Source organism: Zalophus californianus, chromosome 17 (assembly GCF_009762305.2).
Source record: "Zalophus californianus isolate mZalCal1 chromosome 17, mZalCal1.pri.v2, whole genome shotgun sequence".
Lineage (NCBI taxonomy): Eukaryota > Metazoa > Chordata > Mammalia > Carnivora > Otariidae > Zalophus > Zalophus californianus.
In genome coordinates this window covers 49,470,914-49,615,092 of record NC_045611.1, presented here as the reverse complement: position 1 = coordinate 49,615,092, position 144,179 = coordinate 49,470,914, and the positions used below count along the sequence as shown (strand labels likewise).

The following is a 144,179-nucleotide window of genomic DNA, read 5'->3' as shown; positions in this document are numbered from 1 at the left end:
GGGGAGACTGAGGGTTACATTCTTTCATAGCTCCTAACCTATACCCTGCCCCTGTGGATCATGGGATCTTGCTCCTACCAGGCCATTGCATTCAATAGCCCAACAACAGGAATGCTGCTGCTGTTTCAACTGCTTCCGCAATCACTCCTTAGGGCTTACAATATATTTTCTAAGAATAACTCCACAAAACTGCCAGAGATGTGGGTAACTTGCCCAGAGTCACACAATCATGTGGAGCGGGTGCTAGAATCTGAGACTGGCTCCAGAATGTTCCCTGTTAATCACTTGATGTTGCCTTTCAAGCACTATGTGAGGGCACTTGGGGACCCGGAGGAGGCACCCAACCTGCTCCCGGGAGGTCAGGAAACTTCCTGGAGGAGGTGATGTCTGAATTCACCGTTGAAAGATGAGCAGGAAGGGGGACAACAGTATCTCCCTGACCCCCAACCTCCCACCCCCCTTCCAAAAAAAAAAAGGAAGGAAGGAGCTCAGGGGGAAGAAAGAAGAAAAAACATGCACATTCCCATGGTATGTCCTGGTTTATGGAGTTCAATGGAGTGATCAGCAAGAGATGAAAAGACGGAGGTGGGGAGGGGGACAAGGGATAGATCAGGAGGAGTTGTATATATAAATCTACTTTGCACATCAGGATTTTTTTCTTAGGCCAAATTCCTGAAAGTAGAATAGTTGGGTCACATTTTATTTCTTGATACACGGCATAAAACTGCCCTTCAAAATAATGTGTCAGTGTAGCTTGCCACTAAGTGTGTATGAGTGTCCATTTCTGAATGTCTTTGCCCACATTGAGTATTATTGTTTTAAGATGTTGTGGTGATTTCACATCATTAAAGCTTTCCAAGGGGAGGAGTCACTCTGAGTTCATAAAGACCAAATTCAGAGACCTTGGGTCAGCTGATGCCAGTAGAAGCAAATCCATCTCTGCCCTGCCTTCATCTGAGGGGATTTCCTTGTTTTCCCTGTAAAGAGATGCAAACTCTTTTGCCCATATATTATTTTTTTTAATTGTGGTAAGATACATGTAACATGGAATTCACTCTCTGAACCATTTTTAAGTGTATAGTTCAGCATGTAGTACATAGTGTAACTATCATCATTGTCCAGTACCCATTAAGCACAAATTCCCCATTCTCCCTACCCCCAGGCCCTGGCAACCACCATTCTACTTTCTGTTTCTACAAATTCGACTACTTTAGGAACCCCCACTCCCCCCCAAATGGAATAATACAGTAATTGTCCTTTTGTAACTAGCTTACTTCACTTAGGGTACTGTCCTCAGGGTTCATCCATGTTGTAGCCCATGTCAGAATCTCCTCCCTCTTTAAGACTAAGTAATATTCTATCATACGGATAGGCCACATTTTGTTTGTCCATTCAGCCATTGGTGGACTGTGGGCTTGCTTCTACCTTTTGGCTATTGTGAATAATGCTGTTGCTGTGAACATTCTTGCCCATTTAAGAAACCAACCCAGACCACCTGTGGGCACTCCCTATATGACCTTGATCTGGGGCCTCCAGATACCTTGGAATCATGTGACAGATCTGGAGGATGGTAGGAAATAGTTCATGGAATTTATGCTGGTTCTTCATGAGCTGTAAATGGCGTCACCAACATATTTCTTTCCCTCTTCAGGTCCTTTATTCTATCAACAATTTAGATAAACTCTTCAAAGCATTTCACGCTGTCCTTTTTCCCAAAAGAGAGGTTGGTCTTTAGAGGAAAGAAGTGATTAGTGAAGAGTGGCTCCTTCTCTAGTGACGTCCAGGTCGTTGGTCTGGTACAGGAGCCCCACCATCCTGTTCACCATCCTCTTGCCCCATTCTCTGTGCCCAGACTCTACTCTCTGTCTTCCTGTCACATCTGCTTACTTGTTCCTTCCCAGACAGGCCGTGTTCTTTCTCACCTCTAGGACTTGGGCTAGGCTCTGCCTCCCCCACTGGACTGTGAGTCCCACAAAGGCATGAACTGGGGCTGGCTTGGTCCCTGCTGTGCTGCTCAGAAAATACCAGCTAAGTGAAGTAACAAACGGATGATGGATGGACAGAAGGATGAATTAATGCTGGTTCCTTGATCCAGCAGATATGTTCCTTCTCCTTGTTCTATGCTTGCACAGGCCTACAGTGACATCTTTCCCAGAGATAATTTTTTAAAAAGTAGCTCATATTTTGAGTGCTTACTATTCCTTTCAGATCTCAGTTCAGGTAGCTCTCCTCTACAAAGCCTTTCTGACTCCATGTCCCTGGGTTCGATGCCTCTCCTGAGTTCCAAAGCTCCCACTCCCCTAACTACTCTGGGTCATCCCTATCTGAGGACTGTAAGGCCCATGAAGACAGGGCCGGGGCTGTTTTGGTCATTGCTGGGTCTCCAGTCTCCTTACACTGGGCTGGACATTGGAGAGGTGTTCAAGGAATACGTATTAGATAAATATGTGAGGGAAAGAAGGATAGATGGCCTGGGTCCTCTTGCTGGCTACTCATCCCTTTGTTCCCCTTCACCAGTTCCCTCTTCCAGGAAGCCTGCCCTGATCTCAATCTCATAATTATTTAACATCTCGTCCCCTTGATGTGAGTTTGTGGAGGGTGGGATCAACTCTCTTTTTGCCAGTGCATCCCCTCCAGGGCAGGGTCAGGTGCCCCCTTTGTGTTCCTCCAGCCCCTTGGGCTCCTCCATTCTAGCCCTACTCACTTTGGGTCGTACCTGTCTGGGGGTGGGTCTGTCTTCCCCTCTAGACCTTGAGCCCCAGGAGGGCAGGGCTGGGGATTTGTTGGTCATTACTGTGACCCTAACGATACTCGGCACAGGATGTGACCCAGAGCAGATGTCCAGTGCTTGTTAAATAAATGATAAATGAATAATCAACATTATCCATTGACTAATACTTTGTATAACATTTGGTATTTGTTTGCATCATTGACTCTGCATATACAATTGACCCTTGAACAACATGGGTTTGAGCCACGCAGGTCCACTTATACACAATTTTTTTTTCAGTATAGTACATCACTATAGATGTATTTTCTCTTTCTTATGATTTTCTTCTTCTTCTTTTTTAAAAAAAGTAGGCTCCATGCCTAGTGCTTGAATCTACGACCCTGAGATCAAGACCTGAGCCGAGATCAAGAGTTCGAAGACTAACTGACTGACCTACCCAGGCACCCCAGGCTTCCTTATGATTTTCTTAATAACATTTTCTTTTCTCTAGCTTACTTTATTATAAGAATACAGTATATAATACATATAACATACAAAATATGTGTTAATCAACTTTATGTTATTGGTAAGGCTTCATTCCACAGTAGGTTGTTAGTAGTTAAGTTCTTTGGGAGTCAGAAGTTACATGTGGATTTTTGACTGTGTGTATGGGGGGGTCGATGCCCCTAACTTCCACATTGTTCAAGGGTCAACTGTATTGGAAAAAAAGCACATATGTGCCTGAGAAAACAACTCATTCAGTCTACAGTTAGCATGAACTAGGTGATCACTGGAGTCGTGTGCAGAACTTCCCCTTCCCTTCCCCCATCCCCAGGCTACAGCCAAGGGCAAAGACCACGGGTACATCAGTGGACGTTGTCTGCAGGATTCTGGGCTAAGGGTATCACATACATGAGCTTATGTCATCGTCACAACAGCCCTATGAGGCTGGCATTGTTGCCAGCCACGTTTGAAGAACACTGAGGCCCAGAGGGACAAGTCAGTGTGGCTGAGCCAGGCAGTGGCTTTGCTGGGATTCAAGTTTCCTTCTGTATCCATCTCCCCTTCACAGAGAACCTGGCCCACGCACTATCACAGCCTCCACCTTGGCTCCCCTGGAGCTGCGGGACTCCATTACCCTGAGCTGCCAGTCCCCAGGCAGCAATGCCACCTTCCGGTGGTGACATTGACAAGGAGCCCGTGGTGGGCAGTGAGCAGCTGGAGCTGTTCCTGGACCAGTGGGAGCTGACCATCCACCCGGTGTCCTGGAGCGATATGGGTCCTTAGTGGTGTGAAGCCAAGAACCCTGCCATCACCAGCCTCAGTGAGGCCCTGCCCCTCAGTGTCATCTGTGAGTGCCCATCTCATACCTCTTGCCTCCTTCAGGGTCACTCCCCAAACACCCACCTTGCCGGGCAGGGTGGGCTGTGGGGTGCTGGACCCAGGGACGCATGGAGGGGTTATAAAGGCAGCAACAGCTGTAGATGCCCATGTGTTTCTAAAGCATAAACTGGACCACAGCCCTCTCCTCCTCAAATCCCTTCCATGGCTCCCTAGCATCCCTGGGAGGAAGTCCAGCCTCCTCAGCTTGGGTTGCAAGGCTCTGCTGAACTTTAGAGCCTCTTTTCTCCTTAGTCCCTTATATCCTACCAGCACTTTGCCTGGCATACCATAATCTGATTGGTCCCCAGGCTTTTGCACAGGTTGTTCCCTCCACTCCTGCTCTCGGCCTTTGCCTGAATAACTCCTCCTCACTGTTTAGGGTCCAGCTCAGGCATTCTTTCCTCCAGAAAGCCCTCCCTGACCCTCCCTCAGGCTGGGTCAGGTACCCCCACCCTCCTGAGCTCCCTCATCCCCACTCAGCGTACCCTAGATCATTGCTCTCAGGGATGGGTCTGTCTCCCTGACAGGAGTGGGGGCCCTGTGAAGTCAGGGCCAGGCCTGCCTTGGTCTCTAGTGTGCCCCCAAACCAAATCAGGGCCTCACGCATGGCAAGTGCTCAAGAAACATTTTCTGAAAAGATGGATAAATCTATTTATTCTCAGATATGTGTCTGCCTCTTTCATGGGCAGAAATAGTGCTATGTTATAATTGGCTTATTTGTCCACTCAACATAATCTCTACTCAACATAGTTGTGAAACTTCGAATATATGCTGGCCACTGACGAAGACATAGCCCCTTCCCTCAAAGAATGTAAAGACAAGTGCTGAGCCCACTGACCCAGAGAGGGGAGGTGAGTTTCTCAGGATCACTCAGCAAGTGAGAGCCCAGGGAAGGGACCACGTTGAGGGGGAAGGACAGGGCCTGGCAGAGACCCCGGATCCCTGGTTGTGGCTCTCTCTGGGAATTTATTTTGGCTGCTACAGACGGTCCAGACATGCCCACAGTAACCACCACTGATGTCAGCTTCATAGCTGGGTTCAACCTCGCCCTCTCCTGCTCCACCGCGTGCAACCCTCTGGTCCAGATCATCCTACTGATGATCAGTGGGAACCTGGGGCCCACTGGACAGCAGCTTTTCTTGGCTACCATCCACCTGGGTACAGCTGGAGTCTACACGTGTGAGGCCACCAACCCTGCTACAGGCCGCTGCAGTGCTACAAACACACTGATTGTCATCCCTGGTGAGCAGGGGTTCTGGAGGGAACTCTGTTCACCAACTGGATCTTTGGGAGCCTTGGGAGACCACTCGCTTCCACGCCAGGTCATTCCACAGAGATGGAAGGAGTGTGGTGGGAGGGGATTCTCACGGCCACAGAGAAAGGTAAGGGCTGGGACCACAGGCCTTTCTCCTAAGCCCTTGAGTTCTTGAATGTCATCTTTCATCTTAGGAAAATGCCCTTGATCTCTGGACCTTGAGTTTCTGTCCCTCAAGGTTTTAGCTCCAGCCCAGAGGTGATCAATCAGACCCCATTCATTTATTCTTTCACTTATTTATTAAGTACTTTAAAATGTTCCAAACACTGTTCAGGCACTCTCTGCTTGTCTCTAATAGAGATGTGTTCCCTGCCTTCCTGAAGCTTAAAGTCTAAAAGGAGGGAGAGATGATTGAAAGATTGTCACAGGTGACACTTAAACTGAGACCAACAGGATGAGCAGGAGTTGAGTTATTGAAGAGTAAATGGGAGTGGAAGAGAGACTGGCATGTGCAAAGGCCCTGTGGCAAGGAGAACTTTGGGGTGTTGCAGGAACAGAAAGTATGCCCAGCTGGGGCATAGTAAACAAGGAGAAGATAGCAGGGCATGGGGTTGGAGCAGTTAGCAAGATCAGAGCCTTTATTCTCAGGGCAGCCGGGAGCCAAGGATGGCCCTTAACCAAGAGAAAGACATGGTCCAGTCTTTGACTTCAGAAAAGATCATGTTGCTGCCATGTGGGCAGTATGTTGGATGAAGGCAGGAGAAGATTAGGAGGACAATTAGGAAGCTGTAGCTGTCATTACAATATTTGTGTATATATTAAAAATTTTTATGAGGTGTGGTCCAAGTATTTTATTAGAAAGACACGGAGGCAGGATTTAGTCATGGTAACTCATCAGTTGTGGAAGGAGTGAGGGAGTTGATTCAAACTCAGTCTGATGCTAGCTTCTGCATACATAGCTACTGGAGCAGCATTGTCTGATAGAAATATAACACAGGATTTTAAAATTTCTAGTAGCCACAATAAAAAAATAAAATATAAGATGTGAAATTAATTTTAATAATTTTATTAATCCAATTTATTTTTAAAATATTTCTATATGCAGTTAATATAAAATTTATTGAAATAGGTTACATTCTTTTTGTCTACATTTGAGAAATCCATTGTGTGTTTTATACTCTTAGCACATCTTAATTTGGATCAGCCAGGCTTCAGGTCCTCAGTGGCATGTATGGCTCCTGGCTACTAGACTGGACAGGGCGGATCTAGACTAGATCATGCTAAGGAGACTGCATAGGAGGGTGTGGGTTTCCAAGCCGAGGGAGGAGAGGGTTTCAGGAAGGAGGCGAGACGTCTCCACAGAGGAGATTCAGGATTGCAGAAGGCAGTGAATGTGACAGTGTAGAGGAGCCTCATTATCTCTGCCATTGCCCCCTGCTGTGTGTCCCAACAGAATCCAAGCCTCAGCCCAACATCCTGGCTGACAAGGTCGCCCCATGGAGAACGTGGCCTCCTTACCCTGACATATGTCCAAAGAGATTTGCAGCCATCAGATGGCTGAAAGACAGTGATATCCTTGCCGATAGGGGCCGAGCGGAGCTGTCCCCACACCACAGGGTCTTGACCTTCCGGAACATTACACGGAATGGCACTGGGCTCTACCAGTGTGCGGCCAGCCATTCTCTGCCACCTCAGCCCCTGAACGTGAACTGTGAGTCTCTTCTGCCTTGTGCCTGCCTTGGAGGCATCTTAGGGAGGGAACGGCGTAAAGTCCAAGTTGTAATAATAGCTACTGTTCATGTATTAACTGCTTTAATTCTCACTTAACAACCTGTGAGCTTTGTAGGTACTGTGATTATGCCCATTTCACAGATGAAAACGGGAGAATGTACCAGAAGGTCACAGAGGTGCTAGGTGGAAACCAAGGAATTCTGAACTTAGCTTGCTTAGCTTGCTTCTGTGGGGCTTTCATTCCAAGGGGTGGAAGGATGGCCCCTCCAGCTCACACACTCCACGCAGCCGGCAACCCTGGGAGAAAGAGCACCCATTCCCTCCAGGGTTCTGCTGAAGTCCCAAGGCTCACTCTCATTGGCCCACTTTGGGTCAAGTGCCCACTCCTGAACCAATCACTGTGGAGGGAGATACCGTGCTCTTACTGGACAGTCACAAGTCATGTGTCTGCCCACGGCCTGTGGGAGTGGGCTGGAGGATCATTGCCACTGGAACGGGAACCTGCAGATTGAGGGTGGGGGAGGGGTGCTTCCCGAAGGAACCCTGTCTGGGGTGGGGGGATTGGATGCTGGCCAGGCAAAATCTGCATATGGCCTCTTAGCTGGGCCCAACCTGGGGTAGGAGAAGGGTTTGGTCCTTCTTTATAGAGAAGGGTCTTGGGCTGGAGCATCGCCGCCAGCACAGGGTCAGTCTCAGAGCTCGGCGACACTTGGCACAGTGCTCCTCCCCAGGCCACTACCCACCTTGCCTCTTGCCGCTGGCATGGGGATGGGGGCGGGGTTAGTTGATGTTCAGCTTTCATGCTCTCCCTATCCAAGCTGCTCCTCCCACCTTAAGAAGAATTATATATTAACATCAATTAATTAGGTTAATTAATTAAGCCAGGAGCACATACCGAGTCCTGACCACATACCAAAAACACACAGGATTCAGTAAAGCCATACAATCCAGTGAGGCTACTCCCTTCCCTGATTTTCACAGATGAGGGAACAGGCTCAGAGCTAATCCCTGAAATTGCTGGGATTTGGGGCCCAATCCATCTGACTCTGAAATTGGGGTTCTTGATCTTCATGCTATAACATCTCCAGTCGTGCCCGTGTAAGGAATGTGACTTAGAAGGCCCAGAGGTCCCGCAAACTTCCTTCCTTCTCCTTCCCTCTCTCCCTTCCTTCCTTCTCTCACACTGTTCCTCCTCCTTCCCTCCTTCCTTCTGTCTCTCAGGTGTCACCGAGCCCTTCCCTCTATGGACCCAAACAGGATCACCTCTGCATCCACTCCCACAGTCCCCTGACTCTGTGGCCCCACATGCATAATTCTGTAATTTCTCGCCAAGTTGCTCTTGTATGTGTTTGGAAGTCCCAGCTGTGACTGTGGGCCCCTCTTCTGACTCCAGCTCCTTCCTACGTCCCCTGGGCTGTCACCGTCTCCTACTTCTTCTCACCCCCAGGCCTGCTGTGCCTCGGGACCATCGTGCCCCACTGTGAGCTGCCTCTGCACTCGGAGCAACTTGGCAAAAGCCCTAAAGGGGCCCAAACGCCACCTCCCAAGGCCAGAGAAAGCCAGATTCACTGCAGAAGTGGAGTCAGGGCCGGCTCTCATTCTGTGTGGTTGTCTGGGCACCACTGTAGTGCAGGTGCTTCAAAGAACACTGCTTGGAAAGAGGTCATGCAGCTCCTACCTGGGGCCCCATCACCATCAGTGCCCAAGAAGCAGCTGAGAGTCAGGGCTCCAGATGCCACCACACACTTCGCTTGTCCTCCTCCCGCCCCCTCTCACTGAGTCCCTGTGTATGCCCCTCTTCCTCCCTAAGTGCTGGCGTCAACCATGTGACACCAGCTCATGCTTCATCAGACTTCCAAAGGGTTGAGTGCCAGTTGGGCTTCCCACGTGCCTGTACTTCCCGAGACCTCCCCTGTGCTGAGTCATGCGTTGGGGCCTGTGTGTCTGGTGCTGGCCCAAGCCCTGTCCCCGCTGTTCAGGAATGTGGTTTGGTCGTGGAAACACAGAAGAACAGAAGAGGGTCACCCAACTCTCTGGGGGCACTCTGGGAAAGCTTTCTGGAGGAGGAAATAGCTCAGCAGCCAATGGGAGGGCTGATAGGAACTGGGCAGGTTGAGGGGAGGGGAGCAAGGACATGGGTGGAGGGGATGGTGTATGCCAGGCACAAAGGTGTGACCCAGCACAGGATCAGAAACGGAAGTAGCACCTTCAGGCTGAAGTGAAGTCTGTATATGGGGAAGTGCTGGGAAGTGGGAGGAGGAGAAAATGGATTTGATTTTCAGATGGGGATTAAGACTGTGGGCTCTGAATTCCAACTCCTTTCGAACAAATTCTGGTTCCTCTCCTCAGCAGTTGTGTGCCCTTGGAAAAGTGACTCAGCCTCTTTTTTCATTAATTTTCTTCATCTGTAAAATGGGGCTCTTAGTACTTCTAAAGTACTTTAGAAGTAGGTACTAATTAAATGCACCAAAAACCATAAGATACCTAGGAATAAACCTAACCCAAGAAGTAAAAGATCTGTACTCTGGAAACTATAGAACACTTATGAAAGAAATTGAGGAAGACACAAAGAAATGGAAAAACATTTCATGCTCATGGATTGGAAGAACAAATACTGCTAAAATGTCTATGCTACCCACAGCAATCTACACGTTCAGTGCAATCCCTGTCATAATGCCATCAGCGTTTTTCACAGAGCTGGAACAAACAATTCTAAAATTTGTATGGAACCAGGGGCGCCTGGGTGGCTCAGTCGTTAAGCATCTGCCTTCGCCTCAGGTCATGATCCCAGGATCCTGGGATCGAGCCCCGCATCGGGCTCCGTGCTCCGTGGGAAGCCTGCTTCTCCTTCTCCCACTCCCCCTGCTTGTGTTCCTTCTCTCGCTGTCTCTCTCTCTGTCAAGTAAATAAATAAAATCTTAAAAAAAATAAAATAAATTTTGTATGGAACCAGAAAAGACCCTGAATAGCCAAAGTAATGTTGAAAAAGAAAACCAAAACTGGAGGCATCACAATTCTGGACTTCAAGCTCTATTACAAAGCTGTAATCATCAAGACAGAATGGTACTGTCACAAAAACAGACACATAGATCAATGGAACAGAATAGAGAATACAGAAATGGACCCTCAACTCTGTGGTCAACTAATCTTCGACAAAGCAGGAAGGAATATCCAATGGAAATAAGACCGCCTCTTCAACAAATGGTGTTGGGAAAATTGGACAGTCACATGCAGAAGAATGAAACTGGACCACTTTCTTCTACCACACACAAAAATAAATTCAAAATGCATGAAAGACCTAAATGTGAGACAGGAAACCATCAAAATCCTAGAGAGAACACAGGCAGCATCCTTTGACCTCAGCCGCAGCAACTTCTTGCTAGACACATCTCCAGAGGCAAGGGAAACAAAAGCCAAAATGAACTATTGGGACTTCATCAACATTTTAGAAAGCTTCTGTACAGCAAAGGAAGCAATCAACAAAACTAAAAGGCAACCTACGGAATGGGAGAAAATATTTGCAAATAACATATCAGATATAGGGGTAATATACAAAATCTATAAAGAAGTTATGAAACTCAACACCCCGAAAAACAAAAAAATCCAGTCAAGAAATGGGCAAAAGACATGAGCAGACATTTCTGCAAAGAAGACATACAAATGGCTAATAGACACATGAAAAAAAATGCTCAGCATCACTTGACACGAAGGAAATACAAATCAAAACCACAGTGAGATACCACCTCACACCTGTCAGAATGACAAAAATTAACAAGTCAGGAAACAACAGATGTTGGCGAGAATGTGGAGAAAGGGGAACTCTCTCACACTGTACGTGGGAATGCAAACTGGTGCAGCCACTCTGGAAAACAGTATGGAGGTTCCTCAAGAAGTTAAAAATAGAGCTACCCTACGACCCAGCAATTGCAGTACTGGGTATTTATCCCAAAGATACAAAAAATACCGATTAGAAGGGCACATGTACCCCAATGTTTATAGCAGCCATGTCCACAAATATAGAAAATATAGAAAGATATGGAAAATATCTTGGAAAGAGCCCAAATATGGAAAGAGCCCAGATGTCCATCAACAGATGAACGGATAAAGAAGATGTGGTATATATATAATGGAATATTACTCAGCCACCAAAAAGAATGAAATCTTGCCATTTGCAATGATGTGGTTGGAACTAGAGGGTATTATGCTAAGCAAAATAAATCAGTCAGAGAAAGACAAATACCATATGATTTCACTCATATGTGGAATTTAAGAAACAAAACAGATGAACATGGGGAAAGGAAGGAAAAATAAGATAAAAACAGAGAGGGAGGCAAACCACCTAGAAAGGAATTTTTTTTTTAATTCAATTTAGTTAACATATAGTGTATTATTACTTTCAGGGGTAGAATTTAGTGATTCATCACGTACATATAACACCCAGTGCTCATTATATCAAGTGCCCTCCTTAATGTCCATCACTCCACCCACCTCCAGCAACCTTCAATTTGTTCCCTATAGCTGCTCTTTCCGAATAGCTGGGTCATTGCAGGGTCTGGAGGAACCTAAGAAGAGGTGAGACCCCAGCCTGGTGCTGGTGGACCCTGCCCCCAAACCTCAGGCCCTCTTCCCAGGTTCACCTCCAAGACCCTGGGCACTTCTCACCCTCGTGGGCAATCTGGGCTGAATGGGGGTGGGACACAGAGGGGCAGGACTGAAGGGCTCTCTTGGAAGATGAAGAAAATACAAGGACTTTGCAGTGGGGAGGGGCTTCTCAGACACGCTTGCTCTTCCTCTAGGCCTAGACTCTAGTTGGGTGGAGGCAGAAAGACAACTAGACCCGTCAGGGCATCATGAAAACGTGGCGGTCCCTCGGAGGGTCCCTGCAGAGTTGGTGGGCTTTGGAAATTGCTGTCTCGCAGGTAACAGCTCTGTGCTCACAATTTCCTGGTTTTCTTCCCCCCACATCTTCGCATCTTGGGGAACAGCCCCTCTGTCGTTCAGGTGCTCATGCCGCTGAACTCAGAGTCTCGCCTCACTTCTCTCACACGCTCGCTCCCCACCTCATATCAGCCAGCAAATCTTACTGGCCTCAGGATCTCAGATTTCACATTCCCTGTTTCCTTGCTGCAACCACGTTTGTTCAAGTCACTGACCTCTCTCGCCTTGACGTTGCAGTCACCTCTTCACTGCCTTGTTTCTACCTTGCCTGGGGTTGCTGCAGGTAGCTGTACCTACAGCTGGGAGCACTGTGGGCATTACCTATAACACGCAGGGCAGCTCGGTCCTTGGAGCTGAGCAATGTGGTGACTCTACCCTTGGACTCCAAAATCCATTCACTGTGCAGCCAGAACAAAGCACTTCTGAGCATAAGGCACACATCGTGTTACCCCTTAGCTCAAGTCCTCCAGCGGTTCCGTAACTCTCTCAAAACACAATCTCTACGATGGTCTACAAGAGCCTACAGGAATTGTTCCCAACCAGGGCTAATTCTGACCCCTAGCGGATATTTGGCAATATGTGGGGATGTTCGTTCTTTGTCTAGATGCCTGGAGGGAACTTCTAGTGTAGTGGAGGGCCGGACGTGCTAAACCACTTGCAATGCGTAGGAGAGTCCCACGTGATGAATAACTGTTAATAATAACAATAATTAATAATAATATAATTATTTAAGTATTATTATTATTCTTACCATAGGTGCCAATAGCACCTGTGTGGTGTGCCTCCTTTCCCTCTCTCACCTTAGCTCCTCCCTTTTTCCTTTTTACTCACTCAACTGCAGCCACACTGATCTTTCTATTGTTCCCTTAAAACAATACCCTCACTCCTGCCACAGGGCCTTTGCACATGCTCTTTCCTCTTCCATTGTTGAACTCCTATGAATGAGAATCTAAAAGGGGCTAATTCCAGTGTTGAATGCTGCCAAGTGGCCCCTGTGATAGTGCCCCTTGCCTCCCCCCTCGGGCTTCTTCATGATTTCCTGCGGTGATCGGGTATCTGCCCAGCTGGCCATAACCTCCATTCCTCCCCAGGCCACCTAGGGGAGCAGCACCACCCTGTCTGTCCAGAGGCTCCCTCAGAGTCTCATCTCCTACAGGTGGTTCTGAGGAGCAGCCACCACCCAGGTTACCTGGATCTTCATTTTTAGATTCATCAACCATGACCATACTCCAGGACCAGCCCACACTGGCTGGAGACAGGCAGTGCCGACGGTTCCCTGAGTCTCACAGATGTGTGAGTGTCGGATGACAGCATCTACACCCTGCAACTCATCTCTTGGTGGGACCAGTGACCATCATGCTATGCTACTTGTCTCTGGTAAGGGCACTCCTGGGGGAAGGGTTTTCTGGTGACACAACTCACAATGGTTAGCATTTATGAAGTGCTATGTACCTGGTACTGTTCTGCACCCTCTGCAGATGGGTTGTGATGGGCTCCTCACTACACATTTTAGACTAGGTTAATGAATGGGAAACTTAGGGTCAGAGAGGCTTAATGACATGGCCAGTGACACCTGTGGAACTGGGATTTGAGCCCAGTCTCTGCTGAACCCTAAAGTACTTTTTTTTTTTTTTTAGGACAGCTTCAGAATGTTATTACATGAGTAAGAGACTATTACTCCCTCCCCTTTATTAAAGTAACACACTTGTTATCTCTTGAGTTTTTGAAAATAAGGGCTGTTATTTATATATTTTTTAAGTGTGATGCCATTCCATGTTGTCAGGGATGTGGGAAGTGAGCACTCCCAGGCGTGGCTGGTGAGAGTGCAGGGAGAAGCCTTTTCTGGGCTATTTGGCTTCTCTGTCACAAAATATTTCAGTGTTTTATTTGGGAATAATTTCAAATTTAAAATTGTGGCAAAAATAAGGAGGCTATAAAGAACATCCACGTCCCCTTTACCCAGATTCATTTATTATTAATATTTACCCCTCTTTCTCATTTTGTGCTCTCTGTCTCTTCCCATCCCCAACCCCCATCTGAGAGTAAGTTACAAACGTCACGACCCTTTACTCCTAAATACTCAAGTGTGTATTCCCTAGGATCAGGGATATTCTCTTACATAAACACACTAATGGACTTCATAAATTTACAGTGATACAATACTTTTATCGAATCATCCCTCTGTATTCCAACTTTGTCAGTCAACACAACAAAAAGTCCTTTGCAGCGTATTTTCCCCCATCCAGCTCAGGACCCAGTCTACAGTCAGAAACTGCATTTTGTGTCCTGTCTGTTCAGCCTCCTTTAATCTGGAGTTTTCCCACACTCTCTCTTTATCTTTAATAACATTGACTTTTTTTTTTTAAAGAATTTACCCCCCCTTTACAAAATACAACATTTCTCATTCTATGTTTGTCTGATGTTTCCTTGTGATTAGGTTGAGATTAAGCATTCTCAGCCAGACTACTGTGCGTGTGATGTTGTGTCCTTCTTGGGGCATTGCATTGGTGGCGGGGGGGGAGGGGGAGCGGGGGGCCGGTACCATGTCCATCTGTTCATCATTGGTGATGTAATTTTGCCCAATTACTCCTCTGTATAATTACTGTTTTTCTCTTTCCTCCCTTGTAATAAATAAGCCTTCTGTGGGAAGACACTTTAAGGCCATGTCCTACTCACCAAAACTCCCTCTGAGGTTTAGCATCCACTGATGGTTCTTGCTTTGGAGATCTTTACAAAGAGGGTTGCAAGTGATGATTTCCTGAGTCCAACACTCTCAGCATTGACCAGTCAGCACTTGGGCTTCTTCAGTAAGCAAGATCCCTCCCCCAGCTCTCTTTTCTATCATCTAATTTATTTTCTCCCTCCCTCCCTCCTTATCATCTGTCACCTATCTATTGTCTGTCTGTCTGTCTGTCTGTCCATCTATCATCAGTATGCACTCATGAATTTCTTTTTTAATGGTTTATAACTCATCACTGTACTTAATATTTTGGTGCTTAACTACTGGGTATTTACCCCAAAGATACACATGTAGGTATCCGAAGGGGTACGTGCACCCCAATGTTTATAGCAGCAATGTCCACAATAGCCAAACTGTGGAAAGAGCCAAGTTGTCCATCGACAGATGAATGGATAAAGAAGCTGTGGTATATATACACAATGGAATATTATGCAGCCATCAAAAGGAATGAGATCTTGCCATTTGCAATGACGTGGATGGAACTGGAGGGTGTTATGCTGAGTGAAATAAGTCAATCAGAGAAAGACATGTACCATATGACCTCACTGATATGAGGAATTCTTAATCTCAGGAAACAAACTGAGGGTTGCTGGAGTGGTGGGGGGTGGGAGGGATGGGGTGGCTGGGTGATAGACATTGGGGAGGGTATGTGCTACGGTGAGCGCTGTGAATTGTACAAGACTGATGAATCACGGATCTGTACTTCTGAAACAAATAATGCAATATATGTTAAGAAAAAAAAGAAGAAGATAGCAGGAGGGGAAGAATGAAGGGGAGTAAGTCGGAGGGGGAGACGAACCATGAGAGACGATGGACTCTGAAAAACAAACTGAGGGTTCTAGAGGGGAGGGGGGTGGGGGGATGGGTTAGCCTGGTGATGGGTATTAAAGAGGGCACATTCTGCGTGGAGCACTGGGTGTTATGCACAAACAATGAATCATGGAACACTACATCAAAAACTAATGATGTAATGTATGATGATTAACATAACAATAAAAATTATTTAAAAAAATATTTTGGTGCTTAAATTATTCCAGATTTGGCCAGTGAGAGTCTCTTTACTTTTCCTGTGACACACCCATTTTTTAAAAGCACTTCCTTGCTGGCATAGGATATTTCAGGCTCATGTTGTACATATCCTGCTCCACTTCTGGGTATTTATGCAAAGAAAACAAAAACACTAACTTGAAAAGATATCTGCACCCCTCAGCATGTTCATTGCAGCATTATTTACAATACCCAAGATATGGAAACAACCCAAATGTCCACTGATGGATGAATGAGTAAAGAAAGTGTGTAAATTATATTGCATTTAAAATTTCTGTTTCCATGTTTTTTATTGCTAGTATATAGGGATGCAGTTGAATTCTGTGTGTAGATCTTGTATCTTGAGACCTTACTGAACTCACTTGTTGGTTGTAGGAGTATTTTGTTTTTGTTTTTTTTGTATGTCATTTAGGATTTTCTTCATAGACCATCATGACACCTACAGATAGAGACAGTTTTATGTTTTCTTTTCTGATATGTATGCCTTCTATTTCCTTTTCTTGACTTATTGCATTGGCTAGAACGAGCAGTACTCTGTTGAATAAGAGTAGTGAGACCAGACAATATGATTTATTTATAATTTTAGGAGGGAAGAATTCATTCTTCTACCATCAAGTATAATGTTAGCTGTAGTGTGTGTGTGTGTGTGTGTGTGTGTGTGTGTGTGTAGATATTCTTTTTTAAGTTGAGGAAATTCACCTCCATTCCTAGTTTTCTGAGAGTTTTTATCATGAACAGATATGAATTTTCTCAAATGCTCTTTCTGCATCAATTTATATTGCTCTGTGATTTTTCTTTATTATTAACGTTAATATGTTGGATGACATTGCTTGGTTTTCCAAACATAAAACCAGTCTTGGATCCCTGGAATAAACCCCACTTGATGATGGTGTATGATTCTTTCTATATATTTCTAAAGTCTATTTGTTAATATTTTGTTCAGAATTTTTGTGTCTGTACTCATGTGGAGATATGGTCTGTAATGTTCTTTCTTTGTTTTTGTACTATCTTTGGTTTTGGTATCAGGGTAATATTGGCTTCATAAAATGGATAGGGAAGTATTTCTCCCCCTCTTCTATATTCTGGAAGAAATTGTGTAAAATTGCTGCTGATTCTTTAAACAATTGGTAGAAGCCTCATGTAAAACCATCTGGGCCTGGAGATTTCTTTTTCTGGAGTTTAAAATTGCAAAATCAGTTTCTTTAATTGTTATAGGGCTCTTCGAATAATCTGTTTCATCTTGGGTTAGTGATGGTAGGTTGTGATCTTTGAGGAACTGGTTCATTTCCTCTAAATGGCTAAATTTATGTGTGTAGAGCTATTTGTCATATTCCCTTATTATCCCTCTGTTGTCAGTGGGACCTGGTGACATAAATGTGCTGTTCAGTTTCCAAATGTTTGGAGAGTTTGCTGTTATCTTTCTGTTAGTTATTTCCAGTTTGAGTCCACTGTGTTCAGAGAACACACTACACTGTATGATTTCCATTTTGTTAAATTTATTGCGGTTTGTTTTATGGTCCAGGATATGATTTATCTTGGTATGTGTTCCATGCATGTTTGAAAAGAATGTGCATTTTGCTGTTGTTGGGTAGAGTGTTCCATTAAGTATCGATTAGATCTTGCTGGTCAGTGGTGGTGTTGTGGTCCAGCTCCATCCTTGCTGATTTCCTATCTAGTTGTTCTACCAGTTCTTGAGAGTAGTGCTGAGCTACCAAACTCCAAAGAGGGTTGTGGGAAAGGGAGGTGGGTGGGGGGATGGGGTAACTGGGTGATGGGCAGTAAGGAGGGCATGTGATGTGATGAGCATTGGGTGTTATACACTACTAATGAATCATTGAACACTATGTCAAAAACCAATGATGTTGGCTAATTGAATTTAGATAAAAAAACTACAATTGTGGATTTATCTATTTCTCAATTCAGTTCTATCAGTTTTTCTTCACATAGTTTTCAGCTTTGTTGTTTGGTGTGTACACATTTAAGGTTGCTGTGTTTTCTTGCTCTTTTATCATTATGTAATGTCCTTTTCTGTCCCTGGTAAATTTATTTACTCTAAAGTCCACTTTATCTGATAGTAATATAGCCACTCTGGCTTTCTTTTGAATAACATATGCAAGGTGTATCTTTTCCCATTCTTTTATTTTCAAGAAGACATTTTATTGTATTTGAAGTGAGCTTATTATTATAAAGTTTATATATTATATAGTTGGCTCATTTAAAAAATAGTCCTGGGGCACGTGGGTCGCTCAGTCGGTTGAACGTCTGACTCTTGACTGTGGCTCAGGTCATGATCTCAGGGTCATGAGATCAAGCCTCGTGTTGGGCTCCATGCTCAGTGCGGAGTCTGCTTGGGATTCTCTCCCTCCCTCTGTGTGCGCCCCCCCCACCCCGCTCTCTCGCTAAAATAAATAAATAAATAAATAAATAATAAAAAATATTAAAAAAAATACAGTCTTCATTGTAAATTAAGACTTTTTCAGTTGCCTTTTATAAACAGAGTTGTCCCAGATATCGGTACAGCTAATTCTTTGCACATGGTTACAATAATTTCATTAGAAATAATTATAAAAAGTGGAACCACAAGGTCAAAAGGTATACATATTTTAAAGCTTTTGGTCTGTGCCGCCAAACCATCTTCAAAGAAGAGTTTTACTAATTTGTAACCTAGGTGTAAGAGTCTTCACCTGGGCTCTGCAGTTGGTCCTCAGAGTAGCCCATAAGCACCTGAAATTAGACGCCAGTGTGTGGATGCGTGTGTTTTCTGGGGAGAGGATCTGGGATCCACTCTTCAGTGGAGTGGGTGAGTCCTTGTTGTGTGTGTGAGTGTGTGTGTTCCCATCAGACTTGGGGCTGGTGCCAGGTATGCTCACTCTGGAATCCTCAGAGTCAGCAGTGGGTGTTTTCAAGGTCCAGGGCAGCATTTCTTGCCACTGATAATTCCTGGGCCTCCAGATCCCCTCTGGCCCTATCACCCTCAGTTCCTCTTTTCTCCTCCTCAGAGAAATGACACCAGCCCTGGGTGGCAGCCCAGAACCTGAGCCCATTGGAGCACATGGACTCCTTGAAGTAGAGGGGTAGACTGTGGCTGGCATGGTTGTGGGTGGGAACCAGGAAGAGGGCCCTCTCTAGAACCTGGCCATGGTGGCCAGGACCATAAGATATAAATTTCTGTTGCTTGTAAGCTCCTTGAGTTTGACATGTGTCTCCCCAAAACAAGGATGTGATGATCCAGTGGTTTCTGAACATCGAGCTGATTTGGGAAGGGGATGGACCAGTGATCTCTACGGATGGCAGGGCCCTTACCATTCCCACAGTGACACGCAATGACTCTAGCACCTACCACTGTGAGACCAGGACCCACCTGGGGTCCAGGCTCAGTGGAGCCCTTGTGGTGGGTGTGGCCTGTGCGTATGGGTTTCCCTGCCCCATTACAGACCCACCTCTGAGACACAGGGTACCTCCCTCTCAACCATCCACTGGTTCATCCACTGTTTATAGCTAAGAACTGGGGCTGTTTAGAGCAGGGGCTATACAGACTGACTGGATTCAAATCTGGGCTCTGCTCTTTCTTAGCTGGTGACCTTGGGCAAGTTACTCCACCTTTCTGTGCCTCAATTTCCTCATCTGAAAAGTGGGACTCACAATAGTATCTACCTCCTTGAGTCTTTGGGGGGTTAGAGTTAGTTCACATAAGAAGAACAGTGCCTGGCACGTATGTCCTGTTCTCTCGCAAGTTCATTCACCATGTTTGTTTGTTTGTTTTTGAGGGGTGGGGGAGGCAGAGGGAGAGAGAGAATCTCAAGCAGACTCCACACCCAGCTCAGAGCCCGTCATGGAGCTCAATCTCACGACCCAGAGATCATGACCTGTGCCAAAATCAAGAGTCCAACACTCAACTGACTGAGCCACCCAGGCGCCCCTACCATGTATTTATTTAACAGGCACTTACTGAGCCTTTATTATGTAACTACTTAGGGACTTGCAGACTCGTCCTACCTGAGGTCCAAAGTCAGACAGAGACCACGGACTTCAATCTCCCAGAAATTCCAGACCTTAGAACACCAGTATTTGCAGAACTGAGAGGACCTTCCTTCTACAAACAATAAAACCAAGAAAGGGAGGGGCTCAGCCAAGATCTCATAGTGTTGGGAGTAAAGATGGGAACTTGAACCCAGCTTTCTCCCCCTCCCCATCCCGCTCTCTTAAAAAAATATGAGCTCCACTGGAGGCTGAAGGTTACTCTAGTCAATGCAGTGAACCTAACAGGCAAGCGTCCCTCTCCTCACGGAGCTGCAGTTCCACGAGGGGCCGTGAGGGACACAGACACAACAGTGAGGGAGTTGCTGCAGTAGTGGGTTCATGCATTCATTCATCGGACAAACCTTTAGGTTGTGTCACTGCGTGCCCCCCTCAACGTGTGGGGCTTCCAGCCCTGACCTAAATGCACAGCCTGGTAGGAGGGGGAGGACAGTGGTCCTTACTCTCCATACTCTTCCCAATTAGAATGTTTTTCTCTTGGTCCAAACGGCCCTGACACTCCCACCGTGACCTCACCAGACCCAGATTTTTTAAAAAAAGATTTTCTTTTTTTATTTGACAGAGAGACACACAGCGAAAGAGGGAACACAAGCAGGGGGAGTGGGAGAGGGAGAAGCAGACTCCCCGCTGAGCAGGGAGCCCGATGCGGGGCTCGATCCTAGGACCCCAGGATCGTGACCTGAGCGGAGGGCAGACGCTTAACGATGAGCCACCCAGGTGCCCCATAGACCCAGATTCTGTGATTTGTTCCAACCTCACCCTAGTCTGCTTGGCTGACTCCCAGCCCCCCTACCCAGTACATGTGGAGCATGTACTGATGGCCAGACCCTCTTTATTCCCAGTCTCTCCAGGGCACATTCAGAGGTCTATACCTGCAAGGCCTCAAACTCCACTTCCAGCTTGCACAGCAGTGTGGATGCCAGCATCACTGTCTCAACTATTGCTATGGTCTGAATGTTTGTGTCCCCTGCAAATTTAGATGTTGAAATCCTAACCCCCAAAGTGATAGTGTTGGGAGGTGGGGCCTTTGGGAGGTAAGGAGGTCATGAGGTCGGAGCCTCGTGAATGGGATAAGTGCTTTTTATAAAAGAGGCTCCAGAGAGATTCCCTGGCCCCTTCCGCCATGTGAGGACACAGTGGGAACCAGGAAGAGGGCCCTCTCTAGAACCTGCCCATGGTGGCCAGGACCATGAGATATAAATTTTTGTTGCTTGTAAGCTACCTAGTCTGTGTTTTCTTACAGCAGCTCAAACGGACTAAGACAAGTATGATGCTAGGTTTGAGGGTTATTGGTTAAAAGGGAAATCCCCAAAATTAAAAACAGAGAAAGAAATCAAGAGAAAAATCATTCCCTGCCCCAGAACTTTATTGGTGGAGACTGGTTTTATTTTCTTTTTAGGATTCACTTCTTGGCTGTTGCACGTCTCTATACATCCAGCAAGATTTTTCTAACCCGTGTTAGGCAAAATGAGTTTTTACATTCTTAAACCAACAAACTGACTCTTAGTTGTAGGGATTGCTTTTTTAAAATATTGTATGCTACCTTTTCATGTATATATATATTTTTAAAAGGTTCTATTTATTTGACAGAGAGATAAAGTGCACAAGTAGGCAGTGCGGCAGGAAGAGGCAGAGGGAGAAGCAGGCTTCCCGCCGAGCAGGGAGCCGACACCGGGCTTGATCCCAGGACCCTGGGATCATGACCTGAGCTTAACCATCTGAGCCACCCAGGCACGCCTTTTCATATATTTTTGAAATATTTATTTATTTGAGAGAACGTGCGAGAGAGTGCACAAGCATTGGGGAGGGGCAGAGGGAGAGGGAGAAGCAGACTCCCCGCTGAGCAGAAAGCCCAACACTGACACAGCCACTTAACCCACTGAGCCGCCCAGGCGCCCTCTACCTTTTCATATTTTAAATAAATTTCACAATAGTTGTAGGAAAAGTAAAGTATACAGATAAGCAAGAAGGAGCAAAAACTTGTCTACAGTTAAGCCTCCCAAATACAATGATGTGGCTTTTCTAATTCCCTTATTTTAGTAACTGTATTTAAATATATATATTTAAAGATTTTATTTATTTGAGAGAGAGTGAGCATGAGCAGGAGGGAGGGGCAGAGGGAGAGGGAGAAGCAGACTCCTTGCTAGCAGGGAGCCTGATGAGGGACTCAATCCCATCCTGAGCAGAAGGCAGACGTTCAAGCAACTGAGCCACCCAGGCACCCTAAATATATGTATTTTTTTTTTTTGACAGTAAATGCAGTCGTTTATTACAGGGCCACAAAGTACATTCCAAACCTGATCTGACGCAAGCAGTATCCCTCAACAAAGACCACAGTCTGAATGTTGCCTGTGGAAACTATGAGAGCCTAGAATACTGCAAAGATGTGCTTCTTTACAGTGCTGAGAAACCACGTGGAGACACAGATTTATGGCAGGTACACAGAGAAATCTTAACCAGAAAGCATGTCAAGGACCAGCCCCCTTTACCCTTATATACTCCAGCCAGTGCGTCCCATCCACGTTGGAGAGCCACCGCGCCTCATCTATCGAAGGGTACATGATCTCTTTCAATTTACGCAGGGACTCTCTCATCACGTGGATGTTGTGGATCTCCAAGAACACGAGCTCCACGTTGGGGTAAGCACTTTCCCTCTCGTACCCCCCACCCTTGGCCTTTTGGTATCAGCGACACTGTTTTGTCGGGCATCGAAGATGGTAAGTTTGTGAGACTGTGCGTTAGCATCCATTATCGTTTGCAAGTATTTTTCATCTTCTTTGCAGCGTTTATCACTGGGACCCACAAGTGGCTGGCTGCAACGGGTAATTGTTGCCTGACTTTCTGGATGAATCCACGATAACACCGGGACTCTGCCTTTTGCTCGAAAGGCTGCCACTTTTGAAAGGTCAGCATCTTTCACACTAGTTGGCACGACAATGACAGCAGGGTAGGTGTCACAGAGCTCATAGTTACTGTTCACTTTGGATATTTTCCAGCTCTCATTTGGCAAGCCCTGTCTCTTATATTCAGATACAGGATCATAAACTTTCCACCCATTCGTTGGAAATTTTTCTTTGTCGTTGAATGCAAAGAGTGTCTGCCCATTGGAAAGAGGAAATGCAAGTTTGTTGAGGTTTTCAAATATCCCAAGTTTACTCTGTTCTTCCTGCCTATAAGCAAGTCGCAAGTTCCTCATATCCTTGCACACAATCTCTATGCCACGGGAATTGTCCCCATGGCTCTGCGCTCCAATCTTCTCAACTCTGCTAATCACACCAAGGGGAACATCGAGGACAAACTTCGGGTCCCTTTCTACATTCTTGAAGTACACCTTAAAGTCAGTCACCGACAGGCTTCCACTCACTGCTCCCATAAATGGGCAGATGTACATGACGGCTTTCACAGTGGCCTTGATGGATTCTCCTGGAAAGAGTGGCGTTTCTTCCATCTGTGCCAGCTTATTTCCGTCTCTTAGAGCCTTGTAGTCTCTGGATACATTTTCGGATGTCACTGAACCTGAAATCTGACTAGAAATTGTAGCAGCTATAAGCTGTTTACACCATTCAACATGTGATCCTGTAGGACTGTCCAGAGTCTCCACGCTGGGCTGCCAGGAGCCAGCGGCAGGAGGTCCCCAGCGCCCTGAGGGGGCCTCCTGCCGCCCGCTGGGCCGGGACCCGGGCCCCCGCCGCCCTCGCTGCCGGCCGCCGCCGCCGCCACCGGCCGGTCCATGGCGCGCCGGGCCCGCCGCCATGAGTAAGCCGCAGCGAGAGGGGAGCGGCGCCCGGAAGGGCAATATATATATTTTAAACAAAAATAGTACCATACTCTATTTGCCATTCTTTTACCTGTTTTTAAACTTTAATCTTCTAATCTTTAATATTCTTCTATGTTAATATAGAGCCACATTACATCCTACATTTGGGGTCTTTAATGAACGCAGGCTGTATATTCGGTGTTGAAAAATTAGACGGTGAAGATATTTTTTGAAAGGAAAATAAAAAAACCCTATAATTCCAGAGATGACCACAGTTAATATTTTGGTATATGCTCTTATAGAGTCATTCCTGTGCCTATTTATTATAAATTAATAAAAACGTGTGCATTTTCTCTTACACAAGGAGAATGTACTATGCGTGCTATTTTGCAACCAGTTTATCAGTTTAACAAAATTTCATGAATATTGATTGAGAACAACACACATCAATCCACAGTGCAGCCTTTAATGACCCCGTGTATCCGCTTTATGGATGTGGGGTAACCAGCTTGGCCAGTGTCCTGTGGCAAAGCATATAGGCCCCTCCTGTGGGCTTTGTCTGGTCTTTTCCCATTCACGCGAAAAATATTCCAAATACCTGGTTTTGAAAGGGACTTTCCAGTCCTAAGACTCAGGCCTAATCTGCTTTACCTCCAATTTTGTGTTTATTCAGTGTTTTTAAATTTCCAGGAAATATTTGCTTTTAAGAGTCATACCACTCTGATCTCTTAAAAATGTATTTACATAGTAACATTGTATGTCAGCTATACTTCAATTAAAAAATGTAAAAAAGTACATAATTACATAAAATCTAGAAGAAATCATATCAGGTTCTAGACCTCTGTCTTCTTTGTGGAGTGGGGTTGACCATGCGTATACCAGGGGAGGACTAGAAATTACCAGAAGGAGATTTCTCTTATTTCCAGATCAGAAGTTTCCCATTCACCCTGTGGGTTTATTGGGAAAGAGATGGGGCATCTCAGACTTCTTGTAGGGTCAGCTGGTCTTGGAGTCTTTCTCTTTAGAAGGGAGGGACCCTAATGCAGAGCTGGGATTGGGGAAGGTAGCCAGGATTGTGATGGGCAGATTGGAGATGCAGACTCCAGAGCCTGAGAGGCTGACACAGTTTCACAGGTGAGTTTCGCAGACAGGTGAGGCAGTGGGGCAGAGAGAAGGGACCAGAGAGCAGAGTTAATTAAAACATGGAACCCACAGGATTTGGTGACTGACTGGGTGTTGGAGGTGAGTTAGGGAAAGGAGGGCATCCAGGAGGATGTCTAGATGTTTGAATTTTAGAGGGAAAAAAGAAAATGGAGGGAGGGAGGCCTGCTCACCCTGAGTGAGGAATTGGGTGTCTGTCCCACAGCCGGAGGAGGCTGAGGCATTTCTGGATTGTGGAAACTCCTTCTGTGGGTAGGGTTTATCAAGGTTTCATTTCGTTTTTGTTTTCTTTTTCTTTTCTTTTCTTTTTTTTTACAGTGAGGGCAAGGATTTTATTAATAAATGATACTGATTAATTAGATCTCTATATAAAAAAAATTCGTCTCTACCTCACTGCACACAAAATTTTCAATTCCAGGTATATCATACATCCAAATGTGAAAGATAAAACAGGTAGCGACTTCTTTCTAGATACGTCTCCTGAGGCAAGGGGAACAAAAGCGAAAATAAACTACTGGGACTTGATCAAAATATCGTGTAATGTTTCTTCTGGCCAGTAATCTCCTTTAAGGTTTCTTATTTTTCAGGGAGGTGGAGGTGTCGTCCGCATCGTAACAGCCTTCAAGACCCTGCCCAGAGGTGCCACATCCTTCCAAATCCAAGAGGAGAAACTGAGGCTTGTGGCAGAGGTCAGCTATTTCAACAGATGTGAGGTTATTTGCATAGTAAAGTAGAAGATTGCAATCATTCCCCGATCACTTTCATTTTAAAAAAAATGCGTTAGAGAAAGTCAATGATCATATGGTTTCACTTATTTGTGGAACATCAGGAATAGCAGGGAGGACATTAGGAGAGGGAAGGGAGAAATGAAGGGGGGGGGGGAATCGGAGGGAGCGATGAACCATGAGAGACTATGGACTGAGAAACAAACTGAGGGTGTTAGAGGGGAGGGGGTGGGGGGGATGGGTTAGCCCAGTGATGGGTATTAAGGAGGCCACGTACTGCGTGGAGCACTGGGTGTTAATGAAAACAACGAAGCGTGGATCACTACATCAAAAACTAATGATGTATGGTGACTAACATACATAATAAAATAAAATTTAAAAAAATTTAAAAATGCATTAGAGATTTTCATGATGAGTAAGACTTCCATGTGGGTTAATAGACTACCTCCACAACATTTATCCAACAATTAAGGTGTGTTAGGATGAAGAACACCCTCTTCCGGGTTTCATGCTTTCTTTCCATACCATGGGTTACCCTATAGAAACCATGGCTTGTGTGGCTTGGTTCCAGAGTGGAATTGCATTGAAAAATTCATGGTCCAAATGGGAATTCCAGGCTTAATCCCCTTTCTCAAAGGACATACTGGGGTACGAACATGGTCCCTGGCAACTTTGGCCAGTGTCCTCACGTCATCAGTTTGTCTCTAACATCCTACCATTCCTGAGGGCCTCTCGCTTTCCACCACAGAGCTCTCCCTCTCCCTCATCCATGCTTTCCTGTCTCCACCACCTCCGTCAGATGGAGTTTTCATGGCTGGCCTGATTATGGAAGACTGGGAACTCTTTTCTTCCTTGTTGCTGGATAAGAGCGAGGTAACGTACAAAATTGTTGGTGCATGATCTGAAGGTGAACTTAAAGCATCCTGTAGGCAACAGGCTACATATAAAGAAGATCTGAAGCATTTTGCTATCTAATTGGTGGTGCCCCAGGTTCTAGAGGTCATGGCTCAGACTCAGTGTGGTGGGGTGCAGATTGTTATGGTGATAGAGGGGGTAGGACTGGGAGAGTGTTGGTGAGTTATCCTGGTGGCCAGGGGAGAATATCTCAGCTAGAGAAGCTTCTGGGAAGGTTTCCTCCTTTGAACTGTGGCTGAGAAGTGATGTGTCCATTCCTATGTTGCCTGTGGGCATTGTAAGCTCAGTAAAATGCCTGAGTGTCTGTGGGCTAATCTTTTGTCTGTCATCTCTGTTGTCCTAAAAATTTACAGTCATGGCAACAAGTATGGTGTAGTGGTCCTGGTGGTGCAGGATGATTGTGTGTGTGTGTGTGTGTGTGTGTGTGTGTGTGTGTGTGTGTGTAGAGGTTCTTAGTTATGGATTTTTCCAATCATGTCTTTGGGATGTTGGGATTATATCACCTGGGCCCTTGTATACACTATCCTTTCTCTTCTCCTTTATACTTCTCCTGCTTTTCCTACACCGTGGGCCCAAAGAGTCAATGGTACAAAATTGAGTTTCCCAGGTGCTCCAAGAAGACTCAGCTCTATGACCCTGGAGAAAAACTTCACCTTCTCCTCTGGGCCTCAGTTTCTCCATGTAGAATAGAAGGGAACTAGATAGAAATCTCTTTTTAAATGGAGTAATAGTGTTGAGTAGACTCCTCAAAGTGAGTTTTACAAGTTTTACTATCCTTTAAGACAAAGGACACAAACCCCATTAACTCTAAGTTTCTAAAAGATCAGGGTTCTGATCCCAAGGTAAGCAATTCAAATAAACATTTCCAATGGTGATGGAACAAGATACCAACTGGGGGGCATTAAGCTACAAAAACCATAACTGTTACTTTACAAGGTGCCCCAGGCTTATTTCATGGCTCAACGAAATCCTTCTGCCCATCCCTCCATCCTTAATTTATTGAATATCTTCCCCAGGATTCTACCTCATGGTCTCAAGATGGCTGCCTCAACTCTAGATATCCGGCCCTCATACCACATCATGGTGATAAGCAGAAGAGATGCCCATGCCCCAATCTGTAAATATGTTACAAATCTGTGGATATGTTACGTGACATAGCAAGAGGAACTTTGCAGACGTAATTAGGGTTACGTACTTCAAGATAGGCAGGTAGCCTGGATTATCCAGGTGGGCCCAGTTGAACACCACCACCCTTCAAAGCAAAGAACTTGTTCCAGCTGGGAGCAATAGAGAGATGCGGCAGAAAGAGAAGCCAGAGAAATTCCAAGCATGAGACAGATTTGTCGTGCATTGCCGGCCCTGAGATGCAGGGCTCTTGTGCTAGGACTGGGTGGGGGGAGGCAGGAGCCAAGGGTGGCCCTCTGCTGGGTCACCAGCAAGGGAACAGGGACCTCAGTCTTACAACTCCAAGGAACTGGGTCCTGCCAACACCCTGAATGAGCTTGCGAGTGGATTCTTCCCACTCACAAGGGGGCCCAGCCGGGGACACCTTGATGTCAGTGGTGAAACTTGCAGAGCCAGGCTGGACTTCTGACCCACAGATCTGTGACATAATGAATTTATGTTGTTATAAACCACTGAGTTTGTGGTGGTTTGTTATGATCTGTTATGGCAGCAATAGGGAACTCACACAGTTATTCATTCATTCATTCATTCATTCATTCATTCATTCATTCATACATTTGATAGAGAGCACAAGCGGGGGGAGGAGCAGGAGAGGGAAAAGCAGACTCCCTGCTGAGCAAGGAGCCCCATGCAGGGCTCGATCCCAGGACCCTGAGATCACGACCTGAGCCCAAAGCAGACGCTTCACTGACTGAGCCACCCAGGCGCACCACACAGTTATTTAATTACAGGAAGCAGGTGATGGCTCTTTGGGACACCGCCTCTATTTTTTCAGAAGTGAATTAATTCCCAGGAGCCCCCAGACACGTGCTTGATTCACCTTGTCACTTCCTTCAAGTTGTTGCTTGAGACTCGGTGAGTCTCCCAGGGTTGTCCTGCGTCCTGCATGTCCGTCCATCCGGTGGCCCCTTGCCCTGACCCCTCATGTCATGCAGCACTTTCTAACATAGATGATTCAGTTATTTAATCACATGTCCTGCCTGTTGTCTGTCTCCCTCTGCCTCTGCCCATCCTTGCATCAAAGGTGATTTCTTTTGTTTGTTTGTTTGTTTTGGTTTGGTTTTTTAAATTTTATTATGTTAATCACCATACATTACATCATTAGTTTTTGATGTAGTGTTCCATGATTCATTGTTTGCATATAACCCCCAGTGCTCCATGCAGTACGTGCCCTCCTTAATACCTATCACCAGGCTAACCCATCCCCCCACCCCCTCCCCTCTAGAACCCTCCGTTTGTTTCTCAGAGTCCATAGTCTCTTATGGTTCCTCTCCCTCTCCAATTCCCCCCTTCATTTTTCCCTTCCTACTATCTTCTTTTTTTAAAAAACATATAATGTATTATTTGTTTCAGAGGTACAGGTCTGTGATTCACCAGTCTTACACAACTCACAGCGCTCGCCATAGCACATACCCTCCCCAATGTCCATCACCCAGCCACCCCATCCCTCCCGCCCCCAACCACTCCAGCAACCCTCAGACTGTTTCCTGAGATTAAGAGTGTCTTACGGTTTGTCCCTCTCTCTGGTTCCGTCTTGTTTCATTTTTTCCTCCCTTCCCCCATGCTCCTCTGTCTTGTTTCTCAAATTCCTCATATCAGTGAGATCATATGATACTTGTTAAAAGGTGATTTCTTTAAGGGCAGAGGTCTGTATTTGTTTCGTTTGCTGGTGTGCTTTAGGCACCTAAAACAGTGCCTGGCACAGAGTAGGGCCAAATAAATCTTTGCTGAGTGAAGTGGGGTGGGGGAGGGCAGCCATCGGGAGGCAGTATGGGTTGGGACGTCAGTGGAGGCCATGCCTGGCAAGACACGGCCTTGAACCAGCCTGCACGAGGCTGGTAGGTGAGGGTGTGGGGGCAGGAGGGCCCTGGGTTTATTTTCACCCGTCAGAAACAAAGCGAAAGTTGTACGACAGGGAGGGGCCTGGAAGTTCCTCTTTCTTGTTGGGGCAAGAAAACACAGAACCTGCCCTGGGGAGGGTGAGGAGGGGATTTTGGGAGAGAAAACCCCGCTCTTGTGTGAAGGGGCAGATTTGAGGAGAAGTCCACCGCAGTGGCGGCTCTCTCCTCTTGGGTGGGGTGGAGGGGAGGCAGGGGGAGGGCCTCGGGGTGGGAGCAGGACTGAGCAGAGGGGTCAGGAGGGAAGCCCAGCTGAGGGGTGGGTGGGTGGTCAGAAGACCCAGAAACCCCAGGAAGACCAAGATGGGAAACAGAGGCCTTGAGCGCCAGGCGCGCCTGGCACAGGGAGCCGCAGACAGTGGGAGCGTGGTGGGCTGATGTGGCCACAGGTGTTAATTGAGCTGGGTGTGCAGAGGAGATGAGGCTGGGGGTAGCCAGAAGCCACTTTAGGACCTTGGAAGGCAGGACAGATGGCGGTTGAGAGCCAGGTAGACCAGAACCTGTGGCCTGACCTTAGGCAAGTCATCTCCCCTCCCTGAGCTTTGGTGTTTTTAACTACGAGATGGAATAAAACTATCCCCTAATCTACTTGACTTTTCATTTTTCTTTATAAAGATTTTTCTTTTTTTTAATAATTTTTTATTGTTATGTTAATCACCATACATTACATCATTCGTTTTGGATGTAGTGTTCCATGATTCATTGTTTGTGCATAACCCCCAGTGCTCCACGCAGAACGTGCCCTCCTTAATACCCGTCACCAGGCTAACCCATCCCCCCACCCCCCTCCCCTCTAGGACCCTCCGTTTGTTTCTCAGAGGCCATCGTCTCTCATGGTTCGTCTTCTTTATAAAGATTTTATTAATTTATTTGACAGAGAGCAACAGCAGAGGCAGAGGGAGAAGCAGGCTCCCCACTGATCAGGGAGCCCAACATGGGGCTCGATCCCAGGACCCCGAGATCATGACCTGAGCCAAAGGCAGATGCTCAACCAACTGAGCCACCCAGCTGCCCGAGCTGTCATTTTTCCTTAGCCTGTATCACTTGATATTTCACGTAGCTTACCTACTTATTACGCTCATTGTTTATCATCTCTCTCCGCCCTGGAACCAGGTTTTCTGTCCATTTTGTCCCGAGCACCTGGAGCAGGCACAGGAGGTGCTCAGGACGTGTGTGTTGAATGACTGAGTGAGGGCGCACGTCCTCCCAGGGGCTGCTGTCATCACGGTCCCACCACCTAGTGGAGATTCACATGGACTGAACGCTTACTCCGGGCCAGGCACTTTCCCAGCATTGAGTCATTTCACCCTCACAGACGTCTTGTTCGTCCCCGTCTGCAGATGGGACAAGGAAGCTCACAGGTGACGTAACCTTCCCGACAAACCACAGCTGGGGCATGGCGAACTCAGACACAGCCTCGCTCTCATAGCTGTAGAGCCTCTGAAGAGCCAAAAACATCCCCACCCCATCTTAGAACCGAGGAAAGTGGTCACGAGGGAGGCAGATTGACATGCCCAGGGCCACACGGCTGGCAAGTGGAGGGGCCAGGATTTGCATCCCTGCAGTTTGTCTCCAGAGCCAGTTTGCTCAGCCTCATGTGTCCCTGAAGCAGGTACTTGGTGACTGCCTGTGGCACGAAGGAGACCCAGACAAGCAGAAAGCTGAGGCAGCTGGGTGACCGAGTTCTCCTCGTGATGCCGAGGTGCCTCTCTTGCCCTAGGTAATCATTTTAGAGTTTTCTCAGCCTTCCCTTGAACCACCCACCCTCTCACTTCCTCTGTTCTGGGGCCTGAACTTCCTTCTGTGCCTCAAGCTCAGCAATCTCCCGCATGCTGCCCCCTCTGCCCACCGGGCTCTCGCCTTACCCTCTCCTGCATCTTCCAGGTCTCCAGCTTGATGTCCTCTCCTCCAGGAAGTCCTCCCTGACCTCCAGGGTCAGGCGCCTCCTCTGGGCTCCCCCAGCTCAGCCCTGTGCACGCTGGGTTGGCACTGACTGAGGACAGGCATGTGAGCTCATACTGGTAGGGCTGGGGATGTCTTGGTCACTACCGTGCCCCCAACGCTACTAAGTCACAGGGATCGGCACAAAAGAGGAGTTCAGGGAATGTTTGTGAATGAATGAATGAATACATGGATTGACGTTTGTTAATGGTGTTCCCTAACCCAGTTGATCACATTAAATCTTCCTGGTCTGGGTGCTCCCAAAGTCCAATAGCTTGTCTTGCCCATAGGGGATTAAAAAAAAAAAAAAGCATCTCTCCTGTATTGAACCTTGACTGTGTGCCCAGGTCTCAGCTCAGATGTCTGCTCTTTCAGGAAACCCTCCTTGCCCCTTCTCCCCAGGCGGGGTCAGGCACCCCCCGGGGCTCTCCCAGCCCAGCTCACTCTGCGCTTCCTGCTGTTTGTTTATGACCAGTATCATTTCAGCTCACTTATTATTTCCAGGCTGCTATGGCGAGCTTGGCACCGAGCCTGATTTTATTAAGCTCTCAACAACCGGGAGCTACCATCATTGTTTTGTTATCATCACTATTGACTTTCATTATCTCGGTTCCTGGTCTCCTTAACTCTAACATTCTGCAGTCGTCTCTGCCTGGCACCCCTTCTCCCCAGATTGCTCCTGCATCCTGGCAAAGAGGCGGGGAGGGGGGCTTAGGAGGAGGGGGCCATAATTCTCAAGGGGACTCAGGGCAGGGATTTCTTTCTTCTTTTCCTCCCTGGCGGAAACCCCAGGATTCCTGGGGCTCTCATACTCTGTGCTGGACAGAGGAAGGAAAGAGAGCCCTGGGGTAGAGTGGGGGGGTGGGTCCAAAGTTCCTCCCCACTGCCACCACCCCTGTCTGTCCTGGGAGCCACTCTCATCACAGTGAGGTTGCAGCAGGGCAGAGGGGAGGAAGAAGGAGCTGGCGGGGTGCGGCTGGAGCAAAGACAGCGTTCGTGTGTGCAAGCCGGGGCACACTGGTCAGGTGCCAGGACCCATGGGGCTCGCTGACTTATGGGGCCACCACTGGGCGGGAATCCTGCTTGCAGGTGAGTGCACTGCTCCCTTCAGAGGGGGCTGGGGATGGTGTGTGTGTGTGTGTGTGTGTGTGTGTGCGCGTGTGCGTGTGTGTGTGCGCGCGCACACAAAAGAGAGACAGAGACACAAAGAGAAATAGAGATACACACACACACAGAAATATAGATAAATACAAAAGAGATTGACAAAGGTAAAGAGAGACCAGAGATAATGACATATATACAGAAAGAGATAGAACCACAGAATCAAGAGACCCAGAGAGAAATAGGGGGACACAGAGGCAGAGCATGAAAATGACAGGAGAAACTGTAGCAGAGGGAAGAACAGGGAGGGACAGATAGGAGAGAGGAAGACAGAGGACAGAGACAGAAAGAAAAATGTACAGTCACACAGAGAGAGAATTCGGGGGAGTCGTGGAGAGAGAGAGATCCAGAGAAAGGTATGGAAAGAGCTGGAACATAGCAGACAGGAGAAGATGGGCAGACGGAGGATGTGCCAGCCCCGCGTGGCCAGGTCACACCTCAATCAGGACAGGGGATGGATGTGACACTGATGCTTAGAGTCTTGGAGGCAAAAGGAAGAAACGAGACTATTTTGATAAGAAAAAGCATTTTGGAGGCAAAGAAATGATTTTGCAATGCGTGGTGTACAAAATGCAGCCCTGCTTTGCTGTGTCGCCCTGAGACCAGCTCTTCCCCCCTGGCTGACCCTGGCAGGCTGCGGGGGTTCCGGGGTCCCCCGAGGGGCTGTGAGTTTGCTTCCCCCTGTGCACAGAAGGCAGGACCCTGTGGGGAGGAGGCGGGAGGGAAGGGGCCAGGTAACAGCTGTCTGCAGAGGGAGGTGTATCTCAAATGGGTGTGATGAGACGCAACGTTGATGCTTTCACTCAGTATTTCTGTTATCCTTACGATAGTTATGTGAGGTGGGAACTATTATTACTCCATTTTACAGATGGGGAGAAACTGAGACTCAGAGAGGGGACATGACTTGCCAAAAAAAAAAAAAAAAAAAGACAAAGCTGGCATTCACATATAGGCAGTCAGGCTTTGAGCCTGTGGACTTAACCTCTAGCAATATTACAGGCAGAAAATACAAACATAGAAATAATCATCATAATAATAGTGACTAGCACTTACTATGAACTGTTTTAAGCACATCACATCTGATATCTCAGCGAGCCTCACAACAACCCCATGAACTAACTTCTGTTCTCCCCATTTTGCTGTTGAAGAAACTGAGGCTCACAAAGAGAGAGAAGCATTAGAGTCAGTATTTTTTTCCAAATATCCTAAGAGCCCATGCCCTTAACCACGGACTGAGCAGGGAATGGGGCGGGGCTCGGGCCAGACTGGGGTCCAGTGAGGGCTGGAGAGAAACATGGCTGCCGGCCTGTGTGAATTGCGCTGAGGCGAGGCTTGGGGGGATGTCAAGGTCAGCTGCACATGAGCACGGGGGCAGGGGGTGGGGGGGTCCACGGTCTCTTCAAGCCTGAATGTAGATTGGCCAAATGGAACACCCACAACTCTTGCTATCTTGTTCCTTTTTCCTCCAGACGGGAGGGAAATCTCCGCCCGAGGGCAAGTCTGCAGAAGTACCAGAGATTAATTTCCCCCAGCAGAGATAACAAAGTTCCCGTTTATCAGGGATAAGCTCTGTACTCATCCCTGGGCTGACAGGAGGAATTATGCAGTGTTAAGAACACACTCTTTAGGTGCTGGCCGGCCAGGTTCGAGTTTGGCTTCTGCCACTTAGTATAATGGTCTTGGAAAGGGACTCCACCTCTCTGAGCATCTCTTTCCCTCTGTGTGGAGAGAGGAGACTGATCATGTATCTCCTGCAGGGTGAGCATCAATGGAGAGAGCACAGTGACCCTCAGGGGGCCCCATTACAACTTGCCAGTATTCATCACCTCAACGCAACAACCCTGGAATGCAGGTGATATTATGTCCATTCTACAGCTGGACAAATTGAGGCTCAAGGAGATTAAAAACATGCCACAAGTCACATGGCCAGTGAGTAGTGGCCAGGAGTCAAGCCTCTAGGGGTGAAGTGCCATGTCCATGACCTAGACTCCTCTCTCTTTATGAAGACCGTAACTGGACACCCCCAAAACACTGCCCCCTCTCTGAATGCCTCTTCTCTCTTCCCCACCAGCCTTGCTTTTGACCATGTGGAGCCCACCAGCTGCAGTCCAGTTCACCCTTGATGCCAACCCACTTACCACCACCGAAGGTGAGCAGGATGTTGTTCCATCTAGGTCTGGGACCCCCTGGGCACCCCAGACCCATGGCAGATTCAGAGATGTGGGCACATTCTGATCCCTGCCTTCATACCTAAAGCACCCATCGGGATTCCGTGCCCAAAGTCCCAACAGGACAAATCAGATTGGCCCAGCCAGGGTCGGGCGACAACTGGACAGATCAGTTGTACTGGGGGCAGGAGTAGAAGGGTGGACTGTGGCTGGCATGGTTGTGGGTGGGAACGGTTGGCTAAGAAGCGGGCAGTGGGATCTGGCTGGCATCCCTGTTACAAACGTGATTCTCCTTACAGCTGAAATTAATTGACCCATTGTCATATACCAGATCCTTCTGCTTTATTTGTACAGTCCCCTTTAGTGAGGCTCAGAGAGGGGAAGTAAGTTGCCCGTGATCACACTTAAAATGAGCAGTAGATCTAGCATTTGAGTCCAGGCACTGAGCTCATTTGTCTTCTGGCAATTCCAGTCCAGTCTCTCTGGGTCCCTCTGTGGCTACGTTTGGCTTGGTGCTCTGTCTGTGTCTCTGCCTCTGTCTCCTTCTCTCTCTTTCTCCCTGTGCAGCACTGCCGGGCAGGCCCACCATTTCAATCAGCCAGGACACTGCCATAGAGCAGAGGGAACAGGTGACCCTCTGCTGTGACACCAAGGATGCCAACGTTACCATCCACTGGTTCTCCAACGATCTCCCCCTGGTGTTCCATGAGCGCGTGCTGCTGTCTACAGATGGCAAGAAACTCACCATCCTCACTGTGCAGCGGGAGGACTCTGCGACTTACAAATGCAAAGCTCAGGGTTTCTACCAGGTCCAGAGCAGTGATCCCACCTTCCTGACTGTAAACTGTGAGTCCCTTTCCATTTTCCCCAGCCCCTCACTGACACCCCCTTTCTTGATGATTTCATTCAGTCTCACAGCTTCAGATACCATCCTGTTATGGACTTGTCTACCCTTGGCCTCTCGACGTATAAGTAACCCTTTGATGTCTCTACTTGGACTCTCCTGGGAATATCCAGGTTAAGATATCTAAAACTAAGTTCCTTAACCTTCAGATGTTTGCTACAAAATCTTGCCTGGGTAGGGGCAAGGAAAGAGCATTTTCTGGCATACTTCAGATGTGTCTTACAATCCCGCTTTCCCCAGGGACAAGGCTGACATTTAATTTCCATTAGACTCCTGTATCTCCTTTGTAATTGATCCAGACCTTGGATGGGGAGAAGAGAAATATTAGTATTTACTGACTCCGGGGTCTCCCTAAGAGAGCCTTTGCTGATGTGATCATCCTGCTGTGACTGTTCTTGTCCTCCCAGACGGTCCTGACCCGTTTGAAATCAAGTTGGATTCTGGTGTATCCAGCGGGGGGGTGGTTGAGGTGATAGAAGGCTCCCATGTGACCTTCTCTGCGGAAACAGTCTCACCCACCTCCTGCCTATTCCTGGTTTCTCAACAATAACTTCACTCTGTCTTTCACCACGAGAACACTCACCATCCAGGCTGTGTCCACGGAACATGAAGGCACGTACAGGTGCTTGGTGTCCAACCGTGCCACCCAGCTGCTCCGCCTGGGTGCTCTTAAAGTCCGAGTCCTTGGTGAGGCTCTTTCTCCTGCTCCTCTCCTTTGTTCCTCTGAGAATCAGAGCTACACCAATATCCCAGAGGTTGAGGAGGACACAGAAGAGTGGGGATTTCCTACGTGGCTGGTGGCAGAACGGGGCTCTGACCACAGGGAAGGACCTGGCTCCTGGCCTGGCCCATCTTCCACAAGACCTTGTTGGCTGGCTGTGGGTTGTCCATTCTTTGATTCTCTGAAAGTTGGTGGTGGGGGGGGTTGATTCTCTATACATACAAACCCTAACACAATATTCACACATCTCAGCACACAAATACCCACCACATATGCACAGCACACTCACACACATGCACAGCACACACAAGACACATGTAATTCACATACAATAAACACGCACAGCCCTACCAACGTACAACATACACACAAAGCACATACAAAATGCACACAACAGAAATGTTTAACACACAGTACCTAACACAGCGTTGACCTACATCCCATGCTCAGACTGTTCACACAAACCCCCAACACATATACAGCAAACAATACCGCAAACGCACAACACACTCTCATATGAAACATATATACACAATATAAACATACACACATTACAGTCACTCAACATCCTCACATACGACACAGAAAATACCCACATACTGTACGTTCAATTCCCTCAGCACATGTACATATAACTGACACACATTACACATCCTCAGGATATACATACAACCACACGACACAGTCATACACAAAGCATCTAGAACACCATACAACACATATGCACAACACACACATAAAACAGACACAAACTTAAAACACACACAACATGTCCATATACCACACCCTCATCATACACACACTCGCATAATTGTCACACAGCACACACTCGTACCTCCCATATGATGCAGTCATAGGCAAAGAACACACACACACCATCCACAACACATACACACGTGTCCCTGGAAAGCCCGATGGCGCCTGCTTGGGCAGGAGACTGGGGAAGGGTCCCTGACCCGCACCCCGTGTCCCTGTGTGTGTTTCCAGAAATGCTGACCAAGCCTCACATTGTGTCCCCAAGCCTAAATCTCGTGGAAAGTGCCAGCTCCGTGGCCCTGACCTGCCAGACCTCCCACAAGGGGGCTGGAGTCCTGTGGTTCCTGAGGGGCCAGGCCCTCCTGCCTAGCAAGCACCTGGTGCTGTCGGCCGACAACAGGAGCCTGGTCATCCACGGCCTCCAGCGAGACGACACAGGCCCCTACGAGTGTGAAGTCTGGCACTGGGGCAGCCAGGCACGAAGTGAGCCCCTCACGCTCACCATCAGCTGTGAGTCACCCAAGCTGGACTTTGTCCTCCTCTCCCTTCCTCCTTCCCTTTCGGTGGTTCCTTCCAGCCATTCGTGCCACAATTACTGAATCCTGCTCTGTGCCAGGCATGTGTGGGCACGGGACAAGGCAAAGCACCTGCCCCTGTGGGGCTTAATGTTCTAGTGGAGAGACGCACCTTAAACAGCTAAGCAAGGGAGTGGCATGGTGTGTCGGGCAGGGCTGAGGAGAAACACGAGGGCAGCAGGAGGGGCAGGGAAGGCTGGGAGCGGAAGGTGTTGCAGTCTTAGTCACGCTGGGCAGTCAGGGGAGGCCTCCCTGAGGAGGAACACTGCAGGCTGCTAAGGAAAGACAGAGCCAGGGGGAGGGAGCGGCGTGTGAGGTGGGTGATGAGCGGGAACCCGAGGAGGCCAAGGTGACCCGACGGGTGAATTAGGGGGAGGACAGAATGGGAGAGGTCTGCAGGTAAAAGGGTGGGGGCAGATCCTGCAGGGCCCCGTGAGCCACGGCGAGGGCACTGGGAGCAACAGAAGGCTCTGGGCAGAGGGAGAAGAGGATCAGACTCAGGTTCTCACAGGGCATCCTGGGCCCTTGTCTATGGGGTGGAAGCAGGGCAGAGGGAGGAGGTTGAGAAAGTGTTGGGTTTGTTCGGGTCCTTGGAGAGGCAGACCCCAGGGTAGGATTAAAGGGGTGACACGTGCAAGGGCTTTAGCAGGAGGAATGCTCCTGTGCAGAAACGTAGGGAGGGAGCCTTGGAAGGCTGGGGGAGCCACTGACCGAGATGCCTGTCCCACCCTGAGCAAGCAGGGGAGGGGGGGGGGAGAGAAGGTTGGATGGAAGTGTGGAAACCACCATGCAGTCTGAAGAACATCAGCAAGGCTGTCGGGGAGCCCCGTATCTCCCAGGAAGGGGCCTGCCTCAGCTTCCCCAACATGCTCAGGTACAGGTCGGGTGCAGCCCGTGGGAGAGCAGGCAGTGGATTTCAGGGGCTGGGCACTTGGTTATTGAAACTCCTGCCATCGGAAATCTGCAAGCCACCTTCTCGGGATGGCCCACAGTCGTCCGTCTGGGGAATGAGAAGTGGTCGGACCATGGGACCATGGATTCATTTGGAATCTAGAACTCAGGATTTGCTGCCATTGACACAAGTGAAAGAGAAAGGGACTGACTCCAAGGTTTTTTGCCTGAGCTACTCACATGGTTTAACGGCCACGAGCTGAAGTGGAGAAGAGGCACCTGCAGGGAGAGAAAGTAGGGTCCACGTGTATACGTGTTAAATAATGGGGCGTATGGGGGTGGGGGTTACATGCACTGCTGCTCTCTTCTTCCGTTCCCGCTTCAGTCATGGAACCAAAAACTGCTCTTTTGCTCTCCCTCTCTGCTGAGCAAATGTGGGGTGCTTGGTAAGTACCAGTTGTGACTTTTGGAGCTCCCAGCCTACTTGGGACGGGGAGGTCAGCAATCAGGCCAAGAGAAAAAAAAAAACAGCATCAAGAGTGCTGCCATGGGACGACAGGATTTGGGGAACCCAAAGGAAGCCCCCCACCAGCCTGGGGGATGTGAGAAGGCTCATCCTGAGAGGTGGTGTCTTCCATGAGATCCAGAGTAAGTTAGCTAGGTAGAGCAGACTCAGGGAAGAGCATTCCAGAGAAGGAAGAGAATATGTGAAGGCTCTGAAGTAAGAGGAAACATGAGAGAGAGGGAACTTCCGAGTAGGATCTTATTTCTGAATCGAGAGTGGGAAGTGTGGAGAGGTGAGAGGTGAGGCTGGAGGGGTCCGCGAGGGCAAGATTGTGAATGAGCTCTTCAGCCATGGCCTTTGTCCTACGGGTACTGGGGAGCCATGGAGGGCTCTGAGCACGGGAAGGATAGTGTCAAGTTTGTACGTCGGGAGCCCCTCTGGCTGCTGTGTGGAAGATTTGACACCGGTATGGGAAGACCCTGAGGGGTCCTGGCGGCCATGGGGTTTGATGGGGAGAATATCAAAGGATACCTAGAAGGGGGTGAGGCCAGGACTTTCCTCCTTTCCCGGAGTGTCCCAACTAGAAACTCTTCGCGTCCTTCTTTCCAGTAGTTCACGTTAATTTAAATAAGACAGAGACTCAGCCCTTGGTTAGCATGGAAAACTCAACAGCCATTTCGTTTGTTTCCTTCATGTTTGCGGGAGGAGGGCCAAGTGCCAATGACCTCCTTCTGGCTTTAGGAGGGAACTCTGAAAGTGTCTCTGCTTTGGAGAATACATGGATGTAAATTTAAATATCGCAACAGGGCCATTTGCTCTTCAGTAAGGAAGTCCATCAGAACGGTAAAGTCTTTGGAAGTGTGGGGCTATGGTCACAGGACACAGCAACAATTTGGAAGCCTGGATGCGTTATGAGGCTCCTAGTTGAGAGCTCGCTTTTGCAAGGGCAGGGGGTTTGTTTTTTATTTTGATGTTGTTTTGCTTTGGGTTTCTCCCCTCCATGCTGTGAACTACAGTCTGCCTGCTTGGCAGCTAAGGAGGAAAAGGGAACATCTTGCCGAGATTCCTTTCAACGGCGGGTTAGAAGAGCCTTTGTTCTCCAGGCTATAACCTAGAATTCTGTTAGTTAGAATCGAGAAGGGGCGGCGGGCGGGGGAAGGGGTAAAGCTTCCAATGTGGACGCAGGGCGGGCAGAACAGGAAAACTCACCAGTGGAGGGTGGGTGCTTGATGTTTGGCTTTGCACACAGATGGCCCCGATCGAGTGGACATCACCAGAGGGGCAGCGTCTGGGGTGGTCAGCACCATCAGGGTGGAGCTCAACTCCAGCCTGACCCTGCAGTGTCAGGCGGAGTCCCAGCCGGGCGCCAAGTTTCACTGGACCCTTGAACACTCCACCACTGTGTATATGGGCAAGCACTTAATCATCGGGGCCCTGACCTGGGAACACCAGGGCATCTACAACTGCACGGCCTCCAACCCGCTGACCCACCTGGCCCGCTCTGCCTCCGTCCTGGTCAGAATGGTAGGTGAGTGCCTCAGTGTCCCTTCCCCTGGGGTCCAAATGGCTTTCCCTGATGCCAGCCTCACTATCTAGTCTTCTAGTGTGACAAGTGTGCTGCGTGGGGCAGAGTCCCAGTCTGGAGCTGCCGAATCCCAGCCTGTAATGCTTGGGAGCCAGAACCTCTCCTTCCTAGCTGTGTGCCCTGGAAAACCCTCCAGGCTGCTCTGAGCCTCAGTTTTTTGTTTTTGTTTTTGTTTTTTTTACCTGGAAATGGGGGTTGTCATGCCTTACCTTCCAGAGTTGTTTAGAAGCACAGTGAGTCAGGGAGATAGTCAATGAGCGAAGGAGTGAACCGGTAGGAATTATATTAATTATAGGAATTATATATATTTTAAAGATTCTATTTGTTTGAGAAAGAGAGAAAGAGAGAGAGAGAGCACGAGCAAGCAGGGGGAAGGACAAAGGGAGAGGGAGAAGTAGACTTCCCGCTGAGCAGGGAGCCGGACATGGGGCTCGATCCCAGAACCCTGAGATCATTACCGGAGCTGAAGGCAGATGCTTAACTGACTGAGCCACCCAGGTGCCCCTAATTATAGGAATTATATCACTAACAGCTTGGTGTGACTGGCAGCGAGTCCCTGTATTTCTATCTTGAGTTATTGAGAGGGCAGCACGGTGTCGCTATCAGCCAGAGTTTTGTATCCCAGCTCTAATGCTTACTGGCTGTGTGATCTTGGGCATGTTGCTTAACCTCTCTGGACCTCTGATTCCTTGTGGGTGCAAAAACATAACAGTTGTGCTTATATCATAGGGTCACTGAAATTAACCAACATTTGTAAGGTTTTTATGGCAGTGCCTGGCATATTGTGTTTATTAAACAAATAAAATTATTATTTTTTAAAATATTTTATTTATTTATTTGACAGAGAAAGACACAGTGAGAGAGGGAACACAAGCAGGGGAAGTGGGAGAGGGAGAAGCAGGCTCCCCGCGAAGCAGGGAGCCTGATGCGGGGCTCCATCCCAGGACCCTGGGATCATGACCTGAGCCAAAGGCAGACGCTTAACGACTGAGCCACCCAGGCGCCCCACAAATAAAATTATTCTTTATTGAGCCTATGCTGCATGCCCGAAACAAAACCTTTCCATATACAGTATCAGCAAACACTTCTTGGGTGCCCACTGCCAACCAGCTCTGAGTTAGGCTTCCTGGCATCTCTGTTGTGTAGGAGAGACTGAGACCCGTCCTAGGGTTTGAAACCAGGCTGGCCACCTCAGGAGTCAAGTTCTTAGTTGTCCCCGAGTAGAGGACCCTATGCACATTCCCAAACTACCTTATTTAATCTTCAAAACAACTCTCTGGTCTTGTTAAGACCATTTGGTGAATGGAGAAACAGAGGCTCAGAGAGGAAGCAGTGAGTACGGTTGATGGTCATGGGGGCATTGTAGGATTTGAACGAGATCATGTATGACAGGCTCTTGGAGCTTAGAGCTTGGTGGATGGCAGCTTCTATCATCATCATCATCATCAGATCATATCATGGTCTTTTATCAAGTGCTGACGCTGTGTCAGGCATGGTGCTTTTACTCCTATGTGGGATCTCACTTAATGCCCTCAAAGCCTATAGGGTTATGAATGGCTATGCTTGTTTGACATAGAAAGAAATGAAGGCTCAAAGAATGAAACTAAGAACCCCCAACACATCCTGGAGGCCCCTTCCTGCCCCTCCAAAGCAGAGAGCCCCTTCCTCTCACCCCTGATCCTCATGGCTGCCTTCCTCATCCCTGTGGCTGGACTTCACCCCTTTGGGAAGGCTTCTGGGCAGAAGCTGGATGGGAAAACACAGGCCCACGTTAATGATTACAGCTGCTATTTATTAATCACCTGTGGTGTGTGCAGCATGAACATTCACGATCTCATTTCATCTTCACATCATCATTGTGTGGTGGGTAGCATTTCACTCACTTTACAGATGAGGACATCAGACTCAGAAGGGGATGTCACTTGTCCGTGGTCCCAGGGCCCCAGAGAGTCAAAGGTGACTCAGGTATGAAAATGAGGAGGAAAATGGGGGAAAGCCAGGTTTCTGGTTTTCAAAGCCCTTTCCTCTGAAAGCCATATTTGATCCATTATCCCGAGCAGTATTGTCATCCCACCAACATTTACTGATCACTTTCCATGGGTCTAAATATTGTCCTATCTTGAGCATGTTGAACATTCCATATTTTGAACATGAATGCTCTTATGCTGAATCTTTTCAGCAACCACTGACACTATTATCCCTGTCTTACAGAGGAGACAACTGAAGCACAGAGAGGTTAAGTAGCATGGTCAAAGTCGCACAGCTGAGACATGAATAGGCCATTGGACACCAGAAATGATGCTATTAATAACCACAAAATGCTGCCTCCCGGTGACTGGAAAACACATGTTCATCACGTGACAGTAAAGATAAAGCCACAGTTTGGGAATGGGGACGGGGGCAGGCATGAGGGTGTGTCAGACCAGGGCCCTGATTCTTTCTCCTTGCCCAGGTCCCAGATCATCCCTGTCTGCAAGAGTCATTGCTGGCATTGCTCTGGGGATCTTGACTGTCATTGGCCTATCCACAGGGCTGGGCTATTTCCTCTACAACAGAAACGCCAGACGGTAAAGCTGGGAATGGGGTAAGGGAGGTGGCCTGCAGGGGGCCTGCCTGGCCGAAGTGTTGCTGACCATGGTGCTGAGCTGTGTCTGTAGCAACTGGGGAACTCAGGGGGGTTGGGACATTGCCCAAGAATGGATGTGGGAGATGGGTAGGGCCTGTGAAGATGGCAAGGACTGGAGGCAGAAGAATGAGGGATTTGGGGTTTCAGGTTCTCAAGGAAAAAAGCAGAGGACCCCATCCAGGAGGGAACAACACCCACCTCTGCGGAGGGGCCCCATGCAGAGCCCTGTTCCAGTAAGTGACTTCATAGCTGGTGCCCAGGGCAGCAGTGGGGGCTGGGGAAGGGGCTGCTCCTGGGAGCCTGGGCCTCTGCTCCCAGCTCTGCCACTAGTGATCATGGTTGAGATTGGAGCCAAGAACTCTGAGTTCTGCCTATTCCAACAGCCACAGCAAAAAATAGGGAAAAAATAGGTTGCTATTCTCTCCTTCCTCACCCTCAGAAAAATTTGCTAGTTGATTGCTGTAGGAAGAGGGAATCAATCACAACACTCATCCCTGCTGAACCCAAAGTCAGCCTTATAACACACCTCAGCACAGTGCTTCATGCATGCTCTACATGGGATGGATGGGAGCTGACTAAAGGCAAAATGAAAACATCTTTGACATCTCTGGGCTAGGATTCTGGAAGGATTCCCACCCCCCCGGAAATGGAAGCCCTAGAGATTGTCTGATCCAGCTCAGTTTTGCAGAGGGGAAATCCACGCTCAGGAAAGAGAAAGGATAAACTCCACGCTACAGAGGGCCCACTGGGGCTAGGTCTTAGATTTCTGTCCTCATCCATCTTATCAAACAGCCTTATCTAACCCAGAACTAGATTTCCAGGACATTTAGTCATCTAGTCTAGACACTGACATCAGTGTCACTAGAGATGTAATGGGGAGTCCTGGGGAGGAAGGAAGGAAGGTAGGTTTCTGCCACTACCTTTCTGGGGATAGGCGTGACCTGGAGAAACAGCCCCTTCCCTCACATCTCTTCCTAACTCCAGCCCCAGGCTGGCACTCCCTTTCTCTAGACTGGCCAAGGCCCATGTTTGCCAACTTACCTGGACCTCAAGGACAGGCTGGGGTCAAAACGGTGAGCAGTGCTCCAGAGGGACCCCCCCTGCTCCCCTGACTACCTGGTCCTCCCCCAGCCCAGCAGGGCCGTTCCAGTCCCACCTCTTGGGTTGGGGGGCGAGGCGTGTTCTCTTGAGGATGCTCAGTGCTAGTTTTGGTCTCTTCGCATCTCCTCCCCTTCCTCCTCTGGGGATCCCAAGATCCTCCCTGGCTTTCCATCTTTCTCCTTGTTTTCTTGCCCTTCAACAATGCCTTGAGCTCCTCTGGGAACCAGGAGGGATGTAACTGCCTCTGAGGCCAAAACTGTTTCTGAGAAATTTCTGGGAATGGTCCCCATCCCAAGCCCATGACCTCTTAACTACTTTCTTTTCCCCCAGGTGATGTCACCAGACCCCCCCGAGCAGTTTTATGAGGTATGTTGGCCCTGCTGGGTTTGATTTTAAAAAGCTGCAGTGGGAATACAATCTGAGAATGTTGTGTTTGACAAGTCTGAGAAACCATCCTGTATAAATCTTTATTGTACATTGCAAGGCCAGGGATGAGGAGAAAGTGGCCCGAGGCTTCAGAGGCAGCTGGGTCAGATTCTAGGTCTCTGGCTCCTAATGTGTTCCTTTTACCTCCAGGGCTCTGAATTGGCTTGCAAACGAGATGGCTCTAGCTAGCACATGCTGGAGTGCAAAGGATGTTTTGGGGGTAGAGGTTGCAAAGATAGCCGGGTGAAATGACAGAGTTCTAGAGCAGGGGCTGCGCCCTGGATCCTAAACTTATATCCACTTCTGATTCTTTGTAAGGACTTGGTGAAATCTATTCCTCTCGGGGATCACTGAAGGTTGCAGGCTGACACTTCCTGTGATTTTAAGGCAGTCTGTTCCCGTGGCCCCTAACTGATCTCTCCATTCACCTGCAGCAGGATCCACCATCAGGAAACCCCAGGAACTCTTCTCATGGCCCCAGAAAACCAATGCCCAAAGTTGCATTGGATCCATTGGTCCCTACTCTACCAAAAGGAAACACAGAGTCAAGCTATGAGGTAATTTTATGCCACTCTGAATCTTTGGACAGGTCGAGAGCTGTCACCAACCTGCTTCTTCCTCCTTGCTGGAAAGTCTGTAGGATAAACTATAAGAGAATTTTCCCTTCATTATTTTTCAGTTCCATTCCTTTCATTCCCTCCTATCCTGTTCTACTTCATTTCATTCTGTTCCTTTCCAGTGCACTCGTTTTTACTCCGTTTCATGTTTCCATCACATTTATTTTCACCCCACCTGTTAGAAGGTGGAGGAGGGGCAGGAATGTATCCCCCAAATTGAGAAGGCACTCTGAGACCAGAGAACAAATTGCTGCTGTGCAGCAATTCTCCATAAAGTCCTGATTTTAGTCCACAGATTTTATAGAGTGAAGTCACAGGGTCTAACGCTTAACAGACCTCTTGCCACCACCTGTGCACCAGAAGAAACTATGTTATCTCTACCAGTTATCTGAACAACTTTAGGGAAGACCAGAGCAAGCCTTCCCCTATTCGGTGGGGGCATACCCTCACCTGCAAGGGGCCTGGAACACGTAGCCCCAAGCAAGGTCATCTCGCAGAGTTGAACAAGATGGAGTCAGTACTGTGGACACTCTTACACCACCCATTTCCTTTCTATCCATTTCACTTTACTCCATTTTTTTTTTTTGAGAGAGAGAGAGAACATCCCCAAGAGCTTGAGAGGAGGAGGGGCAGAGGGAGAGAATCTCCAGCAGAGACCCCCCCCCAGCACTGTTGAGTGCAGAGCCCAACGTGGGGCTCAATCTCACAACCCCGAGATCACCCCCTGAGCAGAAACCAAGAGTTGGGTGCTCAACTGACTGAGCCACCCAGGCTTTGCTCCATTCCCCCCCCCCACTTTATTCCAACCATTTGCTTGCCATGCTATTTACTTCCACTCCACTCCATCCCTCCACACTCCATTTCTTTTGTTTCTTTCTATAAAATTCCTTCTTTTCCTCTTGTGTCACCCCATTCCATTCCTTTCCACCTCTTCCTTATGTCCATCCCATTCTTTCCCACTCATGTCTGTTGAATTTTCTTCATTTTTACTTTTTCCCTTAACTCCCCCTGGTTCATCCCCTCCGTCCTACACCTTCTGGCTCCCACCACCCCACTCCTTTCCGTTCGGTATCTCTGTTTACACAGCGCCAGGCACCTGGCTTTCATTTCATTCCGGAGCATTCCCTTTCTTCTCCCTCCATACAGTACCTCCCCACTCTCTTCCTTTCCCTTCCACTTCTCTCCTTCTTCTCCCTCCATTTACTTTCCACTGTGCCTCCCTCTTCTGCTCAATTCTGCTCACTGTTTCCCGTGCCCATCCATTCTGCCCTCTTCCACCCCTTCCCTGCTCCCCTCCATCGGATCCCATCCCATGCTCCCATCCTTCTCTCCCGTCACATTCCCTTCCAGCAGCCCATGCTGCTCTCCTTCCCATCTAGCTCCCTGCTTTCTGGTCCTCTCCTTCCATGCCTTCCCTTCCACGCCACCGCATGAGCTGCATTCAACTCCATCTCTTCATCCTAGATTCCGCAGCGCTCCAGTTTCGTTCCTGTGTTGCCGTTCCTGAACTCCCAGTTGCCCTTTGTCATATTACTTTTTTGTCACTTGCCTTCTATTGTTTTCCTCTCCTCAGATGCCTTCCCCTGACATTCTTGTCCATTCAGTTCTAATCCTATGCTCCATGTCATTCCTCTCCTTTCCACACCAGCTTATTTTACTTCATTCTTTTCCTTTTCATTCCTTTCCACCATTATTTTTAAAAGATGTTACTTATTTGAGAGAGAGAGAGAAAGTGAGCATGAGCGGCGGGGGGGGGGGGAGGGTCAGATGGAGAGGGAGAAGTAGACTCCCTGCTGAGCAGGGAGCCCAACTTGGGACTTGATCCCAGGACCCCAGGATCATGACCTGAGCCAAAGGCAGATGCTTAACTGACTGAGCCACCCAGACACCCCCGATTTTTCTATTTATTCCATTTCTTTCATTTACATTTTTTGGACCCTGTGCCATTTATTCCTTTCCACTCCCTGACTTCAGTTTCTGTTCCATATTTCATTTCTCTCCATTCCCACCCCTTTCAGTGCATTGATAACTATCTATCCCTTTTGATTTGTTTCCTTTTCTAATCTTTTTTTTTTTTTCCCATATTTACCTCTCTGCATTTCTCCCATGGGGGACTTGAGGCAATTCACAGCAAGCTTATATACCACACTATATAATGGTGCTAAATTACAAATAGGAACCACAATTAGGAAAATACGTTTAATAATAGCAGCAAGTCAAGGCATGGATAAGAAAGTTAATCTGCTGGACCAACAATAGTATCTGTCCCTATATTTCTCATTTGTCTTTGACTTTCTTCGTAGCCAAATTAAAAAAAAAAACAAAACATCAGTTTTATCACCCAAAAGGAAGAAAACTATTAGCTCATTCAGGCAAATGGGAAGCAGAGCTTCCTACTGGAAGTTGAGATAACTCAGGTAATGGCTTCCTGGTTCTAAGGATTAGTGAAGTTATTTCAGAGAACACAAGTGATAACTTCCATGTTCAGGACTAGCCAGACTGCTCCATGCCCAGGGATGGACTTTAGACAGTATCCTCTGAAGGAGTCAGTGACCATTCAGACTTTTAGGAGGCAAAAGAGGGAGGCCAGGACAGATTTGGAAAAGAGAAAGTTTAGGGACACAGAACTCCAATAATTTAGTGTCTGAAGTCCTTCCTTTCAGTAGAGAAACAAATGTGTTCCCTGTTCTTCCAGAGGGCAGACCAGTTACTGTGGAGGGTATATTGGAGGGTGGCTGGCAGTAGTCTAACTGACAGATGAACCATCCTCAAAAGATGTGAATGTCTTATATATCATAGCCAGGGATTTTAAACATTATCTTTTTTTTTTTTTTTAAAGTAGGCTCCACACCCAATGTGGGGCTTGGACTCATGACCCCAAGATCAAGAGTCTCATGCTCTTCCAACTAAGCCAGCCAGGCACCTCCATAGTCAGGGATTTTAATAAAAAGACAACCCTCTGAAAGTAATTGAGAGAACAGTGGGGAATCTCAGATAACTCAATTTCAGAAATTATGTGTGGGTGTCCAAGGACTGGAATGTTATCAGGAAGCTTTTCTCTCTTATGCAGTTGCTCGTAATTGCTGAGCAACGAATTTGCTCCATTGTTCTCAGTCCAGATTGAATTCCTATGCAAGCTTCCTGGTCACTATTACTCTATAACTTCAAATTCCATATAACACCATCCTCTCTTACTATTTAAGAGTTTCCAGGTTCAAATTCTACAGAGGAGAATCAGACTGGCTCAGGCCACCGTATGGATTGTGTTTAGGCTTGTCAGCTCTTCAGTCAGCTATGAACTGGTACAGTCAGGCTTTTGGGTCCCTCTCTTCATCAGGGTCTGGGGCGGAGAGCTACATTTGTTCCCTTTTATCAATAAAGCAAAAGCTCTTCCTAGAAGTCTCACTCAGAGAAATTCCTCTTCTATCTCCTTGGCCAGAATTCTGTCACATGGTATTCCTTGTTGCAAAGAAGGCCGAGAGAGTGAGGTATTATATTTCCTAGTCTTGTGGATAGAAGTAGACAAGGGATAAGATATGGGGAAGAGTGCTGGGTCAGCAAACTGAATGTGTGCTATATTCTGGAGGGATGAGAAGGAGCAAACCATGCAAAGGGTATGGAGTGGAGCATTCCAAGTCGAGGGGCATTAAGTGAAAAGGCTCTGAGGTGGGTGTATTATAACCTGTTGCTGCATAACAAATTACCACAAACATAGTAGCTTAACACAGCATATGTTATTGTCTCAAAGTTTCTGTCGGGAGTCCAAGCACTGCTTAGATGGGCCTTCTGCAAGGCTGTAATCAAGGTGTTGGCCCAGGCTCAGGTCTCATCTGAGGCTTGACTGGGGAAGGAGCCACTTCCAAGCTCGCGTGGTTATTTGGCAGCCTTCAGTTCCTTGCAGACTGTCATAACAAGGGCCTCATTTTCTTATTTGCTGTCAGCTGGAGGCTGCCCTCAGTCCTTTGCCATGTGGCCCTCTCCATAGGCAGCTCACACCATTGCATCTTGCTTTTTCAAAGCCAAGACAGAAGTTGCAATCTTACATAACAGAATCAATACCTGCCATCATGCACATCCTGCCATTTTGCCATATTCTATTGGTTAGGTGCAAGTCACAGGTCTTGCCCTCAAGGGATGACATAAGGGCATGAATACCAGGAGGTGAGGATTATGGGGGACACTTTAGAGTGTGTCCTCTGTGGTAGGGAAGCATATGGGCCATTATAGGAACACAGAGGTGCCAATGTGACTGAAGTGTAGTGATATAGGAGAAAGATCTTTGGAATTTCCAAGGATGGAGAACAGTGCCAGAATACCTGGGCCTTGGACTAAATATAGCAAGTAGACCAGGAAGGCCTACCCAGAAAATGGAACTCATCTTTTCTCTTTGTGTAACAGGTGCTTGTGAATCCAGAACACAGCATTTACTGCCAAGTGAACCCCTGAGTCTAATGGAAGCAGATTTCCTTTCTCCAGAAATCCTAGAGGAATCACGCTCAATCACATATTCAATGAAATTTATTGGGTGCCTATTATATTCCAGCCATTCTCTTTGTAGACCTTGTGACATTCTGTTTTAATGTGTTTTTCAAGCTCTGGACCCTAGCTCCCACCAAATCTTGGGCTTTTGATTCATGTTTCTTTAAAAGCAATAAAGACAGGGAGAAAGTGACCCAGAATTAGCGGGCCAAGGTTCGAGACCCAGCAGCTGGAGATGCCATAGCTATATCACGAGGATGGGCAAACACTGGGGATGGACACAGCAGCCGGGTGTGGGGGGGTGTGAGCCAGCCAAAGATGAGCAGGGGATGTATACAGGGGCCAGTCTTTTCAAATCATGGCAGAGGATGAGAGACAAGGAGCTATTAAGAGATGATGACAGGAAAAAACAGAATGACACAGGAGACTGAGGCACCTGGGGGAGGAGCAGATGCAAGATGCTTAGAATGCCAAGGGATTTGGGGGTGGAGGTGGTGAGAGTCAGATTTGGTGAAGACAGAGTGAGGAGTCAAGGACTCCTTTCTGGCCAGAGCACCTGAATGACTGGCTGACCACTTTCTGAGGCAACGATGAGGGAGGGGCACATTTGGGATAAAGAAGGAAAATCAAGAATTTGCTTTAGGCATGTCAAAAATAGATTAGCTGGAGAATAAAACAGGCAGTTGTTCATAAAAGTCTAGATAGAACAGGGTGGGAGAGATAAACATCTGGGAGTTGTTGGTGGGGCTTAAAGTTATGAGGCTGTAGGAGATCTTGTGTCAGGGTTCTCCAAGACCAGCCTCAGGCTCGATGATTTGCTAGACGGATTCACAGGACCCAAGAAGTTGTTATACTCATGGTTGTGGTTTATTATAGCAAAAAGAGAGAGAATAAAGTCAGCAAAGGGAAAGGTGCATGGGGTGAAGTCTGGAGGACACTACACGCAAACTTCCAGTGTCCTTTCTCAGGGTCACTGGAGAATTCCCCAGCAATGATGTATGACAACACTTGTGAAGGGTTGCTAACCTGGGAAGCTCACCCTGAACCTGAGTGTTCAGGGTTTTTATAGGAGGTCTAAGACTGACCTGTCACCAAAGCTCCAGACCCCTATAGAAGAAAAGTTGGTGTTCACCATAGAGCACGTTGTTTGTATAAACTATGGACAAGCTGGTACAGCATGGCTCAAGGCCTCAGGCCTGCAAAAACCCATTATCAGATAGAACATTACAAGAGCTCAGTTCCTAGAAGCCAACCAAGAGCTAGTCATGGAAATAGGCCCTTCTTGGGTTTGAATACCCTAGGCCTGTTGAGTTAACCCTTTCCCCTACAGATTGCAAAGAAAGTGGATAAAGACAGAGAAGAGTAGGGGCTAATAACTAAGCCCTGGGTCCCTCCAATGTTTATAGTTTGAGAAGAGGCTTGAGCAAAGGAAAAGGGCTTTTTTTTTCTCCCCACTGCCACAAACCTGCCACCCCCCAGTATCCCAGGGACAGGTTATACTCCCCCTCTAGTGACTCTTGCCTTTATCATCCAGCATTTAGAGCAAATGGATTCATGACCTCCTTGTTTCTCAGTATGTGTTGTGTCCTCACCCAAATCCTGGCCAATAGAACCTCAATATGAAACTTGGCTGATAGAGAAACCTCTGGGTTCGATGAGCATCTCCCTAGAATGAGTTCCTGTTCCTCAGTAGTAGCTGTTCTGAAGTCTCTGTAACATTCAGGTTAGGTCAGGATTTGGGTGCTCCTGGAAGTAAAACTTACCATCTTGTTCATTTTGAAAGAAGAAGAAAAGAAGAGCAAGCAAAAGCTGAAGTCAGCTTTAAATCATATATTACTAATGCATTAATGTCTGAATATCTTAAATTTTTTTAAAAAAATGGAAAAATACAGAAAAAAGGGGAAGATGAGCTCATGGTCAAAGCATCCCATCATGATTTTCTCATATTTGCATACTGAATCTGTAGATCATTCTGCAATATTTGACATCTTTACAACACAGCTTGTAGTATGGTGATTCTATGTCTTTTATGTCTGTCATTGGGGTTTTGAAGATTTCTTCTTATGCTTCCTTTTTTTTTTGCTTCTATTATGAATAAATATAAACTGTCCTGTCTTGTTTGCAAACTTAGTATGGCTTATGTAGAGGAAAGATATTGATAGGTGGGCAAGGGGCAATATAATGTAAGAGTTAAGATCATGAACTCTAGCATCAGACTTCTTGGACTCAGTCCCACTCTGTCCTCACAATACAATCCAGGGTAAGTAACTTAACACTTCTGGGCCTCAGTGTCATCTTCCATAAAATGGAAATAACAGTCCAACCTTGTATGAATTACTATGAGGACTAAGTGAGAAACGTTTATAAGGATGGTACAGCAGTACCTGGCATAGAGTGGTACATAAATATTTACCATTATCTGTTTCACATTCGATGCCTTTCTAGCCTCTCTTTGATGTTCATTTCTTTTAGTTAATTCTCTTGGGTCTTGTGGTTTGTAATCATATCTGCTAATCATAGTAATTTTGCATTCTCTGTGCCTAACGGTATGACGCATATCTATTTTTTTTTTTTTTTGAGAGATAGAGTGTCCTAGCGGATGGGGAAGAGCAGAGGGAGAGAGAGGATCTCCACTGGTTGTGGAGCCAGATGTGAGGCTGGATCTCATGACCCTGAGATCAAGACCTGAGCTGAAATCTCGAGTTGGATGCTCAACCAACTGAGCCACCTGGGTACCCCATGATGCATATCTATTTTGTACTGAAGTTTTGTTTTTAAAACCAGTCCCTGTTTTTCGAACACATACTGAAACACAGATGAAATGAAATAATGTGTAGGAGTTGCTTCAAAACCACTGGAGGAGGAGGCCAGTGGAAAGCACAGGTGGGGCTAGAGATGAGAAAAGATCCAGTGGAAAATTAAGTTGCATGACGGGCCAAAGAGGGTGCCCTTTAACTAGTCTCTCTACTTTCGTGCTGGAAATTTATGTAACAAAAAGTTAAAAAAAAAAACCAATAAGTTACCTACTTCCATTTAAAAAAACAACTATATTTAACCCTCAACATTAGAGCGATGCCCATTAAAAAGAGAACACAATCAAGAATGTCACTTCTACTGTGAAAATGATAGCCAACACAATCCAAATGCAAGGAAATATCTGGCTAAAAATATTGGCAAGGAAGAGATGAAATAATTATCTGTAGATGATTGTCTTACTAGAAAAGCCAAGAGTATCAAAGGAAATACAATAAAAATTCCTAACATTTCAGGGGTGCCAGGGTGGCTTAGTCAGTTAAGCATCTACCTTCAGCTCAGGTTATGACCTTGGGGTCCAGGGACTGAGCCCCGTGTTGGGCTCTCTGCTAAGCAGGGAGTCTGCCTCTCTCTCTCTCTCTCACTTTCTCTCTCGCGTGCGTGCACGTTCATGCTCTCTAAGAGATAAGTAAAAATCTTTAAAAGAATAAAAAATCAACCACAATAACCAATCATAAGAAATTTGGGGGGTAGAGATTACATTTCAAATAGCAATAATTTGTTGTTAGAAGTTATGTGAAGAAAACTACAGGAGTATTTTGACAGTAATAAAAAAGAAAACCTTTAAAATGTCATATTTTCATACAGCAGGGCTCCAATTATCAGCTTCTCCCTGGTGGGGTGGAAATAAACATCACTGTTTTCTCACAGGGTGATTGCGCCAATTAACGAGATGTTAAGGTGTTTAACAAAGGGCCAAGAACCTTTATTTATTCAAAACAAACCAAGTATTTATTGAGCATCTATTATGTGCTAGGTACCTTAGGATGCTGGGGATACGGCACTAATCAAGGTAGATACAAATCCTTTCCCTCATGGAGTTGACAGTCTAGTGGTGAAGGCAGGTAACAGACCAAATAAATACCCACAACATATGATTATGTTAGTGAAAATTTCTCTAGAGAATAAAGATGAGGGAAGCAGGGAGTACGTGGGGAGTGAAGGGTTTGTTTGCGAGCTTTCAACGGTTGATGGGGGAATGCCTCATGAGAAGGTGACATCTACCTAAAGACTTAGATGGCTGGAATCCAGGGGAATCCTCAAAGTAAGAGCCTGCCGGCAGCATGAATACCACATGCAAAGGTCCCAAGGTGGGAGCCTAAGGGAGGTGCTGGAGAAGGTGGAAAGGCCAGCGTGGCTGGAACTGAGAGAGAAAAATGGTCAGATGAGGCAAAAAGCGAAGGGGAGGGATAGAGAACAGATCCTTAAAGCCTTACAGGCAGAGAAAGAACTCAATTTAAAAAAACGAAAGGATTCTTGCTATTTTACCATCATGAGCTACAAAAACCTATCAGCAGGTCAGATTCTTGAAGGACTTGAGCTCCCTGGACTGTGTAGCGGGCTTGTAGCCACTATCTTTGGGCTCGAGGACCAAAAAGGAAACCGCGCGCGCGAAGCGTCTGACAAAGCAGTGGGCGCCCGGGAGGGGTCCCCGCCCTTCCATCGGATCCCGTTTTCACGGCCGCTCCTGGGCGTCCAGCCGGTCCCAGGCCAGCCTTTCCCAAGTTAGCCACTGCCTACGCATCGGGGCCCAGACCTGGCCCTCCAGGTCCTGCTCCTTGTCTCGGCGCCCCGCAAAAACTCGGGCACACAACAGACACAGCCCCCAGCAGCTACCCCAACCGGGCGCGTGTGGCCGTAATCCCCAAGCTCGCCTCCGGGAGGAGCTGGGCTCCCGCCTAATCGCCGCCGGCGCCGCTGAGGCTTCTGGGAATTGTAGTCCCGGCTCGCCGAGCCCAAACGCACTTCCGGGTTCGGCCAGAAACGCAGCCATTGTCCCGCGCGCGCTGGCGCCTGCAGTCGCCGCGTGCCTGGGGTCGGACATTAGTCGAGCGGCCCTGCGGATGCCGACTAGGGGAGGGGGGCCGAACTAACTTAACCCGAGTCTGTAGTGTGCAGAATCGGCGCCGGGGGTTGTTTAACCCGACCTCGTCCTGCCGCAGGGCCGTGCCGGGCCCTGAAGCTGGGACAGGCCCGGCCTCGGCCGCGAGCCCGTGGACGCCCAGGTCGGTGAGGGGCGGGGCGGCGCTGGGTGTCCCGTGCGCGCATGCGCAGGGTGTAGGCGGGAAACGGGTTGGGAGTGTTGGGTGGGCGATCTGGTACCTTCGCGGGCGGCGCTTTAGCCTTGCGTCCCCGAAGTAGGTGGAGATACTGGTGCAGCTGCAGATTCGGGACCGAGGGCCTGCGCGAGTGCTTGATCGGGTAGTGCTCTTGTCCCAGGCCTGAGAATGCCCAGGTTGGTGAAGACAGGCCATACGCTGGGATGTGGGGAGATCCTGAGAACCCCGCCTTCCCCTCCACCAGTGCTAGGCCGGTTTAGTGCAGGCTCAGAGGACTGAAGCCCGGGTTGATGGAGTACTCAACAGCAGATTTGGAGGAGAGGGGCTGTGCCACTATCCCTGTATTTTGAGTAGGCGTTTGAGTAGGAAGCATGGAGTGGGAGGTGAGATTCTGGGCGATTGGCTTGGGGACCCGAGGGGCGCCCTAGGTAGTGGAGAGACCAGGTTTGAGCTGCTGATTCTTGCTCCAGAAGAGGCAGTGCTGCTTGAGCGAACCCTCTGAGAATCGTTGATGGGCTGCAGACTGCTAGGTTGAAGGAGGGACCAGGGCCGGGAGGTGGGTTCTAGGCAGACCGCTCCCTGCACGTGCTGGGGGTGTTTGAATGGGAAGCAAGAATTTGGACTGGTAATCCTGGAATAGCGCAAGGCGCTAGGGCATTCAGGTTTGGTGGAGACTTTGGGTTAGAGGTGCAGAATTGGCGTCCAGGAAGAACAGAGCTGCAGCATCTGCATGAGATTGACAGCGCTTTGGTAAGGAAGCAGGGTGCTACGAGCATGATCTCAAAGTAGGCATTCTCAGGACCTTTGCTCAGGGGCTGCTCTGCTTGCAGGCACGAGAATGCCCAGGGACAGAGGGACAGAGTCTGGGCTGCATATTTGGATCTGGAGGGGGCTGTACTCTGTGGCATTCAGGGGCTCACATTTGTACTGGAGGAAGCAAAAGGGCCTGGTTCCCATGGGAGCTGCTCTATCATGAGCTTGAGAACCCCCAGATGGTGAGTGCTCAAGTCCCGGGGCTGACTCTGGAATTCTTTGCTCAAGCTACTGTTTGGGTGTTCTGATATTCTGGTGTGTGAGCAGGCAGTGGGGCAGGTGACCCTAGAATCCTCCAGAGGCTTGTGGGTACTTGAGGTATCTCGGGTATTGAGGTGCAGAGTGGGAGATGCAGCTTCTCATCTCAGGAGCAGGGACTGCACAGTACTCTCGGGCTGGTGGAAGGCCCAGGTCCTGGGTGCAGATTCTGGGAGTGAGCCTGCTCTGTGTTGTGCCAGCAGGAGGAGGGAACCTAGGTGGGTGGCCTGGGGCAGTCGCTGCTGGAGCTGCAGGTTCTGGTCTTGGGACACCTGGCATTTGGGCAGAATGGGGAGGCATGGGCAGTCCTAGGACCCTGGTACTGCCTGAGGATGCCCAAATGAGTGGAGGGAGCACCTGCAGATTCGGGGCTATGGAGGATTAGGGCTGCTCCATGTCCCCTTGTGCTCACACACTGGTATTTGGATGGGAAAGAGGAGGCTGGAGGTGGGAATTAGAGGGTACTGGGGGTCTTTGTGCAGAGGGTGCATTAATCACAGCCTGGCGGTACCCAGGTTGGTGGGAAGACAGGATCTCCCTAAGCAGCAGGTGCCCAGAAGGACATTTGGGCAGGTGTGGCTCAAGTAGGGGCCTATGGATGTTGGTGGAGGAAATGGTGTGTGTGCAAGTTCAGGACACAGCTGCATTGGGAACCCACACTGTACTGTTGGAGTGAGACTCCGGTGGGGGTAAGGGGGTGTGGATAGGAGGGGGAGGATGGGGTAGGGTTGGTAAGATGGTGTGTGGGCTTGGATTTGCCAGGGGCTGTTCTAGTCTCAGACCCAGAAATATTGAGCCGGCACAAAGACAGCCGAGGTCCACATTCTGGGCCTCAGAGCGGGTGGCATGTGCTGGAGTTTGTCAGGAAGCTCCCAGGCCCATGCCGGCTCTGTTGCTGATTCAGGCCTGAGGATACCCATGTTGGTGGAGGGACCAGGTCTGAGCTACATGTTCGGGGCTCAGGAGAGTTTGGGGCTGGGGATCCGGCTGGTGCTGTTCTGGTAGGGGCCAGTAGACCGCAGGATGGTGCAGCCAAGCTCCATGAATACGCTTGGTTATTTGAGCAGGAAGTGGGAGGTGATTCATGACAGGTTGCGAGAGGGTCAGGCCAGGTTAATGGAGGGGTCGGATCCTGGGAGGGGTGGGGCTGTGTCACGAGCTTCATGCATTCAGTCGGGGAGTGTGATTCTGGGTGGTCAGTCCCAGAAGCCCAGCTCCTTGCCCAAGGAAGGGGTGCTGGTTTAGGGCTGCAGACTCGGGTCATGGCGGGGGAGGAGTGCACACTAGGGGGTCCTCAATGTGCTGGGCATTTGTGAGGATTCCACAGCCCAGTGGGGCAGGGAGGGACTGACGTGTACTGCAGATTTTGGTGGAGGGCAGAAGGCTTTGTTTGGGCATGACTTATAGTTAGGGGGTCCAGAGGCCTGTGATAGTAGTGGGGGTACCCGTTTGTACCAGAGCTGCAGAGTCTTGGCCTGGGAGAGGGACTGAGGGACTCTACGTGCATGCACAGCTTTTCAGGTAGAAACCTCTAGAGGCAAGCTTGCCACGGGGAATGCGTCCTGGAAGTGGAGACTAATCCAGGGAGGGGGGCGCCACGGTGGACCTGCGCCAGGTTGCTCTTCTAAGGGCTTCTACCCTTGCAGCTCAGGACCCTCAGGCCTCTGCCTGTGCCTGGAGGAGAGCATGGAAGAGCAGGATGAGAAGCCCCCAGAGCCCCTGAAGACCTGTGCCCAGGTGAGTGGAACTTTCCTTCCTCGAGGAGACCCAGAGCTTAGAGCTTGCTCCCCACCCCACCCCACCCCTGGCCCCACAGCCCAACCCTCCAGGCTTGGGAGCTGACCTGGCTCTCTTTGCAGTGTTTTGGGGGCTTTTGGTCTCTCCTGACTTGAGACACTCTACATTTTAGGAGGCTCCCTGCATTTCCTCACCATTTTAACCCAGATAATTCTTCCCGGGAGGAGTTTCGCACCCTGTATCAGAGGCCCTTAGAGTACTGATTCCCCTGGGGCAGCAACTCCCAGTTTTGCTTGGGAACGAGCAATTGGAAAAAATTGAGAATGGGCCATGCAGGAGAAATGTTAAAGAGTTATGGGGAGACCATGAAATGGAATATGCTGTGGACATTGATGTGAGAATGCGTATTTCCCAACATACAAAGATATGTAGGATCTATGTTAAGTAAATAAGGTTTAGAAACGATCGTCTTTTTTTTTTTTTTTTAAAGATTATTTATTTAGAGAGAGGGAGAGAGAGAATCCCAGGCAGACTCTGCTGAGTGTGGAGCCCGACATGGGGCTTGATCTCATGACCATGAGATCATGACCCAAGCTGAAACCAAGAGTCAGATGCTTAACCGACTGCACCACCCAGGTTCCCCCAGGAATGATCATCTTTTTAAAAAGGGATGTAGTTTGTGTGTGTATAGAAAATGTGTTAGAAGAGTATAAATATGCCAGTTAACAAAGATTATGTGCAAGTTACATCCCGAGTGACTTTATGTTTTCATTTCTTGTCTATCGTTTTCTGCTTCTGTATAGCACATTTTAAGGTTAAGAAATCAACAATTTAAAGCATTTCCCTACGACAAATATTCTTTGAAAACATTTAACTTCTTAAAAATGTTCCGTTAGAATTTCACTCCCCCTTCCTAAACAGTTCAATCCTGAAGCCGTTAGGTGGGTCACAGCCGGGTAGGGGTCTGTGGTTGAGGGAGGGCTCCATCCTGTGGGGTGAGAAGGGTGTCCGTGTGTGGGGGCATCAGTGACCAAACAGGGTGAGGAAGGTGGCATTGAGAGCCGGAGCCCAAGTGGGGTGAGGTGAGTGTCCGTCTGGTGGGGGGGATCTGCTTTGGGGTGAGAGAGCCAGAGCAGGTGAGAAGGGCGTCCACAGAGGGGACAGCCCAAGTGCAGTCAGTCCATGCAGAGGGTGACCCATGTGGTGTAAGATGCTGGGGCCGGGGGCACCTGTCGGTGTGGTGCGTCACACCCGAAGCAGGTTGAGGTTATCAACGCATGAGGGAAGCCCAGCGTGGGGTATGACAGCCCGAGCCCAGGCCAGAAGTCGAGGTCATCCATGTGGCGTCCAAGTCCAAACGGCATGAGAGTGAGTCCCTAAGAAGAGGCCACCTGCCTGCAGAGTCAGAGGCTGAGGAGGGTGAGGAGGGTGAGGAGGGCCAAGTCCAGGGGCGCCGAGGAGCATCTGTGTGGGAGGGGGAGTGGCAGTGGGGATGGGAGATGAGTTATCCGCAGGGGCGGAGGTTGGCCAGGTGAGTAAATATCATAAGGCTCATGGAAGCCGGGGTTCCCGCAATCAGATGTGGCTAGAGCAGCAGTGGAATGCACTTTAGTGTTCAGTGGGGATTGTAGGTATTGATGTGGCTCGTGGTTTTCGTATGATCCTATTTCTGTCCACTGTCAGGGCCTGGGAACAGTGACATTCTGATACCAATATGCACGCCTGGCACCCAGATTTCCGCAGAAATAACCCCAGAATTTATGGGCATACTGTTAGTAGATATTTAGTGTTCCGTGTTTTGCTGTTACAAATAGCACTTTTGTAAATGTTTTTGTGTATGATTCCCTGTTCAGTTGACCCTTGAACAAGGCAGGGGTTAGGAACACCTACCCTCTTGTATAGTTGAAAATCCATGTGTAACTTTTGACTTCCCCAAAATTTAACTACTAATAGTGCAAGAGTTTTAGAGGGAGTTATGCATTTAAATTTAGATAAGTACATTCACACTTTGTCAAAACTACAAGTAAAGTGTGCTTTGATTGTGACCATTGGCATTCTGCTTTAAGCTAGTGACCGGATATTTTTCTGGAACCTTCATAGTTCTTTTGCCATTTTTTTCTCTGTTACATGACTGAACTAGCAATGTGTTCATTATAATTTTTACCTTCATCACATATTCATTGATTGCCTAGCCAGTGTAAGGCCCCATGTGAGGTGCTAGGGAGAAAGCTGACCTCGTTCTCAGACGTGAATGCTCTTCTTGTATATTCCAAGGCTACACAGGAAAAGAAGAAACATCTTCCTTCTTGTATTAGTCATCTGTGGTTTCATACCCCAAAACTCAGCAGCTTAAAACAACCAAAATTTTCGATCGCACACAGTTTCTTAGGGTCAGGAACCTGGGAGCAGCTTCTCTGGATGTTTCTGGTGCTCAGCGTCTCTGACAAGGTTGCGGCAAATTGTCGGCCTGGGCTGCTCTCTTCAGAAGGCTTGACTGGGTAGGAGGACCCCCTTGCCAGCTCACTCACATGGCTGTTGACAAGAGGCCTTAGTTCCACACCACACAGACCTCTCTCCAGGGCTGCTGGTTTCTCCTGGAGCAAAGGACCTGAGAAAGAGAGAGAGAAGAGAGAGAGCGCTTAATTGCACACAGCCAAGATGGAAACCACAGTGTCTTTTACCATCTGATCTCAGAAGTGACACAGCATCACTTTTTCTTTTTCTTTTTTCTTTTTTTAAAGATTTATTTGTATGAGAGAGAGAGAAAGAGCATGAGTGGGGGTGGGGAGGAGCAGAGGGAGAAGCAGACTCCCCACTGAGCGGGGAGCCTGACTTGGGGCTCGATCTGAGGACCCTGAGATCATGACCTGAGCCGAAGGTAGACACTTAACCGACTGAGCCACCCAGGCGCCCCAGCATCACTTCTTCTGTAATCTGTCAGTCACACAGACCCGCTGGTATCATGTGGGCAAGGACTGCGTAGGGTGTAAATTCCAGGAGGGTGGGGGCCATTGGGGGCCATCTTAGAGGCTGGCTGGCACACTTCTCAACTCTGAGTGTCCCCTAGTAAGTTTTAATCATTATCAGAAGATGCGCAAGTACTTTGGGCCTGATGGATACCAGTTAAAGCCCCAGCAGGAAGAGAAATCAGGGGAGCCCAAGTCTTGGCGCTAAGTGAGGGGGGTGAGTCCAGTGAGCCAGCCTGCTGGACATCACCCGAGAGATTTTAATCTCTCAAATATTGGTAGTGGCTGGGCCAGGGAAGGCCCTGCCTGCTGTCGGGGGCTGAGACCAGAACCCTGCCACACGGGTGGTAGAGCCTCATCTGTCCCCTGTCAGTCTCAACATGCAGAATTGATTTTAAGTGTTCTCATCATACCCCCGCCCCCCCCCCAAAAATCGTAACTGTGTGAGGTGCTGGACACGTTAATTAGCTTGATTGTGATACTCATTTCATAGTGTCCACATATCTAAAAAAAATCCTGTTGTTCACCTTAAATATTAGATAGTTTTTGTCAACCATACCTCAGTAAAGCTGTAAATAAATAGTTAATAGTGAAAAAAAATAAAAGGCTTTTAATTCCATTCATATGCCCCAAACCCTGCCCATATGTCTAATCCTTTCAAATTCTGATAACTCACATGTGCTCCTACTCAATACTGAGGTACAAAGATGAAAAATAATTCTTTACAGCACCCAGCTCGTGACCCAGGGGAGAGGTGTAGAAATGGAAGCAATAATACAAGGAGAGAGTGATTTTACTGTTACAGTAAAGGTAAAAGAGCTAAGAAATCCTAAGGGAAGAAGAGACTGTGTGCTGTCCGGGAACGCTTCCTGGAAGAGGTGGCCTGAATGATGAGAGTTTGAGCCATGGGGCAGAGGAAAGGGGCAGAGTTTGGATCAGGCAATTGGCGCTTGGACCATCTCTGGTGAACTTCGTGGACTTAAAAAGTTTGCTAAACATTATTACCATTAATCTCTGCGTTGGTGAAAGAGACATATTACTCCTCCCTTCAAAAATGTTTAGATAATTGGGGCACCTGGTGGGGGGGCTTAGTCATTAAGTGTCTGACTCTTGATTCGGCTCAGGTTATGATCTCAGGGTGCTGGGATCGAGCCCTGTGTCAGGCTCCACGCTCACTGGGGAGTCTGCTTGAGGATTCTCTCTCTCTCTTCCTCTCCCTCTGCCCCTCCCCCTGCTCTCTCTCTCTCTCAGATAAATAAATAAATCTTTTTTAAAAAATGTATGAGATATTCTATGTTGAATACTCTGTGGTTGTTGAAACATACCTGGCAGGTGACCGGTGACATTATCTGGAGGAAACTGCACCAGCTAAGATACAAATACAGGGGACATTCCTAAAATAGTAATCCAGTGTGGGTGGGTGTTCACACACTTTTGTGACAAGGTGGTTTTTGAACATTTAGTTTGAATAAGTCAGTAGGAGTAGGTTCTGGAGGCTGGTGCTTTGAATTTTAGAGGAACAAGGGTACCCATCAGAGGTTTCTGCTAACCAGCAGAGCAGCTGGGTTCTCCGCAGTGATTTGGTGCCTCCCGGGACCACGTTCCATGTACCTTCTCTCGGTGGTGGTTTTATTGTCCACACGCGTGTACGAAGTGCCCACTCTGTGTCAGTACTGATTTAAGCACAGTGAAGCCATGTTGAACAGGAGACAAGAGCCAGCTCTTACGGAGCCCGCTCTAGTGGAAGTGGACAAAACCCAGAGGTGTGAGGACATGGTGATGCAAAGGAGCGAAAGCAGGGGACAGGGATGGCTTCGGCTGCTTGGGTGGGGGCGGGGAAGGACATTGAGGCAGAATTGACTCTGAGCAGACTGGTCTCCCTTTTGTTTTTCTTCCGAAGAGAACTTTTAACTCAAAAGGTGTTGGAAACAGTCTTGATGAAAGAGAAGGCGCACCCATATTCCCCAAGTAAGATTGTCTCAGCAGTTGTAGCAGACAAGGAACATGCTGGAGTTTAGTTTCTACCAAGTACCCGCTGAGTTAGAAACATTAGCTTGTTCAGTTCTTGGCATCATTTCTTAACTTGTCTCAGCTGTTTCAAGACAAAACACAGCAACAACAACAAAACCCAGAAAGAGGATAATAATTTAAAATACAGTCTAGTGTTTGTAAGTTTCCCTTTTTTGAAAAATTCTCATTTCCTTGGGCATTTGCTTATTTATATTACAGGATGCGTTAACTTCTGGCTCTTACATCATTAGAATTTAACGTCAACCACTTTTGTAGCAAGGGAAGACTTGTTTGGCGTTGTTGCGCATCAGGAATGTGATTTCTCTCCGCAGCCGAGTTCCCATGATACACGAGTCAAAACTTGGTGGCTCCCCTGGATCATGTTTTGAAGTTTTGAAATTGTTATTGTGGCCTTGTGAGTGTGGTTTCTTCGTTCGTTTGGCACCTGGAGCTCTTTAGCAATGCCCACGTGGCCACTGTAAGGTGGATGAACCATCCTGCTGTTTATGCTGGGCAGTAACACAGGCAAATTAGCAGCTGAACTTTCTCCCCGGGGCTTCTTTTTTTTTTTTTTTTTTTTAAAGATTTTATTTATTTATTTGACAGAGACACAGCAAGAGAGGGAACACAAGCAGGGGGAGTGGGAGAGGGAGAAGCAGGCTCCCCGTAGCAGGGAGCCTGATGTGGGGCTTGATCCCAGGACCCTGGGATCCTGACGTGAGTCGAAAGCAGATGCTTAATGACCGAGCCACCCAGGCGCCCCTCCTCGGGCCTTCTTTACATTGAGGCAGCTCCAGCACACAGAGCAGGGAAGGAGAGGGGGAAAGGAGGGGGAGAGGGAGGGAGAGCGTGGGCATGTGGGTGCAACCCTGCAGGAAGGTTGTAGCAACGTAAACCCCCGCTGATGGAGTATGATGCTCTTGACTGGCCGGCCACCAGGGTGGGAGTCCTTAACAACAGGCAGAAGAAATAGTCCACGCAGTCGGGATTTTGGTTACACAGAGCGGTCTGAGCAAATAAGTAAATAGAAAGAGGATAATGGGAGCTGGTTAAGGCACAAAAACGGAAAGCAGGAAGGCTAGAATAAAATGCGCTGTTGAACGGTCATTGGAGGCATCAGCGTGAACTGATAGCCTCTAATAGAGAGAGATAGGTAGTTACAGAAATAGAGCTTTGATATTATCTGACTTAAAGAGGTGAGCATCTTTTGGTGTATTCGCTGGCCATTTTATTTCTTCATGGTTGAGTTGCATGTGCATAGCCCTTTGTCCCTTGTACTGTTAAAGGTACCTTTTTCTTACTGATTTAGACCAAGTCTTAATAGTATGGATTCTTGTTGATGGTGCCTTTGTTGTGTGTGTTGGCTTTCTGCCAAACGTTTTATGAAGTTACATTTTGGACCTTTTCCTTTATGATTCTTTGGTCATGCTGTGTTTTTATTTTCTTATAATTCTGTGATCCAGGAATTCCGACAACATGGTTGTACAGTTCTTTTTGCCCACATTGTGTCGAGTCACTCAGTTCCATGTAACTGGTAGCTGGGCTGGCCTAGAAGATCCACAAGGACCTCATGCCCATGTCCGGTGCCTCATTGCCCCTTCAGATGTCCCCTGTCTCTCCACATGGCTAGCTTGAGTTCACCAATGGGAGGGAGCAGAAGTACTGTAGGTGGGATGTGTTAAAACAGGTGGTTTTTCAAATCCTAGCCTACTCACAGTGGGAGTTTTGCATCACAACTTAGCTTCCTGGTTATTTTCCTTTTCCTCATCTGTTTTGCTTCCTCAGGACTCTCTCCTTCCTCCAGAGATTATCGTCAAGGTCGAGAGAGAAGATGCTGGGTCACTGGCCCTTCCATCCCAGGTGAGTTGACCTCTCTCCATAGAGAAATGTGCATAGCCACTTGGCAGCGGGGACTATCTTGAAGTGAGCCGGGAGGTGAGCAGAAAGGGAGGAAACGGAGGTACAAGCGGACAGCTTTTACAAAAACGTGGTCAGTTCTCATGCTAAAGATTGAAGAGAGTGATGGCTGCAAGGAGGTTTGAAGTTGAGGGCTTCTTTTTTTTTTTTTTTTTTCCCTCCCTTTAAAGGATTGAAAAGATTTGACTCTATTTCAGTGGTTGCAGAAAGACGTAAGTGGAGAGAGGAGTTAAAACGACAAAGCAGAGTGCTTGATTAGCACCAGAGGAAATCTTTCAGGTGAACGTGTTGGCTCTGCCGAGGAGGGAGGACCGACCCATACAGGAAGAATGAGGGTGAGGGAATTCTTGGAATGCTCAGATTCTTCTCTGGGAGCAGTCAGGTGGTTATCTGTTGGGCATGGGACTGGAAATTGGAATGGAGAGGTGCTTGACACGGGTGGAGAGGGCTGAACAACAGTACTATTGGATTATGAGAGACAAGCAGCTCCAGGAGGTATAACAGGGTTGCCAGTCAGTCCAAAAAGATCATTCCAGGTAGTGACCACTGACAGTACTCTATATAGCTGCTCTTGGGAGTTTTCTTTCTCAGTGGCATTCCGGAACCTACTTTCTGTAGATCGTAGATTGACATTCAGGTTCGTTCTTGTAGCCAGGTACATTCAGTGAAAAGCCCCATAGGGCAAGGTACTATTTGAAAGAGGATTTTTGAATAGAACAAATAGAAAGATTAAAATGAACGATCTAATTACTCTAAACGGAATAATTAAGATGGAAAAGATAAGAGGGGCATTAAATGGGAAGGAAAAGAATACAGACCAGTGGATAGTAATAGTAGATACTTGAGTAATGGCCCCAAACCATAAAGGATGAGACGAGTAAGGGAGAGCAATCTGATGTTGTAGAGCGTTCTGTCTGTGTGACATGAGAGGTGGAGTACTTTCTGGTGATTTCAAGGTCTGGGGTCTCACCGTAAGAGCAGGGTGCTGAGGAGCAATTCTAGGGGCTGGGAGTTGGGCTAGCGCTAGGCATTGATGACTGAGAACGCATGTTAGGCGAAGTTGGAGGCTGCATCCCAGCCACTGACTTCAGACATATGTGTTAATTTCTCCTTCTAGCTCTTCATCTGAAAAAAGAAAAAAAAGGTGCTGCTACTAGTATTTTCTCTCAGGGACCTTGTGAGAATTCAATGAATGATAGTTCATGCAACATGCTTAGCTCACAGACTGATAGCACACAGAAAGTGCCTCATTAAAGTCAGTCAGTTTTAGGGGCTTCTGGGTGGGGCAGTCAGTTAAGCATTTGACTCTTGGCTTCGGCTCAGGTCCTGATCTCAGGGTCACGAGATCGAGCCCTGCGTTGGGTTCTGTGCTCAGCATGGAGTCTGCTTAAAATTCTATCTCCCTTTCCCTCTACCCCTCCCCTCTAAAATAAGTAAATAAATCTTTGAAAAATTTTTTCAATTTTTTAAAAAAATTAAAAAGTCAATTAGTTTTATATTATTATCAGAGAACTTTACAAATGGATGCTAGAGACAGTGCAAGACAAGACAAGTTCTTAAAGTAGAGGATGCATCCGAGGTATTTTACATTTCCCTTGGATTGGGGTTAGTGTTCAGGTGGTTGGTAGGACAAAGGTCCAAGAAGTAAGGTAAATGGCGTGAGTTTCAGTGTAACTGGGAGGACACACACCCTCCCCCTTTGATGCTGAGCGACTGTGAGCCTGTGGGGCCTGCAGAGGAGGGGGTCACTGGGGGGAAATGTAGGTTTCCATTAACACGAGGATATAGAGGGAATATTTGGTGATGATGTTGAAGCTGTAGGGTTTCGTTATTTAGAAGTAGAGTGCCCAAGGACAAAGTTGAAGGGTCTGGGAAGGAATTTTGAGGAGTGGGGAGTTGGGGCAGGTGAGAAGAAGGATAGAATAAATGGAGATAAAAGTGGAGAAAAACCAGTATCCACACATTGAAGGGACTTTTCAGATAGGTGTGTGATAGGCCTCTGAGATTCAGGTGAGAGAGAGGACTTAAATCAGAATTTGGACCAAAAATCAGATTATTTTGAGTTATTACGAAGTCTGTTGATACTATGGATTCACTCATTGAAATCATTTGCCAAATATATATATTTCATAACTACTGTACTATGCTGAGCACTGGAGTTAATAGTTACAAACGGTCACTACCTTACCCCTGCCCTCATGGATTGCAGCCTAGTGACAAAGATGACCATTATGCAAATGAACAGAACGTGTGGTGAGTCTTAGGATAGAAATCCATGGAACTTTCAGAACATATAACTGGGGGTGGAGTCAGAGGGAGGCGTGCTAATCTAGTTCGGTATTATTTATTTGACATTTGAATAAGCCAGATATATTTTTTAATGTTTTATTTATTTATTTGAGAGAGAGCGAGCGAGGACAAGCAGGGGGAGGGGCGGAGGGACAAGCAGACTCCCTCCTGAACAGGGAGCCTGATGCAGGGCCCGAACCCAGGACCCTGAGATCATGACCTGAACTGAAGTCAGACACTTAACCGACTGAGCCACCCAGGCGCCCCTGGACAAGCTTGATATTAAAGGGACCTGCGTTAAACAGTGAAGGGGAGTGTTTATGAAAAGAAAGTAGGAATTGGAGCTTGAAAAACAGTACCTATAGATCCATGTTCAACATAGGTGGCAGTGTGCAAATGATATTTCTGAATCCCGTTTTGCACTAATCATGAAAACTTCTGAGGTTTTGGTGAAATTTATGGGTCCCAACTTAGAAAAATGCAGGTACAGCAGCATTTTGCATGGACTTACATGGGACTCGGGGACTTTGTCCTGTTCATGCACCACAGCTCAGGAACACCAGGTCTACTTAAAAAGCCTTTAGTGACAAGTGGCATTCCACTTTCCCAGCCTTTGCTGCCTTTGGGTAAGGACAGATCACCCCCAGCACTTTATTGGATCAAAATTCCTGCCCAGTAGTCTTGGAAACGGATCCTTTCTCGCTGAGAGGAGGCAGTCCAAGAGACCCCCTCTGCATGTCAGTAGCGACAGTGTGTCTCCTGAAGGCTTTACAATGCAGCTCTGAGTGTGGACAAAATGGAACTGTCCTCTCAAGCTTGAGAGTTCAAGATAAAGGTCACATTGGCTGTCACTTAATTTTTCAGAGTTCTCAGATCTAATAATCCTTTCTTAAAATTTCCTCACTTACATACAACACCCAGCGCCCATCATCACAAGTGCCTTCCTTGATACCCATCACCCTTCGATCCCATTTGCCAGCGTTTGTCTTTTTGTTCAGTGAATTGCTAATAGCTTTACATATATCGTACAATAAATTCACCAAACAACCCAATGAGTTGGGTATGATTAAGCCTAATAAATACAAATGGGATAAACTGACCTTAGAAGACAGATGGTCAGATTAGATATATATATTTTTAAAATTCAGACCTTTGCTCTTTTTTTTTTTTTTTAGATTTTTAAGAAAATTTATTTACAAGAGAGAGCATGAGCCAGGGGCGGGGGGAGGGGCAGAGGGAGAAGCAGACTCCCTGCTGAGCCCAAAGTGGGGCTCCATCCCAGGACCCTGGGATCATGACCTGAGCTGAGGGCAGACACTTAACCTACTGAGCCACCCAGGTGTCCTGACCTTTGCTCTTAATAGATGAGAAAACGCATCCCTTTTCCAAATCCAGTGCTCTTAACCTATACACACTGCCTTTCGTTAAGACCTACATTTCATCTTCTATTTCAGGCATCAGTAAAGTAAAGCCTGTGGGCCAAATATGGCCCACCGCCTGCTTTTGTAAATAAAACTTTATTGTAATACAGCCACACCCATTTGTTTATATATTTTCTGTGCCTGCTTCCTTGCTGCAGGAGAGCTGAGTAGTTGTGATAGAGACTGTATGGCTTGCCAAGCCTAAAATGTTGACTCTCTGACCTTTTCACAGAAAAAGTGTGCTGACCCTGTTTTGTTAGCTTCTTGGGAATTTGGAGGGAATGCCTAAGTGGGAATTTTATATTCACCAGGGCAAAAATCAGAATAAGCATTTTCTTCAAGGTGAACAAGAGAGAAAACAATTCCTATTTGTTCTGACCCGGTGTTCCTCTCTGGGGTATAAACAGGTCCAGCATCCAAAACCCAAAGGGCCTTACATAAAAGGCACCTGTACACCTTGACTGGATCTTCCTTTGGACAGTCAGGACAATTTCCAGGCCAAGTTTTCCTTCTACCGTTTGTCAAACTTTTCCTCCTTTGTGAACACTGGAAGAAAATGATACCCAGCTGAGCAGGAATGTGTGTCCTGTTTTAGGAAGGAGTGAACTTCAAAATTGTGACTGTGGACTTCACTCAGAAGGAAGAGGGCACTTTGAACCCTAATCAGAGGTGTGATCCTAGAGACGTGATCCTAGAGAACTACAGGGACCTGGTCTCTTGGGGTAAGAATTAATGAAGTTTGTATATTGAAATGATTCCAATTGATTAAGAGCTGTGGAGTTCAGAGGTCAGGATGATTTTGACCACACATAGATTACCTGTGTCCTTTTTATTCCCCAATGAAGATTTAATTTTAATTCGTAGAGTAGCAAAGGTACAGCTTCTTGGGTTTGAGCTTGTTCAGTTTTCATAGTTCCTAAAGGCCAAAGACTGGGACCAAATTCTGCAGTGATTTTCTTTTGTCCCCAGCCCAAACACCCCAAGTCCTATATTGGTCCCTATCAGCTTTTCAAACCAGATGCAATCTCCTTGTGGGAGCAAGGGGATGAGTATTAACATTTCCCAACATACATATCCAGGTGAGAAACAGACACTTAGGAATCATTACAGGTATTGAAGGTTAATTTCAGAAATCCCCATAGGGCATACTACATATTTCTCCATCTCCCACTCCTAATGGACTGTATACATTGCCACTTTTTCCAGATGTACTCTCTGTGCTTGACCTAGTAGCCACACAGGCTTCTGCTTCTGAGCTAATCTCCATTCTTTCTCACTTGGAACCATAGGAATCCATCACGCCTTAATAGCTGCTAAGGCATTTAGGGAACCTGGGATATTCTTTTTCTTGGTTCACAAGGTCGTTTGCCCATGTCTTACTGACCCATGCCTCCAGAAATTCCTAGAAATGTAGATGCTGTTCTCTACTTCAGTGAACATGTGTCTAGCACTAAAGAGGGTAGAAAGGACTCTGGTGTTTTTGCTAAGACTTGCAAAATTGTTATTCTGTAGATTCTGCACAGGTGATCTTATTTTGGAATATGGAGATATTTGGCATCTAAAGTCTTTTTATTCGGAAACACTGAATTTTAATGTCGTTATATTGTTGGGCTGTGTACTTCTCTGCTTACTGCTTCATCCCACCCTTCTGTTTTCTTAATCCAGGTTATAGGTCCATAGCAGAAAACAAATCTATATATATTCTGCATATTTGTTTGTCAGCTTCTTTCCCAGTATTCTAACTCTAACATTCTTCAGCTAGAATGTTTTATTTTGCTTTCTTCTAGACTTGGCAACGGCACTTGGAAGAAGAGAATCAACATCAAAGCAGAACATTTTTGATGATGAGCCATCCCGTGGAGTGAAGGTAGAAAGGTTGACAAGAGATGATCCTTGGTTATCTTCGTGTGAAGAAGTTCAGGATTGTAAGGACCAGTTTGAAAAGCAACAGGAAAAACAAGAGAGACTTTTGAAAGAAATGGCATTTACTCACAGGAAAGCAATTACTTATGAGAGAGTCCATAAAAGTGATGAACTTGAAGAGAAAAGTGGTCTGAATTCCAGTCTTTTTTCACCCCAGATGATACCCATAAGAAACCATTTTCATAAACATGCCTCACATGTTAAAAAATTGCATTATAATTCCATTGTAAACACTAATGAGACGATTAATGACAGTGAGAAACTCTGTGAGAATAATGAATGTGGAAACCCTCGCCAGAACATTCACCTTATTCAGTTTACAAGAACTCAAACAGAAGATAAATCCTATGGATTTAGTGACAGTATTCAATCTTTTAGCCATGATGTACCCCTAAATATACATCAGAAAATACACGCAAGAGGAAGATCCTTAGATTTTAAGGAATGTGGGCAAGTTTTGAACCACAGTATATCCCGTAATGAACAACAGAGAATACCTGTTGAAGAGAGTCAATATAACTGTAGTCAAACCTCCCAGAGTTCTCTTGCTCAAAACATGAGAAACCATTCTGAAGAGAAACCCTTTGAATGTAATCAGTGTGGGAAATCCTTCAGCTGGAGTTCTCATCTTGTTGCACATCAGAGAACTCACACCGGGGAGAAACCTTACGAATGTAACGAGTGTGGGAAATCCTTCAGCCGGAGTTCTCATCTTGTTTCTCACCAGAGAACTCATACTGGAGAGAAACCTTACAGATGTAATCAGTGTGGGAAATCTTTTAGCCAGAGCTATGTTCTTGTGGTGCATCAGAGAACTCATACTGGAGAGAAGCCCTATGAGTGCAACCAGTGTGGGAAATCCTTCAGGCAGAGCTACAAACTTATTGCCCATCAAAGAACTCACACTGGAGAGAAGCCCTACGAATGCAATCAATGTGGGAAATCCTTTATCCAGAGCTATAAACTTATTGCACATCAAAGAATTCATACTGGAGAGAAGCCCTACGAGTGCAATCAGTGTGGAAAGTCCTTTAGTCAGAGTTACAAACTTGTCGCCCATCAGAGGACTCACACAGGAGAAAAACCCTTTGAATGTAATCAGTGTGGAAAATCCTTCAGCTGGAGCTCTCAGCTTGTTGCACATCAGAGAACTCATACTGGAGAGAAACCCTATGAATGTAATGAGTGTGGAAAATCTTTCAACCGCAGTTCTCACCTTGTTATGCATCAGAGAACTCATACCGGAGAAAAACCCTATGAATGTAACCAGTGTGGGAAGTCCTTTAGCCAGAGTTATGTTCTTGTTGTGCATCAGAGAACTCATACTGGAGAAAAGCCCTATGAGTGCAATCAGTGTGGAAAGTCCTTCAGGCAGAGTTCATGCCTTACTCAACATCAAAGAACTCATACTGGAGAGAAACCTTATGAATGTAATCAGTGTGGGAAAACATTCAGCTTGAGTGCTCGACTTATTGTACATCAAAGAACTCATACTGGAGAAAAGCCCTTTACATGTAATCAGTGTGGGAAGGCTTTCATTAATAGTTCTAAACTTATTAGGCATCAGGCAACTCATGCTGAGGAGAAACCCTATGAATGTAACTAGTTTGGAAATCTTTCAGCCAGAGTATATTTCTTTTTTTTTTTCTTTTCCTTTTTCTTGCATTTCTTTCTCCTTTCTTCCTTCTTTCTTTTCCTTCTTTTTTTTTTTTTCTTTTCTCCTCTTTTCTTTCAAATGTTAACCTTCTCTTATTGTGTATCTGGAAGTTCGTTCTGGAGAAGAAAGAAAAACAATGAATCACATATTCAACAATTTTCTATTAAAAAATCAAACTTGGCCCTTATGACACATTGCCACATAAGTAATAAATATTGGCACTTTTCCTTGCAGAAAGCACTCTGACCGGAATCGGAGGAAATTACCATGAAATGGACAACTTACTGTGCAGTGATTGCGAGTGAGGTAGACCTCTTTAACAATAAAGAGTGAGAATGCAAACACTGGTGGGCTTGTTGAGAAGATTGGAAAATTGCTATAGTTATTGGAACCTAGGCTGGGAAACGGTATTTCAGTACCATTTTATGACATGATTTCCCCAGTAGCTACTTTGTAATCTATTTTATTCAGCACTTTCTATTATATGTGAAGATTTCATAAAGATAGGAAAATGGCTATGATATGAAGTGAAAAAAAAAAAATGCAGGCCAAGAGTATAGAACAGCAATTTCCAGAACCATTGTGATACTTGTGTATGGATCAGAATTGAAAGGGTTTCTGGGTGTATCTATTTGATTTTTAGGTTTATGCTTGGCTTTCTCTTTTGGAATGTGTGCTGTTTTACTATAGTAAGTAATATGAGAAGTAAAAATTAGACAAAAACAAAAACTAAACCAAAGATTTCCATCTTTGACCATTTAGGAAAGAATAGGTTGCTAGATAAGAGATCCCTCAGGGTTCTGAGATTTCCATTTGGATTAGTTTGAGTAGGTGACTCCTTCGGACTTAGATTCCCAGGGATTTTCCTCATTGAAAATATTTCCCTGAGAATGGGGAACTTGAAATTTAGGCCAGAAGGGGTTCTATATGAAAGATTGAGGATATGCAGGCTGTGTAGAGGGCATATTTTTATATTTACAAAGTAGTATAAAGGAGCTCTATTTTTAAGGGTCTGCCTTCCCCCATGTAGTCTTTTTTTTCCCCCCTCTGGAATTTGTTTCCTAATGTGACAGTTTTCTGAGTGAGAGAGCATTGCCATGGCTAAGTGCTCATCACCTAAATTAAGCTTGCAAGAATGATTTTAGGTAAGATTTGTAGCTATTTGTTGGTTTCTAAGATGCGGTTCATATGTCTTTCTGGCCTTTGCCCCTAAATCATAAATTCTAATCCTATGGATTATCACGGACCTGAAACCTTTGATCCTAGAGAGGTAATAAAAAGTAAGCTCAGAGCTGAAATGGGAGACCAGAGAACAGAGCTGAATTCCCTGGAGGAAGAAAGAGAAACCAAAAGTGACATCTGGGGGCACCCGGGTGGCTCAGTCGGTTAAGCGGCTGCCTTCGGCTCAGGTCATGATCCCAGGGTCCTGGGATTGAGCCCCCGCATCGGGCTCCCTGCTCGGCAGAGAGCCTGCTTCTCCCTTTCCCTCTGCCTGCTGCTCTGTCTACTTGTGCTCTCTCTGTCAAAATAAATAAAAAATTTTAAAAATCTTAAAGAAAAAAAAGTGACATCTGATAGTGGTCACCCTCAGTAAAATTCTGTCCCCATGAGATGACCCTAAGAGGAGCCATCTCTCTGAGGATTAAGCCAGAGTACAGCACACATGCCAGTGATCAAATTTCTGGGGAACAGTTACTGATGGCTGAAAACTAGCTCCACACACACCCTGAGACATCTTTACTCAGTCGATGAATGCACAGATAGACGAATAGCAGGGTTCTCCATGCATTGTCTTTTGGGGAAGACATAAAATGGTGAAAAGTCCTAATTTTGCAACGGGACCTGAATAGGCTTCTTCCCCTCCCCCCAAATTATAGATAAAACCAATACCACTGGGGCACCTGGGTGGCTCAGTCATTCAGCGTCTGCCTTTGGCTCAGGTCATGATCCCAGGGTCCTGGGATCGAGCCCCGCATCGGGCTCCCTGCTTGGGGGGAAGCCTGCTTCTCCTTCTCCCACTCCCCCTGCTTGTGTTCCCTCTCTCACTGTCTCTCTCTGTCAAATAAATAAATAAAATCTTAAAAAAAACACACACACAACAATACCAGTGCTAGGATGATTTTCATTGGGCATGTTGAATCTTACTTTGAAGGCAAGAAGCCGTGATTGTACAAATGAGTATAAAGCCAACTGGGTGAAGAACGAGGGCTCTGAATATTTCAAGTTTGGGAAGTGATTTATTGCAAAGTAATCTCTTCAGTAAACATTGAAAATATTTCATTGAAAGTGAAATTTTTAAAACTGCAAAATTTTTGAAGCATGTGTGTATTTCTGGCCAGCTTGAATATGTAAGTCTGTGTGCACTATGTCATAAATATTATATCAGTTTCTGAGTGGGGATTAAGATTGCCAAGTGCATTGAAATAAGATAGATTCAATTAATAAAAATGTTAATTTATATTATTTGCTCAAAAATTTCCCTTGTAGGAAAAATACTCTTTTAATTTAAAGACAGTCAACCAAAAATTCCTGTATCAATAATAAGTTTAAGGCATGTGAGAACATGCCAAAAATATGTAATTAAACTTCTGAGAGAACCTAAAATTTAAGGTTAAAAAGGGGACTCGATAGCTTGATTTTAATGACATATGTATGGCGTGTATATATATATACACACATATATATGTATATACACATATATATGTGTGTATATATATGTGTGTGTGTGTGTGTATGTATAATGACATATGTCCCTAGCATAAACATTTTTTGTCTGTGTAAAATCCACAAAAATAAAGCTGTACTTTGCCATGGAAGAATTTATAGTGATTTTACAAACCAAATTTCTTTCACCATACTCCAGTAAAATTAGAAATAAATAGAAAGTGACCAAAATGTTTTTAACTACCTAGATGTTAGGAAATACTCTCCTAGAACCAATTTTTCATTTCCCCAGGGTTCCTGAGATATAATTGACATACGGCACTGTGTAAGTTTAGGGTATACAGCCTGACTTGATTTACATATAGTGTGAAATGGTTATCACAGTTAACATTCATCATTTCATATAGAGACAGAACCATGGGGTTTTTTGTTTTCCCTGCTGATGAGAACCCTTAAGATTTACTCTCTAGCATCTTTCAAATATACCATATAGCAGTGTTAACAATAGTTATGTGTCCTCTCACACGCCTCAGCTTTTACTGCTTTTGTACTCTCTCCACCTCATTTTGTGGTTTGCTGTTTCAGCTTACTTCTAGGCTTGAAAAGATAAATGTGTTTTATTGTTTTTTGATTTTTTTTTTTTGAGAGAGATTTCAGCTAGGAGAGGGGAGACTCAGATTTTTAAATACTGTTTTCAGATACACTTTTGTATTTTTAAATTTCATTTGGATCTTGCGCTCAATCAATAGCATCTATTCTGTGTGTCTTACTTAACATACCTGACAAGACCAGTTAAATTACCTATGCCTTTAGAACTTTATCTTGAAAAATAAGTATTTTTTTTTTCCAGTTTGTTGACAGTGGTTGCCCCCGGACTGTTTCACTGTAGAAGACTCAATGGATCACATCAGTGAATAGCACATTATTCTTTACAAATTGTAGCAACCTGGGTTCTTAGTTGGGAAGCACGTGAGCCAACGCTAGCCAATTGATTCAGAAAAAGGAGTTTATTGAATGGATATTAGGTAGGTCCAAGAATTGGCAAGAAGCGGTAAGATCATGTTCAGGGATTTATAGAAACGATTGCCAGACTTATGCTGTGGAGCCCTATGAGAGTTCCTTAACGTTCCCATTAATTTTCTTAATATATCTCTACATTGATTTTATTTTGATTCCAAGTCTGAGGTGAGTGTCTAGGTCTGGTGGATCCGAAGCTGTGCCTGTATCTGAGCTACGTGGTAATTTGAGAATTAGAGGCACTGGCCCTTGTATTTCCTGGAGTCTGTAGTGGTAGGTGAACTTGACCTTCCACTCATACTAATTAAGTAGAGAATTCGTCATTTGTAGAATTTTGTTCATTTGCAAAGCAGCAGCAAAGAAAATTTCCAGTATAGCCCTCTCTTCTGCCTAACCCATAAGTCAACATTTTCTTCACCTTCTGTACTTTGATTTGAATATGTATATAGAGCCTCCTATGTAACATAATACAGCTATCTCTCTTAAAATCAAAGACATGCTCACTCTCTTCCCCATGTAGGGATAACCCAGAGCTTCACATCATTACATCCACTTCTAAGTCTGGGATCTCTGGGTGATGTCCATTCCTTTTCTAGTGAAAAAATTGTCATGTAAAAAGAGGGTTCAGATGCTGGGAATGAGAAACGGAGAGAGATCATAAAACGAGGTCAAATTAGCAAGCTAATATTAAGTAACTTTGGTTGTTGCCAGTAGAGAGTCAAAAGCTCTAAAACTTTTTTGTAAAACTAGGAACAAGTCCCCAGTGACAATTTTTACTGCTTAGGTTAATTTAATCCTTATTTGGATTAGCTTGAGGTGTAACCGAATTAACGAATTTTATAGATTTTGCTGTAAAAATAGTACTGTTCCCTTTAAAATATCGATGTTGGCATTTGCCAAGCAGATGTTCATGTTGAAACAGTAAAGTTGGATTTTCTGTCTTATCGCCAATGTGGTATTGATTTGTGGTCCACTGAAGATGGTATTTAGGTGGAAATGGGTTAGTGATTGATAAACCTTTCTGTACTAATATCACCTGTCTGGACTCTTTAACAACTTTTATGTTCTATTGAATGAGTGTTCATTCTGAGGTCATGACAATCTTCATGATCATTTCCTCAGTCCTTCAGGGAGCATTCCTCGAATTTAGATGTTGGATCAAGTTCTTGAAATTTGGATATTTGCTTGGATGTTGTTCCTTTTTCTTGCCCAGGTTCTACTGTCATTCTCTGACAGTGTTTGTTCAGGTCTGGATTGTTGATACCTCTGCCTTTAGTTCATCGCAGATCAGACAGGTTCCTGAATCTTCTGACTATAAACTCTTTCTCTTGTTTTCTATTTGGTTTGTCCACATTTTCCTCCACCATTACTCACCTCCTGAACCGACAAGGACCACGCTACTCCTATGGGACAATTTGTGGCAGGCTGGAACTTTCTATGGGTGTAAGTACATGATTTTTCTGTACTTTTGAAAAACCTTAAGGACATGCCAGTAACCTGAATTGGCTATTTTTTAAATGGAAGTATAATTAACATACAATGTTACATTAGTTTCAGGTGTACAGCATATTGATGAGACAATTCTATACATTATTCAATGCTCATCGTAAGTGTAGTCACCACCTGTCACTATACAATGTAAAATAGTAATATGTGATATGATCATAAGTGGAATGTGCTGAAATTTTAGTAGCGGGGATTAGGTTAAAAAAGAACCAAACCTATAGAAAAGCCAAAGGATATTTTTCTGATAAAATACCAAAGCCGTTTATTTGTATTCTCTGATATTACTATTCTCTACTAATTGTATCGGGATTCCACCGTTGATACTAGGTGTACTCTCTGCTTTAGTATTTATGTTGCACTGGGGTAGAGGGAGTTGAAATCTCTTTTTGTAATCTGGTGGATAGATTTTAGGTGTTGCTGATATCATTTGTCATCTTGACCTGTATACAATACAGCTAATTCCAAGATGTGCTCCCAAGAAGTTGGATACCCAGTCACCACAGATCCCCATGTAGTGCAGCTTCTACCTGTGTATGAGTGTCCAATTATGACTTCTCTGCCCAAATGGGCAGAGGGGATGACTACTGTGTGTGTGTGTGGGGGGGGGTATTGTTCTCTGTTATTCCTGGATCAAATCCAGTTGTATTTTTTTAATAAAAGGAAAACTAAAGTTTCTAGCTTTAAATGAAACTAAAATTGTGGATTTGTGTTCATGAGACATTCAAATTGGTCAGAAAACACTGAACTAGAATAAAAATGTTTAAGTAGGAGATGGAGACTAGGTTAAAACTAGCATTAAATTGGAATCAGCAGCATTAGCACCATGAAAGGCTGCACAACTTCTTGGGTTACACATTTATCCCAGGGAGCCAGCAATCATGCAGCAGTGATATAGAACAAGGACTTGGTGAGTAGCTTAGCTTAAGGCAGAAAAATAGAAATGGGCTTATAATATCTTGTGGATAATATGTAAAAACATGTTCAGACACTTTGGTGGTGTTACAGAGGCTGTAGGGACCCCTAACCCAAGTGGAATTCCTACCAGCCAGGCAGGAACACTGAGCATTGAGAAACCATTAGTCACGGACTGCTAGACCAAGGTAGGTCTATATGGATCCATTGTGAGATGCAGTAGCAAGAGTGCCTAAGGAAGGCCTATCTTAGTCCGTTTAGGCTGGTATAACAAAAAAACTGTAGACTGGATGGTTTAAACAATAAGAGCAAAGCACCAGCAGATTCAGTGACTGGTGAGGACTCACTTCCTTGTTCACAGACGGTCATTTTCTTGCCGTGTTTTCATATGGCAGGAGGACAAGAGAGGTCTCTGGAATCTCTTGTATAAGAGCACTAATCCCATTTGTGGCAAATTCACCTTCATGAACTAATCACGGCCCAAAGGCCCGCATCTCCTAATATCATCACATTGGGGGTTAGGATTTCAACCTATGATTTTGGGTGGCGGTGGTGGCGGGGGGGGGAACATAAACATTCAGTCCATGACAGGACCAAACTTATAATAGTCTTCACAAAAGATGTTTTATGTTGATCAGTCCAAATTTCCTGCAGGCAAGCGTCGGTCAACATCAAAGTTTTGGACGAATGATAAAAAAGGCTTAATGTAGGTCCATACAGAAAACAGAATCTTCACTAGACTGATGACCTGGAAACTGTTTGGTCTCACATCTAAAATTCCAGCTCAGGCCTCTCACTGACACTCAGAAGTTGGAGTTTTATTACTTGCCTCTCTGGTGGGTAGGCCCACGGGCTGTGTAAGAACATATAAAGCCATTAATAAATGGGCCCAACCTCAGGTGTATTTGGTCATATTTATCACTGAAGGGACAAGATTTTCAAAAAGTGATTGGACTTACTGGCAATTCACCTTCAGCAAGAGCCCTTATTTGCTCTTTGTTAAAACTTAGGAAGAAAACAAGAAAAAAAGGTTTTAATTATTGGTCCATCTCATCACATGGAGGTGGGGAGTGGGGAAGGCAAAGTGTGGATTAATCATCCAGGAGATAAGCTATAAAGGGGAGAAATACAAACGCCAACTCTAAAGTACACATTAAATATATGGACTTAGGAACCAAATATCTAAATGGGATTCCAGTTGATATTTCTCTTTCCAGAATGGTTTCCTTAATCCCCCGGCTTCTAACAGTTGCTCCCGTTGTTCAAGGTTGGAGGACCTCATATCACCCAGCCAGATATGCAAGAACCTGACTAAAATATGGGTTTACTTCCTCTTGTGGAAAACAGCATCCCATCTACCACCCCTCTGGAACAAATTAGATGATAATTGGTTTTCTACTACCCCATCCTGGGTTGGAGCATATGTGGTTAGCATCTCTTCCCAGTACAGCCAGCTGACTCTCAGTGTAATTTTACTGGCAAAGTTTGCACCCTTTGAATCCAGGTCACCACAGCATTGATAAAAACATTTAATGTACCCTAAAAGATTCATGTTATTACTGGGAAGGGGAAAAGACTGGGCATTTTTATAAAGATTTGTATCTGTTCATCTAAATAAATCAGTAGGGCTACTTGCAATGCCTTCTAGAGCCACTGTAATCACGATGCTGAAACTTACTAATGAAAGCAACTTAAAAATGAATCTCCCATCTCAAGGTCTCCTTGCTCCATAATTTTTGTCCTTAAAATCTACTGGATAGAGTAAGTGAGGGCATCTCCTAGCCAACACCCCAGGAATTGGAGAGAAAAATTACCCCCCCTTTTTAAGATTTTACTTACTTATTTTTAAAATTTTGTATTTAAACTCACTTTAGTCAACATGTAGTTTATTATTAGTTTTAGGGATAGAATTTAGTGATTCATCAGTGGCATATAACACCCAGTGCTCATTACATCATGTGCTCTCCTCAATGCCCATCACCCAGTTACCCCATCCCCCCACCTACCTCCCCTCCAGCAACCCTCAGTTTGTTTCCTATAGTTAAGGGTCTCTCCGGTTTTATCTTATTTATCTTAGAGAGCGTGGATGCGGGCAAGCAGGGTGGGGAGAGGCACAGCGGGAGAGAGAGAGAATCCTAAGCAGACTGCACTGAATGCAGAGCCTGATGTGAGGATGGGTCTCATGATCCTGAGATGATGAGCTGAGCTAAAATAGAGTCAGTTCCTGAGCCACCCAGGCACTCTAAAATAAGCCCCTTTGAGGACCTTCAACAGGTGGGGCCAGAACCTGTCTTGTCTGATCACCAAAGATGACTCTCCAGGGAAGTTTTGCTTCAGAGATGAGCCCAAAAGGCTTTTCTCGACACCATTTTCTACAATGAAAATATCACCTATCCACCTTCCTCACACACATATATGCATATACACACAAAACTGACTCAGTGATAAGTGCTTTCATCACCAAGCACTTCACCCACATCACTTAGAGAATCTCCCAAGTCACCTATCTACTCTCCAACCATCTCCAGATTTCTGTGAGAGTCAGCCTGTTACCCACAGGAAACACTTTTACTAACTCATGGACCTCACCGGGTTCCTCCCTCATGTCCCTTATCTCTTCACCCCAGCGCTCAGAGAATCTCCTGTGTTATCTGCTCTCCCAAGTCACCTAGCTACTCTCCCACCATCCCCAGATTTATGGGACAGTCAGCCCATCACCCACAGGAAACACTTCCTAACTCACAGACCTCACTAGGTCTCTCCCAATGTCTCCCCTCTTCACAGCAATGACTCTCAGATATCCCCCTGGGTCCCCACACTCAAATCATGTCTCACTTGGACATAGGCATGGCCTTCCAGCCACTCTGCATTATTGTCCTTTTATTGCAAGATGTGGCCAAACCACTGACCAGCATGATGTACTTACTGGCCATATCTCCCAAGTCAGAGGGGAAGAGAGGAAAAAATAAAACAAGATGAAACAAGTGAGGGAGACAAACCTTAAGAGACTCTTAACTATAGGAAACAAACTGGGGGTTGCTGGAGGGGAGGGGGTTGGGGAGTTGGGGTAAGTGGGTGAGGGGCATTAAGGAGGGCACGTGATGTAATGAGCACTGGGTGTTATATGCAACTGATGAATCACTGAACTCTACCTCTGAAACTAATGATACACTATATGTTAATTAATTGAATTTAAATAAAATAAGATAAAAAAGTGCACAATTTGGTGGTTTTGTGTGTATTCACACAGTTGTGCACCATCACAACAATCAAGTTTAGAACATTTTTATCACTCCCAAAAGAAACCCTGTAAACATTAGCAGTCACTTCTCACCTTGTGTCCAACATTCACCCCCACCCTCAGCCCTAGGTAACCAGTAATTTCTCTGTCTCTAAGTCTCTGCCTATTCTGGACATTTCATATAAATGTAATCATACAATATGTGAACTTTTGTTATTGATTTTTTCATTTAGCCTAATGTTTTCAAGGCTTGTCCATATTATAGAGTGTACCACAACTCCATTCCTTTTTATTATTGAATAATAATCCACTGTATGAATATATCACATTTTTCTCTCTCCATTCATCAGTTAATGGACATTGGCTTATTTGTACTTTTTGGCTATTATAAATAATGTTTCTGTGAACATTCATGTACGAGTTTTTGTGCGAACATGCTTTCTCTCTGGTACCTACCTATAGAGTAGGATTTCCAAGTGTATGGAAACTTTATGTTGAAATATCTGAGGAGCAGCCACACTGTTTTCCAGAGTGACTGAAGCATTTTACACCTCCAGCAGTGTGCAAGGGTTATAATTTCTTTACATTCTTAACGACATTTGTTATTATCTGTATTTTTTGTTCTAGCCATCCTAGTGAATGTGAGGTGGTATCTCTTTGTGGCTTTGATTTACATTTCCCTGTGGGCTAATGACACTGAGCATCTTTTAATGGGCTTATTGTCCACTTGTATTTCTTCTTTGAAGAAATGTGTATTCAAATCATTTGCCTGTTTTAAAATTCGGTTGTCTTTATTATTGAGTTGTAAGCACTATTTTTGTATTCAAGATAAAAACTCCTTATCAGATGCATGATTTACACATGACATTTTTATTCCTAGTATTTTGTTGAGAATGTTTGCATCGATATTCATGAAAGACATTGGCGTATAGTTTTCTTGAGATATATCATTCCCTGATTTTGGTGTCATGGCAATATTGGCCTTATAAGTGAATTAGGATGTGTTTCCTTGTCTTCTATTTTTTGGAAAAGTTTGTGAAGAATTACCACTAATTCTGGAGTTTTCTTTGTGCTTTTAAAAAATTATTAATTTTCTTCTCATAAGTCTATTCTGATTTTCTATTTATTCTTGAGTCAGTTCTGATTATTTGTGTCTTTCTAGGGATTTGTTAATTATCAAATTTGTTGGCATATAGTTGTTAGTAGTATTCCCATATAATCCTTTTTTTTTTTTACTTTCCAGAACTTTTTAAAAAAAATTTATTGTGTTATGTTAGTCACCATACAATACATCATTAGTTTTTGATGTGGTGATCCACGATCCATTGTTTTCATATAACACCCAGTGCTCCATGCAGTACGCGCCCTCCTTAATACCCATCACCGGGCTAACCAATTCCCCCTCCCCCCTCCCCCCTAAAACCCTGTTTGTTTCTCAGAGTCCATAGTCTCTCATGGTTCATCTCTCCCTCCAATTCCCCCCCCCATTTTTCCCTTCCTTCTCCTAATGTCCTCCATGCTATTCCTTAGGTTCCACAAATAAGTGAAACCATATGATAATTGACTTTCTCCGCTTGACTTATTTCACTCAGCATAATCTCCTCCAGTCTCATCCATGTTGATATAAAAGTTGGGTATTCATCCTTTCTGATGGCTGAGTAATATTCCATTGTATATACGGACCACATCTTCTTTATCCATTCATCTGTTGAAGGGCATCTCGGCTCTTTCCACAGCTTGGCTATTGTGGACATTGCTGCTATGAACGTTGGGGTGCATATGGCCCTTCTTTTCACTACATCTGTGTCTTTGGGGTAAATACCCAGGAGTGCAATTGCTGGCTCATAGGGTAGCTCTATTTTTAAATTTTTGAGGCACCTCCACACTGTTTTCCAAAGTGGCTGTACCAACTTGCATTCCCACCAACAGTGTAAGAGGGTTCCCCTTTCTCCACAACCTCTCCAACATTAGTTGTTTCTTTCCCTGTCCATTTTTGGCATTCTAACTGGTGTAAGGTGGTATCTCAATGTGGTTTTGATTTGAATTTCCCTGATGGCTAATGATGATGAACCTTTTTTCATGTTCTGTTAGCCATTTGTATGTCTTCTTCAGAGAAGTGTCTTTTCATATCTTCTGCCAACTTTTTGACTTGATTATTTGTTTTTTGGGTGTTGAGTTTGAGAAGTTCTTTATAGATCTTGGATACCAGCCCTTTATCTGTAGTGTCATTTGCAAATATCTTCTCCCATTCTGTGGGTTGCCTCTTTGTTTTGTTGGCTGTTTCCTTTGCTGTGCAGAAGTTTTTATCTTGATGAAGTCCCAAAAGTTCATTTTTGCTTTTGTTTCACTAGCTTTTGGAGATGTATCTTGAAAGAAGTTGCTGTGGGCGATGTCAAAGAGGTTACTGCCTATGTTCTCCTCTAGGATTTTGATGGATTCCTGTCTCACATTGAGGTCTTTCATCCACTTTGAGTTTATCTTTGTGAATGGTGTTAGAGAATGGTCGGGTTTCATTCTTCTGCATGTGGCTGTCCAATTTTCCCAGCATCATTTATTGAAGAGACTGTCTTTTTTCCATTGCACGTTTTTTCCTGCTTTGTCAAAGATTATTTGACCATAGAGTTGAGAGTCCATATCTGGGTTCTCTATTCTGTTCCATTGGTCTATATGTCTGTTTTTGTGCCAGTACCATGCTGTGTTGGTGATCACAGCTTTGTAATATAGCTTGAAATTGGGCAACGTGATGGCCCAGCTTTGTTTTTCTTTTTCAACACTGGCAATCCGGGGTCTTTTCTGATTCCATACAAATTTTAGGATTGTTTGTTCCAACACTTTGAAAAATGTCATGGGAGGGGCGCCTGGGTGGCTCAGATGGTTAAGCATCTGCCTTCGGCTCAGGTCATGATCCCGGGGTCCTGGGATCTAGTCCTGCATTGGGCTCCCTGCTCAGTGGGGAGCCTGCTTCTCCCTCTGCCTCTCTCTCTCTCTCTGACTTTCATGAATATATAAATAAAACATTTAAAAAAATGTCATTGGAATTTTATATGAACATTTACCTTCAATGTATAGATTGCTCTGGGTAGCATAGACATCTTACCAATGTTTATTCTTCTGATCCATAAGCATGGAATATTTTTCCATTTTTTTTTGTCTTCTTCAATTTCTTTCATGAGTTTTCTGTAGTTCCTAGAGTATAGATCCTTTACCTCTTTGGTTAGGTTTATTCTGAGGTATCTTATGGGTTTTGGTGCTATTGTAAATGGAATCGTTTCTCTAATTTCTCTTTCTACAGTTGCGTTGTTAGTGTATAAGAAAGCAACTGATTTCTGTGCATTGATTTTGTATCCTGCCACGTTACTGAATTGCTGTATGAGTTCTAGTAATTTGGGGGTGGAGTCTTTTGGGTTTTCCACATAAAGTATCATGTCGTCTGCGAAAAGAGAGAGTTTGACTTCTTCTTTGCCAATTTGAATACATTTTATTTCTTTTTGTTGTCTGATTGCTGTTGCTAGGACTTCTAGTACTATGTTGAATAATAGTGGCAAGAGTGGGCATCCTTGACGTGTTTCTGATTTTAAGGGAAGGCTCTCAGCTTTTCCCCATTGAGGATGATATTCGCTGTGGGTTTTTCATAGATGGATTTTATGAACTTGAGGAATGTTCCCTCTATCCCTATACTCTGAAGAGTTTTAATCAGGAAAGGATGTTGTATTTTGTCAAATGCTTTTTCTGCATCAATTGAGAGTACCATATGGCTCTTCTCCCTCCTCTTATTAATGTGTTCTATCCCATTGATTGATTTGCGAATGTTGAACCACCCTTGCATCCCGGGGATAAATCCCACTTGGTCAAGGTGGATGATCCTTTTAATGTATTGTTGGATCATATTAGCTAGGATTTTGTTGAGGATTTTGGAACCCCAATCAGGGATATTGGTCTGAAATTCTCCTTTTTGATGGGGTCTCTGCCTGGTTTGGGGATTAAGGTAATGCTAGCCTCATAGAATGAGTTTGGAAGTTTTCCTTCTGTTTCTATTTTTTGAAACAGTTTCAGTAGAATAGATATTATTTCTTCTTTGAATGTTTGGTAGAATTCCCCAGGGACTCCATCAGGCCCTGGACTCTTGTTTTTTGGGAGGTTTTTTGATCACTGCTTCAATCTCGTTACTGGTTATTGGCCTATTCGGGTTGTCAATTTCTTCCTGTTTCAGTCTTGGCAGCTTATAGGTTTCCAGGAAGGCATCCATTGCATCCGGATTGCTCAGTTTATTGGCATATAGTTGTTAATAATTTCTAATAATTGTTTCTATTTCCTTGGTGTTAGTCGTGATCTCTCCCCTTTCATTCATAATTTTATTACTTTGGGTCCTTTCTCTTTTCTTTTGGATAAGTCTGGCCAGTGGTTTATCGATCTTATTAATTCTTTCAAAGAACCAACTTTTAGTTTTGTTGATCTGATCTACTGTGTTTCTGGTTTCTAATTCATTGATCTCTGCTTTAATTTTAATTATTTCTCTTCTAATGCGTGGCTTAGGCATTGTTTGTTGCTTTTTCTCTAGTTCTTTAAGGTGTAGAATTAGTTGGTGAATTCGGGATTTTTGTATTTTTTTGAGTGAGGCTTGGATGGCTATGTATTTCCCCCTTAGGACTGCCTTTGCAGTATCTCATAGGTTTTGGACCAATGTGTTTTTGTTCTCATTGATTTCCATGAATTGTTTAAGTTCTTCTTTGATTTCCTGGTGGACCCAAACATTCTTGAGCAGAGTGGTCTTTAGCTTCCAAGTGTTTGAATTTCTGCCAATTTTTTTCTTGTGATTGAGTTCCAGTTTTAAAGCATTGCGGTCTGAGAATATGCAGGGAATAATCTCAATCTTTTGGTATCAGTTGAGACCTGATTTGTGACCCAGTCTGTGGTCTATTCTGGAGAAAGTTCCATGTGCACTCGAGAAGAATGAGTATTCTGTTGTTTTAGGGTGGAATGTTCTGTAAATATCTATGAGGTCCATCTGGTCCAATGTATCATTCAAAGCTCTTGTTTCCTTGTTGATTTTCAGCTTAGATGATCTGTCCACTGCTGAGAGTGGAGTACTGAGGTCTCCTACAATTAACGTATTGTTATCAATATGACTCTTTATTTTGGTTAACAGTTGGCTTATGTAGATGGCTGCTCCCATATTGGGGGCATAGACATTTACAATTGTTAGATCTTCTTGTTGGATAGACCCTTTAAGAATGATATAGTGTCCTTCTGTGTCTCTAACTACAGACTTTAGCTTAAAATATAATTTGTCTGATATAAGAATTGCTACCCCAGCTTTCTTTTGAGGTCCGCTGGCATGGAAGATTGATCTCCATCCCTTCACTTTCAGTCTGGATGTATCTTTAGGTTCAAAATGAGTCTCTTGTAGGCAGCATATGGATGGGTCCTGTCTTTTTATCCAATCTGCAACCCTGTGCCATTTTATGGGAACATTTAGGCCATTCACGTTGAGAGTGATTATTGAAAGATATGAATTAATTGTCATCATGTTGCCTGTGAAGACGTTGTTTTTATAGATTGTCCCTGTAAATTTCTGTTGTATATCACTCTTGGGGTCTTTCTCCTTTTACAGAACCCCCCTTAATATTACTTGCAGGGCCGGCTTAGTGGTCACATATTCTTTCAGTTTCTGCTGGTCATGGAAGCTCTGCATCCCTCCATCCATTCTAAATGAAGCCTTCCTGGATAAAGTATTCTTGGCTGCATGTTCTTCTCATTTAGTACCCTGAATATGTCTTGCCAGGCCTTTCTGGCTTGCCAGGTCTTTGTGGATAGGTCTGACATTATTCTGATGTTCCTCCCTTTGTACGTAAGGAATCTCTTCCCCCTAACTGCCCTTAAGATGGTTTCCTTGGTTCTAAGATTTGCAAGTTTTACTATTACATGCCGGGGTGTTGGCCTGTTTTCCTTGGTCTTGGGAGGGGTCCTCTCTGCCTCTGGGATGCGAATGTTTGTTTCATTCCCCAGATTAAGGAAGTTCTCAGCTACAATTTGCTCAAATACATCTTCTAGTCCTCTCTCTCTCCCCACTTCCTCCAGGATTCCAATTATTCTGACATTGGAACGCTTCATGGTGTCACTTATTTCTCTGATTCTATTTTCATGGATTCTGAGTTGTTTTTCCCTGGCCTCCTCTTTTCCCTTTTTATTTATTATATTGTCTTCCAGGTCGCTTATTCATTCTTCTGCCTCACTTACCCTAGCTGTTAGATTATCTAGATTGGATTGGATCTCATTGATAGCATTTTTAAGTTCTGCCAATTCAGCTTTCATTTCTGCCCTTAGAGACTCTATGTTGCCATTAATTGATTTCTCCATTCTAGCCATTGTCTTCACAATTGCTAGCCTGAATTCCATCTCCAACATCTTGGTTAGATCTGCATCCATTTGTAAATCTGCAGCATAAGTCATAATCTCTGAGTCTTTTCTATTTTGGGGGCTCCTCCTCCCAGTCATTCTGTTGATGGGTGTTTGAGGGAATGTATAGAGTCCAAATTATTGACCAGAACCCAAGCAAGATGGACCTGTTTTCTTGGGACATTAGGGTTGCTGGCCTCTTGTTTTCCCAGCCTGTCTTCTGGGGGAGGGGCCTGCCATGGTATTACTCAGGCAACCCAATTTGGGCGGAGTTGCCCTGACCCCCTGTGGCGGGGGATGGGCTCAGCGGGAATCAGTTTTTGGGGCTTTTGTTCTCTGGGGGCTTTCCCTGGCGGCTTTCCGATCTCTTCTGTGAGTCAGAGCAGAAGAGACCGTTTCCAACCCTCTGCCTCAGAGCAGAGAGACTGCAGTCTGTTCTTCAGTGAGCTCTCCAGGCCACACCGCCTCCGTTTCTGTCCTGCTGCTATAAACTGCAGTGTCCTGGGTTGTGCGCCCCTCCACAGCGTCCCCAGTCCTGCCTCCAGGTGAGAGCACGTCTCTGTCCTTTGTGCTTCTAAAACCGCCAGCCGCCACCAGATCACAGGGGTGACCCCGCCACTCTGGGTTTCCACCCCCGGGGCTGCCCTAAAGTCCTTTCCCCTCCGCTACTGGTCTGCAAGTCTGTCCCTGGTCCCGAGCACACGAGGCTGTCACTCACCAGCGGTGTAGGATCCCCACGGCCAGGCTCCCTCCCGCTGCCGTTTATCCTCCGATATCTGCCCGGGGACTCACCGCTCCCAGCTGGTAGCTTGGAAACCAACCGCCGGAGATATTCTGTTTGTAGAGATCCAGATCTTACATATCAGGCTGATTTCATGGGTGCTCAGAGTGGTCTGGTAGATATCCAGCTCAATTCCGGGGACCAGCTGAAATAGGGTCCCCTACTCCTCTGCCATCTTTCCTCTTTCCCATATAATCCTTTTTGTATCAGAAAGGACGGTAGTAATATTCCCTCTTTAACTTTTGATTTCAGTAATTTGAGTCTTTTTTTTTCTTAGTCTAGCTAAATATTTGTACATTTTGTTGATCTTTTCAAAGAACCTACTTTTGGTTTCATTGATTTTTCTCTAATGGTATTCTATTCTATATTTTATTATTTGCTCTAATCTCATTTCCTCCTGATTGCTTTAATTAAAGTTCTTATTTCAATGTCTTTTTTTTTCTTATTTCGGTGTCTTAAAGGAAAAGGTTAGGTTATTAATTTGAGATTCTTTTTGTTTTAATATAGGTATTTACAGCTATAAATTTCCCTGTAAGTCCAGCTTCAGCTACATCCCATAAGTTTGGTATGTTGTGTTTTCATTTTCTTTTCTTTTCTTTTTGTTTCAAGGTTTTTTTAAATTCTAGTTAACATATAGTATAATATTAGTTTCAGGAGAATTTAATGATTCATCACTTACATGTAACACTCAGTGCTCATCACAAGTGCCCACCTTAATTATCCATCACCCATTTAACCCATCCCACTGCCCACCTTCCCTCCAGCAACCCTCAGTGTGTCCTCTATAGTTAAGAGTCTGTTTTATGGTTTGCCGCTCTCTTTTTTCCCCGCTATGATCCTGTTTCATTTCTTAAATTCCACACATGAGTGAAATCATATGGTATTGGTCTTCGTCTGATTTATTTTTCTTAGCATAATACACTTCTAGTTCCATCCACATCATTGCAAATGGCAAGATTTCATTCTTTTTTATGAATGAGAAATATTCCATTGTGTGTGTGTGTATATATACATACCACATCTTCTTTATCCATCCATCAATCAATGGACACTTGGACTTCTTCCATAATTTGGCTATTGTTGATAATGCTGCTAGAAATATTAGGATGCATGTGTCTCTTGGAATCAGCACTTTTTATCCTTTGGGTAAATTAGTATACGGTAGTTCTATTTTTAACTTTTTGGGGAACCTCCATACTGTTTTCCAGAGTGGCTGCACCAATTTGCATTCCCACCAACAGTGTAAGAGGGTTCCCCTTTCTCTACATCCTTGCCAACATCTGTTGTTTCCTATGTTATTGATTTTAGCCATTCTGACAGGTGTGAGGTGATATCTCATTGCAGTTTTGATTTGTATTTCCCTGATGAGTGATGTTGAGCATCTTTGTGTCTGTGTTTGTTTTGGGGGTGTTGGGGTTCAAGAGTCCAGAATTCAGTAAGGACTGCAAACTGAGACTGTCAGAGAGAAAAACAGCTAGACAGGCCCACCTTTCTCTTCAGAGATGCAGGCAGGGACATTACATCAGACTCCGTGGGCCAAGCCTGGGATATGGGGACAAATGGTGGTGGGTGAGGATGTGAAACTGACATTGATGGAAACCCAGGTTAGAGATGTAAGTTCTCAGTGGGATGGAGCTGTGCACGTGCCCACATGTGAAGGAATTTGGGAGGAAATGGTATGGAGAAGCACCGTTCTTGACAGGCGGGTGGGTCCAGGGGCTGACTGAGGTTGTCCAGGGGAAACAGCCTCAATGCAATGCACCTTGTGTAGTGGGAGAGTCCACAGAATATTCAGATGGGTGGAAGGAGGGGGTGGAGGGAGTGGTGGTTTGTGGGCACAAAAATATGTTCCTGGCAGGAATCTGTGATGGCTTTTTCTAGTAAGTAGCCTGCAGACCCAAACTGGTGGAGGCGCCAGCTATTGGGTGTAGCATTCGCATGTTTGGGATGGAATCCTGTACACAGGTGGAATCTGGTGGTGATGAGGTGGGGTGGGGGAGGCAGGGGTGACCTATGAGGCATGGCTGTAGGTTAGAACAAAATTGAAGTTAGTCAAGGCGTCCTCCTGAGTCTAATCCTGGTATACTTATGTGTTTATTAGGCGTGATGATTTGGGCTTGCTGGGTTCAGGAACCTGGTAGGGGTGGAGGGGTGCTACGTGGGTGTTTAGACAAGGAGGAGTCCCCAAATCCACTGTGAGTCTGCGTGGTGCTTGAGCTGAAGACCCCAGGTTGGTGAAGGTAGCGATTTGTTGCTGCAGATTCTGCTACTCAACGGGAGTGTGCTCCGAGTTCAGGCCTGGATGTTTCTGTGGGAGGCGGGATTAGGGACAGGTGTCCAGAGGCCCAAGGCCATTTAAAGGACCAGTTAAAGCTGCAGATTGGAACATTGGAGGGGGACAAGGTTATGGCATAATTCTGGGTGCATGCACATGTGTTGGGCGCAGTCTGGGTGGGAGCCTCAAGTAGCACAGTTCTTGCAGAAGCAGAAAACAGCGCCACCCGTGTGTGTGTGTGTGGAGGGTGACCTCGTTGTTTTTTTTTTTTTACCGCCGCGCATGTGCGGCAGTGGGTGGGAGGCTCGCAGCCAATCTAGGTGTCCTGGAAGTGGGGCAGGTGAACAGGCTTCCCTAACCAGAGCTTCATCACCCCGACCTCCCCCTGTGGCACACGTGGTTCGACCCTTCCGGTCATGGTTTCTAGACTCCCCCACCCCCAGCCCAGGGCGTCTGAGCTGCTGGCCTCATGGGACCCATGTGACACGTTTCATGGCTGCTCCCAGTTTCTTTCCCCCACCCGGGTCTCTTAAAGGGAAATTCCCCCCGTGATGCCTTTCATGTGTATGGTCATTGGTATGAAATCAGGAGCGCGGGAAGGTGTTTCCATGGCGGCTTTGTGAACACGGATAATTGCAAACGTCCCTGGGAGACGAGACTGTAGCAGGAAGGTGGAGGGATGCACGGGAATGGTGACACTGGGAGCACGGATTTGCTGACGGGCAGGGGCGTCTGGCCTGTGTTAGGAGATAAAGCAGGTTACAGTTACTATTTAGTGTATGACCACAACTTTTCCTTTTAGCATGTCTGTATGTTGTATGCATAGGAAAACGTTGGCAAGAACCTACAACATATATGTGTGTCCTTTACATCATGCTATTACAGGTTTTATGTTTCCATTTTTTAAACATTGTGGTAAACTATACATATCACAAAATTTACCATTTTAACATTTTTTAAAAGTGTGCAGGTCAGTGGCATTAAGTACATTCATATTATGCAACCATCACCATGTTTCAGCTCTTTATCTGTATTTCTTTTTTTATAGTGCATTTCCTAAGGTAAAGACTGAAAAAAAAACTTAGTTTCCTACATCAATTATGCTTTTCCTTTAATCCATCAAATGAAATAGACTATGCTTTTCATAATTTTAGTGAATAGTTAGGGTGTATCTGTCATATTATTCTTAGTGCATAAAGTTTTTGCCCAGCTGACTTTTGGAAAGATTTGGTCCAAAGGATTTCTTTTTAAGTCTTGGTTAATGCTTTTTTAAAAAACAGAACAAAACTTTATCTTGAGATACCTGTAGCTTCACATGTAGCTGTTAAGAAATAATTGAGAAATTTCCTGTACCCTTTACCCAGATTTTCTCACTAAACATCTTGCAGAACCATAATACAGAATCACAGCCAGGAAGAGACATTGATAGGATCCAGTGATCATGGGCAGAATCCCCAGTTTCCCTTGTACTCATTTGTGCTTGGCTGTGTGTATTCAGTTCTGTGCAATTTTATCACCTGTGTAGGCTCATGTATCTACCACCACATTCAAGATACAGAACAGTGTTGTCACTGCAAGAATGCTTCTTTGTAAGCACACCCTCTCCCCCACTTAGCACCTTGGCAACCACTGAACTATTCTCTATTTCTATAATTTTGTCATTTCAAGAATGTTTATAAATGGAATAATGCAAAAGGTAGATAACCTTTTGGGACTGGCTTTTTTTCAACCTGAGAATAATTCTCTGGAGATTCATCCAACTTGTCTCATGTATCAGTAGTTCATTTATTTTTATTGCTGAGTGGTATCCTATGATTTGGATGCACTGCAGTTTGCTGAACTATTCACCCATTGAAGGACATCTGGATTGTTTTAAGATTTGGGCTATTTCAGAATAAACCTGCTGTGAACACTTGTGTACAGGTGTTTGTGTGAACATAAATTTCCATTGTTCTGGGATAAGTCCCAAGAGTGCAGTTGTGTAAAGTGATTTCATATTTAGTTTTTTTTTTTTAGATTTATTTATTTTAGAGAGAGAGAGAGTGCTCACAAACTTGGGGGGAGGGGCAGAAGGAGAGGGAGAAAGAGAATCTCAAGCAGATTCCCTGCCGACCGTTGAGCCAGAGGCGGGACTCAATCTCACAACCCATGAGATCACGACCTGAACTGAAACCAAGACTTGGGGGCACAACTGACTGAACCACCCAGTTACCCCAATTTCATATTTAATTTTAAAGTAACTTCCAAATTGTTCCAAAGTAGTTGTACCATCGTGAGTGATGTGAGTGATCAACGTGAGTGATCCCTTTTCTCTGCATCCTTGTCAGCAATTGGTGGTGTCACTATTTTTTACTTCGTCAATTCTAACAGATTTGGAGGGATATCTCATTGTGCTTTTAATTTGCATTCCCCTAGGGGCGCCTGGGTGGCTCAGTCGGTTGAGCGTCTGCCTTCGGCTCAGGTCATGATCCCGGGGTCCTGGGATCGAGCCCTGCATCGGGCTCCCTGCTCAGCGGGGAGCCTGCTTCTCCCTCTCTCTCTGCTGCTCCCTCTGCTTGTGCTCTATCCCTCTGTCTCTCAAATAAATAATAAAATCTTTAAAAAATTTAATTTGCATTCCCCTAATGATTAAGGAAGTTGAATGTGCTTATTTGCCACCTGTGTATATTCTTTGGAGAAATGTCTGTTCATCTCTTGCCATTTCTAATTTCTAATTATATTGTTTAGTTTTGTGCTATTGAGTTTCTTTACATATCCTATATACTAGCCCTTTGTTGGATATGTGGTTTTGGGGGCACGTCATCAAAAAGACATGACTGCTGATTGACCAGCACGTCCATAGCCTGGACACAGGCACTTGGAGGCTCCTCACCCCCTCCCCTGTCCTTGGGATGTGGGTTCTGCTTGCTTTTCCCCCCTCCCAGAGCCTGCTTCTAGGACACAGTCTTGAAATGATGATGTGGTGTTGAAAACACCTGCATTGTATACATGACTGAGCACAGTTAGGTCTTCTTTACAAAATTTGAAGATCTGGAGGGTGAGTGTGGGGATCCACTCGTCTTTCAGCTGCCCAAGACAAGCCTCATTTGTAAGTTCCCTTTGCTTATTAAAATTGCCACCTACCAAACTGGTATGCTTGCTGGAGTAATTGTGCATTGTGCTCTGTGGCTAGGAAAGGAAGCATATGGTGGTCATGGTGGATGGACCTCTATTAGTGGGCAGTTCAACTGGCCACTGATGCCCAACTAGAGGCTGGAGCTCATGTTGGAAAGTTAGAAGAGAAGCGAAGATTAGAAAAGCACATGAGAATGTCCATGAGTCTGGTGGCTTTGGGCTGACAGACATGATGGGAGCCCAGGGTAATAAGTTAGAGACCTTCACATGCCCTTTTGCAAAGCTAGGAGGGTGCAAGCTGCCTTGGACTAAGGCCTGGGTGCTTGTGACTAAGCCTGATTGGGCTGCTCCGACATGGAATCCCTGGGAGAATAATGAGAATGAACAGGAGGTTGTGGTGATTGACAGTAAAGTGGATGGAATACCCCATGCCATCCAACCCCTAATACAACAGAAAACAAAAGCAAAGCAACAACCCCAAGACACAGAATAGCCTTCAGTTCAGGAAACACCTATGTTGGGAGAATACACTCCCACTGAGCTTACTGATATATAGCTGCCAAGTTTCAGAAAAAGGCCAGGGAAAATATCCTGGCATGGTTGGTGTGGTTATAGGATAGCAGGGGTGATGGTGTTTCCCTGACCCAGCAGGAGGCAGAGAAAATGAGCATGATCACCACACCTCCTGCTCTCTGGCAGCACCTGTGTGGTGTCCAGGGGATTCAGGGTACTCACTTTCTTATAGATTGGATTATTTTATCCTGCTGGGAGACTTGACCCAATGAAGGAATATCTCCCTGGGCATGTGGGACCTTGGAAATCTATAGAGGAGGTATAACAAATTCTCAGGGATCTGGGAATGAGACAGGTGATCTGTGCTCCTGTCTTTGAAGGTCCTGATCAGAACACATTCACTGCAGGGATAAAAGCCAAGATTCTCCAGTTTGCCCCCCAACACTGGTATCCATGCTGAGCCCAGTTATGAGATAAGATATTTACCATGTTGGGCAGTCCATTGCTGAACTGCGGGAAACTGATAGGTCCTGGGAATGGACATGGGCGACTGGGAAGGCTGGAGATAGAGAGGAAGCCCAGAAATCCAAAAGGCTATCCCAACTCCCTATATAGGGTCCAGTCAGAATAACCTGGAAGCAAATATGGTATGATCTCATTGATGCAGGGACCCTACCTAAACAGATAGATTGGGTTGGCCTATAGAAAGCCTTAAAACCTGAGCAACACTTTAGACCTGTCTCATCTGCTCCTATCATCGCTGATGCCCCACCTGCTCTGGCAGAAGCCTCAGGAATACAGACCTATTTAGGATGGGTGCCCCCCTCATCCTGGGCATAAGATGCAGGGCAAGACTGCCTCTAAGGAAGGGCCATTAGAGGTGATCAGAGGTCCCTTGTTGAGCTCACTATTCATCGGTCCTCCAGAAATACATAAAATGCTGACAGCTCTGGTGGGTACTGAAGCTAAATGTACTTTAATATATGGTAATCCTCAGAGGTTTCCTGCCCCCTCAGTGCCATTGATAGTTATGCAGGACAGACAGTTATAGTCAGAAAGGTCCTCTTGGGCATTCCCCACCCACCCTGAGATTATGAGGTTTTTATCTTTCCAATACCAGAGAACATATTGGACATTGATAGCCTACAAGATCAAACTGCAAATCTCTGATACCTCCAGGTTAGAGTAATCAAACCCACGCTGAAGGGAAGTGCCAATTGGGAGCTAATAAGCCTGCCATTCCCACGTAGAATGGTAAATATCAAATAATATAAACTGCTTGGGTGCATTGGGAAACCATCCAAGAACTACACTGGGTAGGTAATTGACACCCTGCCCAGAGTAGTTTCAACAGCCCAGGAGGGCCAGTAAAAAAGCCAGATGACTCATGGCAGATGACGATGGACTACTGGACACTAAATAAGGTAGTGTTCCCCATCCCCATCCATGTGTTTGTGCCTAACATTGCCGCCATCTTAGACACCTTAGCCACAGTCCTAGGAATGTATCATGCTCTGCTGGACTTAGCAAATGCCTTTTTCAGTGTATCTTGGCCACTGAGTCACAAGATTAGTGCCTTCACCTGGAAGGGGCAACAATGGACTTTTCAAGTGTTCCCCCAAGGTTACCTGCATAGCCCCACTGTATGTCATGGGATGGTAGTCCAAGATCTGTCCCTGTTCTCTTTCCCCACATCAATGAGATGGCAAGAACATACAATGTGTGTGTGTGTGTGTGTGTGTGTGTATTTACACACATCAGTAGTCTTTATGTCATGTTATTACAGGGGATTTAATGTTTCCATTATTAAAACATTGTGGTAAAATATACATAACACAACATTTACCAATGATGTTGTAATGTTAACATATGAAGATTTGCCTTTGTTGCAGGACACTTTGCAGGCTCTGCTGGAGCATCTGTGAGGGAGAGGTAAGGCAATGAACCCACAGAAAATTCAAGGCCCAGGCACCACTGTAAAGTTTCTGGGAGTTGCCTTGTTGGGTCAGACCAATGTTGACCCTGAAGCTGTGATTGATAAGATGCAAGCCTACCCAACCCCTAACAGTATGAAAGAGGTGCACACCTTTGTAAGGATATTGGGGTTTGTGGAGGACTTTTGTTCCCCACCTGGTGCAGTGCCTCCATCTCTTATATCACCTGATAAAGAAAGGGCACGTGTAGGCCTGGGGATCAGAGCAGTAAGCTACCTTTGAGAAGGCGGAAATACTAGTGAAGCAGACTAAAGCTCTGGGCATCTGACAAGTAGGGCTCCCATTTGAGTTAAATGTGTCCATGGCTCCAGAAGGTATGGATTGGGCACTATGGCAGAAACAAGAGATGGAGACAATATCCCCAAGATTTTGGTCTAAGCTCTGGAAATGGGCAGAAAGCTGATATACCCCCATAGAGCAACAGCTCCCAGCAGAGCACACAGCACTCCTCCAGGTGGAGCCTCTCACTGAGGAGCAACCCATTGCGATGAGAATTTCCCTATCAAGGAGTGGGTTAAATATATGTTCCATCGACCCACCTTCACCATGGCTCAAACCCCCACTTGACTAACTGGCGTGTCTATTTGCATCAGAGGAGTGCTCTGTCCACAAGTCCACTGTCTCTAGAAATGGGGTGCTCCTGGGCCCTATGGAGGATATTTATCCCCTAAATGCCCCACCCCTATTTCTATGACAGACTCACAGCCTGTAAGGAAGGGGCAAGGGAGATTCCTGCTGATGCCTGGTATACAGATGGGCCTAGTCAAGGGAACCCACCCACACAGAAAGCAGTCCTCTTCAGCCCAACACCAGCACCATCTGGATGGAAACAGAAACAAACCATAGCAGCCAGTAGCCTGAGCTCAGAGCAGTCTCGCTGGTGATTGATTACTCATGAGCCCTGGCTGTTAACCCTCCTACCCTAACAGCTGGGCTGCTCTACAGGGATTAACCCTATGACTTGGACAATGGGAAGCTTAGGGGTGAATGGCTATGAATAATAATCTCTTGTTGGGTCAAGATACATGGGAAGACTTTGGGTCCATCTACAAGACCCCAAGACAGCCCTCACTGTTTTCCATGTCCTGGCTCACAAGGTACTGATACACCCTTACAATCAGGAAGCTGATGCCCCGGCTCAGGTACAAGCTTTAGCTACTGAGCCTTCAATAGATACAGCATATTGAGCACATAGAAAGAGTAGCCATTGCAATGCCCAGGTGGGATGGCATATTGCCAGGGATGCTAGATTGCCCTTGGTTAATGCATCAAGAGCCTGTCCTGTATGGTCTAAACAACACCCACGGCAACTGCCAAAAGTATATCTGGGACGATTCACTGGAGTTCCCAACTGGTGAGCGACTGGCAAATTGATTATATCCCTCCTTCCCCCACGAGTGAGGGTTCTAAATATGACTGGTTTATATGGACACTGCATCTGGCTTAACCCAAGCTTTTTCCTGCCACCATATAAGCCAGGCTGCTACCATTAAGGGATTAGAGAAACTGAGTACTGTGTATAGATACCCTCATTAAATAGATAGTAATTGGGCGTTACATCTCAAAGGTCATAAAATGCCAGACTAGGCAAAAAAACATACCATTAAGTGGAAGTTTCATCTCTCCTATAACACACAAGTAGCAGGGTTAATAGAAAAAAATGGATTGGGGCCCCTGGGTGGCTCAGTCGTTAAGCGTCTGTCTGCCTTTGGCTCAAGTCATGATCCCAGGGTCCTGCTCAGAAGGAAGCCTGCTTCCCCCTCTCCCACTGCCTCTGCTTGTGTTCCCTTTCTCGCTGTGTCTGTGTCTGTCAAGTACATAAGTAAAGTCTTTAAAAAGAAAAGAAAAGAAAAAAATGGATTATTAAAGCCATAGATTGAACTGTTAACAGGTAAAACCACCTTGGCCAGATGGACCAAAGTCTTGTTGCAGGCTTTAATTTGAACGATCAACCAGTAGGGCCTATTGCCCCATATGCCAGACTGGGGACCCCAGCCGAGGCACCCAGTATTGTAGAGGTATTGAAGTCACAGGAAACAGACATTGCTCCCATTCTCACAGCAAATCAGCTCAGAGTTATGCTGCTAAGAACACCATTCCTCATCACACCTGGAAAAGGAATTATTTGCTATTGAGTTCTCTAGGAAATGATGAGGAGATGGGATGTTAACCTTGCTCATGACCTCCCCGAACCACCAGAGTTTATTTTTTTATTTTTTTTAAAGATTTTATTTATTTATTCATGAGAATAATGAGAGAGAGAGAGAGGCAGAGGCAGAGGGAGAAGCAGGCTCCCCGCCGAGCAGGGAGCCCGATGCGGGACTCGATCCCAGGACCCCGGGACCACGACCTGAGCCGAAGGCAGACACTTAACCAACTGAGCCACCCAGGCGTCCCCGAACCACCAGAGTTTATGACAAGGGTACTTCCTAAACTGTCCAGTCTTTGGGTCTTAAGATATAGGACACAGATGGAATCTGCCTTGTCAGGGAGTTCGGCAATTTACAGAACACACATTTACACAGAGGGACAGATATAATCTCTGGAACATATTAGAGAGATTCAGATTCTCCTGCACTCAGGATAATCTCATCTTATCATGAGAATGGTTACTAAATCACTGGGACCCAAAACCACAAAATTCAGGGGCATTTAGGTGAACGAATCCGGATAAAAATTCCACTATCTTTTCTAGTGTGGACGAGTGAGCGAGGCCTGGCAGCAGGCTGTCAAAGACAATGGAATTTGTGTCTGAGATACAGAAAAGCTTTAAGAGATTGTTTTTATTTCTATTACATTAGAAAAACAATTCTGAACCCCTTGCCCATCATAACACCATCTAGAGACACTGAGTATTTGCAGTGTTTGGATTTATCGCTACTCTAAGAAAACCTTAGTATCTTTGTTGAAAAATCAACAATAAGCAAAAGGGTTTAGTTCTAGTCTCTTAATTGATCTGTTAGATGTAGACTTTGTTATCAAGTCAAGGAAGTTCCCTTGTATCCCTATTTTGTTAAGCTTTTGTCATGAACATTCATTTGTGAAATGCTTTTCCTATACCTTATTGGGATGATGATTTTTTTGGCCTTTATTATATTGATATAATGTGTTACATGACTTGGTTTTCAGATGTTAAACCAACTTTGCATTCCTGGTATAAATCCCAGTTGGTTATGGGGTAGTTCAGTTTGCTAATATTTTGTCAAGGATTTTTATGTCTTTGTTCGTGAGGAATAATGGTCTATAGTTTTGTTCGTCATGATATCTTTGTCTGGCTTTGAAATCATGGTAATACTGGCCTCATAGACTGAGTTGGGAAGTTTTGTGTATGTTTAGTATTTTTACTTCCTTAAATATTTGATAGAATTTACCAATAAAGCTGCTTGGGTTTGGGCTTGGGCTTTTCTTTGTGGACAGATTTTTAATTACTAATTCAACTCCTTAACTTGCTATAGGTCTAATCAGATTTTTCCATTTCTTCTTGAGTCATTTTTGATAATTGATGCCCTTCTAGGATTTTGTTCATTTCACCTAAGTTGTCTAATTTGATGTCATAAAGTTATTCATAATGTCCTTTTATAATCCTTTTAAGGTTTGTATGATTGGCAGTAGTGATATCCTCTCTTTCATTTCTGATTTTGATCATGTCCTCTCATTTATTCTTGGTTTATCAATTTTATTGATGCTTTCAGAAAACTGTCTTTTGGTTTCATTGGTTTTCTATTTTCTACTTAATTGATTTCTGCTTATCACTATTTACCTTCAAGTGATACTATACCACTTCATATTTAATATGAGATCCTCACAACAGGTAAACTTGAGGTGAAGGCTGAGGCTTCATCTAGAGCCTTGGGACAGATTCATCTGCCTTCCTCTTATAGGGGCTCTTCCTTAGTTCCTCAGGTAAAAACACTCCAATGTATTGCTTTCCCAGGAAAATGAGAAAGTTCCAAAAATGAGATCTCATTAACTGTACTCACACAAAACTCTCCTGAACGAGAGGCTGATCTGTTCATTTGTCATGGAACTCATACAGTTTCCATGGAGGAAGTGGATAGTCAATTGAGCCTTAAAAATTGGGTAAGGTTCCAGAAGTGAATAAAGGGATGGACATTTCAGAGTGATCAACAGCAGCAAAGACAGAGGGTTGTAAAAATGGCAGGACTTAGGCTGGGAACTGAAACTGTTCACACTCAAGCAAAGAAGGGTGGGTTTGTGACCACATGCCTGGTGGCATGTAATGCTGTGATTGGGTTATTTTTCTGAGCAAGAGGAACCCTTGATAAGTCTTGAGAATTTGTCAAAACAAGTAAATAGTTCATCTGGAATAGAGTGTTAGAATTTCTAGGATTAAATTAAAAAAAAAACAGAATAAAGAGGGAGAGATAAAGAAATATGTTATACAATAGCAATAACTCTAACTGAAGTATTTTATCCTGGCACAGAAAGACATCTCTATCATTGGAACAACTGTATCCCAGAAAATATTTAAGTATACAATTATGGAGTAAATGAGTAAGATGACATTTTAAATCAGTAGAGAAATGAATTTTTCAGTAAATTTTGTTGAGAAAACTCAACATTTTTCACCATTTGGTGAAAAAGAAAAGTAGATCTCTCCTTCACACCTTATACTGAAATAAATCACACAGGAATAAAATAGAACAATAAACCCCCTAAAAGTTGAGTTGACTATATCTTCTTATTTTCTGTATTTCAGTGTTCTGGCATTTGAGGCCTTGATCCCAGAAAGACTGCCCCCTCCCAGGGCTAGCTAATTCATAGACTGCAATCTACTTTATGAGAGTGCCTTTGATATACAAACAAACCAATCCAGAGCCAACACCCCCAACCATGTCGTTTATCAAACTCACACACCAAGGCAATATTCCTCTGCCCTAAATCAATCCAGGACCAGGTACTGGACACCCAGGAACCATGCCTATAGCCTGTAGCCCACCAAAATTATTTAAATTATCCAATCCTAAACTTATTCATTATATTTACCCTGATTCACCCATTCCTTCCCATGAAAACCCAATAAAGGCTCTGGACCATGTTCTCTCCTCCTCTTCTGTCTCCTGATCAATCCTGGTCCTTCTCCGTGGGGCCCTGAGTGGTGTGCCATACCTTCTGTTTCTAGGGATCTATCTGTGAGTATAAACTTCTTCCTTCATGACAATCATTTCTGTATCTGTGTGTCTTGCCATGCCTGAATAAAACAAATCTCAGGTACATTTTTAGAACAGAAGTGAATATAGATGTGTACTTATTGGATATCAGGGAAGGAAGTCTTTATAATCATATGGAAAAATACAGAATCCAAAATGAAAGGACTGATCAATTTGATCAAATAAAGGTTTGGTGGTTTTTAAAAACGTCTTTATAGAAGTCCAAACGGTAGAAAAAATCATCATATAGGACAGAGTCAATACCAATACCATCTGTATGCAAGAAGAACGTCCAAATAAATAAACAAAAGATAAAAATGGGCCAAGGATATAAAAAGGCAATTTACCCACCACTTACATATTGACATTTATTCAACATCTCCATGAGCAAAGAAATGCAATCAGTAAGGAGGCAGCATGTTTGGGCTATCAAATTGTAAGAAATTAAAGAAAACGATTATTCTTAGTTTTGACGCACTGAGATTAGAAATCTAACTTCCTTGGTGGACAAGGTGGTAACGGATCTAAAACTAAAGAATCCTAAGCAACCACTTAAAATGAATTTATTATTTAGTGGCATAGGAAGCTACCCATGATACATCAAATGGGAGGAAAAAACAGTTCTAAAATATTATGCCTATTTTGTGGGGACAAAAATTTTTAAATATTTATTTACTCAAAGAGGAAATCTGGAAATACACGGGCTAAGATATTAATGATGCTTGTTTCTGGGTGCTAGGATTACAGAGGACTTTAATTTAGTTCTTTTTCTTACTTTTTTTTTTTTAAGATTTTATTTATTTGACAGAGAGAGACACAGCGAGAGAGGGAATACAAGCAGGGGGAGTGGGAGAGGGAGAAGCAGGCTTCCTGCTGAGCAGAGAGCCTGTTGCGGGACTCTATCCCAGGACTCCGGAATCATGATCTGAGCTGAAGGCAGACGCTTAACGACTGAGCCACCAAGGCGCCCCTCCTCCTTACTTTTCTTAACATTCTTTTCTTTTTTAAAAAATCTTTTTACTGTTTTTTTTCCTTAACGTTGATCATGCAGTGCTTTTGGAATTAAAATGTGTATTGCATACATATAAAATTTACACCAAAACATCAATGCTTTATATCCCCTGGTTGATGGGATTATGGATTTGTTTGTTGGAGAGTAGTGTCAGATTTTCTACAACGTGAACGTTAGCAGCGAGTAATAACTTTTTTTTAAGGAAAGAGAAAAAAGGTGTAGTGGGGTGCTCTAAAGCTGAGAGCCAGAACCTCATGTGTCCTCCCACATACCAGGGTACACCTGCTGGGCACTCCGCCTTGCACCTGGCCTTGGGCGGGGCTCCAGGTGTACGCTTTTTTACGTCACCGGCTGGACCTCTTAATAAGACCGCGCGCCGCAGAGGATTCTGGGAAGTGTAGTCCGGGCCCTCCCGAGTCGCCCACTTCCGCTTCCGGCCACCGCAGCGCTGCCATAATTTCTTCTGCGATGGTGAGTAGGTTATGGGACATGGGGTTTCTTGCAAGTCTTCTTTCCGGCCGCAGGGACGGGGGCCGGGTCTTTAGGATCTGGGGGAAGGGGACGTGTGGCGGAGGTCAGAGCCAGGGGATTTCGTCAGCTCCGCCTGGCGAAGGAGAGGTTTGAGGAGGCGAATGCCCTGGGCATCCCGGGTTGGGATGGGGGGGCGGGGCTCGGGCAGCAGCGCTGGGCACCCTCTCCCGCAGACTTGGAAGGAGCAGTTCCAGGTCAGCAGCTGTGGCTTTGAGACCGGCATCGCTCGCTTTGGGAGACTCCAATGCAGGCAGTCTCCGATTGACGATATCTGGACTTCTTTCATGGTAGCCGCACACCCACTTCTGTATGAATTTCAGACTTTTCTGTGAAGTCATTTCCATAAGGAGCTGCAGAAGTTGAATTTTCATGTTCTGTGTGTATTCCCTTGAGAGTTATTAAAAGCCGTACGAGTTTTAAGCGGTGATTTTGCTGATGTGGTGGTGCTAGGTCTGTTTTTTGCAGCATCGGAGGCACACGGGTTGAATTCCACTGTGTCACACAGCCTAGGAGAGCCACAGCTCTTAATTCAGATTTTTTTTTAAATAGTAGGTCTTTAACCCATATTGCATGAATTTTTGTGTATGACTTAAGGAGGGGTACATAAGACTTTTTCCAATTGTTCCAACTCCATAGGCTGAAAAGACTCTTCTCATTGATCTATTTCTCCATTGTTGTCAGTACCACTATTTCTTCGGATGCCTGGGTGGTCCAGTCAGTTAAGCGTCTGCCTTCAGCTCAGATCATGATCTCAGGGTCCTGGGATCGAGCCCCTGCATCCGGCTCCTTGCTCAGTGGGGAGCCTGCTTCCCCCTCTGCCGCTCCCCCTGCTTGTGTGCTCTCTGTCTGACAAATAAATAAATAAAATCTTTCTAAAAATACCACTATTTCTTGATTACTGTAGCTTTAGAATAAATCTTAAAGTCAGAAGGAATGAGTCCAAATTTTGTCCAAAGTTTTCCTTCTTTGAGTAGGATTGTTTTGACTATTCTAGTTTTTTTTTTATTTCAATATATATTTTAGTATCAGCATGTCAAATTTTGCAAAAAGATTGAGATTTTGTTTGAGATTGCATCGGAGAGAACAGATAACAACCTGGAGTCTTTAATTGCATGAACATGGTATATCTTTAGGTATATATTTAGGCGTTTAAAAATAGTTTTAAACATACACTGCTATGTTAGTTTCAGGCTTATAATGATCCAACAGTTCTGTACATTGTTCAGTGCTCATCAAGATAGGTGTCCTCTCATTCCACCCACCTCTTCCATGGCAACCACCAGCTTGTTCTCTGTGTTTGTCTGGCTTTTTGTTTCTTTTTTTTCTTTGTTCTTTTGTGTTTTTTCTTAACTTCCATATTTAAGGGAAATAATATGGTATTTGTCTTTCTCTAGCTGATTCATTTCACTTAGCATTATACCTTCTAGGTCCATCCATGTTGTTGGGAATGGCAAGATTTTACCCTTTTGTATGGCTGAGTAATATTCCATTGTATATACAAATACCACATCTTCAGCCATCTATGGCTGGACACTTGGGTTGCTTCCATAATTTGACTGTTGTAAATAATGCTGCAGTAAACACGGGGGTGAATTAGTGTTTTTGTTTCTTCAGGTAAAAACCCACTAAGGCAATTAGTGGGTCATATGGTAGTTCTATTTTTAATTCTTCTCTATTTTTTAATTCTTTGAGGAACCTCCATACTGCTTTCTTTCCACAGTGGCTGCACCAATCTGTATTACCAGGATTCCTTTTTCTCCACATCCTCATTAACACTTGTTACTCTTTGTCTTTTTGCTTCTAGCTATTCTGACAGGTGTAAGGTGATAGCTCATTGTGGTTTTGATTTTTATTTTCCTGATGATGAGTGATGTTGAGCATCTTTTCATGTGTCTGTGCGCCATCTGACTGTCTCCTGGGAGCTACAGTGAATGCAGGCTTGTAGACAAGGCCCACAGCAGGAATGGCGTGGGCCCTCTGTTTGAGCCCTGGGGGGAGGGAGGGAGGTTCCCCTTCCTGGTAGTAGGAGTAGATTATAGGAAGGCTAGATTACATTCACCTTGCACTCAGAGATTTCTCCCTGTTATGTGTTGGGAAGGGTGATAAAATCATGTTATCTCCTGGCTCATTTTTATTTCATGGCCTTGCCTTCTTGGGACTGTTCCTTTCTCAGAGAGAATTGCATGGAAGAGAAAGGAATAACCCCCGGTCTCTTCAGCTCCAAGTGAGTAGAATTTCGATTTCTTGTTGTTTTATGGCAATGCCAGCTCTCTTCCCAAACAAGGGCCCACTCTCCTGACCTTACTCTTCATACTGTGGTCTTGACAAATGCCCATTCAGGCCCCTCAGCCATGGCTGCCTTCCCCCCAGAAGTGTTATTTTTTTTCTCCTAAAGTTGGGGGAACTTCCCGGTGTCTTGATTTAGTGTATTCTCTCCCTGGCTTCTATTATTTTCATTTAGTCAGTAAATCACTCAGGCTTACAGTGCTTCAGGGCTGTGCTAGGTTCAGGGAAGAAATAATTATAGTAACTGTAATAGTATGCATTAACTAAGTGCTTATTGTATACCAGTTATGCTGAGGTGTTATAACCGGAATTCACTTGCCCCTCCCTCTGTACTCTTCCCATCCCAAATCTTTTCATGGCCGATTTATTTTCATGCAGGCCTTGGAGACCATCCTCGACAATCTGATTAATGCTGCCCCTCCCACACCTGCCACCTGTGTTCGGTCCCAGAGAACTTATGTTCTGCTTCATAAATAGTTGCTCTTATTTTCTTCATTGCCCTTTTTGTATTCAGAAATCACCTTATTTGTAGATTTGTTTACCCACCAGAAAGCAAGCCCTGTAAGGACAAGTACCTTGTCCATCTTATTTTCTTCAGTGTCCTCAGTGTTTGTTATAACATCTGAAATAAAAACAAATGGGTGCCTGTCTTCCTAGGTTAGTGCTAGGATGAATGAATACCAGCAATGATAGCAGTTGGCTGAGGATTTTCAGTGTGCCCCGTACTAGCCATGAGCTTTATTCAAGTAGGTATCCATGTGTATGTTTGTGAGAGAGAAAGACTGAATTCTTCCAACTCTGCGAGTAAGAAGTACTGTCTTCACATTAGAAAGAACAGACTTCTTCAGAGATTTGTCTCTCTTCTAGTGTTCACACAGCTACAAAGTGGCTGAGCCAGAACATACCCCCAGGCCGTTTGACCACTCCAGTATTGAGAGTCAAGACCTGCAGCTTCCCAACCCTGCCTCTCGTCTGGCTGTCTGGATTGAAACACATAATTTACCTGTTTTCCTTAAACTTCAACTCCAGACTCCTATTTGCTTTCTCCTTTTCATCCGCACATGTAATCATTCATCTAGTCCTGTTATTTCTACCTTGCCAGTGTCTCCTTACTCCCATTACCCCTTTATCCCACAGGCCTGTGTCACCAGTGATATTAGTCATCTTCTTTCCCTCCACATTGTGAGCTCCATATGGTAAAAGAGTATATCTTTCTTTAAACCTAAGCGCCTGACACATAGTAGAATTTCAGTGAATGTGTGTGCTGTCTTCCCAGCTAGAATGTCAGCTCCTCGAGCGCAGTCCTTGCCTGCCCTGCTCACCACTGTGTCCCAACAGGCCCAGCGTGGTCCTTAGCACGTAACTGACTAAGCGAACACATGGCAGAACAAAACCCTTCTGCTCTGGAGCTGGTATCAAAGAACCCAGGATCCCAGGATCAGCAGGCTGAGTTCACTTCAGTCCCAGTTTCCGTTTAAGTATGTATTGGGTGCCTACATTGTGCCCAGAGCAGACTAAAATCCCAGCCCTCATAGAGCTCCTATTCCCGTGGGTACAGAACGATAGTAAACAAGACAAACAGATGGTAGGTTAGGTGATAAGTGGAAAAATGAAGCAGGGAAGATGCTTTGGGAGGGCTGGCAGAGGGACTTGCAATCATAAGTAGGATAATCAGGGATGATTTCAGTAAAAAGGTGGTGATTTCACTGGAAAGGTGGGTAGTAGGGACCCAAAGGAAGTGAGAGGCCCGTGACACGGGGGAAAGGGAACGGCAGTGAAGGCCCCAAGTTGGGGGCATGACTGACTGGTCTATGTGAAGAACAGAAAGGAGGCCAGAGAGGCCGAGCAGAATGAGAAAGAAGGATAAATGGGAAATTGGGTATTGGGAGGTCAGATAGTGTAGGGTCTTTTGGACATTGAAAGGACTTTAGTGAAGGTTTTGAGCGAGGTGAAGTTCTTGGCCAGAGGAGTGACATGCCTTTACTTGTATATTTAAAAGATCATTCTGGCTGGGGCGCCTGGGTGGCGCAGTCAATTAAGCGTCCGACTCTTGATTTCAGCTCAGGTCATGATCTCAGGGTCATGTGGGCCCTGCATCAGAGTCTGCACTCAGCAGGGAGCCTGCTTGAGATTCTCTCTCCCTCTGCCCCTCCTCCTGTGCGCATGCGCTGCCTTGCGCATGCACTCTCTTAAATAAATAAATAAATCTTCAAAAAAAAAAAAAAAGAAAAGATAATCTCGGCTGCCGTGTTGGAAGTAGATTGTAGGGGGACAGGAATAGAAGCAGAGAGACTAGTTAGGAGTCAATCGCAGTAGTTAAGGCAAGAGATGACGGTGGTTTGGACTGTAATAATGAGAGAATTGGTCAGATGCTGGCGATCATTTGAAGGTTTTTGCTGATGGTTGGACGTGGTGTATGAAAAAGAGAAGAAAAAAATCAAAGATCATTTCAAAATATGTGGCCGGCTTATTTGAAAAGACAAATCTGGTGTTTGGTTTTGGGCGAGTTAAGTTTGAGACATCTTTTAGACAGCCAAGTGGACATGTCAAGTTGACCTTGAGTCATCGGTATATGGACGCTTTCTGATGTCCCAAGGCTGGATGTGTTCACTGAGGAAGTGAATGAGTAGAGATAGAGAAGAACTTCATGCACTAAAGCTTGAGGCAGTCCTGACTTTTGGAGGTCGGGGATATGAGGAGGAACCACAGGAAATTCTGTGTAAACTGGAAACCCCTGGAGGAAGCGCGACTGTGTTAGTACCTGCTCCTGTAAACCATGGGCCCGGAGAAGCTGTATCAGCATCACCTGGGAACTTGTTAGAAACAGAATCTTGCGCTCCACTGCAGAGCTACTGAATCAGAATCTTTGGAGGTGGGCTCCAGCAGTCTGTTTCAACGGTCTCTCGTGGTGACTTTTGAGCAGACTAAGGTTTCTGGAGCACAATCCTGGAGGGTCCTGAGGAGTTGAATTTCAATGGCATTGGTCTGGAGGACCCTGTTACAGGTCTTTGTCCTCCCAGTAGGAGGTTAGTAGGTGGCCCAGTCTTGCGCACTTGCTTCAGGAGTGCAGAGGGCAGTCCCTCATGCAGGGCAGTGCACAAATCGTGGGAGACAGGGAGGCACTTGCCGGAGCAGGCTGTGCAGAGGTCTGGGACCGACGGTTATGGGGCAAAGTGGATACGTGAGCTCCTGAAGCCGTCCACTGTGGGAGTATCTTGGAGTGGGCCCCCCAAGGGTCCGTATCTGTTTGTCTGAACCTGCCCTATGGCTTGGGTCTCAGGAGAAAGCAGATGAGGCAAAGAGAGGAAAGGAGGGAACTCACGGTCCATGTGTTTGCACTACATACTGACTGGTTCTGAGCTGGTTCCGAGAGTTCCGGTCATCTCTGGGCTTCACATCCCATTGATGGCATTTGTTAAACGTGTCCAATGTGCCGGGCCCGTGCAAAATGAAGAACACGAATAAAGGAAGAAGGCCCCATTCCGTTGATGATTTGTGGAGATCTCTCTCTCTTTTTTTAAAGATTTGTTTATTTCAGAGGGAGAGAGAGAGAGAGAGCACGAGAGAGGGGAGGGGCAGAGGGAGAGACTCCTGAAGCAGACTCCCCACTTAGTGCGGCACAGGGCTTGATCCCTGGACCCTGAGATCATGACCTGAGCCAAAATCAAGAGTCAGCTGCTTAACCAACTGAGCCCCCTAGGCGCCCTGATGATTTAGAGATCTTAACGGGGCACTGTGTTAAAGGTGGCAAGCCAGCAACTTAAAGTGGTTCTGGGTCCCAGAGTGACTAATTCAATCCGGTGGCAGCAGGAGAAGGTCTCACTTAGAAAAGGAGCCCTTGAACTCCAGTCTGTGGGCATAATGCAGGGGGTTCATGAGCTTGAGTGGGAAAAAAATCCGTACTAGTTGAACTGAAAATTAGCATTTCCTGTAATTATGAATGCAGGTGACAAACCACAGTAGTATCAGAACCTGTGAATCTGTTATCCATGTAAATCATAGATATTTTTATATTATAGTTGGTGCAGGTGTTTCAGAATATTACTTATGCTCGTTACTATTTTGAAAATACAGTAGTTAGTTAATTCTTGATATTTAATGTGTAAAAAGAAGCACATCCCTGGCATTTTATTATTTTTGAACGTTGTATTCTAGTATAATTAGGCTTTAAAGTAATCCTGTGTGTTTTATTTTATGCATTTACAACATTATTCTAGGTAAGAGTCCGTAAGTATCAACAGACTGCCAAATCAGGCCATAGAACAGAAAGATCACAAACTGATTTAGAAGACCTTTGCTAACCTGAATCTTGATTTATAGAATCCTTGAGGACCGGGATTTTTTTTTTTTTAAGTTTATTATTTTTATTTTTTTGTAATCTCTACACCCAACGTGGGGGCTTGAACTCATGACCCTGAGATCGAGAGGGGCACACTCTTCCAACTGAGCCAGCCAGGCGCCCTGAAGACAGGGATTTTTCATCGTTTTTATTTCTGCAATGCTCACAGTATCACATGAGTAAAGCATTCACACTCCAGATTCTCCTTCACAAAACACAGGTCTTGCGTCTGTGGCATCTGCACCCTTCTGTAGGGCCCCTGTGTCTCACTGCAACGCTTCCGCTGCTAGGCCCTCCCGCAGAAACTTCTCGGACTGTCTTCAGCCATCTGCAGCGTTCTTGGCCCTGTGGACCATGAGTCTCTCCGGAGCAGGGACTATGCATATAGCGACTCAGTAAGCGTCCACCAAGCAAATGGTCTCTAGAGGGTGTGCACCATACTAGAGACCCAGAGCTTTGGGGGCCAGAAGAAAGGACTGGATAAAGTTGAGTTCCCCTCTTGAGCCCACAGGTCCCTGGAACATGGGAACCAACCAGGCTGTGGAGCGTGAAGGTGGAGGCAGGTCCTTCCTTCTGAGCCCAGGGAGCCATCCGATGCTCCTTGTCAGAACTTGGAGATCCTTAAGAGTGAAGAAGGCCCGGATCTTCTGCTTCTCCGGATTAGGAAGACCAGAAGAGAAATAAAATTGCTTCCACTCTGGGAAAACTTAGGAGAGGCGATCATGGAGACTTGGACCTCAAGGCCTGGGGAGAGAGGTGAGAGCTCAGGAAGGGAGTGCGGCGGGGGAGGATCGGAGCCGGGGGTGGAGAGAGGACAGGTGAGGTGGAGGAGAAGAATCCAGTGTGTGAAGCAGCAGACCTTGCTGGGGTCCCAGTAGATGGTCCGTGAGCCCAGGCGGGAGCCCCGTCGTCTTATGGCTTCCTTCTCCTGCAGCTGTCTGCTCTCAAGCCTCAGCCCTTTCTCAGGATGGGGAGGACAAGACCGAGTTTCAGGTGGGTTGAGATCTCTTTTCACTCCAGAAATAACACGCCAGGCATCAGAGCGTAAAAATATCCCCCTCCCTTGGTAAAAGGGAACAGAGAAAACCATGTATTGGGCGAGTAATTACATTGCTCATTGCATTTATCCACAAAGTAGCATGTGAGAGAGATGATAGGATCCGGGGTTAGAAAGGAAGAAACGAGCAGGGAATTCTGGATTTGAACCTGGGTCGGTATGGCTGTAATTTGCCATTCTTCTCTACATGCTCCTGCCACTAAATAATCATTTCATCTAAGGGCCCGAGCCTAAATTATGCAGAGAGGTTACTCTCCAGATAATGAATCCTTCTTCCCTGAGTTTTTCTCCTCTATGGGACCTTTCTGTGATTCATTTACAGATGTTATAGTCTCCAGATTATACGCCCTACCCAGAAGTACCCCATGAACAATGTTAAAAGAGAGCATAATCAGGGAAAAGACATTTCATCTATGACAAAATTATAAAGTATAATATCTTTATTTTTGGAAGAGGGTTTCAAATGCCCAAACGTTCTTGTTCAGAAAGAAGAAACACAAATGGCCAATAATTATATGAAAAGACGATCAACCTCTATTAGTCAAAGCAGTACAGATTCAAACAAGGTAGGATTCTTTTCTTTTTTTTTTTTAGCAGATGACCAAAGATTTGAAAGATCAGCATTCACTGTGAGCCCAACGGAGAAACAGGTACTTGCACACAATTGCAAGGGGCATTTTTAGCCTTTCTGGAAGTTCCGCATGTGTCTGCTCCAATATTCCCCACTCTACAGGTTCATTCTAAATCAGAGCAAGTGTCTGCAGAATGATCACTGCAGTGTTGTTCATAAGAGCAAAGAAAGAAAAAAAATGTCGGGGAGTGGACTCTGTGTCCATCCATTGGATTGATGGATTATCATGGTTTCACTTGTTCTCTTGTTTAGATTTTGTGCTGCTGTCCAGTGAGATAAAGTGGATGAAACTATTAGGACGTAGAAAGATGTGCACATGCTTGTGCTTTCTCTCTCTCTCTCTCTCTCTCTCTCTCTCTCTCTCTCTCTCTCTCTCTCACACACACACACACACACACACGGTAGGTACATGCATATGTGTTAACTTTTCTTTTAAGTCGAAAGAAAAAGAAATCAATTGTAAAATTTTTTTTTAAAGATTTTATTATTTGAGAGAGAGAATGAGATAGAGAGAGAGCATGAGGGGGAGAGGGTCCGAGGGAGAAGCAGACTCCCTGCTGAGCAGGGAGCCCGATGCGGGACTCGATCCCGGGACTCCAGGATCATGACCTGAGCCGAAGGCAGTCGCTTAACCAACTGAGCCACCCAGGCGCCCACAACTGTAAAATTTTAAGTACATATTTTTTCAGCACATGTGAGATTATTTTATAAAGCTTTCTTTTTTTATGGAAAGACATAGAAAAATTTGGAAACTTTGAGTCATTTTTATAATATGCTTTAATTTTAAATGTTATTGATGAACTTCCTACTCTGAGGGCTGAAGAAATGAACACTTCTTTACTTCCCACCGACTCCCGATATGATGCTGTTTTTACTATCATTACCTTTGGATTTGTCACCACCGATTCCCACAGGGGACTTGTCTCAGTTCTGTGTCTAGAGGTCATTGTCCACCATGTGTCCTTTTCACCGGTTTCTTCATTCCTGCCTTCATTTTGATTTATCTGTGGTTGCCTTAATGTGACTGCACAATTTGCTCTTCCCGGAGACTTGTGGAGGCTGTACACCCTGAGCATTCCCATGCTGAAAAATGTCTGTTCTAACCTTTATGCCCAAATGGCAAATTGCCTAAGCTCAAAATTCTTCATTCATCCCTTGAGAACTGGCATTCCGTCTCGGGCTGGTCTTTTTCTCATGGCTTCTCCATTCATCATCTGGTGAACAGAGTTTATTCTGACTTATTAGTTACTTTAGCACTTTTTCCCCCTGGAAAGGTCTGTTGACAGCAGCTTGGCTGAGCGTCATTTGCAAGGGTCACCCCTTAACTGCCCTTGCTCTGCGATCTTCTGACATTAATTCTTTTCCTGCCTGGATGTCTACTGTTACTATTCTTTTATTCATTTGGACCCCCTGGAATTCCTGTTATGAAAGGTGTAACTTCTGGATCTGTCCTCCCTATCCTTCACCTTTTGTTCTCTTTGGAATTTTCCGTCATATTCCAGGAGGCTGCTCTGTGCTCCATTCACTGGCTTCTGCTTCAGTGATGTTCCTTCTTCTGGTTAGCGCCTCTCTTGAGGTTATATTTTCCCGTAATCATAGCAGTGATTTTTTTTTTTTTTACGCTTCTGAGAATTCCTTTTTTTCTTTTTTAAAGATTTTTATTTCTTTATTTGACACACACACACAGAGAGAGCACAAGTAGGCAGAGCGGCAGGCAGAAGGAGAGGGAGAAACAGGCTCTCTGCTGAGCAGGGAGCCCGATGCGGGGCTCGATCCCAGGACCCTGAGATCATGACCCGAGCCGAAGGCAGATGCTTAACCGACTGAGCCACGCAGGCGCCCCTACACTTCTGAGAATTCTGATTAAATTTTTTTTGGCAAGATTTTCCCCCAAGGCTTTCTCAGTACATTTTTGCTAATCTGATGGAGCTGGGTGTGTGGCTAAGACCTCTCATGTGTTTCGCAGTTCGTCACACAGTGGGTGCATGATGACCATCTTCATATGTTTGCTGCAGTTGTGTTTTCTCATCTGAGAATTGCTTATGAAAGGCTTTCACCCATTTGCATCAATTAATGAAAGGAGCTCTTTCAAGAGTCGGGTTGTTAACTCACCCATCAAAACTTTCAACCTTGACTTTGTGAATGGTGAGTTGACCGACCATAAAGAAGTGTAATATTTTCACCTAGTTAAATGATTTGTTAGTTCCCTTTTGAAAATCTGGTTCCATATCTAGCCTTATCCGTTCTAAGCTTAATCACAAAAAGGCACGTAAATGGGTTTTTATGTAGATTAAGAACGTTTTAATCTCTAATATGGCTGTAACTTGTTTTTGTAAGAGGTGTAAGGCTGACAATTCCATTTTCTTCAAGATGGATAGCCAATCATTATGGTGCCATTTATTATATTTGTCATTCATTTGCAAGTCAACTAAAGTACTACTTTTTTTTTTTTTAAAGATTTTATTTATTTATTTGACAGAGAGACACACAGCGAGAGAGGGAACACAAGCAGGGGGAGTGGGAGAGGGAGAAGCAGACTTCCCGCGGAGCAGGGAGCCCGATGCGGGGCTCGATCCCAGGACCCTGGGATCATGACCTGAGCCGAAGGCAGACGCTTAACAACTGAGCCACCCAGGTGCCCCTAAAGTACTACTTTTATCATTTATATATTTTGTATATATTTATACATGTACATGTATAAATATTTAATAGGTATATATATATATATATATATACACATATATATACCTATATATTGACTTAGCTTTCCTGCAATGGGACTGTTCCTGCATCCTGGTCCACTGAGTTACTTGTATGTCTCTGTATTGTTTTACTGTTTATATTGAATATGTACTTTTGAAGTTCAGAAGTTATTATTCCTCCTTTCCCTATTCATTCAGCAAATATCTGTTGGACACCTACTATGGGCCAAACATTATTCTAAGCCCTGGTGATATATCAGAGAGCAAAACAGATAAAACACCCCTGCCTTCATGGGGCTGGCATTCTAGAAGGGGGAGACAGGTTAAAAACAAGATCATTGCTCTCATTGTCTTGAGGGGCGTAGGCCGGGTGAATTGAGAGAAGGTTCCTGCAGTCATCCGAGCAAAGGATGATGACGAGTCGGATTAGAGAGGTGGAAGTTATGACGGGGAGAAACGGAGAGATTTAAAGTCTACTTTGGAATAATAATTGGCAGAATTTTTTTTTTTTTTTAATGAATTAGATGTAGGAAATAAGGAAAAGGAAAGAATCAAGGATGCCTTGAAGGTTGATGGTACTTGTGTTTACCCACGTTGGGCAGGTTAGAAGAGAACTATTTGGGAGGAAGGACTCACTTCTGGTTGGGCTGTTTCTGCTTCACGATACCATTAGACACCCAGGTGGTGGTTGGAGTCGGCAGGGCTCAGTGTAGACGGCAGGGCTGGATTTAAAGATTCGGGAGATAGTGGCAGGTCTGCATAGGTTTAATTAATTGTCAGACTGCCTCTGGCCCAAGCTTTCTCCCCACCGTTACACTGCCTCTAGTCTTGGGATTGATCTAGGATTGCGCTTGGAAGTGTGCTTTCTTGGTGGCACTCCTTTTCCAAAATGGGGAGGTGGGTTCCTCTGGCCTGGCCCCTCTGATTCTCACTGGGGCAGCAGGATAGTAGAGTGGTTTCCGCATGGTTAGCCAGGCTGCCGGAGTTCAATCCTGACTCACCTCTTGTTAGGTGTATGATCTCCGACAAATAATACTCCCTTTCTGAGACCTCAGGTTTCTCATCAGTGAAGCGGAGATAGCCCTAGTCACTGCCTTGTGAGTAGTTACTGATAATAGAGCCGATGAGAGAACATTCCCGACACTCCAGAAAATTCTCATTTTCCATGAGTTCTTTGAGGATTAAGTGAGATCAATCATATAAAAATACTTAGGCTAGAGGGATGCCTGGGTGGCCCAGTCGGTTAAGCATCTGCCTTCGGCTCAGGTCATGATCCCAGCGTCCTGGGATGGAGCACTGCGTCGGGCTCCCTGCTCAGGGGGGAGTCCGCTTCTCCCTCTGCCTCTGCTCCCCCTGTTCGTGCTCTGACAAGTAAATAAATCTTTAAAAAATACTAAGGCTAGAGCCTGCCTTACAGTAGTTTTTCTGTAAATATAAGGTATTAATATCATCTGCTTTATAGACTCATTTCTGGTCCCCTGGTGACTCACATCTTGGCCTTTATAGGACAGTTGTTAAGGTTTAGTGGCTCTGGAACTAGACCTCTGTGTGTTCAGCCTGAACTAGACCTCTGTCTTTAACTGGCTGTGAGACCATGGCCAGGTTACTTCACCTCCTGGTTCAGGGGTCCCTGAGACCACTCCCACGTTCAGAGATTTGCCAGACCCAAGGGGCTCAGTGTGTAGTTGTATTCATGGCTACGATTTGTTAGAGCAGTACACCTGTTTACACCTGGCTTCCTCTAGACTTCACCCCACAGGGCTTTTCCCTTTGCTGATTTTGCTTTGTTTTTTTAACCACACTAAGTCTTAGCTGGTGTAGATGTTGCAGAATTTTACTTACGCTCATTACTAATTTGAAATTACAGTAGTTAATTCATTCTTGATATTTAATGTGTACAAAGAAGCACATCCTTTGTGTTTTATTATTTTTGAACATTGTATTCCTGTACAATTAGCCTTTAAAACAATCCTTTGTTTTATTTTATGCATTTACAACATTATTCTGAGTAAGAGTCCGTAAGTGTCACCAGACTGCCAGAGGAGGCCATGGAACAGAAAAGATCACAAACTGTGATTTAGAAGACCATTGCTAACCTGTGTCTTGATTTATAGAATCCTTGAGGACAGGGATTTTTTTTTTTTAAGTGTATTATTATCATTATTTTTTGGTAATCTCTACACCCAACATGGGGCTTGAACTCATGACCCTGAGATCAAGAGTAGCACGCTCTTCTGACTGAGCCAGCCAGGCTCCCCGAGGACAGGGGTTTATAATCATTTTGACTTCTGCAGTGCTCACAGTATTGCATTAGTAAAGCATTCACACTCCAGTTCTCCTTCACAAGAAACCTTGGGCCTCAGCTCATGACTGAGGAGGACACAGCATGATTTGAAGGGCCTCATCTGGTTGTGGATACGGTTGCGTAAGCACCCACTGGTTGCTTCTGTTCAGCGAGGACATGGAGGCCGATAAAAGGCGTGTGTGTGGGGAGGGGGTTGGGGGCTAGCGAGCAAAGAGCAGGATTTGCCCAACTGCTGATGGAGGGGCGAGGGGCTGGTTGGTGAAGAACAGTCCTTCTGGCGGAGAAGGTGGTTTTGGGGTGTGTGCAGACATGTGCACTCTAACATTACACACTGTTGGCACAGTCGCTGTGGAGGAAAAGTTTAGGTATTCTACAAGTCAGAGTCAAATTGTCAAATGAACAGACTGTTTGACTGAAGCATTGTAATTCTATGGAACTGCCTTCAGAAGTGCTTACTTACACCGAACCAACAGTAGTTAGCGTTCCTTGCTTTGCTCTCTGGTTAACCATGGAAGATCCGTTGCTTAGAATCGACATTATTGGCATTGGACATTAACAAAACTTGGTTTGACCTGCCAGATGGAGCAACTTCCTGCTTGCTTGCCTACTCTTCTTAGTGACTCCAATTTTACCTTTCATCTGGTGTTTGTGTTAATGGTGTTTCACGTTTTAGGAGCCATTGACCTTCAGGGACGTGGCGGTGGTCTTCACTGAGGAGGAGCTGAGGCTGCTGGACTGCGCCCAGAGGAAGTTGTACCGAGACGTGATGCTGGAGAACTTTAGGAACCTGCTGTCTGTGGGTAAGGGAATGTCTGGGTGATCGACACTTACCTTGATTGGAGCGTTCTTGTTCCCTGGGGAGAGGGTATTTCTGGTCTTTGTATACAGGTTAAATCCCACTTTTTAGATAGAACTGTTATAAAGAAGTTTCTTTTGGCCAATCTTGAATCTTCTCTCTGCCTGTCCTTCAAAGGCTTGAAAGTCATGGAATTAGGGCTACATTTTCTGATTACTTTTTGCACCTCAAAAATGCGCCTAAGCCTTGTATTTTCAGGGCAACAACCTTTCAAACCTGATAAGATACCGTACCCTTTGGAAAAAAAGGCAGAAAGACTTGGATAACAGAGAAAATCCAAGAGATGCGCACCCAGGCGAGAACTGTGGAGCCTGGAGTCCTGAGCAGGCAGGGAGGGGGTAAGCTTGTCACCTAGGACCCCTTCCAACCCTCGATCTTACCTGAGGACACCACATACTGTTGTAGGTGATTGTTCTGTGACCTCATTTCTGCTACTCAGTTCCCACCTTCTCGCGATTCCTTCATGCTTTTCAGATGATGTACCCAGAGTGACGGAGCGGGTCCCTGGACTTGCCTCCCTCTGATAGAAACAGCCGGGCAGTGTAAGATAAGCCAGTTAACGCCTATGTCCTATTTATACCCACTGAACCCATTTAACTCCTATATCCTAGGCATCCTCAGTTATAAACAGATTTGTGTTATTTGGGCCCTTGAAGGTAAAAATCACCAATAAAGAATATCAAAAAGCACGGACAGATTTTAACTTACCTGGACCAACACAGCAAATGTGACAATTTGATGATTCGCAGGCAGTGACAGGGATACGTTGAATATTTTTATGCCTCTGTGCCTTGTGTCATGTGGATTCCTAACTGACATGCTCCCAGAAGACTGGGACACAGCTGGTGCACTTTGGAGGATTTGGTGCTTCGTTCCTCCCCCAGGTTCAGCTCACACATGCCCAGAATTAGAGTCACTGTAGGGGACAGCACTAAGTGTGGCCCTAAAACCAGACTTCTGTGTTTGACTCCCCACCCTCCCCTTCCGCACAGCATGGCGGGGTGACTGCACCAGGTTATTCACCCTCTTTGTGCCGTGGGACCCTCATCCATAAACTGAAAATGGTAAGGGTCCCCAGCTCAATGTTATTCTGGAGGTAAAAGGAGTTAGCAGGTGTATATCGTTAGCATATGGGGAGCGTTTCAATAATGTTGAATATTATTGTTAACAACAACAGCAGTAAGTGGAGAAGTGAATTTTCTCTGCAGGAACCTGGTGGGAATTTCTTGCTCGGCAAGTAGATGATGAGATGTAGTTTTTTACTAGTAGGATCATATTCACATTTAGCTTCAAAGCTTGTTAACAGGAACCTCTTTTTTTTAGACATAAAAGAAGTGCCCTGGTAGTTACGATACACACCGGTGAATTTTGCTCTAGGCTCATTACTGGCCCGAGTCTGAAAGCATGACCTGGCTTGAGATCCCTGAGCCAATCTTGTATTTGTTCTCATCTCTGAATTGTCTCTCACCCCATAGGAGACAAGAATGCAAAGGAAATGGAGTATATTCAAGAAAGAGAATTAAAGTGCCTTTCCTCCAGGGAGCTCTCCTACTGGAAAATCTGGGAACAGGTGACTGGTGAATTAACTGGGAGTCAGGATCATAGAGTAAATCTTCAAGGGGAAAGTTTCCAGTTCTCAGAAGACGCTTCTCCCTGCCAAGGGTGGGAAGGAGCACCTGCTCGGGGTTCACACATTGACAATCTGGTGGGCAGTCTACAGAGACCCATCGGCTCAGAAAATCAAGAGTTTCCACCCTGGAAAGCTGTAAGACCGGTATCCGGTCAGGATTCTTGGATGAAAGCCTTTGTGAATGAGCCGTGGAACATTCGTGAAAGGTGTAAAAAACTTGACAGGCCAGATACAATATATAATAAACATGAGGGGGACAGTTACGACTTCAGCTGGGTATCACGTTGTCACATTGGCCACAGATTCCCTGAAAGAGAGAGACCCTGTAATTGCTATCGGTGTGGAAAGGACCGCGTTAAAAAGCCGATACTTCATCGCCCTAACAACCCCCAAGAGTATGACCGGAAAAGAAATGACTGTGGAAACGGCTGCAGGGAAGAGTCCCACCTTCCCACTCATCCAAGAGGGCCCTCGAGAGAGAAACCCCATAAAAACGAGTTCGGCCCGGGCTTGAGGCCGACCGCCCACCTCGAGAGACCGCAAAGGACTCCTTCGGGCGAGAAAGCCTCTAAAAGTAAGGAGTGCGGCCGGGGCCCGCGGCAGAACCCGCGCGGGCCCAGCAGGCCCCGGGCCCCTGCCGCGGAGCTGCCCTACAGCTGCGATGTGTGTGGGAAGGGCTTCCGCTACCAGTCGATCCTCCTCATTCACCAGGGCGTGCATACGGGCAAGAAGCCGTACGCGTGCGAGGAGTGCGGGAAGGCCTTCGGCCGCAGCTCAAACCTGCTGGTCCACCAGAGGGTCCACACCGGCGAGAAGCCCTACAAATGCGGCGAGTGCGGGAAGGGCTTCAGCTACAGCTCGGTGCTGCAGGTGCACCAGCGGCTGCACACGGGCGAGAAGCCCTACACGTGCAGCGAGTGCGGCAAGGGCTTCTACGCCAAGTCGGCGCTCCACAAGCACCAGCACGTGCACCCCGGGGAGAAGCCCTACAGCTGCGCCCAGTGCGGGAAGGGCTTCACGTGCAGCTCCCACCTCAGCAGCCACCAGAAGGCGCACGCGGGCCAGAAGCCCTACCAGTGTGACAAGTGCGACAAGGGTTTCAGCTACAACTCGTACCTCCAGGCGCACCAGCGCGTCCACACGGGGCAGCGGCTCTTCGAATGCGACGTGTGCGGCAAGAGTTTCAGTTACAGCTCGGGGCTCCTCCGGCACCAGAGGCTGCACACGGGCGAGAAGCCCTACAAGTGCGAGTGCGGGAAGGGCTTCGGCCGCAGCTCGGACCTGCACGTCCACCAGAGGGTCCACACCGGCGAGAAGCCCTATAAGTGCGTCGAGTGCGGGAAGGGCTTCCGGCGGAATTCAGACCTGCATAGTCACCAGAGGGTCCACACGGGCGAGCGGCCCTTCGTGTGCGACGTGTGTGGGAAGGGCTTCATTTACAGCTCCGACCTCCTCATCCATCAGAGGACGCACACGGGCGAGAAGCCCTACAAATGCGCCGAGTGCGGCAAAGGCTTCAGTTACAGCTCAGGGCTCCTCATCCACCAGAGGGTGCACACCGGCGAGAAACCTTACAAATGCGAGGAGTGCGGTAAGGGCTTCCGGTGCACCTCAAGTCTCTACAAGCACCAGCGCATCCACACGGGCAAGAAGCCCTACACGTGTGATCAGTGCGGCAAGGGCTTCAGTTACGGCTCCAATCTCCGCACCCACCAGAGGTTGCACACGGGCGAGAAGCCCTACACGTGTTACGAGTGTGGCAAGGGCTTCAGATACGGCTCAGGGCTCCTCAGTCACAAGAGGGTGCACACCGGGGAGAAGCCTTATAGATGCGACGTGTGCGGGAAGGGCTACAGTCAGAGCTCACACCTTCAGGGTCACCAGAGGGTCCACACGGGCGAGAAGCCCTACACGTGCGGGGAGTGCGGGAAGGGCTTTGGCCGAAGCTCCTGTCTTCACGTCCACCAGAGGGTCCACACGGGCGAGAAGCCCTACACGTGCGGGGAGTGCGGGAAGGGCTTCAGCTACAGCTCGGGCCTGCGGAATCATCAGCGCGTGCACGGGAGTGAGAAACCTGACAAGTAGGCGAGCGTTCGGATGGCATCCCGAGCTTTCTGCTCACCCGAGCGCCGGTGCGGGAGGAAGCCTTTGGGAACGTGCTGTGTAGGGTCGGCTGCTGGGGGAGGCTGACCTGGTCACGCGGCCCTTTCTGCGGAGGAAGGAAAGACCCGGAAGTTCGAGAAGCGGGAAGAGCGCTTGAGTCGCAGGCTTCCTCGTCTCCGAGAGTGTGTCGGCCGGCGGGCCGTCCTTAAGGAAGCAGGGCGGGGCCTCCGTAAAGATCGTCACTCTCCTCAGAGTCGGCCCAGGAGGGAGCTCTTCTAAATGAGAGGAGCAGGTGGTGGACATGGATGCCTTGGTGGGGGGGGGGGGGTTGGAAAATACCCGCAGATGGGACAAATGTAGGAAAGAATGGCCACCTTGCTAAAACCAATATTGTGTGTACCTTTTAGAAGATCGATTTTACAGAAATTGAAAGATGGTGTTACTGTGGGTTGAGGCCAGTCGCTTTTAGAAGAGCAGGAACAGTTAGAGGGAGGGTCCCCCTCTTGGCAGGTGTGGATGATGTGTCTCCACATACACCTTTTTATGTCACGTTGTGGTGAATGTGTTTCATCTCCTAGAGATAAACTGCTCTCCTAGAGAGGTCGTACTGAACTGCGGAGCCGTTTCATTTTATCAGGTTTGTTCTGTTTTGTTTTGAAGTAGGCTCCATATGGGCCCGGCACGGAGCCCAGTGTGGGGCTTGAACTCACAACCCCGAGATCCAGACCTGAGACGAGATAAGAGTCGGACGCTCAACCGACTGAGCCACCCAGGCACCCCTCATTTTACCAGGTGTTAAACACGAAAGCCGATTGGCGTTGCATTGAATTTATAGGCTAATTTGTTTTATTGCTATCATGAGTATAATGCTTCTGCCCCATTTCATTTCATGTTTTTAAACAGACAAGACAACTATTAGAGCATTTTAAAGAATCAGAAATACCATTTGAACTTGTCAGAATAGCCGTGGAAAAATAGAGTCACCAAAACCACCATCAGTGGGGATCTGTGGAAACCTGCACCTGTGAGTTTATTGGTGGGGGGTGAAAAAAAGTAGTCTTTTGGGAAAGAATTTGTCAGTGTATCAAGTTCAGATTCGTGTAACCTTTGAAGTGGCAATAAGTGTGTAGTAATTGATACTTGGGAGGTAGTTGCACATATGGAAAAAGATGTATGCATATGACTGAGTTTCTTAGCATTTTCTTACCATAGCAAAATAAAAAAAAAATTAATACTCCAAGTGTAATAAATTAAGTCACATGTAAATGAGTGAAAACCACTAAAAATATTCAGGTACACCTACATAGACATTGAAGGTTGCCCACAAACCATTTTGTGAACCAAGAAAGTTGGAGAGCCATTTTAGTATGGCCCCGTTTTGTTAATATGCTTTTTGCGTGTGTATGTTTATATAGAGAGAAAGACACAAAAATGTGTGAAAGGTCAGTATGATAACTGCTTATCTCTAGTAAGTGGTTTGCGGGGTGTGTAATAACATTTGTGTACTTGTATGTATTTTACTTTTTAACACAGTATATATATCAATTTTATAACAATAGTAAAGCTATTTTTTTAAAAAAAATTAGTCTGGTGGAACAGTGCCTTATGGTCAAACCTCTATACTTCTGTTGTTGTTGCTTTTTCTACTGTTTACTTAGCACCTAGTACCAAATACAAGGTATACAGATGAACTGAGAAATTTGTGAATTAGATGCTGCATAATTTTTGTTGGCTTGGTCAGAAACGAGGGTGGTCTGGGTAATTGGGAGGAGCTTGGGTGCTCCACTCTGCATTCTGGCCCTCTGGGACCAGTGAGCCCCCAAGCCTGGCTTCCTAGAAGGCAGCGCACCAGGATATGTCCCCTCCTAGTCTGATTTCCTTTCCTGGGGCCATGTCTGGGGGTCAGAAGCAAAGTGTCCATAGCTGAAACGGTTAGCTTTCTGAAGGGGATTGGAAAAAATCTCAAGTGGTTTTTTTTTTTTTTTAAGATTTTATTTATTTATTCATGAGAGACAGAGGGGGAGAGAGAGAGAGAGAGAGAAGCAGAGGGAGAAGCAGGCTCTCAAGGAGGAAGGAGCCCGATGTGTTTTGTGGAATAGCAGCTGCATCATTCTAGTCATGGGGTGGGTTTTATAGCCAAAGAACACATGGAGACACCATCCCTGCCCCTCAGACCCTCAAGGTTTGTGGTTGATATGTTAAACTCTCTAAATGGATTTCCAAAGGAGGACCGCAAATTTTTTTTCTGTAGTTTTATTTTACGCATTTTTTAAAAGCTCCAAAATTTTAATTTTTAATTTTTTAATTTTAATTTTTTTTTTAGTTCAGGGGTAGAATTTAATGATTCATCAGTGGCATATAAAACCCAGTGCCCTCCTTAATGCCCATCACCCAGTTACCCCATCCCCCCCACCTCCCCTCCAGCAACCCTGTTTGTTTCCTAGAGTTAAGAGTCTCTTAGGGTTTGCCTCCCTCTCTGTTTTTACGAAATCTTGCCATTTGCAGTGACGTGGATGGAACTAGAGGGTACTACGCCAAGAGAAATGAGTCCGAGAAAGACAAATACTGTATGATTTCACTAATATGGGGAATTTAAGAAACAAAAGCGATGAACATAGGGGAAGGGAAGAAAAAATAAGATAAAAACAGGGAGGAGCACAGGTTCTTGAATTGGTCTGGGCAGTATCTCCCCAGTGTCCTGGAAGTAGCTGTCACATGTTGGCTGCAGCTAGTCATCTGAAAGCTTGACCAGGGCTTGATCTGCTTCCAGGATGGCTTTGAGCAGCATCGAGCTTTGAACAGGAGGCCTCAGTTCCTCAGTGGATGTTGGAAAAGGCCTGAGTTCCTCACCACGTGGGCTTCTCTACAGGACTACCCGAGGGCCTTCATGACACGGCAGCTGCCTTCCCTCAGAGCAAGTGGCCAGAGAGGAGAGCGCAAGCAGGAAGCCACAGGGCCTTCTGTGACCCAGTCTCTGAAATGACCATCCCTTCTGCTTTCTTCTCTTCCTTAGGAGTCACTGAGTTTCTGGGGAGGGGCATTAGGTTCCACCTCTTGCAAGGAGTTCCGGAGAACTTGTGGATGGATCTACAAAAAACCACCATACCTACTAACAGCATGGGAGAGTGATTCGGTTCAGTTCTTTCTACCTGCTAGAGGCCATCCTCGAGATCCCACTGGGTTGCCTAAAGTTTACCCAGGTGCCAGTCGGCTGCTGCTATGTTAGTGGCAGCAAGGGATACAAGAGCGTCAAGGGAGTGCTGTAACCACTATGGATTGGTTGGAGTCAGGCGTGGAAGTGCGGTGCTTTCTCTGCAAAGTCAGGAACAATGAAGTAAGATGTCTCCCTCTGTTGTTATTCTCTGCATTCTCTGAATGTTACATGGTAGGAAGGTTAATACAAGTTTCAGGGCCTCTGGAGAGTTGTAAAAACACCATCTGCTGGGCAGAGTCAGAAACTGGTAGTCTCTAAATGATGAACAAGCTGGCTCTAGCTGAAGCGGGTTGGTAGGGGCGGTAAGTCTGGTATAGAATATAAAGTTGATTGTGACAGTAACGTTGCATCCTACCAACAGGGTGATGTGATCATTTTAGAAAGTAGAGTCAGAGACTTTAGATATGCTTCCTTTTAAAAAAAATTTTTTTTAGAGATTTTATTTATTTGAGAGAGAGAGACAGAAATAGCGAGAGAGAGCATGAGCGGGGAGGAGAGGGAGAAGCAGGCTCTCTGCTGAGCAGGAAGCCCAACGTGGGGCTCGATCCCAGGACCCTGAGATCATGACCAGAGCCGAAAGTGGGCACTTAACCAACTGAGCCACCCAGGCGTCCCAAGATACCTATTTCCAAGTAGATTTTGTGGGTCCAGACAAGTTGTAACTGTTCCTCAGAACAGTCCTCAGCCTGAATATAAATATCTCAGGTATAAAACCCAACCCAGTGTTACTCCATCATGAGATGGAGAATGAAGTACGCCAACTAAGTGAGATAGTCTACTAGCCCACTAGGATGAGGTGGTATGATGGTAGGTCAGAAATTAAATTTGGTTTATTCTCACTTGGGAGATCTCCTGCATCCAGATGTGTCCCTCAGAGCACTGGAAACACCTAAGCCTGTCATTGCCTTGGACCCCAGGGTCACAGTGTAACACTGTATTCTGTAATTTGGCCATCAGGAGTACATGCAGATCATATTCAACCCCTTGAATTTTTACTTCTGACTGACATTTGGTTAATCAGTAGATACTATGTGTCAGGCACTATGTGTCTCAGCACTGGGGATACAACTGTTAAGGTGGTTGGACCAGAATGGGCAAGCGAGAAAGTAGTAGAAAATGAGGTCAAAAAGGAGAAACTAAAAGGGAATAAATGAACTCAGATGTGGAGAATTGACGTATTTATCACAGATATTACTGAGGCATGTTAAAGGAAACCTCTTCCTCCATCCAGTAGTTTTAGGATCTCCCACATTTAAGGGTCACTCCCGCCTCTGTGGCAGATCTTACTAGATTTTTTTAAAATCACAATGAAACTAACGTCAAGATATCAAAAGACAGAGCGAGGCCAAGAGAATTTCGCTGTTCCCGCATGTGCCATGAGTTGCAATGCCAAGCTATATAGCTGGATATCCTGCCCACTGCTTGGAGATGGGGGTCTTCAATTATCTGTCTAGTCCAGGACTAGAGCTGGCAAAAAGAGTATGTTCTCACCCGTTTTGGGGTGCTTTTCTTCCAGGCCAGAACTGTGGGTTTCTGGTGAAATCCTTACCCAGTTTTCTTACCTCGTGAGGGCACAAAACAGATACTTCCTTTAATGGGGCGCCTGGGTGGCTCAGTTGGTTGAGCGACTGCCTTCGGCTCAGGTCATGATCCTGGAGTTCCGGAATCGAGTCCCGCGTCGGGCTCCCTGCTCGGCAGGGAGTCTGCTTCTCCCTCTGACCCTCCCCCTTTCATGTGCTCTCTCTCTCTCTCTCTCTCTCTCTCAAATAAATAAATAAAATCTTAAAAAAAAAAAAAGTGATCTTAAAATGCAAAAATTTTGTAAGTGCCACCAGGGGAGATTTCTCAAAGAGAATCTGAAACCTTTCCATGTCTCCGTGATTTGTGGAAATAGGTCTCTTATAAGACTCGCTCCCCACCCCCCACTCCCGATTCGTGCTATTCCCTGATTCAGAACAGAAGGCACTGGGTGTTAATAATCCTCTCTGCTTCTCCAGAGAAGCGGAAACATGAAAAGACTCGGAACTCTCAAGTGTGGAAGATTTTCCAGAGTCCCCTTCAATAAAAACAAACCGTGAAAAGGGTATTTAAATGAGTCTTTTAGAAAAATTAAAGGGTGTGTCCGCAGAATAAGAACCTGTAAGGGTTTTCACTAAAATGGGAACAAGTGCTCATTTCCAGGTGGTGGGATATTGAATCTTGGCCATCCTTCATATCACGGGTGGAGAGTGATTTGTCTTAATTATTGTTAACATTTCACTGTTATTTTATCACCATTATTATTTTATTGTTTTAAATAAATGGTAAGAGTGCAGGTGGTCCCAGCGGGGCCACTGATCCCCAGGGAGCCTCCCGGCGCTGCGGCGGCGCGGCGCAGGGCCTTCTGGGGGTTGTAGTCCACAGGCTTCTTGCGCATGCGCTTTGGGCACAGGCGCTCACTGTGGGCGATATTGTCTGCGGCGCTAAGGTGAGTCCGGCCCGGACCGCACCCGCGAAGGGGGCGATGGGGGTGGAGGGTGTGTGTAGCTGTGACCCGGCCCTGTCGATGGGTGGGAGGAGTTGGAAGCGGGGACTGGTGGCCAATGGAAGAGCCTCCTCGGCGGGGCGGAGTGTTGAGGGGCTCGCCCAGCATTCCCTGGGAAGAGGTGGGAGAGCTTGAGCTCGGTTTGGGGGGACTGACTCCGGTAGCGCCGCTGCAAGGTTTCGGGATAGGGGCTGTGCATCCCCGCGTTGGGGTTGGTGTCAGCCTTGGAATGTGCATCTCTGGGCCGGGGCGGGTTGGCTCAAGTTTGGGGGAGTAAGGGTTTGGGCCAAGCGTCCCTGACTGCAGAGAGGGATTGGCTCAAGCGGTTCATCTCCCGAGTATGGGGGACTGCTTGGGCTGTACATTCCTGGCCTCGGCAGGGCGGGCAATTCGGACTCAGCAGCCCTAGATTCTTGGAGTCTTGGATTCTGAACGCTGTGTTTGGGATTTGGCAGTTCTGACTCCGGGCGGGGGGGGCATCTTTGTTCCCCAAAACTGGGTTCACTTTTGGTGGGTATTGAGCCAAAAGATATAACCAAGCCCAAAAGTAGGAAAAGGAAGAATTTTACTTGCAACAAATAGAGGGGAACACTGGGGGATATTTTCCAAAGCAGTGTCTCCTGGAATAACAAAACTGGGCACATTTTACGGTAACGGTGCATACATATTCATGAAGGGGTCTGTGCAATGGGGAATTCAGCCTGGAATTGGGGGGCAAAAGTCATCTTAAGGTGACAGAGCCCAGGTCTGATGGAAGTCATGAGGGCCGGCAAGGGTCAGCTTCATCAATTCTGTGGCTCCAGTTGGTCTGGTATCTGGGTGCGCAAAGGGGTTTAGATCCTGAAAAGAGAACTCAAGAATGTGCTTCCGGTCACTCTTCGCGTTTGAATCAGCCCTGCGAGTTTTACCATTGATTGATTGTCCGTGATACGATCAGGCTATCTCCTGGCCTGATAGTGGCTGTTTATTCTTACATTCTTTTGTTCCGTTAAAATTATTAACTACTGAGGTCTATTCTGCAATTTCAACGTATCCCAGGAAGTTCTTTGAGGAAGAAAGTTCTTTGGACAAATAGTGCCAGTCAGGCTTAGATCTCAAGATGACTGGGACCTAGAATGTAACTTTTCTTATGTCAAGAAGCTATGTCTCATCTTTCTCGGGGGACCCCTAACTCTTTCTGCTTACATCTTGACTTTTCTCCTCTCTCTAGTTAGAAATCTGAATACAGTTTCAAGAGAACTGCCCCAAGTTATTAACCCCATCCTCACCTTGCAATGCTGGGAGGCAGGGAATGCAAACTTTGAGGCTTATAAGACACAGAGCAAATGTCAGATTGTTTGACTGCAGTCAACAAATTAGAAATTTGAGCACTGACTGTACATTTGATAAAATTAGAGAATTTATGTTAATTATTTTAGGTGTAATATTAGCACTTTTAAAACTATTTCATACCTTTTAGAGTGACATAATGAAGTATTTCTGGATTAAGCTATATGATGAATATGGTGTCAGGGATATACTTCCAAATAATATGCAAGGATGTGGGGCGGGGTAGAGATATAGTTGAAACAAGAGTGACCATGTGTTGATAATTGCTTAAACTGCATGATTGGCACCTGGGGGTTCATTAGACCATTCTGTCTACCTCTGCATGGCTTCGAAATTTTTATGATAAAGTATTTTTGAAACAGTTTTCCAGTTAACTAGCTAGGAAGTGTCCTGAGGAAGCATAGAGAGGTTGAATTTACTCTTAGTTGCATATCATATGTGGGGGCCAGATGTTGCAAATTCCCCCTCAGACTAGACCCCTGGGCCCTGGGAATCACTGTGAGCTCAGGGGTGTGGTCAGAGCTTCAGGTGTTTCAATAAAACTCTGAGGTTTTCTTCCTTTTGTAATGAAATTGATTCATAGGTGTTTTACGTCTTTTGTCTCTTGCGAATGGGATAATTTTATCTTCTATCTCTGCAAATATATCATTTGTGTTTTTCAACACTTCAAACCTAAGATTTCCAAAACTGAGCTCCTGATCCTCCACAGAATTGGCCCCTACAAAACCTTCCCCATTTCTGTAAATGGCAACTCCATCCTTCCAGTCAGTGAGGCCAAAGCCTCCACTCCACGCTTTCCACCCCAGATGCAAGTGATCAGCAGATCCCATTGACTGTATCTTCAATATGAACGCAGACCCCAGCAACGTCTCACTACCTCCACCTCTGCTCCCCTGACCCAAGACACCATCATCCCTTGCTGGGATTATCGTGATAACCTCCTACCTGGTCTTCCTGCTCCCCCTCTCTTGCCACCGTTAGTCCATTCTTAACAGCAGTCAGAGGAATCCTGTTGATGCCTAAATGAGATCGTGTCACTCCTCTGTTCAAAATCCTCCCATTGTTCCCATCTAATGAGAGTAATAGCCAAAGTCCTTAAAATGGCCTAGAAGACCGCATACCATCTGGCTCGCATTTACTTTTATTTCATCTCTGATTGCTTATTCCCTCGCTCACTCCACTTCAGCCACATACCATGCATATTGCCGCCTCCGGGTGCTGATGCTTGCTGTTACCTCTGTCTAGAATGCTCTTTGTACAGATGCTTGTATTGTTCACTCCCTTTCTTCGTTAGGTCTTTGCCTACAGATCACCCCAGTGAGTCTTCTCCTGAACACCCCATTTCACTCCCTATCCCCCTGCCCCATTTTTTTTTCTCCATGGCCCTTACCATTGCTATATCTTCAGTGTCCAGATCACTGCCTCGCAGGCAGTAGGCACTTAATAAATATGTGTTGAACGAGGAAATGCCATTCTTGTTCTCTCTCAGCTTGTAGCCAGAGGTGGAAGATAATTAAGCAGCCACAGTATAGTGCTATGACAGGAGAAATGCCAGCCACAGTAGGTATCTGCCATGGTCTGAATGTTTGTATCCCCTGAAATTCATATGCTTGAAACTCTAAGGCCCAACAGGATGGTATTAAGAGGTAGGGCTTTGGAAGGTGATCATGGCATGAGGGCAGAGCCCTCATGAATGAGATCAATGCCTTTATAAAAGGGGCTCTAGAGAGCTCCCCTGCCCATTTCGTCACATGAGGATACAACAAGAAGTCTGTGATCCAGAAGATGGCCCTCACCTCATGGTGCTGGCGCCCTCATTTTGGGCTTCCAGCCTCCAGAACCGTAAGAAGTAAATTTCTGTTGTTTATAAGCCACCCAGTCTGTGGTAGTCTGTTAGAACAGCTTGAACAGAGGCAGACAGTACCTCCTGTAGTGGGGGTTATCAAGGAGGGCTTCCTGAGGAAGTAACTCCCAAACCCAGACTTGAAGGATGATAATAATAGCAACACAGCGTTCAGACTCTTCGAGATTCTCCAGGATTTGGCCCCTGGTGATGTTCCCAGCGTTATCTCAGCCAACCTGCCCTGCAAGTCTGTGTCCTGGCCTTTGATGGGACCCCAGCACTCCACATGCATGTTTTTTCACCCGCACGGCCACCGTTGCTCATTAGCCTTTTCCTTTGTCAGTTTGGCAAGTGCCTGCTGTTTCTTCAGGCCTCAGCTACAGCTCAATTATCATCTCTCAAAAGCCTTGCCTGAGAGCCTGGGCCCCTCCCGGGGTGTGCTGCGTTCCTATTTCCTGGGTCTTTGTTCGGTTTTGTGGAATGTCTGTTGCAGTCCTTCTCACGTTCCAGTGAATTTATTTGCTCGCCTCTCTGCCCCCTAAGTTTGCCCACCTTGAGATCAGGGACTGAATTTTACTTTGACATATGGAACACTTAGCAGGCAGCCCAGTACACGAGAGCCAACACGTTTTGACTGGTCGTTGTACGCTAGGCACTGCTCCGAGCACTTCCCATGTAATGACTTACCGAGTTCCCACATGACACTGAGAAATAGATTCTCTCAACATCCTGTCTTGTATACAGGAAGGAACTGAGGCACCAGGAGATAGTTTGCCCAAGGGCACACAGATGATGAAGCCAGGCCTCAGGTCCAGGTGGTTTGGTTTCAGAGTCTACTTTTTTAAAAGATTTTATTTATTTATTTGAGATAGAGAGTGAAAAAGAAAGAGAGAGAGAAAGCACACAAGAGGGGGAGAGGGGCAGAGGGGAGGGAGCCCAGTGCGGGGCTCCATTCCAGGACCCTGCGATCGTAACCTGAGCCAAAGGCAGACGCTACCAACTGACTGAGCCACCCAGGGATTCCGCCCCCCCCCCACAGCCTTTTTTTAACAGCTAGGCTCTGCTGCCTTTTCTCAGAGTCAGAACGGAATGTGTGGGTCATGTATGGTCAGTTTTCCTTGCACTTTTGATCTCATGATCTGATGTTTTCAGTCAGAGAATTAAGTCTGGCAAAGGCCCAGACTTCATTCATTCATTTGGCACCTATTGCATGCTAAACTTTCCACATGTATATGAATAGTATAATTTCCATTCATCAAGAGCACACGCTACAGGAGCGAAAGCAAAAAGCAACCAGAAAACTTTCCGTACAATGTGGAAAGTTATAGTGGATGTTGGTATAAGATCCTGTGGTCTGACAGAAGAAGAATGATTCCCATGGGCAGGGGATTTGGGAAGGTCATTAGAAAAGCCCTTCTGTAGTCCTATACTTCGTAGTCACTTGGACTAGCCAGTGATAGGCTTTGTCATGTTCACCCAGCCACATCTCACTAGTCTTAGGTTTTGTTTATTTTTTAAAGATTTATTTATTTGAGAGAGCATGTGGGGGTGGGGAGGGGCAGAGGGAGAGAGAGAGTCCCAAGTGGACTCCCCTCTGAGTGTGGAGCCCCATGTGGGGCTTGATCCCAGGACCCTGAGCTGAAACCAAGAGTTGGATATTTAACTGACTGCGCCACCCAGATGCCCCTTAGATTTTTTTAAAGATTTATTTCTGTGGGGGGGAAGGGGCAAGAAGGAGAGAATCTTCAAGCAGACTCCCCAGTCAGTGAGGAGCCTCACATGGGGCTCGATCCCACGACCCATGAGATCATAACCTGAGCTGAAACCAAGAGTTGGACGCTCAACTGAGCCACCCAGGCACCCCTAGTCTTAGGTTTTTGGACGGGCTTTCTGAGGGTATGACTGCTGTGCACATTTGTGTAAGTTGGGTTCTGCACAAGGAGACCACACTGAAACTGTGCCATTCTCATAGAACACACACAGTTTTTCAGTTAGTAGCTGTAAAAGTGCTTTGTTTCTTTGTTCTAACAGAAGCAGTATATTATAATAATTCTCCAACAGGTGGGAGAAAAGCATCCTGAGGAAGGGATGCATTTTTCTACTCAGTCCAAAGGCAAATTGGCATGGACTAGAGACGTCCCTCCCTGCAGTCCTGCCATGGCCCTTAGGGCTGAAGTTAGATCTCATAGAGTACTTTGGCTCAGATGCTCACAGATCACAGATATACACCTTCGTCATCATCACATGACATTTACTCTCACACACATGGAAGAAATGGTCTTTATCCTTTTCCCCAGATGATTGCTAGGTACATCCAGAAGAGTTCAGGCTAGTCTCTCTCCTCAGTCCTGAATCCTCTAGAAATACTGAGAAAAAGAGCTAGGAATCTGGAAGCAGGATTTTGGGGAGAACCTGGGGCTTATATTTCCGATTGTGTTTGTGGGCAGTTGCAGTTCCAGATTCAACTGCTGCTTTCCCCTTGGGTCCTCTTCCCCTCAAGAGGTTGCTGTGGGCACCTGGTCTCTGTCCTGCTGCAGTGACTCAGATCAGGGTGATGATTGGATCAAGTGAGCGAGAGGAGCATTTGTGGGAGAGAGCTCTGTGCGCTTGGGCAGGTGGGGGAAAAACAAGGGTCTTGGCGCATAATGTGCCACATTCTCTCAGTTCCCCACCTCCAGATCCACTTCACCTTTCCACCCTGCCATCTGCCCTGAGACCCCGCCACTGCCCTCTGGCCTGGTTGTCCTCGGCCAGTGGGAAGTCACAACAGGAGAGTTTGGAGAGACAGGGAGAGAAAAGAGTGAGTTGGAGTATGTGGTCCCCCCAATTCTCTGTAGGCTGGCCACACTTCTCAACAAAGAGTTACAGTTCCCATCAGGGACCTTTTGCACACTCTGTTCCAGGCCCAGGAATCGCCTTCCTATTACCCCTTCAGGCTCAGATGTAGTAATGGCACCTGCCTGTCACTCCCCAGCCTAGTGCCTTCTCCCCCATGGCTTCCTTACGCCCAGCCTACACCCCTGTAAGTAGTCTATTTATTAACTTTCCGCCTCAAATTTGAATGTGCCGTCTGGTTCCTGCCAGGGCCCCAACTTTATAAAGGCAGGGAGGGCTTGAAACCAGAAATCTGGGAAGCCAAACTCCCTCCCACATGTGTGTGGGTGCGTGTGTGTACGTGTGTGCACGTAAATCAAGCTGACCCATTGTTGGCTGTTAGGAGAGAACAGATTTCTGGAAGCAGAGAGCCTGATGTGCTTGTCTCTTTGCAAGAGCATCTAGTGTATCAGAGCTGATTCTATTTATGTGTTTGTTAATCTCAAACACTGAGTGCTTGATAAACGGCAGGATCTTTACCGGGTACAGCAGATAAAGGATGAAGGCTTGGTTATATCTTTGGGATTTATTGTTTTTTTTTGGACAAGGTTAGGGAGAAATGTTCCTCAGTAGGTTTTAACGATTATAAAACTATGTGATTGGCCCCGTACTAAGAGGTTTAGCAAATCTTTGTTGGAGCCCAGAATAAGGGTGATTAAGGCTTTCTGCTAAAGGCAGGGAAGGGGAGGGGAAAGAGTGAGGGTTTGCCAGGAGTCATTTCATATTCTATTAACCCAATTCTGTCACCCTGTAAGCTGCTAGAACATGCCACTCAAGGGGTGGCCAGCAAACGGGTGCCGGATGGAGAGCTACCTGCTCTATGACCAGATAATTTCAGAAATTGAGTGGAAACATTTAAAAATTGGTATAGCAGTTTCAGTAATTGTGTGATAATTGATTAATCTGATAATTTTTAAATGGGCCTGTAATTTGTATGCCTCTCTATTTCCTTTCTCTAGAAATTTCTTCTAAACTGTATTTTACCAAAATATTAGTCGGTGATAGATCGAAAATAATGGGGAAAAGAATATGAAACTGGTCCTTCACCACAGGTAGTTTTAAGAGAGCATTATCGGGGAGAACAGAGACCTGGTTTTTGGTTTTTATCTTTTAATCTTTGAGGTTCCCACAGTCCTAAAGCAGAAATTTTATACACTAAATTTCTTCTGAAAGGTCAGAGGCAGAGTTTATCAGACAGGAAATAAACACCAGAGTCAAAATCATAATTGAGGAGAGCTTAAAATAAAGGGACAGTTTCCAAAAATGCAGGCAGGGTGTGGTCATCAAGAAAGGATACTGCAATTTCCCAGATCTGGTCATAGCAGGGTAACTTACTCCGCCTAGGATGGAAGGGCTAAGGGAGGAAGCAGTTTGCAGATCAGGGGAAAGATTTGAGACAAGGGCCACCAACAGGCACTGTGACCTTCGGTCAAGGGACATGAAACAGAGCCAGTCCAAAGCAACTCCCAGGGAAAGAGCTAGGGGAATAAATACTCCGACTTCACTTCCGTCCCTTCTCCTGGTGACTTTCTCTCTTGGCTGAACTCAATCGGAAGCTAGAGGGCAAGGGGATTCCCTGATAACAGGCAGGATGGAGAAGAGAGTTGAGTGGATGTGGAGTCCTAAGTTCCCATGGCTTTGGTCCACCTGCGGTCCTAGAGAGTTTCTAGTTCAGGAGCCTGTGAGCTTTTCCAGAGCAGAGAGCATGTGCCTTTCATGTCATAGGTATATCATCAAATATTTGCAAGAGTCATGGGGCCCCAGAGGATAGAACAAGGGCTGGAGAGAGATCATTTTGGAAGCCGAGAGTTAAGATCTGAGCTAACTGAAAGTTCTTCACGAGCAAGTCTCACATGCAAAAGTGGACTCAGAGGGAGGGCCCCCCATCATCCTGAGATCCCTGTCCAAGTCGGATTAAGGGGTGCACTTGTCCTGATGAGCACAGGGTGATGTATAGAAGTGTTGAATCACTATATTGTGTACATGAAACTAATATAACACAGTATATTAACTAACTGGAATTAAAATAAAAATCAGGGGCTCCTGGGTGGCTCAGTCGTTAAGTGTCTGTGCGGGATCAAGTGGCACATCAGGCTCTCTGCTCAGCAGGAGGCCTGCTTCTCCCTCTCCCACTCCGCCTGCTTGTGTTCCCTCTCTCGCACTCTCTGTCAAATAAATAAAAATAAAATCTTTAAAAAATTAAATTAAAAAAAAAAAAACTCTGGAGCCTCTTTTCCAGAGTAACTAGGATATAGGCGATGCCAATACATTCACAAGTCTGAGAAAAAGAAAAAGTGTGGCAGTTTGGACCCAAAAGCTTGGGGAGTGATACAGGAGTTATACAGGAATCCGGGTGGGATGGGGGCAGGGGACAAGGCTTGAGGAGATGGGATGGAGTCTGTTGGGAATAAGAAGAGAGGTAAAGATATCTCGGGAGAGAAGAATGTGTGAGAAAATTGTACAGATAAGGAGAAACCAGGATTCACTCACAGCTTGTCAAACCCATGCTCTCATGGATTCTTTCTTTGCAGTTCTACTTTCTCAGGCTCCTGCTCCTTCCAAGAGGAAGACAGTATGATTAAATTCCAGGTAAGTTAAGGTTTCCTTTCTCCCTCTTAAAGGCCATGTCCTTTCTGAGGAGCTAGACACCTCTATTCTCTGAAGGGAGGTCACCCATTTTTGAGGGATGGCTCTGTGTTAGGCACTTTGCCTTGCTCGTAACGTGAGATTGGTGGTGTCACTCCCTTTGCAGAAATGAATAAGGCTCCGAGATGTCCAGATGTCTAGTTCGGTGCTACTCCACATGAGGTTTGCGCACAAGTGCCAGTCCATGAGCTGCTTGTCACTGAGAGATCAATATAGCAATCAAGAGTAAGAGTTCAGAAACTCTTTTTCGAAAAGATTATTTATTTTAGAGAGAAAGTGGGTGTGGGTGGGGGGAGGGGCAAAAGGAGAGGGAGAGAGAGAGAAGCAGACTCCCCGCTGAGCATGGAGCCTGACGTGGGGCTGGATCCCACAACCCTGAGATCATGACCTGAGCCGAAATCAAGAGTTGGTCGCTTAACCAACTGAGCCACTCAGGCACCCTGCATTCAGAAACTCTTATAGAAATGTAGTATTGCCACAGCATCTGAGGGCATGGTCGGTATATACATGACCACACTTGGAGTAGCGCTGGGTCCAGTACATGTAAGTAGCAAGATTTGAGTGCGGATGTACCCATCAGGGTTCAGCCAGTGAAGCAGGAACAGTATGAGCTATATATTGAGATTTGTAAGAGGTTTATTTTATGAGACAGTGGGGGCTGGGCAAATCGGAAGTCCTAGGGCAGGCTGGAACTCTTAGACACAGACTGATGCTACTGTCTACAAGTATAATTTCTTCTCTTAGGGAAGCCTCAGTTTTGGTCTTGAGGCCCTTCGACTGATTGGATCAGGCCCACCCACATTATTTAAAATAGTCTCCCTCCAAGTCATCTGATTATGGACTTTAATCACATCTACAAAATATCTTCACAGCAACACCTAGATTAATGTTTGCTTCCATAATGGGACTGTAGTCTAGCTCAAGCTGATGCATCAAAAAGGCCATCAGAGGGTAGAGTAAGGATTTTTTCTAAATCATGAAAAATGTTTTAATTATGAAAATACACAAAAAGAGAAAATAGTACTATGAATCTCTGTGTGTAGTACCCATAGTGCAGGTTCAATATTTTGCCACATCTGCTTAATCTATCTCTTTTTCACTTTCCTTTTTTCTTTCCCAAAGGATTTTATTTTATTTTATTTTAAGAATTATTTATTTATTTGAGAGAGGGAGGGAAAGAGGGAGAGGCAGATTCCACGCTGAGCATGGAGTTGGATGCGGGGCTTGATCTCATGACCCGCAGATTATGACCTGAGCTGAAACCAAGAATCAGATGTCCCAAAGCATTTTAAAAGAAGATCCCAGATAGAATATTATTTCATTTTATATCGGTTTTGTTTTGAGCTCATTACTTGGAATAGCTTTAAAATAAACGAGCTCCCACTCATTTCCTCTGCCTGGAAACCATCTTGCCTGAGTCCACACTGAGTCCCATTAGGTACATTTTCCATCTTCTACCTTACTGCCAGCAATTGTTTTACCAAATGTTTCACACTTTATCACCCAGGCTACCATTTTTCCATCCTCTGATAACAGTTTCCCCAACTGTTGCCTCTTGGTCCCAAAGTCAGTGCCAGAGATACTTATTTGGTAGCAGTTTTGTATTGGTTAGCACGGACGTGTTGGGTGCTGGCAGAGCACGGAAACGAGCAGAAACATGCAGGACCTCTTAAGGCCCAGGCTTAGAACTGGAACAAGTCACATGGCCAAATCCAAAGTCCAGGGGCAAAGAAATACACGGTGGTTCTTGAGTGGAACTGGGGAGCATGAGGGAATTTTGCTAATTGGCAATCTAATTTACCATACACTTCTGTATATTTCAGTATGTATTTCTATGGAAAATAAAAAAAAAAGGCTGAGATTATCAGTAATTCTTTGGTATCATCTAATACCCTGGCAATAATCAGTTTTCCCTTGTTATCTCAAAAATGCCTCTTTTTGGGGTCGTTCAGTGGGTTCCTCTGGCTACAGTGTTTCCTATAAGTGGGAGCACTGAGTGCTTGAATAAATTTAGGTTCCAGATTTTACAAGAGGACTTCATAGATGGTGCTATGTGCTGAGAAACAGATTTTAAAATCTTTGATTATATCTATATTAGTTTATAAATTTGGTTTATTAATATTTTTGGACTGTCCTTGTACCTGCATCATATGGCAGTTTCTGCATAGGATCCCAGCAAGCGATCTGCCCAGCTGCAAAGGGTGGTGGGAAATGGGTGTTTTGTTTTCCCAGACAGTTGAGGCCAAGAAGGGAGAAGGGGCTTAGGCTGGGTGAGCCTGCATTCTGAACCCCTTCTCCCTAGTGTGTGCCCCACATCGGCTGTCGGGTATCTGTACTTCCTGGGTCACTCGCTCCAACTCCATTTTGTTACCTCCCACTGAGGAAAGCAGTGCCTCTAAGATATACTGGGTGGTTTAGGAACAACTGAAACTTATTTTCACAGCTCTGGAGATTAGGAAGTCCAAGATCAAGGATCTGGCAGATTTGGTGTTTGGTGAGAGCCCGCTTTCTGATTTATAGGTGGTCATCTTCTTGCTGTGTCCTCACATGGCAGAAGGGGTGAGCTCTCTGGGAAATCTTTTATGAGGGCCCTAATCCCATTCCTGAGGCTCTACTCTCATGACCTAATTACCTCCTAAAGGCCCCACCTTTTTTTTTTTTTTTTGAGAGAGAGAGAACATGAGAGGGAAGAGGGTCAGAGGGAGGAGCAGACTCCCTGCTGAGCAGGGAGCCCGATGTGGGACTCGATCCCGGGACTCCAGGATCATGACCTGAGCCAAAGGCAGTCGCTTAACCAACTGAGCCACACAGGTGCCCCAAGGCCCCACCTTTTAATACTATCACCTTGAGGGTTAAGATTTCAACATATGAACTTTGGGGGGACACAAACTTGCAGTTCATAATGCCCCCACTAGTTTTTGTTTTTAATAATTGTCAGGTTTGGGTGATTGAATAATAGCTAGTAATAAATTCTTTGTGAAATATATTGTAACTACTCACAACTTTGGTTGGCAGCATTTTTGAGGTACAGAGGCTATTGAGAGGACATAGGTATGACTGTGTAACTGGGCAGGGTGATAAGTGCAGTGATAGTATTTTATTTAAAAATTTATTTTTTGGTCAGAGGATGGCTATTAATACTAGATTACTTTTCCCCTCAATTTTTCTTTAAAGATTTTATTTATTTATTTGTCAGAGAGACAGAACACAAGCAGGAGGAGCAGCAGGCAGGGTGAGAAGCAGACTCCCCACTGAGCAAGGAGTCTGATGTGGGACTCGATCCTGGGACCCTGGGATCATGACCTGAGCCGAAGGCAGTCACTTAACCAACAGAGCCACCCAGGCACCCTCCCCTCAATTTTTTATTTTGAATTTTTTTTAATTTATGGAAAAATGGAAAGAGCAGTATAATGTTTAATCTTCACCTAGATTCACAAGTTGTTAACAATTACACACATATACATAATACACGTACACACACATAATATCTATATTTCATTTTGCTGACCCAGTTGAGAATAAATCACAGTCATCATTATTCATCCCTAAATACTTCAGTATGTACCTGCTAAGAATAAGGGTGTTTTCCTACATTTCCACATTACTGTCATCACTCAAGAAACTTATATTTTTATTCGAGTAAAATTAACATACAGTGTTACATTCGTTTCAGGTGTACAATGTAATGATTCAACAATTCCATACTTTTCTTGGTGCTCATCATGATAAGTGTACTCTTAATCCCCTCTATCTGTTTTCCTCACATCCCCACCCACCTCCCCTCTGGCAACCACCAGTTTGTTCTCTGTATTTAAGAATCTCGTTTGTCTCTTTTTTTTTTCCTTTAATCATTTGTTGTTTTTTTTTAAATTCCACATGTGAGTGAAAACAATATGGTATTTGTCTGTCTCTGAGTGACTTAGTTAATATTATACCCTCTAGGTCCATCCATGTGGTTGCAGATGGCAGGATTTCATTCCTTTTTATGACTAATATTCCATTGTATATGTATACCACATCTTCTTTATCCATTCGTCTATATCGATGGGCACTTGTGTTGCTTCCATATCTTGGCTATTGTAAACAATGTTGCAGTGAACATAGGGGTGCATATATCTTTCTGAATTAGTGTTTTCATTTCCTTTGGGTAAATACCATGCATAAAAATAAACTCAAAATGGATTAAAGAGCTAAATGTCAGACCTGAAACCCATTAAATTCCTAGAAGAAAACATAGGCAGTTATTTCTTTGACATTAGTGGTAGAAACATTTTTCTGGATATGTCTCCTCTGGGAAGGAAAACAAAAGCAACATTAAACTCTTGGGACTACACCAAAATAGAAAGCTTTTGCACCGAGAAGGAAAGCAGCAACAAAACAAAGACAATTTACTGGATGGGAGAAGATATTTGCAAATGCTATCTCTGATAAGGGGTTAATATCCAAAATGTATAAAGAACTTACACAACTCAACACCAAAAAATACCAAATAATCCAATTTAAAAATGAACAGAGTACACGAATAGACATTTTTCCAAAGAAGACATACAGATGGCCAACAAACACATGAAAAGATGCTCAACATCACTTGTCATCAGGAAAATGCAAATCAAAACCACAACGATGAAGTGCATGGGTGGCTCAGTTGGTTAAGCGTCTGCCTTCAACTCAGGTCATGATCCTAGGATCCTGGAATGGAGCCCTGGGTCGGGCTCCTTGCTCAGAAGGGAGTCTGCTTCTCCTGCCCCTCTGCCCTTCTGCCCTTTCCCTGACTTGTGCTGTCTCTCTCATTCTCTCTCTCTCCCAAGTAAATAAATAAAATCTTAAAAAAAAAAAAAAAACCACAATGAGGGGCGCCTGGGTGGCTCAGTTGGTTAAGTGACTGCCTTCGGCTCAGGTCATGATCCTAGAGTCCTGGGATTGAGTCCCACGTCGGGCTCCCTGCTCAGCAGGGAGTCTGCTTCTCCCTCTGACCCTCTTCCCTCTCGTGCTCTCTGTCTCTCATTCTCTCTCTAATAAATAAATAAAATCTTTTTAAAAATAAAAATAAAACTAGAAAAAAAACATAATGAGATATCATCTTATACCTGTCAGAATGGCTAAAATAAAAAAACACAAGAAATAACAAGTGTTGGCCAGGATGCGGAGAAAAAAAGAACCCTTGTGCACTGGTGGTGGGAGTGAAAATTGGTGCAGCCACTATGGAAAACAGTATGGAGGTTCCTCAAAAAATTAAAAATAGAATTACCATATGAGCCAGTAATTCCACTACCGATTCTACTGTTTTTTTTTTAAAATACTTAATTGATACCCAAATGCTCCCACATGTTCCAATAATTTCCTTTTTACTTTTTTTTTTTAATCTGGCAGCCGATGCTTTTAGTTGCCTTGTCTGCTTAGTCCAATAGAAATAGATTAATCTGCCATGACAGAGAAAATAAAATCTCAAGTCTTGATGTATGATAGAGAATGAACACCCAGACACTATTAGGCGGTGTATCAGCACAGCCTTTTTGGAGGATAATTTGGACAATATCAGTCAAAATGTAAAATATGCATACCCAACTAATTCAGTAGTCTCTGGTCTAGGAATTCTATGGAAATGGTCTTATAAGTACTCAAAGACAGATGTTCATGGATGTTTACTGCAACATTGTGCAACTGTGGACAGTTAATGGGGACCCAGGCAATGCGGACAAAAGAAGAGAAACTTGGCCTACCCAAAACTTTGAATTTCTTCTATGTTTCTCATTTCTTTTGCACTAGTAAGGGTCTGTTCAGGACACAAAAAGGACGCTGGCTGTTTGAACAGGAAGAATTCAACAGAATTGTTGACTAGGTTTAGAGTTGTGAGCCAGGTAACTGAGGGGTAAAGAGAGAACTCTACAGTATCATGGAAGTACCAACTATGGGAAGTAACTAACAACCTGGTTGAGGGAACCAAAGAGACAGATTAAATTATGGGAACTTGGAAACTTAGAAGAGGGGCCTCGTGGAGCTGAAATGCAGAACTGTGAAGGGGTGGGGGTGCTGGCCGGCTGGTGTCTCTGAGCTCAGTCAAGAAGCCTAGGGGTCAGGGACCCAGACTTCAGATATCGCTAGGGAAAGGGACTGCTGCTGCTACCAGCGGAACATAGCATTGCAGAGGTGATACCAGAACAGGAGGCAGACAGGCCAGGAACAAGTAAGTCCTTTCTTTCTCCCCCAACCTTGCAGAATCCTTCTTGTGCCCCCTAGTGGCAGAGCCTCGCACAGAGCCAGTTCTCAGATTCAAAGTGTGATTTGCAGAGCCATGATTCCAGCGTTACAAAGTGTGGTTTAAACTGGAGGGCTTGGAGCAGAAAGACAGCAACCTAATGACCCGCAAAGCTTCCAGCTGTGCTCTTCTGCCAGTAGTCATCTGTGGATGATCCACGTGGCGTGTGCTTGATGTTTCAGGAAGCTGTGACCTTCAAGGACGTGGCGGTGGTCTTCACGGAGGAAGAGCTGGCTCTATTGGACAAGGCCCAGATAAACCTGTACCAGGACGTGATGCTGGAGAACTTCAGGAACCTTGTTTCAGTGGGTGAGGACAACAAGCCTCTGTCCTGTTTCCTCGAATAATCAGTTTCAAGCCAGATAGAATATTCCAGTTGGAGCACAAAGAGAAACTTTGGCCACCGGTGAGAATACCTGAGACACACACATGCCAAGGAGACCCCTGAAGTTAGTGAGTTTTAACAGATTGACATAAGTGAGTGGCCTCCTGTGAAGTGTTGGTGAGGACACCCCTCACATCTTACACCCCCTGGCCCATGGACCTCCAATACAGTTAGTGAGACCACCCTGGCCTCCTCTCATTTTAGGCTGTCATCTGCTCTCATGTTTCCCAAAGCGAGGTTGATAAAGTTCACACACGACCACGGGCCTTGGTCCCTTGGTTGCTTCTGGAGAAAAACCAGTGTTTTGGGCAAACTAGTGTTAAAGGAACTAAACCAGGATCTGGTGTACGGTGAGTGTGGTATAAGTGTCAGCTTATTTGCTTTCTTACTGATAAATATATAGTTTTAATTTCTCAGAGGCTCACGTACAGATATGCATTACCTTGGTTTAGTCTATGAGATAGTCGCTATTCCTTCTTTTACAAAGGAAACAACTGAGGCACAGAATAGTTAAGTAACTTGCCTGTGGTCACACAGCTTATAAGAAATATGATGTGAATCCTTATCTGGCTGTACACCCTGTGTTCTGTTTTTTTGTTTGTTTTTTTTAGGGAGAGAGAAAGCGTTCATGCTTGCACATGTGAGTGGAGGGGGCGGGGGAGCAGAGAGAGAGGGAGAGAAACTTAAGCAGTCTCCATAGCTCAGTGTGGAGCCCATTGCGGAGCTCGATCTCACAACCCTGAGATCATGACCTGAGCCGAAATCAAGAGTCAGACACTTAGCCAACTGAGCCACCCAGGCACCCCAAGACCTTTTAATAACCATGTGAAACTAAGTACCACTATGTCTATAGATTATAGACATATGGCTAGTCTGCAGGATTCAACACTGTCCGTGAGTCAGTTTCAGAATTTCCATTCTGAAATCAAGTTACTCTATCATAATCAGTTTTTAAAAAGCAAGATAGATTAATGGACCAGAACACAAAAGAATTTATCAGAGTACATTGCACCTAGTAAGGTAAGTATCAGCTTGTAAAACTTTTATTTAACAGTGTCTATTTGTGCATACTGGGTCACAGTGCAAATGCTTTTCTTACTAGGGATACAATCGAAACAACTGGAAAACTGCTCCTTTAGGCCTCTTGTGGGTAGCTCCAAGTCCCCCTTTCTCTGACACCACCTCACACACTAACGTCACTCTCAATAAAATGACTCAGAAACTACCTTGAACCAGAAGCTGTGTCCAGATGGTCTTGACCATAGTGTTCATGGCATTCTGAAGCCCATTTTAGGGTGCCAAGTGTTGACCATCCTCTTCTACCTCATCTCCTTATGTTTTATGACCCTTTGGTACAATCTTGCTTCTGTGGGGCCAGGTCATTCACATTGCTCATTCTCATAGTCATGGCTATTTGAAATTCTGCAATTAATTAAAGAGGAGATGTTAGGGAAATGGATTACAGGATCTTAGAGCATGTGACTCTTGATCTCAAGGTCATGAGCTCAAGCCCCACATTGGGAGTAGAGATTACTTATTAAAAAAAAAAAAGAAAAAAGTCACTGGATGGATTATAGGACCTTGGTGGACTTTATCTCTTCGTGGAATCCAGAGAACGTCAGAGGAAAGGATGTCTCTTTAAGCCTGCCTCAAAGGTGTACATGTACCTCCCCCACCAACCTCAGGACCATATTTCACAATATCATCCCTCTATCAGTCCCCATTGCTGTTTTAAGTTGACCACGTACAGTTGGGCAGGCTGTAGAGAAACATACATGATAATCCTACCTCGTGTGACAGTCATGTGAAGGAAGGGACATTAGCAAGAGACAAGATCTGTTGCTTGTTTCTGCAACACTATATGGTATCTTGGAAGGTCTTTGTGATCCTTTGTGCTGTCACCATGTCCAGCATTCCAATTATTGTGTTGTACACACACAGACACCATAAATCTTATGGGAGTCTTCCCCATACGTTTTTTGTTGTTTTTTTTTTTTGCTTTGAGAGAAAGTGTGCGAGTGGGAGGAGGGGCAGAGGGAGAACAAGAGG

General features: G+C 45.5%; 4 protein-coding genes across 4 annotated transcripts in view; 3 read left to right on the top strand and 1 right to left on the bottom strand.

Annotated features, from left to right (window-relative positions):
- Nucleotides 1–22,310: 22,310 nt before the first annotated feature.
- LOC113936350 (myotubularin-related protein 1-like) lies at nucleotides 22,311–23,574 on the bottom strand. Its single transcript, XM_035724906.1, is given in 3 exon segments — nucleotides 22,311–22,523; nucleotides 22,526–23,470; nucleotides 23,473–23,574. Coding segments are annotated over 3 exon segments (1,260 nt in total).
- Nucleotides 23,575–34,631: 11,057 nt separating this feature from the next.
- CEACAM20 (CEA cell adhesion molecule 20) lies at nucleotides 34,632–51,974 on the top strand. The gene is given in 12 exon segments (XM_027619233.2): nucleotides 34,632–34,734; nucleotides 35,321–35,599; nucleotides 36,065–36,161; nucleotides 36,163–36,344; nucleotides 37,366–37,644; nucleotides 40,355–40,633; nucleotides 43,143–43,257; nucleotides 43,464–43,549; nucleotides 44,301–44,389; nucleotides 44,748–44,783; nucleotides 45,278–45,400; nucleotides 49,859–51,974. Coding segments are annotated over 12 exon segments (1,716 nt in total). The 3' UTR covers nucleotides 49,907–51,974.
- Nucleotides 51,975–55,423: 3,449 nt separating this feature from the next.
- ZNF229 (zinc finger protein 229) lies at nucleotides 55,424–122,617 on the top strand. The gene is given in 11 exon segments (XM_035724905.1): nucleotides 55,424–55,782; nucleotides 57,750–57,840; nucleotides 64,602–64,676; nucleotides 69,039–69,165; nucleotides 70,231–71,993; nucleotides 102,947–103,090; nucleotides 110,066–110,170; nucleotides 110,339–110,531; nucleotides 110,710–110,768; nucleotides 117,144–117,270; nucleotides 118,802–122,617. Coding segments are annotated over 11 exon segments (4,944 nt in total). The 5' UTR covers nucleotides 55,424–55,762; the 3' UTR covers nucleotides 121,042–122,617.
- A 4,090-nt stretch (nucleotides 122,618–126,707) lies between these two features.
- ZNF285 (zinc finger protein 285) overlaps nucleotides 126,708–144,179 on the top strand; it is a 19,566-nt gene continuing 2,094 nt past the window's right edge. Inside the window, exons 1-3 of the mRNA XM_027618047.2 lie at nucleotides 126,708–126,740; nucleotides 135,375–135,432; nucleotides 141,928–142,054. Of these exons, the coding sequence (XP_027473848.2) occupies nucleotides 135,418–135,432; nucleotides 141,928–142,054 (142 nt within the window). The 5' untranslated portion in view covers nucleotides 126,708–126,740; nucleotides 135,375–135,417. The remainder of the gene's footprint in view (nucleotides 126,741–135,374; nucleotides 135,433–141,927; nucleotides 142,055–144,179) is intronic.